The sequence below is a fragment of the Periophthalmus magnuspinnatus genome, chromosome 9 (genome assembly GCF_009829125.3).
Source record: "Periophthalmus magnuspinnatus isolate fPerMag1 chromosome 9, fPerMag1.2.pri, whole genome shotgun sequence".
In the NCBI taxonomy this organism is placed as follows: Eukaryota; Metazoa; Chordata; class Actinopteri; order Gobiiformes; family Gobiidae; genus Periophthalmus; species Periophthalmus magnuspinnatus.
The window spans coordinates 35,025,214-35,169,392 of NC_047134.1; the positions used below are offsets into that span (position 1 = coordinate 35,025,214).

At 41.4% G+C, this 144,179-nt stretch overlaps 1 protein-coding gene across 1 annotated transcript; it reads right to left on the minus strand.

The window, feature by feature from the left end:
- Positions 1 to 15,794: 15,794 nt before the first annotated feature.
- rtn4r (reticulon 4 receptor) lies at positions 15,795 to 102,188 on the minus strand. The gene is made up of 2 exons (XM_033973277.2): positions 101,745 to 102,188; positions 15,795 to 17,850 (listed from the first exon to the last, which is right to left on the minus strand). The coding sequence occupies exons 1-2, from the start codon at positions 101,764 to 101,766 to the stop codon at positions 16,481 to 16,483; spliced, it is 1,392 nt and encodes a 463-aa protein (XP_033829168.1). The 5' UTR covers positions 101,767 to 102,188; the 3' UTR covers positions 15,795 to 16,480.
- Between the last annotated feature and the right edge of the window lie 41,991 nt (positions 102,189 to 144,179).

Here is a 144,179-nt window from a genome sequence, read left to right on the forward strand (position 1 = left end):
TACAGACCTCACCATCGAACATGGACTGAAGGAATAAAGCAGGAAAATGTGAGGAGGAGGAGGAGGAGTACCGAAGAAGTAGTAGCAGTCACAGTTGTACCATAATAGTTGTACTGCAGTAGTAGCAGTAGTACTGTAGCAGTCGCAATCGCAGTAGTACCATAATAGCTGTACTGCAGTAGTAGTAGTAGTAGTAGTAGTCGCACCGTAATAGCTGTAGTAGTAGTAGTAGTAGTAGTAGTAGTAGTAGTAGTAGTAGTAGTAGTAGTAGTAGTAGTAGTAGTAGTAGTAGTAGTAGTAGTAGTAGTAGTAGTAGTAGTAGTAGTAGTAGTAGTAGTAGTAGTAGTAGTAGTAGTAGTAGTAGTAGTAGTAGTAGTAGTAGTAGTAGTAGTAGTAGTAGTAGTAGTAGTAGTAGTAGTAGCAGCAGTCGCAGTCGCACTGTAATAGCTGTACTGCAGTAGTAGTAGTAGTAGTAGCAGTCGCACCGTAATAGCTGTACTGTAGTAGTAGCAGTAGCAGTCGCACCGTAATAGCTGTACTGCAGTAGTAGCAGCAGTAGCCATGTCAGTAGTACCTTAGTAGTAGTAGTAGTAGTACCAGCAGTAGTAGTACTGTAGTAGTTCTTTCCATGTTTCCAGTAGAACTTTGAGATCAGACGTTGATTCTGGTCCTGCTAAAAACTCGAGGGACTTTCACTGTAGCTGTTTCCAGACTCAGGAGCAGTCTTCATCTGTGTGTTAGAGACGGGACAATAAACAGTAATATCATTTATCGGATAAACGCGGCGACAATAATCGTGGGACATTTTATAAAACCACGATAATCGCCAACAAAGAATTGCCGTTATATCACCAGAATGTGCAGAAAAAAACAAAAAAATAAAATAAACAGGGGGGCAAAGGGCCCAGAATTGGAGCCTCTTCCAATAAAGTTGTATCAGAGGGGGGGGGTCATGTGAGGCTTATTGCCCCAGGCCCCCAAATTTGCGTGGACGGCCCTGTTCATCCAGAATATTCTCCACGAAAGAGTCGATGTTTTCACTGAGAAAGTACAAGACTATACCAGCCATTTAAACATGGAACTTATTCATAATATTTAAATTATAATGATTCATATCCAGGACATTTTTAAGCTGTCAGCAACTTTAACTTTACATTATCGTGATATAATAATTTATCGTGATTATTCTGGCCATGAAAATCATCACACAAAATGTCAATATCGTCCCAGGCCTCGTTAGAACAGCACAATCTTTAAATATGTTTAAATCTATGTTAAACTATGTTAAATTTGTTTGCATGAGCTTTGCACAGAAACTGATATAAATTACACGTTATATCACTTTTGTACAGAACTTTGACTTGACACGTAGTAGTAGTAGTAGTAGTAGTAGAGGTAGTTGTTGTTGTAGTAGTGAGTTGGAGGTATGTCAAGTAAAACGATCACTGATAATTCTGCAGTTAATTATACATTATTCCATATCATTTTACTGTGTCATCTGTGTCTGTTTCGCCCTGACTCTGTATTTCCGGTTCTACTGACACAGATTTAACTGAATCTCGGTGACAAATCAGAACACGAGCAGGTGGATTAGAGGGTCTCGTTCATATTTACGGAGAACTGCGGGGGATTGTTCCTGTGGAGAGGCAGCAGGAGGTTACAGCCGCCGACAGAGGCCATTCCTGGTTCAAAGACGGAAACTGAAAATCTCCTAAATCCACCTTTAACCTGTGCGTGTTTTCTGTGTTGTTCGAAATTACTTCAAATCCTTTTCTGCGCCAACCAAGAAACGGATTGCTGTCGAAGTAATGCAAAGTCTTAATTGAGGTGTTAAAGTGACGTCTGAGGTATGAAAGTGACGTCTGTACATGATCAGTTTCTCAGCGTAGGACAAAAATTATACTTAAATAAATTATTCTAATGTCTGTTCTCGCTGTGGGGTTCTGTCTCCCGTTATTATCCAGGAAATCAAGTTACGTAGAAATAATGGGAAATATTTACGTACTTTTTCCCCCACGCTTTGAACCCTGCGGCCTATACAACAGTGCGGCTAATTTACAGATTTTTACTAGCTAGCGTCCACCGGGGGGCGCTCTCTAACACTAAACGCAAAAGTGAGACAGACGTGGGGAAAGATTATTCGCTGAAGAATACACGAGTTTTGATTTTGAACTGGCATTTTGCGAATCATCAGTCACACATCATGGAAAACACACGAAGAAATGTGTCAAAGAAGGAAATAGAGCTGCTGCATGTAAGTTTGACAATTAAAGAAGGAAATAGAGCCACTGCATGTAAGTTTGACCAACAAATAAGGAAATGGAGCCAATGCATGTAAATTTAACAATTAAAGAAGGAAATGGAGCCACTGCACGTACGTTTGACCAAGAAAGAAGGAAATAGAGCCACTGCACATACATTTGACAATTAAAGAAGGACATGGAGGCGCTGCACGTAAGTTTGACATCACTGAATCGATGGTGCGACATTGGAGGCGGCAGTGGGAAGAACTTAGTCATGTAAAAAGACAAAAAACATTTTCAGAGGAAATGAATTGACGATGGCCTGTGTTGGTGCTATTTTATTGTCTAAACATGCAAGCACAGTTAAAAAAAGGCGGATCTTAAGTTAAAACAAAACAAAAAACCTTCCGTGTTCCATCTTTCTGTGTAAATACCTCACGTTGCACCATGAAAACCTGCAGATTGTATTCAAGCGCAGCTTATATATGTACAAAATTAATTTTCTTTTTAAGTTTAGCTGCTGTGGCTCATATTCAGCTGCGCTCAATAGTACGAAAATTACACTACATTTTTATGTATTTACAGTACATTTTTATTTAGAGATTTTCCACCTTCAAGGCTCTTTGCCTCCAGTATCTGAGAATTAATGAGTATAAAGTTGATGTAAAGTAGGTTAAGTGTCTTGCCCAAGGACACACTGACAGCTCTGACCGCTCATGTTTATGTCGAGACCGGGATTCAAACTGGCAACCTTCAGCGCAGAGGACAAACTCAACTGAGCCACTGTCGATAGAGACTAAAGATATTCTTAAACAAATAAACTCTTCTGATGCACTGCTGTTGTTTTAATGTGGTTTAATACGGGTGGAGGATTGACATATTTTATGCTAACAAGAAGCTACTCGGGCGTTAAACCAGCGCTAGTTCCATCTGCTCCACACTGTCCCTTTATAGCCTCTGCCGCTATTATGGCTACTCCCTCAGACTCCATTTTCACCTTCCTTAAAAAAACATTTCTATTCACCTATAAAACATTTCATGGTAAAGCAGCTATACGGGGAGTTAGCTCGTGGCGTCTGGTCTGCGGCGGGGAGCCCGAGCCGACGGAGCTGTGGGGGACAGATGCTTCCAGCTCTTAGCGCAGAAACATGTTGCACTCCATTAGAAAGTGAAAATTGGAGGCATGGAAGTGTAAAGAATTGGACATCAGTCGCCCGGAGCCCCCCCGAGGTACATCAGGAAGCGTCAGCGTGCCAGGTTCCTCCCGTTAAGAGCGTGATCGGCTTGTTAAAGATGGCCGACGTTAATGCTACATGTTACATCGCAGCTTACGGTCCTGCGGCGAGCTCAGCGGGGATCTGGAAGTGCGCTGGTTCAGACAAAGACCTCCCCACGTTTCAACGGCCCAGACTCATCTCCACAGATAATCCCACACATGTGAGAGGAATAAGGCGTCCGGCTCAGACGACGCACACGGGGTCAGCGCACTTTGAATATGTGTCTGTGTGGGACCAGTCAGGAAAGTGTTAAAGAGGAAAATTACCCCGTTTGAGGGTTAAATATTTACTCCCAAAACAGGGTCCGAAAAATAGTACCATTCATAAGAGTTGGTTTATAACAGAGGTGCCCAAACTCTTTTCATCGAGGGCCATATCTTTAAAAATATTTGACACAGAGGGACACAAACCAATACAATAGATCATTCAGATTGGTGCATTTAACATAGTTTTGACTTCACACTTTAAATAAGGCTTGAAATATTAATATTAGGTCTGTGTGGCAGTGCAGTGTGATGTTGTTTGTTATATTTGCTCAAATTTGCCATAAAAAGTACTGATTATGATCAATTGGGCCAATAAAAAGGGCCGCATTTGGGTCCTGGGCCATACTTTGGACACCCCTGGTTTATAAGTTTAAATATAACCCCTTTTAGTGTTTTATTTTGTTTGTCAAACCTTGCAAAAATTTAAAAAGTCTTATTTAGATTTAGATGAGAGGTTTTTGATCATGTTAACTTTATAAACATCAACATTTCTTCCAATCATTCTGTTGCATTCATACTTTTAATGATTATGTCTACAAAAATAAAAAAAGAATAAAAGCCTTTCAGTCATGTGCACAGCTGAACTGTTTTGAGGCTGGAGTTAAACATCGTCAACGAGAACTGAACCAGGACTACGGCAGGAGGCCAGTCTCTAAGGTCCTGGGGGATGGACTTTTGGTGCTTGATGTGCGATATTCAACTATGAAGATATAAATCTAAAGTATAAATAATGACAGACATATTGACCAGTGCTAGTGTGGACCACATGGGCGTGTGGCGTTGCTCTGGCGTTGGTCAGGTAAGCCGTCTCTTGCAGCAGATAAGATTACGCTCATCGCCTCTAACTCCGCCTTTCACTGCTCCACTTCCAGGAACCGGAATTAACGCCTGATCCGGGGAAAATATGCTCGAGATTAGTTCAGTGACAAGTTTATTATTTGCACATATACATAAGCAGCACATATATTACATCACATTATATATTTTTCCCGCTGTTTCGGTCTCTGTGGCTCACATTTAGTTTGGACCAACTCACTCTCCGTCCAGAAAATGAGCCGGTCTGACTGACGGACATCGACGCACTTAAGTGAGCTGCCCGTGTCAGGGGTAAAGGCGAAGCTTTAGAGTTTTTAAATCATATTAGGCTGGATTATAATATAGACCCATTTATACAGGGCTTTTATGAGGTGTATACATCCAAATCCTATTGGCTATCAGCCTAATCTACTGCACAAGCCCCGCAGCTCAAAGTGTGTCCTGGCGAGCCCTGAAAACGAGCGTACGCACTGCATTCATTTGGCTGAATTAGGATTGAGAGCAAATTGCCAGTCTACATTCCTAAATCCAGGCATGACTGAGAAATAATGTGCTGCTCAACCCACATAAATGGTTCATGAGATTATCCACTGGTGAATTACACAGCCCACCTCCCTGCCAGCCTTCACTCTGCTCTGCATTATTACAGAACATAACAAGGGGAAAACTAAAGCTGCTCTGACCCACTAACACTATCACTACCTATTGATTTCACTCCCACGCTTCATTCATTTTAATACTAGTCAATTTTATGATACTAACAGAGGCTGATAACCCCTTTTCTACAGAGTAAAACCTTCTGCTCGTGCCCACTTCCATCTAAAACGCTCAAAGATTATCTGTTGGAAGCGTCGCCTGCGCTGGATGCGATGCCTCTGTGATCCTCGTCTCTTAAAAGAGGATCAGGCAAAAGATGTTGATATGCTCGCGCGGGGCTCCGGGGAACGCGAGCCAATAGGACCGCAGACTGATGCTGGTGATACTTTGTGCAGTTTGATTTTACTGTCAGTCCTGATCTGTCAAAAAACTTTGCCTCAAAACAGATAAGATTAAATCATATTTGTGGTTTTTATACGTGCTGTTTTGTTTAAAAAAAAAAGGGCCATATTATGCTATTTTCTGGTCTTTTTTTAATGCTTCCTCGTGTTTTGTTTCATTCACATGTTTAACTCACAAAACCTGCACATTTAGGCCGAGTTCCACCTTGTGATGTCATCAAGTGGTGATACAGGAAGTGCCCCACCTTAATTTCTAGAATCATTTGGATCATTTCAAACCTGGAATTGCCACACTTTACTAATAGTCAACTCGAAAACTACCACTTCATGACATCACAAGGTGGAACGTCGCATTTGGAGCTGTGGACATGTACAAACTAATAATAAAGTGTGACTCAAACATGTGTGAATGAAACAAAACACAACTCTGAGGAGGTAACAACATTCTAACATGGCTTAAACCTCACAAATCCTCCTCATTAGAAACTCTTCTGCACAGCTAGCGCCACACGAGACGACCGATTACTGACTTTTGTACTTGCTCCAAGCTGAAGTGTTTCCAGTGTAAGTCCGTGAAAGTGTCTGTGTGTAATTTCCATTCAATTATTTGGCAGTGATCAGACCGACTTAGACAATAGTCACGAGCGAATACATATTTACTGAAGAGAAGGTGCTGTCCTTTGTGTAAGAATAATCAAATTAGAACTAAGTAAGTGGCGTTAAATCAACATGGATCCATTTATTTACCAAAAAACAAAGAACAACTGAATTTTATTTAAACATCAGTCTGGTGACCACTCCCTCCGTCGCACCTCCAGCCAGGCTCAAACATGGTCGTGTAATCAGATTTAACGAGCTCACTGGTCACACGTCGTTTGGAGTAAAGTGACATTTCTTTTAGCTCAGATGAACAGAGTTTATGCTTCGCTCTGATGTTTTTTCATTTCACTGTGATGTTTTTTTTACTCATAATCAGACGTATTTGTGTTGATGTTGTTGGATTATGCAGGTCCCTGATTGGCTCATCCACCCGTCAGCCACGCCCCTTTGAACTTGAGGAGATAAAATGGTGACCAGACTGTTTATATAAATGGACATAGCTAAAGTGCTAGTCAGAAGTGATCATTGGCTCCAATTCGCTTTCTATTGAAAATCTGTGTCCTCTCTCTGTACCTGCTGCTGTCAGACTCCTCATTTTGGTCTTAAATGTTCGTATTAACCCTCTACATGATCCTGGGGTTTTTATTTCACTATTGTGTCTGTAAATCAAGATATGAACATTAATAAAAAAAAAAAACAAAACACTCGAGTCACTAGGGCGCCCTCTAGAGGAGAGTGTAGCATTCCAAAATGTAGGACTTTCTCTTTCACTAAATTGACTTTCTATATTGTTGCTGTGAGTCAGTGGAAGAGTAGAAGCCAAATTAAATTAAAACAGGCACAATTTTTCAAAAGTTTGACACATGTGACAAAGAAATGGCTAAAAGCGAGTTTGCACCGATCAGTGAATGTGTGTGAAAGAAAGAGGATTTGTATATCTGAAACTGAGTGTGTGTGTGAACTGAATGTTTTTAGAAATGTCATATTTGAGGGTGAGATGTGTTGTATTAGATGTGTGTACCATGTTTACAGGTCTTTCATCCTCCTGCACCAAACTATTTCTCTTATTTAACCTCAGTCTGTCCAGGGACGACACGTGGAAACGAGTATTTTTGCTCTAACGTGTCACCAAACATGTTTCCTGTTTTTAAAGGTCAATGTAATGTGCACTGTCCCCGTCTAAATAAAAGCAGACTGTACCATACTGTAACAGACAAATATGCCGTCTTCTTTCCCTGAGGTCACTCCCGCTAGCGTTAGCAACGGGTTTGATTGACAGCGTTGCTAAGCGCCCGCTCCGTGCTTAAACCAGTGGTGTGGCCTCGCTCTGGTTTGGCTCTTTGGTTGCTATGATACGCGAAGTCGGATTTCCAAACAGAGAAATGGCTCCAAATTCACTGCTCTAACTGCTCTAGCCTCGACGAGCTTCATTTGACTGGAGCTAAACGCTGTGGATGACGTCACACTCGCGTCTACGGTCTCGGTTCGTCGTAAAGCGTTGGACAGGTGTGTATGCTGGATCTCAGAGAATACTTTGACCGTTCTAAAAGCTTCCGTTTGGCGTACAGTAACTTGAGGGCATAGCGTCGCCCATTGTTGTTCATGTTGTGGTTTTGCATCTCTAAAACTATGAATAGAGCAGAATTTGCCACAGCAGCTCCCCGGGCTGACAGTCCGTGACAGTTTGGTCCATTTCGGGCTCTGACAGGGAGGAAATGTCCAGAGGCAGCACCTGTACAGTGTGAAGGATGGTCAGACATGATGGAGAGGGTGCAGCGGCGTGTGCACTGGAGCGCTCCCAGAACTCATCAACGCCAGCTGATGGATAACACGCGCTCCTGGACCCAGCGTTTGTGCTCTCAAAGCTGTAAACATCAGGTTGGATATTTAAAAAGGAGCAAAGGACTGAGGATAATCACTGAGACGTTCATCTAGAGCTGCATTGTGTGTTTACGTTGCATTAAGAGAGAGCGTTTTAAAATATTGCAGCTTCCATGGTTTGATGATTGAGACTCCTGCTTTACACCAACCTCTCAAACCTGCGGCCCGGAGACCAATTACGGCCCGTGACACGATATTTTGTGGCCTGCAGGACGATTATGAAAGTTTAATGTTAGTGCGGCGTTGCCATGTTGTGTGTAGAAGCTTCCTCCAAATCTGTAAAACCCGAAACACAAGTGTCACTCGCGCTGTGGTCGCTGTTTGTACTCCCGTCACAAAAGATTCAACAAATAAAGACGTTTATCCATAAAATCCACAAGAATTTGTAGATTTCCTCATGTATGTTGCAAACAGGGAGGACGTTTGAGATTTTAACAAAGGTTTTTTTGGGGGGAAACCTGATGCATCACCCAGACTCCGCCTCCTCCCGCCCCCACAGAATTTGAGTTTGGTGTAAAGTAACAAAAAAGTGCACAAAAGGTAAATAAATGAAGTGAGTTTAAGATATTTGGAGCTGATCGTGATGAGGCTGGATAACGTTGGATTACTTTCCCATAATGTTTTTACCTGCAGTCGTGGAAGGAACTACTCAATTCTGTTACTTAAAAGTGCAGATATCAGACCAAAAAATACTAGTATCACATGAAAAATCTACTTAAGTAAAAGTATAAAGTGTAAAAATTCATTCAAAAAGCATTTCGTGCAGATTTAAACGTCGTATAAAGCTCCAAATGTTGTGATTTTGATTTAAAAAAAACTGCATTGAATTCTGAATCAATCTGTTTTTTTGTTTGTTTTTATTTGCATTTTTTTTTTTTTGCTCAAACTGTGAACGTGTTAAAAATAAACCGTCAGCCTTTTCAGCAGCTCTCAGACGATCACAAAATACTATTAGCTTTGAGTCCAGTCCCAAAATGTAGTAAAATAAAAGTAAAACGTGACACATGGACATTTTCTTAAGTGAAGTACAGATGGATAAAACTGGTACTTAAACATAGTACTGTACTTTACTACTTTTACCTCATTACACTCCACTTTTCCACTTTTTTGTTGAATCGTTTATAAATCACAGACTGCAGATTGGATCGTTTTTGACTAAGATCATTTTACTTTATTTTAGGATAATAACTTCAGATCTAAAGCAGAACTCGCTCTGTGTCCATGAGCTGCTGTCTCTATAATTTGTACTTTTCTACTAAAGACGTCAAGAAAATCTAGATTTGACCGTCTGTTTTAAACGGGTTCATTCTCATTCCTGTGCTCATTGCTTCACTGTATGTTTAACCGACTCAAACACTTGTATTTGAGAGGCTGCTGTTTGAAGATTGTTGAGGCATAAATTATCTCAAGCCTTTGCCTGGTGAAAAAGGTGAGAGCGAGTGGGATATGAAGCAAATGACAAAAATAAATAGAAGAGCTGGGCGTGATCGGAGCGTGTTTAGTATGCAGAAGGGAAGGCAAACACTTTTAGTCTGGGACTGCAGTGTAGCGCGCCACTCTCGACTCGCTCATATCGTAAGCCTGCGCCCCGAGCCACCGAGTCAAATATTTCAGTCACATTCACCCGCGCACAGGAAAATGTTTTATTACTGATCATCAAAGGTGGGCGGCTGCTGGAATTAGCATTAGCGTTGAGGGGTAATTGGAGAGAATAGATTTAGATTTAGGTCTGAGCAAAAAAACAAAACAAAAACACAAGTGGTTACCCATAAAACCCAATCAGAACATCCGTAATTTACTTATATTTTAGCCGACTGTTTAGATAACGACGGAATTCTGTATATTTTTTGAATTCCAAACAGGAAGTGAGCGCGGTGCTTCCAGCTCCATCGACTCCAGTTCACTTTCTATTGAAAAACTTGTCATTTTAGTCTTAAAATTTTCCTATAAATGTTCCTGGTATTTTTTATTTCTCTATTTTACAGACAAACCAGGCGTCTTCTTTCCTCGATGTCGCTTTTACTAGCTTTAGCAACAAGTTTCAAGTGTCCGCTCCGAGCTAAACCAGCGGTGCAGGTGGGACGAGTCGTTTTCTTCAACATCCTCACTCTCCATTGGCTCTTTGGTTGCTATGATACTCGCCGTCGGAATTCCTAACATGGAACTCGGCTCCACATTTGCCGCTACAACTGCTAGCTTCGATTAGCTTCCCTTCCTTAGTCCATTTATTTGTACGTTTGTCACTGCAGACTGGTCCTTGAAAAGTAAGTTGTGTAATACGTCACCGTTTTAATGATTCAGAATTATGTAAGAAAGTGCACAATGAACACAATGCTCCTTCTGCTGTAACGCCATTTTCATAAATATGTTGATGTAGGTTGTATAGTTACTAATGCTCTTAGTAACTGCATTTCCAACCTTAAAATGCACATAATTACAGATAAAATAAGCAGATAGAATAACAAAAAGTGAAAATAGACAGGTTTTCATCTAGAGAATAATGGAGTAATGGTAAAGTCGGTGACGATATCTGGTACAAATCATCTGTTTTTTGTAAGATTAATGGATTTGTACATGGTCCCTGACAAAAAAAGAAGGAAAGCAAGCAATGAAACAGAGGCAAGAAATTGAGATGGAGCTTGGACAACAACAAAATACGTTACTTTTGCTTGGAAAAAGTACAAGTTTGCAGTTTGCACTCGGAAAATTAAACACATCAAGGAGACGATTTTGGATGAAAACTGTGCATTATTACCTATCCATAGTTTTTATTTTATTTTATTGATTTATTTTGCTATTTTTATACACGCTCAAAAAGGATTGAGAAGGAGAAAACCTGACCAGCTCCCAGCCCTTTCAGTGTGATGAAAAACTAGCACAGTTGCCATGGTAATTAACAACTCAAAACAGAATATTACAAAGTTTAAACATCCTCAGAACATCCCACATACGCAGACGTTCTAACCCATGAACAGATCCACACACAACATCTGCTACAATCTGCTTCCCCCACTTAACGTCTTAATTAGCCAAAACACATTTTACATTTATTAGTAAAATTATAGGCCACGACCTTGTTCTTGTCGTCATTAAAATCCCTGCATGTTTTTACAAACCCAGAGTCAACATTTAAAAGAAATAATACGTTGATATTAAAACAGTTTACAGTGGCGTGAAATCCCAATGTTATTTTAAACTATTTTTACACTGCCCAACAGCAATTAGCAGCTAGTTACATTAGCATAGCGTCCTTGCCCTTCGTATAGCCTCCTTTACAACAAAGAACTACTTTAACTTGGGATTAATAATTTATGCAATTATTTTAGACAGCAGTGTTTAATTTTTAAACATGTTTCTGAATTAATTAGATAACAATTCTGATGTTTTATTCATGTTTTAAATATTTTCCATTTGGTATCTCTCGCTATGTCTTAAACTACTCTCTCGCACCAAAATGGCAGCGATTATTGCATAAGGCACATTTTTCTGGGCGCGTTGAGTGTCTGTTAGAATTGCCTTTGACAGAAAATGACAATTTGAGAAACACAACAAAGTGCAGCGTTTGGGAGTTTAGTCAAAGTGTTTGTTGCTTTTTAGCGTCCTTATCTTCCCCATCGCCCAAAGACATCTGAATCCCTGCCAAGATGCTAATCCGTGCTTCGTTGCGGACCTTCAGTGCAGATGGAGGCGGTGTAATGAGCTTCACTTTGCGGCGGTGTTTGGGGGAGTGGGAGACGTGTTAAACGCTCCCTCGGCGGGGTAAGGTTGGCGCCGTCGGGCTGAGGAGACGGGAGGAGATGTCCAGCAGAAGGGCAGCGCTGCAGGTCAGGCTCGTCGAGTCCGCTAAATGAAGATGAATGTGATATTTGGAGAGAAGAGGCGAGCAGATGGGCAGCGGTGGTCCCATCGGGTAACCACTTGATGGGTGAGCGGGCGGCCATTTTGGAACAACAGAAAAAAATCATAATAGCAAATTTAACAATATACAGATAGAATGTTTTATGTAGATGTATAAATAATGTATACGAGGCAAATCTGAAGAGACATACCCTGCATATTTAGGCTGAGTTCTTCTCTCAGACTGAAAACACTCTGTTCCACCTTGTGATGTCATCATGTGGTGATACAGGAAGTGCTCCACTGTGTTTTTAAACTCCACACACCTTCACTTCTAGAATTACTTGGATCATTTCCGCTTTGGAACAGGCACTTATCTCTACTGAACTAAAGGTAAAAAAGCTGTTAACCTTGAAAACTACCACTTGATGACATCACAAGGTGGAACAGAGCATTTTGAGATGTAACAGACTAATAATAAACATGTGTGAATGAAACAAAACACAACTCCAGGTCTGTTTTTGAAGAGGAAACGGCATTAGAACATGGATTAAATCACACAAGAGTCAATTTTGTGCAATATAGAACCTTTAAGTGCCATTTTTTTGGTTAAAGGTGCATCATGTAACTTTCTAGAGAAGGGTCCGCTACCTGCTTGTCTCCAAAGACATGTGACTGCTTTGCCTGGATTGTTACAGAGTCTATGGCATGAACATATCTGTAGCATTTATTTCATTTTTTTTGTACCGGTCAAAAATCTCCTGAAGAGCATGCAGTCTCTGAGTGGGGTCACCTCTACACAGATGCGACCTGTAACTTCGCTCATCGGTGCCACCTGCTTGTTTCCATGGAGATATATACGTTTAATGTCTTACTGTTTGGACGGAACACCACCCACCGTGTCATTCATGCACCTCTAGTCTATAAAACAAAGAAAGTTGAGGGAAAAAGCAGCGCTGATAAAGACTGGTCAAGTGTCCATTTGTCGACGTTAAAAACCCATTAAGGCACAACGACGTTTAACTTTGTACTTTGGAGATTTCATATCTTGTTTCAGCCACTTAAATGTGTCTAAAACTTAAAAACGTGTTGTCTTATAGTTCACATAGTGTTTAGCAGTGCCCCGGTTTAATTGGCCTCCGAGGAGCGAGAGAAGTAAGAGCTGTCATTCACCGCTAAAGTATTTCCACTAAAGCCACGTTCACTTTGTTTGATTTTAGAGGGAGAGTGTAGTATTATTTGATAAAAAAAGTCCTTAATCCCTCACTATATGTGTACAGTCAGTGTGTCCCAATTTCCTCAATCGCTGATGAATCTGATGAGTTACTGTAATTACCAAACGCTTATCCCAACATGAATAACGCTTTGATTACATTAAAAATACATTAAGAAAAAGAAAAAAAACACACTCTCAGCCTCAAACTGTTTTATCTCGTATTTTCTTTGCACTCAGTTTAATTAGTTCTTGAATTTGCATCAAACAATTATGCAAAATAGAAGCTTAACTTGTGTTCGAATGTGGCGAGGATTCTTTAAAAAGTGAGCGGACAATGAAAGGTAACACTTGTATGTGTGAAGTTTTGGATCTATAATGTGTGAATGAACGTGTTGAGAGGGCGGATCTTTGAGTCCGTCCAAATGTTCCAATGTTATTCCTGCTACGAGGCTCCGTGGTTTCCTCTCAGTGTGAGTCTCACATCCACCCGCTTTGTTTTCGCCTCCGAAATCATAATCAAACTAATTTAAAGTTGTCGGCCTTGAAGTCTAGTCGTCGTGCTTTTATTACGGGGTGTTTTTAAAGTCGTGATTTCATGCCGGCGAATGATTTCAGACTAATATGGAGTTTCCCTCGTTTCCTCTGGGCTCGGTTGTTGCAGCTGCACGAGTCATTTTGGGAAACGTTATAAAAAGTTCAACCGTTTGGCAGTTGTAATAGTGACGCAATCTCAGTTTGTACTTTACTGGGTATTTCAAACTTAAAGGTGCACGATGGAACTTCTCGGGTGAGGATGGAGCACCACGTCTCCACCGATTTGTTACCGCTTTGTCTGGAATGTTCCGTAGTATGGGATTAAACCCAACTGAGCTATGTTTGCAATTTGTTTTCTCCCCGACAAAACCCATAAAGTCGATGAAACGTTCTGCACCGACAAAGGCGCCTACGAAGGTTTAAGCTTTGTGTTTAAACGAGAGAAATGTGAGAAAATGTTAATGCCTGTCTGAGAAAAGTGTATAAAGTGTGTGGTGAGGGGTTTTACAGACAAAAACATCGAGAATAATCATAAAAAATAAAGCTGACGACTTATTTTTAGACGATAACCCCTGATAAACGAGAGTCGACTGTAGACAAACTCCATGAAGATAAATACGTTTTATGTGATTCTGTAGAACATTCCAGGCAAAACTATAATATATCCATGAAGAAAAGACAAATTACCCATCAGTCGTTTATTCTTGCAGATATTCGCCATCGAGGCATGACCCAGTAAATCCGTTGGGCTAACAGAGGCACGTCTTACACTGGGAAGAAAGCTGAAGTACCATAAACAAGTCCTTGGTAAAAGAGGGAGGTCAGAGCTTCAAGGCTGATTGATAAAGCTAATTAATATTATGTTTTTTTTAGTAATATGAGCATCCTCCATGACTTCTGGCTGCACAATAGGGACATGTGCATGCTCTGAGAGTGGCAGAGGGGGGTGGTAGGTAGTGGTGAGTGTTGATTTCTTCTCCAAGATCAATATCTCCTCCTGTCTCCTTCAGCCCGGACACTTCCAACAGCCACAGTGGAAGTCTCTTGAGGATTTGACAACAGTCCTTCTAATCCTTTCAGCTGTGCAAGCTACAAACACTGGGGTTGTGTTTTTTTTTTGTTTTTTTTTTTTTGTGAGGGTTTTTAGGTGCGTACAGTACATTATCTTTAGGCCACTCCATCACCGGATCCACCACTTCCAATGGCAATGTTGTCTGACAAGGTGACATCTACGAGCACGCCCCACTTTGTATTCAAATTTGGTGGTGTATATATGGCATATCAAGAAAGCAAAACAGTGCTTATTATGCAGCCTTGAGGGATTGTTTTGCACGCAAAGCCAAGGTTATGATATGAGGAGCTGTTTTTTTGAAAATTCCCCAAGGATTTTTTGCCCCCTGCTTAATAATTTACTCATATATGTGTTTGTAACTATACATGCCAGTTCTTTTCATCGCCTCCAGCTCCATCGTGAAGTGTAGTCATCATTTTAGACCAGTAAACATCCAACATCAAATGCATGTCGACAGTGATGGCGACCTTGTTTTTTACAGGCTGTTTTGGCATACTCATTGATTTGTTTCATCATCCAGAACGCCTCAGGAAACGCTATCCCAAACACTGAGCAATTACACGAGATCAAAAAGAATTACAGAGAAATAGGTTATCTTGAGTTCACAGTTTGTTGACCATCTTCCTGATGCTGTAATTATGTCAGGGGTGAAAAGTGTAAAGTGAGTGTCAGCAAAAGGATCCCGAAACACGCGGCTGCTACTGTTTTGTCCTACATGAAGATGGGGAATGATAAAATATTCTCTTTTGATGATATTACTGCCGTCAGAGCGGTCATTGGCTTTACTCTAGTCTGAATGTTCAAATAAAAGCAAACAGAAGTGATTATGACTGTTTACTATCCATGGGTTTCATAATGATGGGAAATTAGCATTGTTGACATAGTAATTAACAATGGAAAGCTAAATATACTCATTTTTGAAGAGTAAAATTGCTCAAAATGGCCGCTATAAACAGTAAGTTGAAACAGATGAATAAGCAGATCTAAGTCCAATATGAAGAGTATTTATGTCAACATGCGCACTGGCAGATCCTAAAGAAAACACACAACATGTACGAAATAAGAACTTTTATTCATAATATATTCATACTTGTACACAAGTAAAATAAAATGCATATCTATGGTTCCATTGCAATCTCCATAAACAAACTGACAGCATTTATTTTCCAGAAATGCTACCCTTGAACCCTCTGTCATGAAAATCGAACTGAAACTGGGGAGGTAAAACATTTGCTTTCAAAAACATAAAAAAACATAACATTACCCAACAAATGCATCACTTTGATTAAATAATGGGGAGGAGATCATTTAGAATCATCAAACAAAGCCAACATTCTTGTGTGCTTTCTGCAGTATTTGTGTGCTTTCTCGCCTGGATTTCCTGACGTTTTTATCTTTTATTTTTTATCTCACTCATCCAGTGGTCTGTCTAAGCAGTAAAAGCTTTTGAGAAGGAAAAAGGGTGGAGTCTCCGAAGTGTAGCTTAGACACGGTACAATAAAGTACATAGAGAACAAACAATTTTGGGCACCGATCATTATATACATTAGTTCTGTAGTGTTCTGTAAAGGCATCCATTTATTAAACTCTATCTTGTTATTGTGTCATTGGCCGTGTTGGGTCAGTGAGACTCCAGATATTTCTCAGTCTCTGTCTGCTGGAGATGTCACTGCATCTTCTGTGTCATTGTCGTGAGCATCAACAATCTTAGTCCAGAGTCCACAATGAGATCAGAAAGTCCTAAGACATGGCTAGAGATATCCAGACGGTGGGAATGAAAAGGAAACGCAGCACTTGCAAAGACGAACCCTGGCCTTTGATGCACTGGGCGTCTGATTTGGGCTTTTTCAAACACTTCTTTTTCTTTTTATTTGACGCTGTGGAGGATTCTGGATTGTCTATAAACTCCGGGCTGAGGTTGGAGGAGTTTTCCAGCGTGTTGGACAACGTTCCCAGCGGTCCGTCATTTTGTTTGTGCTGAGATTCATTCTTTGTTCGCTCGGATTCCCCTATTTTCGGTTTTGACATGTTCCCTTTATCCTTCACCGGGTTGTTATGGTGGGATTTTCCAGACAAGATGGATGACTTGTCATTATCTCCAAGACAACACCTTGGAATAGTGTCCCCAATAGGAATTTCACTAGGGAATTTTCCTGACTGCACTTTGGTGCTGAAGAGATCGGTCTGGATTTGAAACTTCTTCACACAACCCTCCAAATCTTCGCTCTTTAAAGTTTTCAGGTCCTCTTGTGCCAAGTATTCCGGTACGTAACATTCCAACTCCGAGCTGGAGCCTTTGAACCGCTTGAACCATTCCCACAAGGTCCTTGCCCGGCAGTCACAAATCCACTGGTTTCCGTTCAGTCTTAGATATTGTAGTGAAACTAGAGGCTCCATAGTCTCTCCTGTTAAGACGGTAAGGTTGTTGAAGAACAAATAGAGGGTTTGCAGCTTACCAAGATCACTAAAAGCCCTTGGTTCAACATAAATGACACGATTCTGGTGTAGCAGCAGTCGGTCCAGATTGATTAGCCCACGGAACATGTTATCTGTAACTATCTTTATCTTGTTATTGTGTAGGTACAGATACGTGAGATTGGCAAGGTCCAGAAAAGTATCGTCATGCAGCCTGAGGATGTTGTTGTCCTGCAGGTAAAGGTATTGTAGGGAAAACATTCCACGGAAAACTCCAACGGGGAGCTCTGACAAACCGCACCTATGCAAGTGAAGCGTATGCAACTTCGTCAGGCCTCGGAACGCCGTGGGGCTGATGGTGCGGAGGTTGCTGTTGTCCCCAATGTCCAGCTCCTCCAGTTTTTCCAAGCCATAAAAGGCCCCATCGTCGATGTAGCTTATGTTATTAGAGTAGAGCCAGAGGACGGTGAGATTATGGCAGGAGCTGAAGCTGGTGGATCGGACCACCGTCAGCTTGTTGCTTTGGAGGAATATCCGTTGGCTGCGCACAGGGATCTCAGTGGGGATGAACAACAGTCCTTGTTGTTGGCAGGCCACGGTGGGCTTGGGCTCGCTGTAGCACACACACTTGGCAGGACAGCTGTCTGTCTGAGGCACGAGGTTCAGCCACATCACCAGAATCAGGAGGCGCCCCCCTGCACACAGAGAAGAGAGGGAAAAAATATATTAGAGGCTATTGAAATACAACTCTTACACAGGAGAAGAAAAATGAGAGCAGATGGGTGGAGTTGGATAGTTATGTCCAGTTCCGTCAGGACATTTACTAAAGAAAATGCTTTTTTTGAGTATGAGGTGGTTTCTTCATTTTATCTATTTACTTTTATATGAACTATCTTATCAGAATAAATACACTTAATGGAATAATTGCCCAACGACCTTGAGAATAATCAACAACAAAGCCAGAATATCTCCACAACACCATTCACTCCAGCGCAGATAGGATTATGTCTGATTACAGTGATGTTGCATTGAATCTCGCTGCCACACGTTCCTTCCATGCTGCGTTACCAGATGTGGGAGCTTAAAACAGCAGACAAAAGCCACGTGAAACTAAAGTCATTACACTTTCGGTGGAATTAGCGTATTCTCTAAGAGGCCAGACATAACTAATGGTGTGGCAGCGTTCCTGAGGTTGACATTTAGCCTGACGCCGGGAGATAAGACTTCATGCCAGGCGAAGAGATTGATGCCAACGGTCCGAGGTGGAGAGGTGGAGAGGTGACTGTAAGCACCACTGCATCCTCCCCTAAGCGGGATTTTAAACAAAGATGAGATGAGGCTATATGAGACGGTGTGCTGCTGCCAGTATTAAAAACATTATTGTAGGTGTTAGCCCTGGGCCGTCCACATTTAAAGTCCATCTTTGCACAAAATGACCATGCTCTGTGACATTATTAAGTTTATATTGGTGAACGAGAATAAACAGATGACCAAACAGGACACAAACAAAAGCTGTATTATGGTTAGACTTCTTGCTGAGTTGTTTATCGAAACATAAACCCTTCAAATGTTCAAAACTTGTTCTACAAATTCAGCCAGTCGCTCGAAAACTATTTGGCGTCATGTTTTCATTGTGAGAATTCAATGTGAATCAGTGTCTCCAGTTGCTTTATCCAGTGACAGGCCTTTTTTATGAATGGGTTTATTTAAATAGACAAGTCATTATCAACCTGGTGGTATTTCACAGCGATGGACAATACACAAATGTAAAAATATCCGTTCATCTCCTTCAGATTCACATTTACATTAGGGGTCATTGGCGACTGGAATAACCATGAGCCTTTTACGGAACGGTACACCTGTAGCCCGTAAACCACAATACAGATAGGCTTACAAATACAAAGTGAAAACCTCCAGCTACTTGCTAAGTGCAGGAACACAAACTACTCTGCCCCATTGGTTCCCTCTATAAATATCATCCCCCTATAAAAAATAAATTCCCCAAAGTTGTGATGCAGAAAGTGTGGCTTTTGGGGCTTGACCTTGCTCCATACATAAATCAACGTGTCAAAATGTCACCCGCACATCTTGCATGAGAATTTAATCCGAGGCACTGCTTCGAATTTCCGAAGTGTCGTCAGCTTCTATGATTGCCGAGGATTTCCAATCTTCCATGCACAGGTGAGGAATTCCGAGCTCACCGGCGTGACAGGTGTAGCAGCTCTTGAGTAAAATGCGTGCTCCTCACTCGGCCCCCTCCTCCTCGCTCCGCTCTTTCCCATTTCCTTCTCATTCCCCGCAGTGTGTTGTGCAGCGCCTCGTCGTGGGCCTTGTTAAACGGAGCTGTGGTGTGGCCTGACAGCGGCCCTCTGCTGCACTTTCGGTCCAATCTGGGAGCGGAGCCGTCAGACTGCCACCGGAAAGCTGTCAGGGCTCCCCGCTCTTTCTGCACCGTAGCACTTTTCCCTCAGCTCTGCCTAACAATAGCAATATTTTATCGCACGCCACGCTTCATGTATCTCCGCCGCCATCTTCCTCCCCCTCCTCTTTGCTCTGTTCATTAACGGGCGATTTCCTTTCCACATATTGCATGTCAGAGATGGGTTCCTCAGCTATTGTATAAGCCATAATACGTCTCTACTGTCATCTGAAGATTGACGGCGTAACCCACTAACAATAGAATCAACCCTGTCCCATTCGGTCGTTTCACAAACATCTCCGCGTCTTCACTGCTCTAATTATTCTCCATAAACAGGTGGCAAACAGGTATATTTTGAGTTTCATCTGCTGTGCTTGTTCAGTTTTTCTCGCTAACCTTTCTATGACTCCTCACCAGACTTGTCACCTCCTACACTTGAGACTATACGCTATTCTCAGCTAATGCTAAATCTGTGTTAACACCAAAAACATGCTCGAAAACATGACAAAAACTGCGCTCTGATCTTTTTTATCATGCACGCAGCTTGTTCTGTCCCTCCAGTCGTCAACTCATCAAATCTCACTGAACTAACATCACTACAGCTATGGTAAAACTGCGGAACGTCCTGGAGGTGGGACGTCACCGGAAAAGAAAGTTAAAACCATAATTTGGATTATTCTTCACTTCTGGTCAGATTTCTGCTGGACACTGCCTTAAATCTGTCCAAAGAGAGGCGCTAACTCCAGTGAAACTATATTTTGGACTATTATAACCAAAGGAACAACAATCGCATGGAAACAAGCAGATCGTAGCTCTTTTCTAAGCCAAGTAAGGTTTGTAAGTAAGGTTTGTGGAGATGCAAGCCCACTCAAAGTAAAAACATACGTGCTTCTACTTTTTCAGTGCAATAAAAACACAAATGAAAACTGTAGTCTAATTTTTGGCTGTTGGAGCGTTAAAAGAAAAGCTTGAATGATTTGTTTGGATCTCGGGCAGATTAAGCGCCAAATCCTCCATCTTGGTGGGTGCCGTCTTTTACAGTCTTTTTGCTGCTGGTACCGAGGGCACGCGGGGACAGCTGGTAGCCCGCGCCCTGATTTATCACGGTGGCTTTGCTCTGAAGGGCTGAGGATTGGGACGGGGCGGCGGACATGACAGCGTGATCCCGTCGGCCCGCGGTGGAAGTGATGTCTCTGTCAAATATGAATCAGCTCGTCTCCATGGGGTCCTCCTGGCCTCCTTCTCCACGCAGACGTCATTGTGTTGCTTAAGGCTAGTCATGATCTTTCCCTGTCAGGGCATATATCCTGAATGAGGGAAGCCAAGCGTGTCGTGCGTTGAATTTAGTGCGTTAACATGGGCGGTACTCAATCACTTAACTACTATTTTTGGCCGTTTAACCTTCCCCGAGTTTGAACGATCAAGAGTTGCACGTCTACGTCTTTGTCCAAAAAAGTTCAGAGTAACTAATTTGGCTTCCAGACTCAGAAAATGCATGACCTACATTTCTTTTTACAGTGGACGCTTGCAAACCTGAGAACACCATCCCAACTGTGAAATACGGAGGCAGCGTCGTGTTGTGGGGTTAAAATATTTAGTTATTTTAAATATTTTCTGCACTTCACAAAACGGATACATCATAAGGAAAGAACATTACGTGGAAATACTGAAGCAACATCTCAAAACATCAGCCAGGAAGTTAAAGCTGGATCACGGCAGCCATTTTTGTGTCTTCGACCTCCCCTTTAAGATGCAACGTAAGTGCAGTGTGCAAATATGTACTAAGAATGAATCTGTAACAGCGAGTTAATTGTGATTTCTACACTTCTGAACTGTTTGTGTCCTTTGTGATTATTCGTACTTGGTCTAAATTTACTCAAAAGTGATAAAGACATGTAAAAATATCAGAGAAAATAAGTCTCGTAGGAAAGTAAACAGTATAACACCGTGCTGTCTCTATGGATGGACGACTGAGGGATTACACAGACGTCTCTTTATAGCATCTTTGAGCAAAAATTGTAGAAAGTTTCTTGCAATTTTGGAAGCTGTGATCTGCGTTTTATTATAATATAAAAATTTCATGTCCTGGTGGCTGTTTGTGTTAAAAGATTGAATCGCTGAAATGGAGGATATTCATATTTTAAAACGGTTAAATGTTATTTCTACACTTTAAATTTTTTGTGCACTTCACAAAAAAGATGCATCATGAGGAAAGAACATTATGTGGAAATACTGAAGCAACATCTGAAGAATTTATAGCTTGGAACAAATGAGTTTTCCAAAAGGGCAAAGACCGAAGCATACTGGCAAAGTGGTGACAAAGAGGTTTAAGGATAACAAAGTCGATGTTTTGTAGTGAAGCCCTGATGAATCCTATTGAAAATGTATGAACAGACCTGAAAAAGTATGAACGAGCAAGACGGCCACAAACATGGCTCAGTTACACCAGTTCTGTTTTGGATGAATGGGACAAAATTCCTGCTAATTATTATGAGAAACTTGAAGAATATCCAAAACATTTGACCCAAGTCGCACAGTTTAAAGGCAATGCAACAAATACTAATGTGATGTATGTAAACTTGTGAGAAAGCAATGAAAAATTGTCTAAAAAAAAAAAAAAAATCTCTCATTTTTCTGGCATTTAGCAAATAGAAATAATTTTGTTAATCCTACTTGACCTAAAACAGGAAAAGTTTCATCTGATTTCTTGTGAGACAGTGAGGGGAAAAAAAGCATGTGCAAACTTTCAACTGTATATATGCAGAAACTGATCATTTGTTGTGCTTTTTTTTTAACCATAAATATATTTTAAAATAGGTTTTCAGACTTTTTGTTATCATTCGTATTTAATTTATTTCACAATGATCATGTTAAAGATGTAGTAATGTTAGTAACTCTTCTTTTCCTGTGATTTCTTGGTAAATAAACGACTTCTCATCACAAATACTTTACACTTGCCACATACTCGGCCCAGTGCTGTCATAACTTCACCCTTATAGATTTTTCTTCGGTTAAGTGCTACTTTTGGAGAGGTTAAATTACAGTAGAGAGTCCCCGCGGTTACACTGTCATGCAACATTTTGTGTCGTAAGTTTTGCTTTGAAGCTGCTCTTGCTTGGTAAAAACTTTCATTATAAGGGAAACATGTTCTTGACTTGTGAGAGCTTCTGTGAATTGCACACGATTGGCTGGTGGCAGATACTTTCACGGAAAAGGCTATGATCATAAGGGCACTCCACGGCAGCCATTTTTGTGTCTGAGAGGGAGGCTCAGAGGAACGACTTCCTTCAGCCTCCCCTTTAAGATGCATTAAAACATAAGTGCAGTGTGCAAATATGTCCTAAGAATGAATCTGTAACGGCAAGATAATTGTGATTTCTACACTTCTGAACTGTTTGCGTCTTTTGTAATTATTTGTACCATATTTTCCAGACTATATGTGTCACTTTTTTGATAGTCTGGGGGTGCGACTTATACTCAGACGCGACTTAAATGTGAAATTATTCTTCTACCTCGGGAGTTGTTCGACACCGAGGATGAAGAATTCAGTGGATTTATTGATTTGGAGTGAGATCCAGAGTAAACTTGTTGTTTTTTCTGCTTTATTTATCTTTAATATCTTACGTTAACAAACCAGACACGTGTTCAGTTCTGTCTGTGCTTCATGTACATGTTTACGTTGGTGTTAGGTAATGGGTGATTTTACATGTCACAGTTCACGTGTTTGACCACTAGATGATGCTGCTGTGTTTGTAATACCTGTAAAAACATTTACTTGACTCGTTTTCTTTTATACATTTCATATTTAATTTCCTCTTATTCATTTCCCCTTCATTTATAAAACCATAAAGATGATCATTTTTCATTTGGAACAATATTGTAAATGTTTAGTTTATCATAAGTTTAGTTTAAGGTCGTGAAAACTACTTCCTGTTTTCCAGTTTTTAAGTAAAATATAAAGTTGTCTATTTTATGTTTATTATAACTTGCCTTTAAAGATAAAATGTCTGTTCTTGGTCTCAGATTCTGTAAAATAAACTTCCCCAAAAATGCGACTTATAGTCCAGTGTGACTTGTTTTTGTTTTTTTCTTCTTTATTACACATTTTTTTTCTTCTTTATTTTTTACTGGTGCGTTTTATTCTCCACGACTCCACGTATAGTCTAGAAAATACGGTACTTGGTTTAAGTCTATTTACATTATCCATTTATTACTGAGAGCAAATCCAAAATAAGCCTTTTTATAGCATCTTTGAGCAAAAATTGTACAAAGTTTCTCGCAATTTTGTAAGTTGTGATCTGTGTTTTATTATAATATACATTTTTCATGTCCTGATGGTTGTTTGTGCTAAAAGACTGAATCACTAAAATGGAGTTTATTCATATTTTAAAACTGTTAAGAAACGTTGTGGGATTAAAACTCTGCACATACAGTAGTTCATAGTTTGTTTTTGAGCTGTTTTTCAAAGGCTCGACTGCGTTCTGCTCATTCAGTTCACGCAAAAGCACTAAAGTAACTGGAATAACTTATTATAATATTCTTATCAACTCATCACGGATCCATCAAACGCTGTTTATGTTTACGTCCAAACCAAAAACGTGATTATTATCAGATTTCTGGAGTTATCAGATCATTCAAATGTCATATAAACAGTTAGAATCTCACAACTTTAATCCGATTTCTGTCTGTTTGTTGATCTGCGCGGGCTTTGTTTTTCGTAGCCATGTAAAATGTGTCTGTGATCCATTTAAACTGCAGTAATTTTCCATCAGCGGAGCCGTGACCCAACCCGAGCCGACCGCGGAGTCTGAATGAGCGCACACAGTGAAGCATCGCCAAAGACATCCTGAGCTACAACAAAATCCAGTGAAGTTTATCTTGGTCCTGTTGCGTCTCTTTCAAGCCTCTGCCGGGGAGAGTTCAGACAAGCTGAGAACAAACCAGCAGACAGACACATCACTACAACTTTTATGAAGCAGCTGCTGTGATCTTAAATAAAGACGCACGCCTCAGATCAAACGGGATTTTTAGGACATGATGGACCAGTGCGCTGCCTTCTGCCCCGTTGAGCGATGGTGTTTTTTTTGGGACACTAGGGGGCACTGAGGAGGAGGAGATCGGGGGGTACGTGAGGTCCCGTCTCTCACAGATCTGACACAGCACCCGCCCCGACAGATGGCTCATGAATAAGTGAGAGAGCAGAGGTCGATGGGCAGTGACTCCAAAGTGTGCGTGCTCTGGGTGTACAAGTTAAATTAGCTGTAAAGTGTAATTTAGTAAGATCTATGCTTCGGATTGTAAGAACTGCACGTCACCAACGCCACAAACATTCAAGCTAAAATATCTCTGGCCAAGCTAATAAATTGTGCATTAAAGATCGCTCAAACACGACTTTGAGAGGGTAAATGAGAAGAGGAAACGACTATAACACGGCTCTGGAAAGCTCTGGTCTGCTTTGATGCTAAAATAACTCTTGAAAAACACATATTTCCACGGATAAGACTCGTAACTTGGCCTAACGTCATGAGTCTCCACTGAGCTGAACATGTTTATCCTCCTAAGACACGAGCTCTTGCTGCTTTTTTAATTTCTCTTCGTTATTTGGGCTGATTGTACCTGATGAGTAAAAACAAAAACATTTATTTTTATATTATGTAGTTTCGGAGAGAAATGATGTCCACATATGAGGACATTCGTTCTACATTTGAATCATTTTGATAAAACATTTGAATAATAAACTTAAGAGCCTGAAACATTTGTCCTGAGAAAAAAACAAAATGAGAAACAACTGTGCCTCTTGGATCAATGTGTCTCATGTGAAGAGCAGGAGACATGAGCCTTTACAAAAATAAATACATAAATCCATTAATAATAATTTTAAAAAAAGTAATAATAATAATAAACTCTTAAAAATATTCCTAATTGAATATTTTTGCATTGTTGCTGTTCTTCTTTTTTGCACTGTGGCCTAGACAACCCAAAATGTGCCAGGTCCCAGGAGGTTAATGCCATACTGTGGAACCTTCCAGGCAAAGCAATAACGATAAACAGGTGCTGGACTCTTCACCACAAATGTTACATAGTGGACTTTTAAACATAGGCAAAAAAAACACAAACATTTAAAGGTCCTATATTACACGAAATGGACTCTAGTGAGCTTGAAGTCATGTTATAAAGTTATTTCCTCAAAAACAGACCTGGAGTTGTGTTTTGTTTCCTTTATTATAAGTTTGTCAACATCTCCAAAGCTCAACATGCTCTGTTCCACCTTGTGATGTCATCAAGTGGTAGTTTTCAAGCTCCTTTTTACCTTTAGTTCAGTAGATTGTCAATTCCAGATTAGCTGAAATGATCCAAATGATTCTATAAATGAAGGTGTGTGGAGTTTAAAAACACAGTGGAGCACTTCCTGTATCACCACATGATGACATCACAAGGTGGAACAGAGTGTTTTCAGTTTGAGAGAAGAACTTGGCCTAAATCTGCAGAGTTTATGTGTGAATGAAACAAAAAAAACGCAACTCCAGGTCTGTGTGTGACGAGGAAACGACATTAGAACAGATCAGAAAAGGGTGTGTGGCCCTTTAAATTAATCAATACGAAACTACCTGGAAACGGCAGGATAGTTATTGAATATCGAGTAACGTAAACTATTAGCAGAGAGACTTCAAAGATAGGAAAATGCGACGGAGTGTTCAAGCCTTTTCCTGACGGTGGGTGAATGAGCTCGGCATCACGGGGTTTTCAGATCGAATCCCTGCGATCGATGCGGAGACAGAAAGAGGGAAGAAGAGACGATATCTTTCTTTCCAGCTTCTCTGAACTGCAGGATCATTCAGACCGACGCTCAACACTTACACAACACAATTATACACGCGAAGAAAGTCATTTGCTGTTCGCTGTCATCAACTATAGACCCATTATGATAAATATAACGTCTTTCTCTCGCTGGAACATTCTGTATCTGCGCGTGTCAGTTCGCTATTTCAATCCCTTTCGTTCAGTCATTCATACGAACGCACTCCTCTGTACCATACGTCGTGTAGCTAATTGCGTAAAACAGACAACCATTCATGTGGAATCCAATTATAAACGTCAGATGCCGCGGAAACCAACCCCACGTCTTGCATACAGCCGACACGTGAGGAATAATGACGATTTTCTTTCGAACTCAAAAGTCGAAGCTTAGAATAGCAGCGATTCGTGCTCCTGTTTTATTCCCTCTTTAAGCAAATCCCTAATAGAGTTGGCGGTGGTAAAGTGACACTGCATGGATGACTTGTATCGCGGTGGCTCGGTGCCATTGGATCGGGGGCAGAAACGTCTCCTTCCTCTCCCGTCTATTGTACAGCGGGCGGCGTGCCAAGTGGCGCTGCCGAGGCTCCCGTCCAAAAGGGGCGTTGGGAGTTAAATCTACCCACGAGCCTCCGCTGCCCGGCCCCCGTCCCGCCTCCACGCCTCTCAGACATGGACAATTTGTGCATGTGTGTGAACTGAAGCCATGTCAAATGCATAATTCATGTAGTGTAAGCTGGAAATAATGCAAGCATTCAGGGGACATGTCCGGATGCACTCCTAACGCCACAGAGAGGGGAAAAACAATTTGGAATGGCCTACTTTGTATTTCACATTCACTGGCAGTAGCTTTTGCCTAACCAAGTGCGTGAGGCCTTATCTTATCTCCACATGGCTGCGTTGGGAGCGCGCGAGGGGGGCCGGGTGTCGCGCTGATGAGTCGCTCCCAGGCAGACTTCGGCACAGGTGTTAACATTTCAGGAGCCATTCTTTCTCTTGTCTAAAACAGCGCGTGTCGTCCCTTTTTTGAGCACTAAGTAGGAATTACAGACACAAAATAACAGGAAACGCGGAGTGAAGGGATTTGGGAGAGATTAAAGTCATGCACTAACTACTCAAGTTGTCTGAAGCCAAGATAAATATTAAAATCCTCTAAAAATAAGTGCCATTAATAATTAAGAAGGTAAAGAGGTTAATGTGCAAGACTTGTACCTGGCTGATGTGAGTAATGGCTGCTTTTCCTGTGCTGTGTTTTTCCTAGATGCAAAACCTTTCGCTCGGTGTTTAGTGTTGGTCAAAAGAGGCCGTAGGTGCAGATTGGCAGCCATTTTTGTATCACTTTGCACCAGGGCAGGTGTAGCTATATGCATCTGTAGTTCAGTTCTGTTCGTTTTGTATTCAAGTTGTGTGAGCAGCTTGGAGAGTCAAAAAACACACATTACATACAAGTAGGCAACGCTATTCAGTGCTCAAAAGTACTACGCAGAAGTACAAATACATAAATATCAGAGCTGACCCCTATTTCCATGATCACAAATGATAAAAGTACCGACATAAGCACACAAACTGAGTACAAATATGACAATGACCTAGATAAATATTTTCTATTCCACCTTCAAGGCACCAAAGCTCTTTAGAACAACCAACCCCTCACTAATAATGGGACGATATACGATAATATCACCATCAAAAATGTCTGAAGTTAATCGTTTGTAGCATTTTTTGATAATTGTGATCATTGCACATGTTTATAATCGTCTTTACGGCACCAGACTGGCTCGTGTTTGCAGTTTCAACACAATGTTTAGATGTTAGATATGGTGTTTGTCCACAAGGGGGCGCTCTATCCTGCTCAGACAGTGGGGTACATTTATATTCTCCACTGAAGAAGCTGAAGTCTGATGTTTGGAATTATTATGGATTTGAAAAACAAGAGCAACAAGATGAGCCACCGATCAGAGTCTGAAGGAGAAAAGATACGGCTCTGAGGACAAAGACCAGCGACTCACACGAGCGACTCACACGAGCGACTCACACGAGCGACTCGCAGACGCACATTTACGAGACAAACACCCTTCATTTGACAAACTAGAGTCAAAAATCTCCATCGTAAGTAACGCACCATGAGAAATAAACTATTGAATGTAGTTTGTGTTAGTTTGAATTTGTATGAATACTGGTGTTTGTGTCGACTTTGCTATCACTAGGTTAGCGTTAGCTGGATAGCATTTTGCACAGCTGATGATTGTAATATATTTATCATGTCCTTTTTTTGGGCCTTTCTCAGGTTGGTTCATGTGGGTTTTTTATAGTTAAGAGTTATATAATTGACACATTTATTATTCCTTCATTGTTAATTTCACTTGCAGCAAAAAACAACAAAGGTGATGCTCAGACTCCTGCAGACTGTCTGGTAATTGATGCTTTAGTGACTTTTTAAAAAGCTAAACCTTGGTCGTGATAATATTATTAATTAGTTTGACCAAATAAATCACGTGTGTGTTAAACGTCTCCCCCAACGACACAGCGACTGCATTCATCTGTGGGAGCTGGAATCACACCGACAACCTGCGGCTCAGTGGATCTGACCGCTGTTAAAATGTTTATGTCGTGGACGAACCTGAGGACGAACATTCAACTAACTGAGCCACTCCCGCTCCAATAACTGACTTTTATTTTTCATTCCCGTTTTAGATAAATCACCAAAACAGTATTTTCGAGTATTTTCATATTTGCCTTTTTGCACCGCCACGCTTCAGTATTTTGACCCTTCCCGAGATCCGCCTGCGGGGATGATTGACCGTGATGCACTTGGGAAAATCCGTGCTAGTTGCGATGCATGTGACGTTCCCAGATAAATCCTTGGAGAAAAATGAATGTCTATCTCATGGACGAATCAAATCCCAGCCCATATGGATTTGTTTATGTTTGTGTGTGCGTATCGTGACATATGGACATCCCATACTTTCTCCACTCTCGGGCGATGATGAGTGGGACGTCGTTTTGCGGTCATTTAAAGCCACATTCGCTTGGTTTATTGTTACGCGTCTCCGATGGCTAACCCGTTTTTCCCTTTGTGACTCGGATTAGCTCGTACGCAACGGCTCCCTCTGCGCCGTCAGCTGGTCATCCCACCAAAGTGAAATATTTCGGAAACTGTAGACGGCTAAAGAGGGTCAGATGACACATTATGGCAGTAAAAAGTCTGCCAGTGATGATTTTGTCTCGTGAAGGATTCCAAGTTGCAATTCCAACGCTCCGATAGGGCCCCGCGGCGCCGTATATCCAGCGGCTGTCATTCCCGGCACTTTGAACATGAATGAGGAATGGCTGGACTCAAAATACCCCCCCGTATGTTCACCTGAGCTCCACCTGGAATGAGTAATGCGCACGCAGCGAGGTGTAGCTATCCGCGGCACAAGGGCGTCACAAGGTCAGGCCCAGTTCCTGTATCATCAGTAAACGAGAGCCGCTCATCTTTAAAAAAAAAAAACCTCTTTGACATTGTTTTTACCTCAACGGCGATTAATCAGAGCTGACCGGGAGAGTTTGGGTTGTGTTTCGTTGATGGAATATTCCCTAAACTTTGGCTTTCACAAGATGCCAAGTTTTAATGATAAATTGTGAATAAAAATACGAGATCGCCGTCGATGCTGGGACGTTTATTGGATTTAAAAAAAGGTTCTAACTAACGTAGCTCTGCGTGGAATCTTAGTTTGGCGTTAAATGTAGCGACTCGTCTGTCTTATATTCGTTCGTTTATATGTTTGTTTGCAGGAATAAATCTCCAACTATACCACATCTTTAAATCTAATAACTATTCCAACGTTAATAACTACTCCATCTTTAACTACGTCGCACCGTAAATATTGGCCTTATCCCACCTCATCCACTTTTGTCTCTAAATCTTAATAAATCGAAGTGGGAGAGTTTGGAAAATGTGTCGCCGCTAAAATATGAAGTAGGTTTATTTTTATGAGCAACAACAAGTCAACAACGCCGCGATTCTCTGGAAAACGGCGCTCGGGTCCATATAAAACGTATTTAGATGTAACGCCGAATGACAGGACAGCTTCTGCAATTACTTAACTTAAGATAATCCATGATCTGGTCCACTTCACAAAACTATTTTTATTTAAGTTAAATGATGGTGTAATAATGTGGTGCTTCTTGTAACTCCATGTTTGTTTTAATTATTATTATTTTTATTTATCCTATGAATGTACTGAGATTTTATTTTGTGTTTTATTTTATTTAAAATTATGGTATAAATCACTTCTCTCTGCGCAGTCGTGTAATTGATGATTAATGTGTCACCAAACTTTGGCTCCTGTGAGAAATAATGACATTTTCCCATTTGTGTGTGTTTAAATATGTGTGTGTGTGCATTTATGTGTATGTTTATGTGTAAATGCACGTGTAATGTGTTGTGTATATATGTACATGCGTGTATGTGTTTCCTTGTCTTTTTTCTTCTTTTTCGTTTCTATATTATTATTATTATTATTATTATTATTATTATAAATTTGTTATTGCGGAAAATAAATTAAAAAATGATTAAAAAATGTAATAATAATAATAATAATACTATTAAAAGCCACTAAGTCCTCATTCAGCTGTATTATTTAAAAAAAAACAAAAATACACCAACCACAGTGGTCCATGCTTAAAAGAACCTTCCAAAAAGAGCAAAACTGAAAAAAACAAAAGAAACAAAACTCCCAAAATGCCTCTGGTAAACTTTTTTCACTGCTCGCCAAAATGTCAAAATGTTCTTGTTTGATTTTGATTGATTTCCTCTTTCTTCAATTGTTACGGCTCTGAACAAAACTTAATCCACTTCACATTTCTCCAACACGATTCCAGAGCGAGAGGGCAGCGCCGACCACAGTATTCAGTAATGAAGCTGTCAGCGCCGCACGCCGCCAACAACCAAACGGACGATTGTGTGAAGGAGAGAGAGAGAGAACGCCAAACGTCTCAGCCTCATTACAGATGTTTGTGCCCGGTCCTCTCGTGTTTTTACTCATCCTCACGCCTCAACGCCGCCGTCCACAAAGCTCTGATGACGACAAAACTATCGCCCACTTTCGACTGAGGGTGTCCTACTTTTACAGTGAAGGCGAGTCTTTCATCTCTTAAGCTCCAGGTCTTTTAAGTTTTCAAACTGTTGACCCCACATGCGATCGTGAGTCAGGCCCGATCGTCGTGAGTCATGTTTTCTCTGGTGGGAGTAGAACAAAACCAAAGTGAATTCCCACACTCGCTTTTACAACAGCAGTGATTCAGCAGATCGTCTTCACACGAGGTCCACAGCACGGACGCCTGGACAGAAGGTTTCTGCTTCTGACGATTAAAATCAGCTGCTTTTTCACTCAGAATCTAAGGTGAAAAACTAGAGGGAAAAAAAACGACTAAACTGCACTGGCTCCTGCGGCTCAGAGACTTTAAAGCAACAACAAGTCTCTGCATGAACCAGCTCCAAAGAACGAGAGCCACGAGAGCCACAAGAGCCACATGAACCATCTCGAACCAGAGACTGAACCAGAGACTGAACCAGAGACTGAACCAGAGACTGAACCAGAGACTGAACCAGAGACTGAACCAGAGACTGAACCAGAGACTGAACCAGAGACTGAACCAGAGACTGAACCAGAGACTGAACCAGAGACTGAACCAGAGACTGAACCAGAGACTGAACCAGAGACTGAACCAGAGACTGAACCAGAGACTGAACCAGAGACTGAACCAGAGACTGAACCAGAGACTGAACCAGAGACTGAACCAGGGACTGAACCAGGGACTGAACCAGGGACTGAACCAGGGACTAAACCAGGGACTAAAACCAGAGACTAAACCAGGGACTAAAACCAGAGACTAAAACCAGAGACTAAAACCAGAGACTAAAACCAGAGACTAAAACCAGAGACTAAAACCAGAGACTAAAACCAGAGACTAAAACCAGAGACTAAAACCAGAGACTAAAACCAGAGACTAAAACCAGAGACTAAAACCAGAGACTAAAACCAGAGACTAAAACCAGAGACGACAATCAGGACTGAACCACATTGTACTATACAAATAAACTTTTCTTGCCTAAAATAACACTAAATCAGATTATCTAGTGAATTGACTAAAAACAGTCCAGCTCCTCCCACATCTGTATTTTTACATTTTTCATTTGCGCTGTGCCAGGACGTCACTCTCTCTTCTCAGCTCTTCTGTGCTGCTTTGGATCTGGTCAGATTCTTGTTTGTGGTTTCTAATTGATTCCTTTTTCAGACCAAGGTTTAGTTTTTAAACCAGGACGAGGGGCCTTGTTACTGTCACACACCTGGGATACTGCACTGAAGAAGTCGGCCTGCAGATGGCGCTGTCGTCCTGCCTCCAACGAGAGGAAAACAGCGCCAAAATGTGTTAAAACCAGCTGAACAGACACGTCACAGCGACATCACGTGACGACTCTGAGGAAAGACGCGAGTGATGAGTCGAAACGGTAAAAAAAATAACTAAATAAACTACCAGAAGACATAAATAAACATCACTGAACATCCAAGTAACTCGCTGATGTGTGGGATAAGGCCAATTATGATTATTTACCTCAAATTAAGTCATTTAAATTTACTCCAAACTCACCCACAGCACTTTTAACCATGAACCTTTAAGAGAGCTGTGCACCACCTTTAGAGCAGTTCTCTCTTTATAGTAAAGTGTTAAAATAAAGCTTTGTGTGAATGTTCTACGCAGCAAATCGACCAAAACAAAAGATCGACCTGTGCTGGAGATTTAAGGAGATTAAAAGTCCAAATATCGGCTTGATACATCGACATATTTCTAGTATAGAGCCCCTATAGAGACAGAATTAAGTGTTTTTCATGTGAATACAACATGAAAGGAGATTAAAATGTGTATATTCCTTTAAATTTAGTGTAAAATTGGCTCTGTACAGATCAAACGCAAACAAAAATGCATCTTGAACGTGTCAAAACCTCAGCGTCTCTACCACAAAGACAAAAACGTGGAATTAAACCCTCCACAGAGAAATATCGGACTAAACCCTTTATGTGTCGCTGCATATATTACTCTCCATTTTATTTTTTGTAATTGGCAAAGCTGCAGTTGGGGTCTGAGCAGCGTAAGCCCTCGGTCGTGCGGGTGTCGCGAATGGGTTTAGACATTCCCACATGTCGTCAGAGCGAGCGCTGCCAGGGATTTGCTTCCAATACAATTTCAATATAACGTGATTACAGAAAAACATTATGTATTTGCACAGAAACACGCGGAATTACAAACTGTGTGCGATTCCAGCTGACGTGAAAAATACAAGTTCTGAAACTGAAAACGCCATCGACTTGAGGCAAATGTGTAAATATTAAATGAGCAATTATGTAAGAAAAACGTAGCATGTCGAGGAGTTTGTAGTAAGTTGAAGCTGAAGTAGTAGCAGTAGGAGTATTTGTGTTTATCCCAAGAAGATGTGGAGATTGTTTTTTAATTATTTAACTTAAATATTCCACAATATGGGAGTAAACTTATTTATCTTACATTGGTTTTGTACGGCTAAAAATATATCATTCTTACAGAGAGCGGGATCGCCTCTCCACATACTTGGCCTGTAACTTGGGTTTGTCTCCATGGAGATAGAACAATTTATTGCCTGAGAATCTGTTTTAACCCTTTTCTTCTTTGGAAAATTATGAACAATTCATTAAATTCCTGCTATAAATTCACTGAGTTTTTCACTTTTAACCCTTTATTTCCTAATAAATTTGGCCCTTAAAGACTATTATTTATCCAAAAAGAATATATAAAACGTACTTCTAGACGTTCTGCAAGCTATTACTAAAAAGATTAATAAAAATTAAAAATAAAACACACTTTTCCAACGCCTTGTTTACTAAGAAGACGATTTTGTTTGTGTACTTTTCCAGCTCAATGAAACACCCTGTGGTCATCATCTTGTCACTGTCACTCTGGCTCATTTTAGTTCAATATTCATCCACTAGGTGTCGCTATGCAGGGGTCAGAAGTGGCACTCTGGGCTTTTGAAGTAAAAATTGACCCCGTGAGTTCTCCAGGGTTAAATGTTTTGCTGGGGTTATCCTGGATCATTTAAATCTCAATCAGTGGCGTAAAGTAGTTTCAATATTATCGTTTATCACATCTCCATGGAGCCGAGCACTGTGGCTTCCTCCAGTAAAGTTGCGTAGTACATCTTTAAGTCCGTCCTGTTTGAATGAAATCTCTGTGTAACTGTGTGTAGTAAACTGCAGACTCTGCTCTTCCCCTGAAACTGCACGTGTCAGAAAAGTGCAGCTGATAAAATGCACATGTTCCGAGTCGTTCCGAGTGGAGGGATCATTTCTCACACTCAGAATGGAGACAGACAGCGTCACAGCCCGCCGCGGTATCCCATGGTGCAATGCTGCGCTCACCAAACGGCGATCTGCAATGCAAAGTAAAGCACAGCCACACATGACATATGGAGAGATGAAAAAGTCACATGGACGTTATAGAGTGAGCCTATAGAAATGTGACTCGCAGGGACTAACTTCGTAATAAGGTTTTGCAGAGAAATGTTTTCAAAGGACTTTTATATTTATGGATTAACTAAACTATAAATCTAGTAAACACACACAAGTCATCCTCGTCGTGACTGCAAACGCTAAACGAGGGTGCGAGTGTGGCTTTGGGCGCTCCAGTTTCCTTCATCACCCTAAAACATGCACATTACATTCATCTTGTCGCTGGGTCAACATCCACGAGCTCACTAATCAGGTTACCCCCGCGGCATAAGGATGAGTCCAGGAAAACCAAAACCTTATTAGAATCCTTAATAGAAACATCATTTTCTGAGATTCTGCTTTAAATGTGCTTTTTCTTCAAAGTTTACTGAGTCATGTGTCTGGTATCTTTATAAAAATCAACTCAGTGGATCAGAGCTGGTCAAAAACTTGATCAAAAGCATCTACTTCCTTTCAACTTCTCCGTCTGCAGCCTTGGGTTTACTTTCTTTACAATTATGATCAAAGTTACTTTTTCAGACATCATATCTTGTAGTTTCAGTATTTTTGAAGGTAAATGAACTTTTATGAGCTATAATGTGCTCCCTCGTCATGATCCTGCCCAGAGTTTCATTCTGATTGATCCATGTTTGAATCATCTCGTATTGTCCTGCGTTTGAGGCTCAGAAAACATCTGTTTTTACAAAGCCCCTGTCTCCACCCACTTTACTAAGAACTAAGAAAATCAGTCTTTGGGTCATGGACATAGCTAACCTGCTAGCCGCCGCGTTCTAAACAGGAAGTGAGCATGTGTGTACTTCCTGTTCCATCGACTCTGGCTGTAATTCGCTTTACATTGAAACATTATCACCTTTCTCTGTCTCTGCTGCTTCAGACTCATCACTTTGGTGTTAAATGTTTGTATTAATTATCCTGGGGTTTTTATTTTATTTTTTTAATTTTTATTTATTTATTTATTTATTGTTTTTTGTTTATTTTTTTAGTTAATTTTTTCACTTTTTTTGTATTTTTAATTTATTTTTTTTTATTTTTTTTTTGGGGGGGGGGTGTTTATTTTGAGTTGATTTTTTTATTTTGAGTTGATTTTTTATTTTTATTTTTTTTTACTTTTTTTTGGAATTTTGTAGTTTGTTTTTTTTTGTTTTTTAGTTAATTTTTGAATTTTTATTTATTTATTTTTTTGTTATTTTGAGTTGATTTTTTGTTTTTTGTGTCCCCTCTCTCTGTCTCTGCTGCTTCAGACTCATTCTGGTCTTAAATGTTCGTATTAACCCTCTACATGATCCTGGGGTTTTTATTTCACTATTGTGTCTGTAAATCAAGATCTGAACATTAATAACCGACAAATCAGGCGTCGTCTTTCCTCGACATCGCTCCTGTTAGCGTTAGCAACGGGCTTGACTGACAGCGTTGCTAAGCGTCCGCTCCCTGTTAAACCAGTGATCTGGGCTGTAAGGGGCGTTGCCTTCATCAGCCTCGCTCCTGATTGGCTCTTGGGTTGCTATGCTACTCGTGGTCGGAATTCCAAATATGTAACTCTGCTCCAGATTAGCTGTTATAACTTCTAGCCTCGGTGAGCTTCATTTGTAGATTACGTCACACTCACTTAGTCGATTTCTTTACACAGACTGCGACAGGAAATCAATGAACCCGTTTCCATTATTCATCGTTTTAGATCAATATTCATCGTTTTTTTTTCTTTTTTTTTTCCATATTAAATACAAAAAGAAAACATATATCTAGTTTAACCTTGTAAGTTAAACGGCTGATGGAAGCATTTACCCCTGAACCAGCTGATTCAGTGATTCGTGAAGGTCACACAGCCACACCTCCGTCAACACGCCCCGGGGCAGTTACGACTTCCGCTTTTTACCCAGTTACCCCGTCTGCGGTGAACGAATAACACAATGTCCAGCACCTTCATATCGCTCTGCACTCGTCCTGGTCACACGGGCTTATATAAACTATAATGAATCATTTATTTCATCTCCTATATCCCGAGTTCACACGCCGCAGATGTGAGCGGTGAATTTCCCTCGCCACACCTTCTCTTATTCAATTATTACATCTAAAATTGACACACGCTCTCACGCTCTATCTGCTCATCATTAGTTATCTATTATCTCCTACGCTGGCTGTTTAATTCCCTGTGTAGTTTAGGCGCATGACTCATCAGAGATTCAGTCGACGTGGGAACAGCTTCTCTCCGCGGCCCTGAGCAGGTGGAAGAAATCCGCTCACGAGTATTTCACCCAGAGCCCGGCCCAATATAAAGGTAATAAAATAAATACATTTATCAGGGAGATTAAAATGATCCGCGGCGCTCCGTGATTCGGACTATCTCGGCTTGTAGATCTGTCTGTTTTTGGATGGGAGAAAAAGCGTCCCGGAGACATGTTGACCTGGATAACGCAAACCTCTGCATTTCTTTCATCTTTTAAACCCGTTTTCGCAAGTGTAAAGGCAGATAAGAGGTTTTCTACAGCACCAAAAAAATAATCAAAGAGCCGAGTATAAATGAGTTACTTTCACCGTCTGAACAGGAAAAGAAATAATAAACTCTACTTTATAATTTCAGTGTAGCATCAAGTCTGTTATGCTAATTGTGGTGAAAACTAGTGAAACAGAACTAGTTAATTTTAATTGGTTTACAGCGGTCAAAAGTTAGTCCTCATTTTCCCGGCGCATTCCGAGTATCCTAATTATTCACAGGTTTAAGAGGTCGGAGGGTTTTGACATCACGGTGCCCCTGATGTCCAAGACTAATTTGTCCATTTGGAGACAATAAAAGCTTAAGCTAACAACTGCTAGCAACAGGCCTGTCAGGATGATCACTACGTCGAGTTATAGTTTAGTATATCACACGTGAAACGATCATTTTTGAGGTTTAATATTTATTGAGGTACTTTTTCTTTTCTTTTGTTGTTATTTTTCTGTTCTACGATTAGATTTGAGCTGCAGAGAGTCAAATAAATAACCTCCAAGACTCATTATAGATACAAACGAGCTGCTAAAGTGTTTAATTCTGCTAAACATGACATACATTTTGAATTTTACTCAAGTTTTATCTTGTCAGAGGCATAAATTTGTTTCAGTTTTATCGTTTATCATCAATATTTTCTTCTACACAGTCGTCTCACTTTGACCCTCAGAGGTGTTTTTTTTTTTTAGAATATATCTGAAACAATGGTGTATTTTAAGGGGTGAAAGGTGCTGTTGAAAAGCATGTAAACAGTAGTTGCAGAGGCTGCGTTTTTAGTCTCGTGTAGGTGGATATCTGACATCGGTGGGATATAGGATCTCATTGTATCTGCCTCCACATCGCTAACCTGATTCATCCTCGTTTCACAGGACGAATGTTGACTTAAACGCTATTTTTAAAAATTGTATCTATGTTTACTGGAAGATAAAAAACCTCACAGAGCACCAGAAGGTCAGCTTTCTGTTCTGGTTTGTAAAGGAAGTTATGAAGGCAGGTTTATCTGTACAGCTCAACTCGTACATAAAGGAATTCAAAGTGCTTCACTGAATAAGAAAGACATTAAAAAAAACACAAAACATAATCACAAATAATCATCATTAAATTAACATTAAAGGAGAAAAGTGCAGAATTAAACCATTTCAGTCACAGCAGCTAAACAGAATCGTTTGAGTCTGGATTTAAACTTTGTCAAAGTCGAGGTCTGTCGCACCTTTTTAGGAAAAATGTTCTAGGTTTAAACTGCACAAAACTCAAACACTGATTCACCATGATTAGTCTTAGTTTAGTCCTGGTTTAGTCCCGATTTAGTCCCAGTTTAGTCCCGGTTTAAAGTTTATTTTCTGAGCCACAGGAGCCAGAGACCTGAGCACAGGACACATGTGTGAAGTACTTCCTGGTTCTAGACCTGAGCACAGGACACATGTGTGAAGTACTTCCTGGTTCTAGTCAGGACTTGAGCAGCAGTGTTCTGGATGTTCTGTTCTGTCTTAATGTTTGTCGTTTTTCCTCCACACACTGATCTGTTGATGCAGTGAATCCACTGGTCCAGATTCACCTGCTGCAGTGAGACATAGATCTGACTCGTCTGCAGAGTTGTGTGTGACACATTATTGTTTTGTATTAACTGTCCTAACAGCAGCATGTAGAGACTGAACAACAGGGGTCCCAGGACTGACCCCTGGGGCACCCCACCGGTCAGGGACATTTTATCTGAGACATATTTTCCAATTTCAACAAAGTCCTCCCTGTTTTCTAGACAGGACTTGAACCAGTGGGTGGCTGGTCTAAAACCCGACTGGAAAACGCTGAAGGAGTTGTTCGTTTGGAAACAGAGGAAGTATAATATTGTCTTAAGCACAACTGTAATGAAAGGGTTAAAATACGATGGCGATGATACTTGAGCGACAAAATGAACGGCTTATATAAGATTGAAAAACGTGTTTATGATAGAAATGATTCTTCAACAAACGCGTGTATGAAGTGGCTCAAGAGGCACCAGAAATATTCACATTATACTTCAATATCACTCAATCTCTTTTGAACTCTTCTTTGCAGAATCTTTGCTACTTTTCATCTTAAAACAAAAGAGTATAAAACCCAAAACAAAACTCATGACTTGGCTATAATACAAGCTCATTTTCACACAGTTATCTCCCTGAAATGTGGACGAACGGACGGCTATTGGCGAGAACTAGCATTGAGAGCTGTCCATGGTGCTGAAATGCTTAAGAATAATCCGTTTAGTTCTGTTTCTGCCTCCAAATATTGTGATTAAACTGAATTATGAAACCGGGTATTTTTTTATTATAATAGACATAAAAAACACGAGAGGTACTTTATTTTTTTGTTAGAATGTGCTTTTTATAAGAATATACGGGCGACAGGAGCTCAGTTGGTAGAGCATTTGTCCTGCTGTCGACATAAACATCATTGATTGAGATCCACTGACCACAGGTTGGCGGTGCGATTCCAGCTCCCACAGATAAATACTGTCATTTTGTCCTTAAGCAAGACACTTAACCCACTTTACCCCAGTTTTTGCGTGAACTGGAGTATGAATGTGACCACTGACCATGTTTTTTTTTTTGTGTGAAATTGTTGTTATACTATTTCTATACTATAAAAATACACAATCTATGTAGAAACTATGATAGTACCATGCAATGCTAGTAAGTACTGTAGTAAATATGCTTGTAAGTATGCGAAATTGTCAAGATCAGGTAGTAAGCTGCTTGTTGTCAGCCATTTTGTGTGCGACCCAGAGCTCAGGTGTGCAGGATCTGTGCTTCTCACCTCGCTAACGGTGGAGCTAGCACCTCCAGGGGATCTGCGCATCCGCAAATTGGATTCTTTTAGTTTGACTGTACGGGTCGGGGCACTGAGGCGGCTTGCTGTGGGTGTATTTTAAGGACATCCTAAATTTGAGCCCTAAAGGGAGGCAGAGATGCAGCTCCAGTCTAGTAGCTTTAATAAGGCCACTTTTGAGCGAGCCTTATAGGGAAAGCCGCCTCTGTTAAAAGAATGAAAGCAGGAAGACTTGAATTATTTACCAGATGCCTCGGTGCCACTGTGGCCTGCTGCAAGAGAATGGATTTTTCTGCAGAGGAGCTGGGAGTGGAGGAAGAGAAAGACGAGAGAGTGAGAATGGAGGAGTCTAAAAACAGACAGAGGCAATGTTCCCATCTCGGGTTTGGTTCAGAGCATCACGCTTTTATTTGCCTGTGTAAACTTTGGAAACTGCTCCACTTTGGGGGCCGGTGCATTTGATGAATCAGTGCTGAAGAGGGCAACCGGAATTCACCCGACGTTAGCCGTGTCCAACGCTCTTATTTCGCCAAGTTATTTTTGTACGATGTTCTGTTATTTTAAAAGGTTACATTGTTCTATACTGCAAAAGCAAAAGAACAGTTACAAAAAGAGAAGTACAACGTGAATGCAACTGAAAGTGTCGTTTATCACCATGTTGTCTTGTCTTATCGTCAAGGTTACACATAAACAATACAGCTAGAAGTATTATCTGAGCTGCAGGTTCAAGCTCTGGAGTACTGCAGTACAAGAAGTATTACAACTCTGACTCTCACGTTTTACTTAAAGGGCCCATATTACTCTGTTTTCTGATGTTTTCTCGTCACAAACAGACCGGTCGGGCTTAGTAATGACTTAAAGAAGCATTATGTAACATTTCTGGTAGAGATCCCATCACACTACGCCATAATGCCAGTTTGCAGGTCAGATCTGTGGACAGGAATGCCTCTCACATGTTTAGTTTTTTGTTTTTAGCTATAAAAGCAGCTGTAATTGAATGGATGAAAGATAGACGTTTAATGCCATACTGTGGAACATTCAGGACAAGACAAAAATCAGAATCCTCCACCAGAAAAGTTACATAGTGAACCTTTATTGTCATTGCTAAAATACTGTCACTCAGGTGCGGATGTAATACAACCATAGACTGTACGATATATAAATGGACGTCGCTGACCTGCTGCCGCGACGTTCCAAACAGGAAGTGATCATGGACGCACCTCCAGGACTCTGGCTTCAATTCACTTCCTATTGAAAAATTGTCACCCCTCTCTCTGTGAGCCTCGTCATTTTGGTCTTAAATGTTCATATTAACCCTCTACATGATCCTGGGTTTTTTATTTTGATTTAATTTTTTCACATTTTTTTTATTTTACTTTTTATTTTTTAATTATTTTGATTTTTTTTCATTTTTTTTGTTTATTTTTTTTTTTTTTGGGGGGGGGGGCGTTGTTTATTTTGAGTTGATTTTTTTTATTTTGAGTTGATTTCTTTATTTATTTATTTATTTACTTTTTGGGAATTTTGAGGTTTTTTAGTTAATTTTTGTATTTTTATTTATTTTTTTGTTATTTTGAGTTGATTTTTTGTTTTTTGAGTCCTTTCTCTCTCTGTCTCTGCTGCTTCAGACTCATTCTGGTCTTAAATGTTCGTATTAACCCTCTACATGATCCTGGGGTTTTTATTTCACTATTGTGTCTGTAAATCAAGATATGAACATTAATAACAGACAAATCAGGTCCTTCTTTCCCCGAGGTCGCTCCTGTTAGCGTTAGCAACAGGTTTGATTGACAGCGTCGCTAAGTGCTTGCTTCCTAAACCAGTGGTGTGGACGGGAAGGGACATTAACTTCAACAACCTCGCTCCGGATTGGCTCTTTAGTTGCTATGATACTCATCGTCAGAGTTACAAATAGGAAACTCAGCTCCAAATTAGCCGCTATAACTGCTAGCCTCGATGAGCTTCATTTAACTGAAGCCGAACGCTGTGGCGACGTCACACTCACTCAGTCCGACAGTGTTTACGAGATCAATACAGTCGTGGTCAAACACTATTTATTGTAACTTAAATATTTAGACTTGATGTGTTTACGTTTTTGGTTTTAGCGCAGTGGAGTCGTGTTGCAGATCTGGTTTAGTTTTGGTTTAGTCCAGGTTTAGATCTACTTTAAGGGGAAACGCATTGAACACAGGAGCTTAACGTTCAGTAAATTGCATCTTAAACACGAGTTAACACAGAATAAGGCTAAAATCTGAGCTCTTGCTTCTAAAAGAACAGTTCTAAGGATACAACTAAACCACTCAACCCCTGTGCGATAACGCAGCTCCAGAGTGAACCAGGTAGTTGAATCAAGCCCATTAGGAGCATCCACACGTATCGGCTCACTATCAGTTACACGCAGTCGCACTGGGGCCTTTTCTTCCCGTATCTCCTGCTCTTTCTCACTGTCTGGCTGATAAGGGCACCCCTCTACAGCAGCGGCCTCCACGGATCACTCACCTCCTTCACTCCAAAGGTCGCACGCTGCCCAAAGTTCACCTCATGTGGGAAGCAATCATTCTCGCACTTTATCTCCCCCGCGAAAAATGATCCGAGTGTCACAACAGTACGGCCCCGCGTGACCTTTGACCTTCACCGTCATCCAGAAAGTCGACGGGGCAGTTGTTTTTTTGCTTTTTACTTAAGCGACGTCACATGACATGATGAGATCCACCACATACGAGCGTTTGAGACGGTCCCTTATTTCAGAATATCGTTTGATTCTTGACCCCCGTCCGCAATAGTCCGGAAGGATATATTTGTCATCGAAGGGGGGATACTTGACACTCCACTACAAGTAAAATATCTCCCTGAGAAATCTGCTCTCGTAACTTTTCTATATTGTCATTTTGGGAACACAATAGAGCCACTGTCCACGGAGCAGACGCAGTGATAAATCTTCCAGCAAGTGCAGAGTGTTCCCGGGTAAGAACAAAAGAAGGGGGTAGATATTAGTCTGGTACTGTCTGTCTTATTAGGAAAGAAGTGACTTGTGGTGAACGAGATGTTACTCAAAGACGTGATTAAGTGTGAGTCGATAAACAAGGGTCTGATCATCGGAATAAAGACACAGGTTTGAATAAATTTAGACGAATAATGAAACTGACATTCATGGGTTTAACTGTGAATATCGACATCTGCATTGAGTCCATGTTTGTTTTTCATAGTTTTGTAATGTTCCGTCGTCATGTACAAACATCACTGCACATTTATGAGGCTTTTTACGGTAATTTAAGCCGAAAAGTTCCACAGATATTCCACCTTTGGGCTTAAACGACTTGAATTATTGAATTGTTATTAGTCGTGAATCTGCTCTTTATCTGTTTTATTATTTTGGATTATAATCTTGATCCGGTTTAACTTTATTTATTTCTTTTTTGAGTGGAGGGTCTGCCACCTGCTTGTCACCATGGAGATCTGGAATGTTCTGCACTCTGGCATTAAATGTATCTCGTCTCCATGGAGATCTGGAATGTTATTTTGCGCTATGGCATTAAACTTATCTGGTCTCTGTGAAGATCTGGAATGTTCTGCACTGTAGCATTAAACTTATTGTGTCTCCATGGAAATCTGTAATGCTCTTCTGCACGATGGCGTTAAATCTGTGTTGTCTCCATGGAGATCTGCGATGTTCTGTACTGTGGCATTAAACCTATTTGAGTAAATGCTGTGCAGTGAGTTAAATGTAGGTCTGTGCGATTCCCTCCGATGTCTGAAAATCTGATTCAGTCGACTGGACACAAAGTTTTCAAAGATGTGGTAGAAGTGGTAATCTTACTAAAGGTGCACTATGTAACTTTTCTGGTGCTTGCTTCCATGTTATTGCTTTAAAAGTCCTGTATTACTTAAGTTCAGTCCATGTTAGAGTGTTATTACCTCCTTAAAAACAGACCTGGAGTTGTGTTTTGTTTCATTCTCACATGTTTGAGTCACACTTTACTATTAGTCTGTAACATCTACAAAGCTCAGAATGTGACGTTCCACCTTGTGATGTCATCAAGTGGCAGTTTTCAAGTGAACAGCTCCTTTTACCTTCAGTTCAGTTAGATTGTCAATTCTAAGGCTGAAGTTCTTCAAGTGACTCTAGTGAAGATGTAGAGTTTAAAATAACAGTGGAGCACTTCCTGTATCACCACACGATGACATCACGAGGTGGAACGGAGCGTAAATGTGCAGGTTCGTTTGTGCGTTAAACGTGTGCGAATGAAACAAAACACAACTCCAGGTCTGTTTGTGACGAGGAAACGACACTAGAACAGATCGGAGAATGGCGTAACACGTGCCCTTTGATGCCACACGGTCAAACTGTCCATGGAAACAAGCAAAAACAGCACCAGAAAAATGACACAGTGCTTCTTTAACCAGTTAAACCACTTACTCTGTGTGCTAATAAGACTGACTTTTATCACATCCTTCATCTGGTCTCTTGTCTCTTCGGTCGTGTGTACTGCTGGAGTCGTCGTAAGTGATGCGCTGGCACAATTTGCGTGTCACTGTACGATGGGGGGGGGGGGGGCGACCCAACTGACAAGACTTCCTGCTTTGCTGCCTGGGTAATGAGTCATCCCAGCCCTGGAGAAAAACAATCTGGTATTTTTAAACTGCATCCTTCAGCTCTTCCTTTCTCCCCGGAGCTCTGAGCGTGTGCAGATCCTGGTGCCTGGTAATACGGACGCCATTTCTGCTGCAAGTGTGCTAATGGGCCCGAGACAGTACGCGGGATAATAAAGACATTAAAGCGGCTTTTAAAGGAGAGTGCTCGTCGTTTGGGGCAAAAGTGATCGTGCTTATACATGCTCCGTGCTCTGTGACCAAACGCCAGGAACGTGTGAGGTTAATGACAGAATACAGTCACTCGTGTTGAGGTTAAATGGAAGAGAAGAGGCACAGAGGGAAAAACATTCACTGGATACACAAACGGACATGGCTAATCTGCGAGCTGCCATGATCCAAACAGGAAGTGAGCACGTGCACGCTAGCGGCTCCATCGACTCTGGCTCCAGTTCACTTTCTATAGAAAAACTGAGGCCTTTCTCTCCATCTCTCTCTTTTTACATCATCCTGGTATTTCTATTTCCATAAATCAAAATATGAACATTAATAACAGACAAATCAGGCGCCGTTTTTCCCTGGAGTCGCTCGCTGCGTTAGCAACATGTTTGAAGGGGTGTTACCTGCAACAGCGTCGCTCCTGATTGGCTCTTTGGTTGCTATGATACTTGTTTTATACTATACTTTATACAGTCTATCAAGAAAAAAATAAAAATAAAAACCGTAGTTGTTTTTTTAAGGTATGTACCGTAGTTTGGGGTTGTTAAATACAGTAAGTTTACATCGTCAGCGTATTTTCATCGGTTTATGAATGTGCTGTAATGCTATGTTAGCTGTTAGCTTACAGCACAGACTTTACACGAGGGAGAAATAACCCAGTTTGAAATATTAAATACTATTTTCATTTACCCATACATCATTCTTAGAAGTACAACAGAAAATGAGAAGGTGGAGCGAGTTTGGCCGTACAATTGTCCCTCACGGTTCACCTTTCACCTTTCACCTTTCACGGTCTCTGCTGTTTCACTGATTTTTTTTTTTGTGCAATTTTGCGTTTCCTGATTGTCTAAGGGACGTTCCGCGTCTCCTGTCCAGTACAAAATGCGTCCAGCTTGACAAATTTACGTACATTTTGCGAGTTTTCTCCCCGACAAAACCATAATATTGGAGAAACATTTTGCACCGACGAAGGTTTGAACTTCGAGAGAGTTTAAACGAGAGAGAAATGTGAGAAAATGTTAACGCCTGTGTGAGAAAAGTGTATAAAGTGTGTGGTGAGGGGATTTACAGCTGCAAAACATATAGAACAATTGTAAAAAAATAAACCACAACTACAGTATCACTCCTACTTTAACAAGAACATGCCATTCTCACTGCAAGATTAGCGTACTGCACTAAATACTTCACTGCCTGTACTACTTTTACCACTACTACAGAACCCTCTCCTGCTAACGAAGCTTTAGCTGCTGTAGTAAATGTAAGTGGAGCCCCATGGTTCTGTTCCAGCGCGTGCTCATGACTGGTGCGCGGGAACAGGCTAACCTCAGCACATTCCGCTCCACCGCTGTCAGGTGATACGCCGAGCACTATCGCCGCTCTTCAGCCGAGGGGGAGGTGGATTTCCTATGAGGACGGATCATGTGGGATTACAGCCTATTGCTCTCTTCTTTTTGTTGTTTTGCACCAGGGCCCCGTGTCAAGCGGAGCCAGCAAACACGTGCATAATGTGAAGCGGCGCGCGCACACATCAGCGGCTCATACGAATGCGCGACACGGCGGCGCAACTCGGCCCTGCGCGTTACCACAGCCAATCAGTCAGCGGGTCTAAAAAGAGGATTAGCGCCGTGGATCTGCCGGTTTCTTATGTGTGGACGCGTCAATGCCAAGTTCACGGTGACTTCTGCGCTGATTAAAGGCCGAAGCGGTTAACTCACGTGTTTTCATTACCGCGGCAAATCTATCAGCCATCACTCGTTTGCGTACAAATTGATTTTATGGGAAACAAAGTAATGATTTTGTGTATTTGGTCCATGCTAATAAATGTAAAATACGTCTGAATATGTCTGTGTAATCCCTCAGTCGTCCAGGTCCAATAAATAAACTGGGCCGGAACATTATTTCAGTGTTTATTATGGCTGCTTTTTCTTTGTAAAACTGCCATTTTTGCCATTTTTATGTAATAACGTAAGACTGGAGCTGCTTCTAAGGCTAATTATGCTTTCATTCTGATGTTTATTTGTAGCAGCTCGGGCCTTTTAATGTTATTGTCTATTTAAAAATGGTTCACAGAGATTATCCTGCTTTGTGTCGGCGCTATTAAGTAATTCCACTGTCATCGTTTATCGTAATATTTGTCTGTAGTGATATATCGTCGTCCCTGCTCGTGCCTGGATGGAGGATAAAATGCAAAGGTCAAACATTTTTACTCGACAACAGTTTCTACACATTCAAATAAAAGTATAGTGCACTTGTGACATATTTCATAAAGTCGCCGCAGCAGCTACAGTTCAGTTATGAACGCAGTATTTTCAGACATCAGAGGATCCATTACTTTCAACACTCAAGGCAAAATGTAAATGTTTTAATATTATTATTTCCAGTGGTGGATGAAGTACTGCATTTTGTTAAGTAAAAGTACAGATACAGAGAAAAAAAGCTGCTCAAGTAAAAGAAAAAGTACCACATCCATCCATTTAATTCTTCCTCTTATCCGGGGCCGGGTCGTGGGGCAGCTCTAAACAGAGACTCCCAGACTTCCCTCACCCCAGACATGTCCTCCAGCTCCTCCGGTGGGACCCCAAGGTGTCCCCAGACCAGAGAGAGACATAGTCCCTCCATCGTGTCCTGGGTCTTCCCCCGGGACTACTCCAAAGTAAAATGAAAGTACTATTAAAAATGTACTTTAAGAGTGAAAAGTAAAATGTTGTTAATTGGTTAAAGTGTTAAATGTGGTAATATAGACAAAAAAATTAGACATATTTTGGTCAGCAGTAACAATACGAATCAGTTTCTTAATGTTTCTCCTGGATTTTGTGTATTTATTTTTATTTTGCTCAAATCCGAAGCTTCAACGCGAAAACTTTAGTCCAGATGTTTCCACGAACATGGTAAAAATAAACCCTAAAATCAGGAGGAAAGTACTTTTACTTTTCAGTTCTGATCAAAAATGTAGTGCAGTAGAAAATCCAGATACTTCTCTCAAATGTAGTGAACTAAAAGTAAAAAGTATCTACTGTAAACTGTACTCTCGTAAAGTACAGATATCTAAAAGTACGTCATTACCGTCCACCGCTGCTCATTTCTCCTGAATGTGTTTGAAAGTATATTTTTATCTGATCACAGACTCTGCAGCCACACGTGACGTAAAAGCGTTGGATGATGCTCTTGTGTGTTCTCCGGGGATCAAATCATCTCTGTCAGAGGTCACGACAGACACAGAGCAAGGTCACCATGGCGACGGAGAGGAGTTGTACTGTGGCTAATGTCCCGCGGGCAGCGTCTTCGCAGGTAGCACCACATGACCACGTGAGGAGACACGGACCAGCTGCAGCGCTTAACAACAGACCGTGTGTTGTCTTTGCTGATATCTATGGCAAATCGCCCGCACATCCACTGAGTAAACAGCAAAACGGAGCCAAAGCAGCAAATCTCGCTCCCATGGATTATCATTAGCCTCTGCAGACAGGGGCTCTGCTGGTGAGGAGGGAGAAGAAAATTGGTCATAACAATGCCCCAGTTCTGCTAAACATTAACAGTACACTGCGGCACGTGTTTGTTTGGTTTTTTTTAAACAAATTCTCAGAAAGAGCAGTTGAGCTGGACATCCCACTTCAACTCAACCCACAAAACTCTCTCTTAATTACTCAAACGTTGGGCGGATTTAGTTTCTTATTGTTATTCATACGATCCATCCTCTGTCTACGCTTTCAATAATAATAGGCATATCTCCATAATGTTTATCTCCAGCCTTTAGAGATCCGACTTTTAAAACAGAAACTCTGCATTTTCTGAAGCTAATGAAAGTGCCTCCATACTTCTGTGCATACATGCCTCAACATTTATGATTAATGGCATTACTGGCTGGGCTGAGATAAGAGCTCAATTAGCTGTGTGGGCAAGGACCTTGACTCTATCTCCAATGACTAATCCTGCAGCTTTTGTTATGATTAGCCAAAGAGAAGAGTTTAATCTTCTTCTGGCTTCTGAGAGTCTGGCATCAGCCCAAGCACAACTGGTTCATTAGCAGTTAAAATGCACTTCATCTAGAAGCGAGACCCGGACCCGCAATGACTCTCCCACCAACACCAGCGAGACGTTTGCGTGCTCCGGAAACATCTCCGGCACTTCTCGTTGATAAGGACTTGGATTGTGGGACCTAGAGCTTCAGCGGGTGGTTCCTCTTGATCTCGGGGCAGCTTTTTCCCCAAACAGCTTTGCTAAACTCGACTCAACAAGTGTCTTTTGGAGTGAGATCCCAAAAAAGATGCTCTTAATAATCCGACATGTATCATTTGCCGGTTGAGTGCGAATTGAAACGTGCTTGGATTTTTTTTTAATATTCAAAAGATTTATTAAGATGTTTGATTATAACTTCGCAGTAAAATCAGCTTTTGCAAATTAAGTAGCTGAATTACTGCATTTTTAGCTGATTTACAAAACGTTTTAAGTTGTGAGCAGTGTCTCGTTTTGCAGATATGTTAATGCTTTGTTTGGAATTTGTTTTTATAATGTAATCGTATTGAAATGTGTATTTTAATGTGTGTTTACTGCCCAGGGAAAGCAGCAGTAGCTAAATCTGGTACAAATCATCTCTTCTTTTGTAAGATTAATGATTTTGTGCATGGTCCCTGACAAATAACGAATAAAAAAAGAAAGAAAAAAAGGAAAGTTCCACAGGATGTCTTCGCGGTGACACCATCAAGCTTAAGTTACAGGTTAAATCTGTGGAGAAACGCTCATGTTTTTCAAGACAAAACAGGATAACAAAGATTTCAAACTGTGATAAATGGGCCTACGTTCCCTCTGCTGTCTTCATTACCTACTTAAAATAGAAATGCACGTATAAGCATCTTACAGCACTTTCAATATTTATGAATCGCACACGGTATATTGGTCTTCGCTGGTGCGGTTGTTTATACAGGAAAAAAAAAGCAATCTTGCACGATCCTTCACTGCACGGCCCTAACTCTCTGCAGGGGGAACCGTAGCACGCCATCTGTTCCTGGATCAACGGCAAACCAACACAATCCCAGTGTACACAGAGCGACGGAGAGCCCTACTCAAGCACGCACCAGCACCAGCAAAGACTTGTGGGTAACGGCAAGGCAGCTACGGGGAACGCCAGCCTGCTAAATGCGGGATGAAAGCGTCACCAGCTCCTAGGATTTGATCAGGAGGCTGACACGGCGCAACCCGGGGAATGATGCAAATTGAACCCGACACAGCAAAGAAGCCTCGACTGTTGGTAATGAGCAGCAGAGGCAGAGGAGAGAAAGAGGCGGCGGGAGAGTTTAGCTTCTGCTCATCGAGGGAGCGGAGAGCGAAAGTGAATAGAGAGTGAATGTAAGGACCGTGTATCCAAAGAGACAGCTCCTATACCAACATGGACGCAGACAGACAGAACCGGTGCACGGGCAGAGCACCACAGAGGCGGGAAACGTTGGGCAAATACATACATTTTTAATTCCGGAATGCCAGAGGTTTAACAACTCGCTTCGATCGGAATGCTGAAAGAACAGGCCTAAAGAGTGCAGCGAGTGAATTAGGATGCGAGCGCGCCGCCTGCTTCTGACACGGCCACCCCCAAATACAAAACTCGCAGACATGTGGGTTCACAGTCTGTCACACCACACACCGGCGCACACAGCCAGTAATTGCCTAAATATTCTCAAGTCAAGTGACAAAGGGATAAGCTTGCCCCCTAGTGGTTAACAGAGTCTCTGAAAAGATCTCCAACAACAAAAGACAAAGATTTCACTGTTTTCTGAGTCGGTGAGAGGCAGTGGAAGAAGAGAGGAATTCTGTACAGTAAAACTACAAAGAGGTGGAGCCAAGAAATACTCAAGTCAAAGTAAAAGTACTGCATGAAAAAAAAAAAATGAGTAAAGTATTAAAAGTACCTGTGTAAAAATGTAGGTCCAGTTTAAAGAGTGAAAAGGATTTTGTGCAGAAGCTTCAGATGTTTTGATTTTGATAGATTTGTACAGAATTTTCTTCAAATTTTCTTTTACTTTTACTTTTCAGTCCAGTTCAAAAATATAATGCAGTAGAGAAAACAGGTTCTGCTCTCAAATGAGGTGAAGTACAAATGTATCTACTTAAAATGTATGCTTGAGTACAATACTTTACTACTTTTACTTAGTAGTTAGTCAGAATAAAGCCACAGTATTTTTATGAGATATTATCAATTCATCGACATAAAAGGAGAAAGTATATGCTCAAAATTGTATACCACTCTTTTCATTACAATCTTTTACACAATAGAATGTAAATTTTCACACAAAATAACTTGTTTAGCCTGTGGTTTTATGCAGTAAAGGGCTGACTTTGTCTTTTTTCTGTCCTGTATCGACACCTGCACAAATCAGTATCTACTTTTGATACAGTTTTATTATGAATCATTATCTGGACATTATTTTGTGACAATCCTACTCTCCGATAATATACATTTGTGCTGTAGCGTTCTGGTGCAAGAAAACACTTCTGGTGGTTTATTTTCTGAACACAAGGGCAACTGTAGGACATAACCCATGCCAAAAAAAAAAAGAAAAACAGCAAAACAACAGCCGTGTCAAGTCACTAGAGACAGTCTCCAAAAACAGACCAGCAACTTCTGAACAGAACCTTCACATCCACTTTTCAGCAGAGAAAGTGTCACTTACAAAAACAGTAACATTAACCAGATATAAACGATTATAAGAACAAAACGTGTCAACTCTGAACTAAACACAAGAGTTATTATTATCATTATTACGTTTCTCAATCATTCAATTTTAGATCACGATAACCCTGTGAAGAGCGACGTTACTTAAGCACTACTTTGGAGATTTCCTGTGTCAAAATGACTCATAAAATTACTTTTCTCAGCACTTGGCTTGTTTTGTGTATTTTTCAGGTAACGCGCCATAAGCTGAACAAAGACGACGACTGTGTGACGTCGCCCCACCCTCTTCAAGGTTTCGCAGTTACAGCGGCAAAGATGAAGTCGAGCTCCGCATTAGGAAGTCTGACGGCGAGTATCCTAGCGACCAAAGAGCCAATCAGGAGCGAGGATGTTGAAGGTAAGGCCTCTTTCCTCAGCGACAGGTTTGATTGGGGAGTGGGAGCGACGTTGGGGATAAAGGCGCCTGATTTATTTGCTTTTAATGTTCATATCTTGATTTACGGAGAAAAATAGCAAAATAAAAACACCAGGACCAGTAGAACGGGTTAATATGAACGTTTTAAGACAAAATGACGAGGGAGAAAGTCGATGGAGCTGGAGTCAAACCCATCGTCGCTTCCTGTTTGGAGCGCGGCGGCTAGCAGGTTAGCTACATATGTTTATTTACGTTTACAGTCTGCGTAACAAACTTTCAGCTGAATAGTTCTATCATTATGCATCACACACTTCAGCCCTGATGGTGAATCTTATCGGCGTTAGTCCGGTCGACGTGTGAGGAGCCGCTGACAGATCTATGCCGTTCCTCGAGGCTGATTAAATAGTAAATTGCACTGGTCTCTCATGTGCGCTGTGTTTCATTGTTTTCATCACTTCATCATCACATAATTACATTACAGCAGAGATATTATTAATTCCACCGCACGGAGACAGCGCAGCGTTTTCTATACGTGTTCTATACGTTCAAAAGGATAAAAGGATGTTCCGTTTGAGCGTCTGTGGGGGTGCGCCGTATAACGAAGCAGAGATCCATCCAGCATCAAACGGCGGGCTACACGTGCGTGCCACAGCGTGAACAAAGCCCGCCATGGTAAAGGAGGAGACAGTTTTCTTACTAATGTCGGCGACGCCTGCGGATCACAACATCAAAGTGCGCCCTACACTTAAGGAAGGATTCATCAGCGAGGAGATGGAAAAAAAAACTACGTGGGCCATTAATGGGACCTTCTGTGGCTCGACGCAGGAAATTCTCCATTTTGTATCGCCAGCAGCAGGTGTGATTTAATAATGTGCAATGATTTGACAGGGAAATAGCGTCTGGTTTATAAATGTACATGCTACATGCTCAGGAAGTTGTTTTATGAGAAAGAAATTGGATTGAGACCTAAAATGAGTGTCTGTGTTAATTATGCTCATGGGATTATTGTGATTTCCACAAACAGAAGGGCAGGGACAGCGTTTTCACCAACTGGGAACAAAACAAACTGATTTTTTTATTTTTAATTTAATTATCAAGCTAGGCTAACTTTAAATGTGCGATTTTACCAGCAGAAAGTCGCTCACGTGGCCTGATATGCTTCAGAGTAAAGCTTTAACTGCAGTTTAATCATCAGATTTTACGCTCGTACCTGCTCCTGTTTTTAATGTTTCAAATGCTCTTATGTACGTGTTTGTTCTGCTTGTTTTTTGTTTGTATTTTTCTGCATTTGAACATCTGAGTCTGAGCGCTCTCCCTGAATAACTAAAGATAAAAGGAGAAACGCATGTATCTCATTATAGTCTTATTTATTGCTCAAAAACCTTTAAAACATGCATTTTTACTGAGAGCGGGATAGCCTCTCCACAGATCTGACCTATAACTTTGTCTGTGGGCGCTGCCGGCTTGTCGCAAAGGAAATAGATATAAGTTTAATGCCAAAAAGCAATCTCTGGCTGAAGCAGTAGTTGTAGTAGCAGGGATAGCAGTCGTAAAACTCTGTATTTTTTACTTTGTATTTTATGATTTATTTACTTTTTCCACCAAAAATATTCCGAACCATTGCACAAGTGATTCTAGCCGTTCCCCAGTTACGCAAATGCCTTTAGGTGTAACCAACCGTGAAATTACATCCAGCCTTCTGTAACTACAGTTTACAGAAGATATCGAAGATCCCATGTTGTCAAAAGTTGTTTATTTAGTACAGTTTGCTGAAGCTTTGGCGCCAACACCAACGTCAGGCCTTGATAAATCCACTTGCGTCGCATCTACACTTTTTAACTGTTTGGAAACCTCTCGAAAAACCTCGCTCCTTTCTCTTCTTTTGTCTTTATTCGAATCCTTCCTTGTCGTCGTCTGTCGGGGAAACATCTGTGTTTGTGTCTAAGTGAAAACAGGAGATTTATGTCGGGCCAAGTCAAGTGACGCCCCCTGTGTTCATATGTGGTAATGGAGGGATGTGCTCGACGCTTCTGTCTCTTCCATCTGTTTGTGCGGGACGTAAAGCGCTGCGTTCTGACAGCTCATATTCCAGAAGCCTCCAGCGAAAACGTCCCACTAAACACACCCAGCACCAGCCTGCGCTCATTATTTTATCAATCAGACATTTCTATAAACAGAGTCATTCTTTCTTTCATTCCTCCGTCTCCTGTTTACCCATAATGCTCCAAACATCTTTTTTTGCTGTGTATACTTAAAATCTCATCGGAATTAAGGAAAAGGCGTGGGTGTCGTGCAAAAAACGTTCATCGTCTTCAGCTAACTTAACGTCTGGGTTTGATAAATGGTTCACATCTCCAACCTTTAGAGTCATTACGTCTTAAGGAGGTCGTTCCTGATTTCTGTTCAAATCGTAGAGCGGTGTTTCTCAAACTGCGGGACATGGGCTGCCTCTGGTGGTACTTGAGGCTCTCTGCAGTTTGAGTATCTCTTAATTTAAAGCAGATCTTTTGCAACCTTTTCCCTTCTCCGTGTACTCACCCAAAATTGTTTTAGGAGTGATTTGTGCATGTTTGAACAATCTTTAATCACTTATTTTCGTGGTTCTCATTTTCACCACCATCAGCACACGCCCTCTGCTTTGTACGCACTTTGTTCTCCAGTTTTATTTTCTTAATCAGTGATACGCACGGAATTTGGAAGCGTCGTGTAGTTATTTTGCTACGAATGAAAAAGAAAATCAGCTGCTCACTTGTGTGATCTGCAGCTGTCCACCGGAGGCGCCAACTCTTTGTCGTGATGATGTTTACGGCGACGTCAGCTGCCATTGGGCACCGCACTATTCTAACGCGAAAGTCAGCGGATTTGTTTCTATTTTTAAGTCGTTTTAGATGAATATTGTGGTTTAAAATGCGCAATTTATAACATAATGATCCGCAAGTGATGATAGTTATAGAACAAACAGAAGCACAATGTCTAGTTATTGTCGTCTTTAGGGTAATTATTGTTTAGAACTACTTCATTCATGATTTTGTGGACTTTTTGATCTAGTTTAGTCTCATTTCAGACAGAGTTTAGCCCTAATTTAGACCTATAAAGTCCGAGTTTAGACCTGGAGTTACTCGGAAAGCCAAATATTATCTTAGGTGGTATCTGTGTCATCCCTCAGTCGTCCAGGTTTGATCCAAAGCAAAAGAAAAATTCTATTCTGTCAACTGGACATAAAGTTTTATGAGTGAAGACGTTTCGCTGCTCGTCGAAGCCGCTTCTTCGCTTCAGATCTTAGGTGTGAAAAGTTTGAGAATCGCTGCAGCAGAATGTGTCTATATCCAGTACAGACGTAAAGTCCGCTCTCACCGTCAGGCCTCTGCTGTCCACAAATGTCTGACAAACAGGACGTGCACTGTTAGCATGCTAGCTCTTGAGTTAGCTTTACAGAGATGACAAAACTCCACTCTTGTCTGTAAACATCGTGAAACGCGGTTTTTAAACTCATCTCTGTGAATAAATATGATGCGTTGGGAAAGTGGAAATGAGTTTGGACCGCAGCAGTTTAAAATGAATTACTTCTTTTTCACGTTTTTAAGACACTACGAATCAGGTACAGCGCCTTCAACGTGGCAAAGAGAACACAAGCGCCTGGTTCTATTATCTAGGCCTTACAGCTAGTCTTGGCGGAACAAATTGGTGGCACAACTTTACTTACACGGTGCGAGATACAAAAGGGGAAAGGTGCCGGAAAAGAAATCACCACGTTTCTGATAGAACCACAAGTCTTTTATTGGTTTCTTTCAGTGCTTTTTCTGCAGCTTAAAGACTCCGCGGCTTGTTCTACTGCAAAGCCATATTCACTGGACATGGAAGAGGACATGTAGGTTATGGCCCGATGACTGTGAAGCGAGTCGGTCTGGTCCAAAGATCCAATACGGACAAGATAACCAGCTGGACACAGGGCGGGTTCTTACGTGGAAGCTTGGCCTTTCATTCAGCTAGCAGGGCTTAGCAAGAAAATGCAAAGCCATCATCTTATTTGTAGCACAGAAGAGCGTTTTGGATTACATTTTTAATAATATTACTTTCTAAAATGAATATCACAGACAGAGAGGATTAGCAAACAACAGGACAAATCGGCTTGTACTTTCAAATGTACTGTCAGTCACTGCGTATGTTTGGGCTCGTACCTGGTATTTAGATGGAATGGATTTATATGCCACAGACGATGATAAAGTCAAGTTTAATTGAAATGTCACAAGCGCTGGAAATGTGTGACCAAAATGAACGAAAAGGGAAAAAAAAGAGCAATGCATCTGGGAGAACAAGTTATTATCAACTAGTATTTTTATCTAATTTTTAGTATCTGCATTTGTTAAGTAAGTAACTTTAATTTAGAGCATCTTTCACAGAGATCAGCTCAAAAAGGTGCTTTCCATATTCAAAAATATTCAGGTTAATAAAACAGAAAAATGCAGATATAGTCATAAAAACAATACAGACAATAAAAATAAGTAAAAAGACGTCAGCAAAGAAAGCCAAGTGTGCACAGGTGAGTCTTTTAAATGCCTCAGAGGGTCGTGCTGTTCTAACAGAGAGTGCGTTGGATAATTTAGGTGCATCAGACTCGAACGCTCGGTCACGCCTTGTTTTGAATCTCATCTGTGGAACGTGTAACAGCTGCTGGTCAGACCTGAGGCTACGACCTGGAACACGCCTGCGGAGACGGTCCGAGAGGGAACGTGGAGCTTTCTTGAAATTGATTCTGTGCGAGATCGATTTGGTCCTGACCTAAAGGGCTGTAGGTCGTTAATTGGACCATAGTGTCTTTGCAAACCAACATTTTTTCTTATTTGACTAATTATTTTATCAGGATTATAAGAAATTTGACGGACCAGAGCAGTAAGGAGAAAGATTTCAGTGAGTTGTCAGAAAATCTGGGGGCGGATCGTGAGTTTATTCTGCCTTTTTACAAATATACAATAGGGTGTTAATTAAAGCAGTTTTAATTAAGTAACTTTCAGCGAAACTTTGAGAGCTCCCCCTGCAGCTCCCTTATGAGAATACGTTACCAGGGAAGACTCAGAAGTGTTTTTTGTTTATTTTCCTCTCTCTTTATTACTTTTTAAGGCAGTATAATCACATACAAACATAAAATCTTGCTAAATATTTTTCTAAAAGCCAGGGTTTTCCAAAAGAACTCTCTTCAGATCGTGTCAGCCATTTTGCAAGACACGGACCTGCAAAGACGTTTAATAAGGTAAAATGTTTCTTAGTTGTGCTGTAAGTGTCTGTGTAATATCTGTCATGATCTATAGCGACCCTGAAGCCTGAATCATCCGTCACCTCCTCTCAGTTGATGGTTCAATGCTAAAATCACGTCTCCAGTCGAACGAGATCCTTTTTCCGTTGACTACAGCCCTGTAGACTGTGCATGTAGATTTAGATCCACGTGTCCGTCTTGTGTGACATGTACACAGACCTCTCCAATCCCACCTGGACGCCTCATCTGATGGGCCTTCCTCTATCGCTGACAGTCTGAACAACACCATTTGGAGCTCAGTCCCTCACAGACTCACGAGCCAAGAGACAAGTCACACTCCAAAAAAAGAGTCAATAAAGTGCGCGGCCATCACAAGAGCATGACAGCCTGAGAGATGAGACAGCATCAATCATGGCCCCTCCACCAGCCATTTTCTGCCTCGGACGGAACAGGGCGCTCAGACTGGCAGCTCCTTAAATAGGCACCCAAAGGAGTCAACTAGGGACCCTCTCCATCACACTTATCTGGACAGAGGTCGAGAGGGCGTTAAACGCTTCACTGATGGAGGGGATTTCGCTCAAGTGGTGGGGAGAAACAGACGTGTTGCATCCTGGGTCTAAAATTGGTCTGTTCATTTGGTTCTTTGTGTGTCGAAAAGAATCGCACTGTAGCTCGGAAATACAAATATGTGTTGGGTTTAAAATTTCTATTCTTTGTCAGTTTCTAATTATAAAAATGTCACTTGAGAGTTTGAAACCGCCAACCTTCAGCTCAGTGGACAGTTTATAAAGTGTCTACACGTAAACCCATCGTGGATCAGGGAGATTTATTTATTTATATGCAGGGGAGTCAGCAGGGGGCGCAAAGTGGTCTGTTGTCCCGTGTCCCATGGTCTTAGAGGCCCAGAATCGGCCCGTCTTTCTATTCATTTACATTATCGAGGGGCCCACGTGAAGTTTCTTGACCCGGATGCCCGAATTTCCGTCAACGAGCCTGTTTGTATGCACCTGCTTTTCTTCACAATGGACACGCCCACTCTGATCCACCACGTTTTACCAAAATAACATGTGCACGCCAAAATAATACTTTTGCCCAACCCTGTGACTGGCTGATCACGAACAGAAATAACAAAATATGAACAAATTACCCATCTAATATGTGAACAAATGACAAAGTACAAAGTAGTGCAGATAACAGCAGTATTAGTATGCAAATGGAAACAGAAAATGAATCAGTTTTTACTTGTGTTGAATTTGGTTCTTACGATGTTTGGGGCCCGTGTCACCTTGTAAAGACAACTAGATATGGGAATTTCATTGTTCTCTTGTGCAAGACATATTTTTTCCTGGATTTAAGTGTAAACAAAAGATTTAAAATGTCTCCTATCAGCTATGTTGTGTTTATTTATTCCAGCTTCTATTTAAGATGACTGACTGTATTTTCTAAGAGTTTTATTGTCCCTTTATAGGTAAACAGTGTGAGACGTGAGTCCTGGACGCACAGATCACGCCGTGTCATGTTAATAACTATATCGACTTCAGTACATGACAGATGGAACAATACTTTTTGGGATCAGTATTCATCATTAGTACTTTTTCCTTGCAGTAATGGGAAAGTTTGGTTATTTTTCTGTACTTCAATGTGATTTGAGCTGTAGAGAGTTGAAATATGAACTTTAATGACTCGTTATAGATGCAAATGAACTACTAAAGTGTTGCATTCTGTTATGTATTTATTGCAGTTTATGTTGTTTTAACAATTTTGTAGATTCAGAATACTTTTGGGAGATAATTCTGCTTTTATAGTCTGTCTTCAATATTATCATTTATTGTGTATAGTTACTTTTCAGCAATATTTCGCTCTTTAAATGTGGTCTAGTTTAATGCTAATTTGAGTATCCAGTAGAAATACAAACAGCAAAGATCCTTTTTTTTCAAGGCTTCAACCCCGTGGTAAGTAAAATAACATAAATATTGTGATCTGAGTCCAGCTCCCATAGATGAATACTGTTGTATCAAAAGTCTCACAGGATCTCAAATCAAAGCTCCAAATGCGTTGTGTTTGTGTTGCAGCAGCAGCTAAAAACAGAGACATGATTCTGTGCTCTGCTTCAGCGCAAACAGCAAGAAAAAATATCGTTTCATAGACTTAATAAACAGAGTTCTATTGGAAAATGACAGTAGTGACAGCTGGAAAAAGTAACATATCTATAATTCAGTTAGCATCTCCATGTTTCCACAAATATTGCAATAAATATGATACTTTGAGATAAGCGTTGTGATAATACTGTGCTGTACTGTACTCTGATTTGGATATTATTACATCCCTGTCAACCACAAGAGAAAGTTTTGGTTCAACCTCATGTTATGCCAGTTTTAGCAAAGAAAAATATGCAGGCATTCGTCTCCCATGGGTGACATTGGAGCAGCGAGTCAGAGCCACCACAGCTGTTGTCGTCTGGCACCTGTGAAGGTCTGTGTCGCTCAGGCATGGGAACAACTTTAGGGTTTTTAAGCTTATATTTTGCTTTGAAGTTTGGCATTGGTGGAGGAAAGTGCTCAGACAGGCCTTGTGTCAGCTCAGGTTCATCTTTCTCTCCAAGTTGTGTTTTGACATTTGCAGTGCGACAGAGAAGCCCGCAGTTAAACATCGCCATTTGGCATTTGACAAAAGTCGGGTCACATCTGTTCTTTGCACCATTGTGTCCTGGAGTTTTCAAAGGCTGGAGAGGTGAGTCGTCTCAACGTTTCTACAATGGGAAAAATGTCTCTGAATTGTTGCTTTCGTTGAAGCTTCTATGAAACATGAAGGACAGTTTTTGCTGTAGGAGTCAGAAGTCTAATAAGCCTTTTTTTTTTTTTTTTTTTTTTGGATAAACGCAGTAACAAAACACAGACTTGAAATGAAGAGTTCACTCACAAAAATCTGTGCAATCTGCGAAAAAATGTTTGTGTTTTCAAAAAGCCTGTGTCTGACACCTACTTAGCATAGGACTCAGACACAGTGCAGACTTAGGGTAGCGCAACAGACCTAGCTAACGAATAGAAACTGAAAGCAATAGGTATTTTGAGTTTGAGTGTAGTTATCTCCTCCTTCAGACAGATATAAGGCAGTGTCCACCAGTAATCTGACCAGAACTGAAGAAACAGCTCGGACTAGCAGCCAAACGTCTTCACTCCTACAACATTTTGTCCATATTTTTTGTTTTCTATGGATCAGACCTGGACCACTGAAGGATTACGCAGTTATTAATGATATGTGTAGAAAACGGTAGCCAAAAAAACACATACTGCATCTGTTTTTGTTTCTTTTTTTACAAATGAACTCTTCAAAAGCAGATTGATGTCTATTATCATATCTTGGGCATTTCCACGTAACCCTGCAAGTGCAAAATGAACTACGTTAGTACAATAAGAGAAGAGGTAGTGAAATGATACAAGTCTAATGAATGTAGAGTTCAAAAGTGAATGACGCCAGTGAGAACGCTGCCAATTAAATCCGTGTGCATGACTCTGAGGTTTACTGGAGCGAAAAGCAACAAATTAATCTTGGATACAAACTGTACAGTTCGAAACACAGTGGCAGAAACAACAACAATCTTGAGAGTTTTCCACGCTCTGTTCTGTCCGTCAGACGTGTTCACTAGCATCTCCTTGTTAGCGTGATTATATCTCCAGTGATGAGCTTCTTTGGTGTGGAGCAGGAATTTCATCTCAGTGCTTTCTTTAAAAAAAATAAATAAATAAAACGACGCTGGCTAACCGTGAGACATAAACAAAAATGGACCCTACAGCTAACGGTGTATTTGATCTGTCTTTCAAAGTCCACTGCAGACCTTGAGTTAAGTTCTCAGGCATGAAAACCTCGCCAGAAGATATTGTGAATATTTATGTTTGATGGGATAAGCCCTGTGCGTCAACCTTCAGGATTGCAAAGTCGGTTATAGAGCTGCAGCGCATTTACGTCCAGATAACATACAAGTTAGGTCTAAAGATGTACCGTGTAACTTTTCTGGTGGGTGAACGTCACTGGTTTGTCTTATTTGAGCATTTCCTGTCACAATAAGTACTGCAGTATATCGAGTTATTGTTCAATATTCGTTAGATGGAGCAATAACTTTTGGTGGTCAGTGTTTTTCATGGGGATTGTTTAGTTTTTTGTTGGTGTTTTTTGCTCTACGAGATTAGATTTGAGCTGTTCAGAGTTGAATAAATAATGCGTTATGGACAACTACTAACTACTAAAGTGTTGTTCAAAGATATCTTGAGAAACATGCTTTCTTATGGGAGCAGAATCAACGACTCGCCACAGATCTGATCAGTAACTTAGCCCGATAGCGAATGATCAGTGCCTTACTTTATTATTTTCTTATTTTATTTATTTGTAAAGGGACACGACATATTAATGAACACTGAAAAATGTAAATATGTAAAGATTAAAGATTATAACACTCACTATACAACAATTATAGACCAGTTTAAGTTTAAACACGTTGTTTAGTTATAAAATCTCCATGGAAACCAGCTCGTTGAGAACCCTGGACCCGTTAAGTAAAAGCACAAAACTTGAAACATAATTGTCAAACATTTATCCGACGTTATGTATCCGTCGTCCTGAAGTTGCACTAGCACAACATCATCCTCATCCGCACTTCATTAGCTTTTTTATTGCTATACTTACGACATTTCGCAGTGCGCCATCTGGCTCCGACTCTTTCAATTATTTCCGTCTAAAGCCCGTCTCAATATGAAGCGGGCCGTATGGACATATGGGCCGCCCTGTAAATCTCTGGGTGTGCGCGGGCCACTCCGTGAGTCACTTTCACGCGGTTTCATCACCTCCCCTATGATAGATAAGCCATTTAAAGTCACTCTCAGGTATTCACGCTGATACACTACGCAGCTAATGACAGAAATATACCAAGTTCATCCCGCCATCCATCTCCACGCTAACATCTTCGCTTCCATCATCCCTAAGTCAATTAGCCCAGTCAATGTACAGCTCCGAGTTATTACCACGTTATGTCATAGGTAAATGAGTTCTGTGCAGCGCAGGCGCCGCCACAGGTCGACGCTACGGTAATGTTCTCACGAGGGGAGAGGAAGGGGCGGATTAATAGGCGTAATCCAGTGTTCAAGAGCTCATGTCTAAATGGGAATATGGCACAGGAGGCATCGTTCCATCAAAGTGCGGAGTTGGAAAGTTGAGATAATGAGACGGGGATAGCGATCGGTCTGTCATCTTTTATAAGGATGTATCGGCCTGTTCTCGTGTCATAGCTGCGAGCGCTCTGATCGCACAAACAGATTAATAACGTGACGGTAAAGTGTGTCATTTTGTTCTGCAGTTTGGACTTTCTCAACCCAAAATCCAACTAACTTCTTCAGTTCTTTAAGGACGATGGAGATTTTTGACATTTGACCCATCTCAATGACGACATATTATGATTTTGTTCAAACAGATCATTATTTTATTCTATTTATTGTTCTAAACTCTACTAAAACAGGACTACTGACTTGCCCCTGTTCACTATACATCACTTTGAACATACTGTATTTTCCGTTTTTTGTGTTTTTTTCATAGTTTAGCTGATGGTGCGACTTATACTGCGATTTATATGTGAAATATATGTTTTTTTCTTCATTATTATGCATTTTTTGGCTGGCGTGACTTATACTCTGGAAAACAGGATTTATTCTGTATTTATTTATTTTGATTTAGATTTTTTTTATATATATATTTTACCATTCTACTGGCTCTAACTATTGTTGCAATTTGTGAGCAACTGTGTCCAAGTTAATTTCCCTTGAGGATATATAAAGTTTGATGCCTGAGCGTGCTGCCAGCCGCACCTCTTCATTGCTCTGTTTCGCCGTGTTAAAAAACTGATTTTCACTGGACACACGAGAGCAGACGTGAGAAAGGTGCAAACGTAATTTTTAACAGCGTTCTCGTCGACGCAGGATCAAACATGCATGAATTAAAATTAACGGAGAAAGCTACTGATGAGGAAATAAACGTTATAGTGTTTCTCGTAAAAGTTCTCCTTTAAAGAGCCCGTTTGACGCTATTTTCTGATCTGTGTTATAAGATCCCAGTCTGTCTGTGTTTCTGTGCCGTCTTCTTTCCTCCCGTCTGTGTCTGGAGCTGGGACGAGACTCTGGCACCGCCCACTACACACCTGCAGCTGATCAGCAATCGAACCTCCACCTCTGGAGCGCAAAGGGACCACGGATCCTCCACACGCCGCCAGATCGTCAGTGTATCCTCCATGATGCACTTCTGCTTGGCTCAGTCCGTTTTTTTGTGGTTTTGGTCATAGTACTCTCAGCTGGCGTTTCTCGTTTTTCGCCAGAGCCCTTTTCTTGGACCCGCCTTGCACCTCAGCCTCCGAACCAGCTTCCAACGACCAGCTCCTCCAACCAACGTTCACATCCCGTTGTTGGTAATAAACTCTTTTTAAACCTTACTTCGAGTCTTTATCTTTACGACACAGACCTGGAGTTTAGTTTCATTCACGCATGTTTAACGCACAAAAGTTTAACACAAAAGTAATTATCCTAAATGGAAAAGGCTCCGTTCCACCTTGTGAAGTGCTCCGCTGTGTTTTTAAACTCCACACACCTTCAGTGGAATCATCTGGATCATTTCAGACCTGAATTTAACGGTAAAAGGAGCTGTTTTACTGCTTCATGACATCATAAGGTGGAACGGAGCATTTTGAGTTTTGCAGATGTAGACAGACTAATGATAAAGTTTGGGTATGTTTTCGAGGAGGCGACAGCGTTATAACACGGCTTAAACCTCACCAGAGTCAATTTTATGTAATATAACACCTTTTAAGTTTTGCAGAACCCGATGAAATACTTAAAAAAACAATTCTACTCACAATAAAACTATCAGTGTTTCTTCAAATGCATCTATCGTCCCTGTCCATTTACTGAGTCAAACAAAATAATCAGCCCCTGAAGTGATTTTTCTAATGATGAACTGACGAACATTAATTATATGCATTCCGGTTTGGAGGAAACAAATTAGAATTCTTGGAGACTTGTTCACATTAGTATGCAAACTCCCGTTCTTTCCCCAGTGTCTTTCTCCGCGCTCACTCCACTGCTGTGTTCTGTTCAACACTATCACGACCCAGCGCGGCGTCAGCTTCCCAAAGCCTTTACTCCCGTTTCATTTTAAACGCGCCATGTCGGTATGGTAACAGCGGAGGAGCGCCGGGCTTTTATTCGGCGGCATTTGATCTGTAGCATTATTTCATGTGATGTCGTGGAGGAGAGAACATGCAGATGCAGCTGGGGAGAAGTCGAACTCTAACTCGAAACTCAAACACGAAAAGTAGATGGTAAAGTAAAGTAAAGTAAAGTAAAGTAAAGTAAAGTAAAAAAGTAAAGTAAAGTAAAGTAAAGTAAAGTATGCAGCTGGAATAGTTGATTTCACAAACGTTGGGCTTTAATCTGGTGAAACAAAATCAAGTTGTAAGTACTTATATTTGGTTCATGAAATCGTATCAGATGTGCAGTAGAGCTGACCTGCTGGTGTACAGTACGTGTACCACTAATACTACAAATCCCAGAATGCTTTGCTGTAGTCGAGACCAATGAAATGAATTGCTACAGAGAGAGACATAGGTTGTTTTATTTATTTAAACAAGAAATAAATACTACAGATTTGTCTTTTATTTCAGATTTAATTTCTGTCTGTTTGTCGTGTCAAGCTTGAGCTGTTCCAGATTTTGTGTTTAAGAAAAACTAAAGTTTGTTTCCATTTGAAAAGGTTAAACATCACACATCAGGCGCAGTAAAGTTTTCAATAAATTTGGAGTTTGGTTTGTGAATTTATCTAAATTTTGGCGCAGTGTGAATTTGAGTTTGATGCCCCTGAGTTTAAAGTTTAAGGTCTCTGTAGGAACATTTGTCCTTTGCACTTTGCACGTCCTTCAGTGTCCTCTGTGTTTGACCCATTCTTCGGTGTCCTCTGCATTTGACCTGTCCTTCGGTGTCCTCTGCGTTTGACCCGTCCTTTGGTGTCCTCTGTGTTTGACCCGTCCTTCGGTGTCCTCTGGTTTGACCCGTCCTTCGGTGTCCTCTGCACTTTGCACGTCCTTCAGTGTCCTCTGCGTTTGACCCGTCCTTCATTGCTGCAGTGATGGAGCATTGTAACACATACTTAGAACCTGATCCTCCCTGTCGTGGATGTTTTTCGCTCTGTGACGAACTCAGAAATGTAAAATGAAATGAGACAATAATAAAACAAATGGATATTACATATGGACTTTGTGTTAATTGCTTTGCTAATTAGCGTAACATTAATTAAAACAAAGTGATAATGGAACATCACGGAAACAGGACACATCCATTCCACTTTAGAAATATGATTCATTCCACTCCACAGTGAGGCCATTATTGCATTACTCATTTAACTATTACCTCAGCAGTCAGAGCCGGAAAAAGGGCTGGTCGCGGTCTAAGCCGGGACTCCCAGACTTCCCTCACTCCAGACACTTCCTCCGGCCGGTCCCACTGGAGACTCGTTGGAGGAAAGTCTAGGAGTCGATGTTTAGACTGCCGCCAACCTTTTCACCGTGTTATTCTGCGCTGTTACGTTAAGTGCGTCGCAAATAATATAGAGTTAAAATAATAAAATAAAAGGACGGTTGTTACACTTTAGATCACTGCTATTACAACAGGGAAATGGCCCACAAATGTTTGAGCTCACACCTGGCCTAAAGATTGTTTAGGAAGAATGGGGAAAAAAACGCTTTGTATTCACGGGGAGTCGGCGTAACTCTATTTAATTTCCACAGTAGATTTGGATATGAGAGTTGCCTCATCAGTAACTCATTTTATCCTCTGAGCGAGTGGGAACAGCTGCAGGTCTGCGTCCTTTGTTTCCGCCACAGAACGCAGTCATTAGGGTGGATACTTGGAGGGTTGTGGAGCCCGGTTTGCGTACCAATGAATCGACACTGTCACCTGGGAATGCGGCGAATTCAGCCTCAGTAAATATTGAAATTCTGTGGTTGTTAATGGGTTTAGAGCCTGTGCACAAACCAAACAAGTCATTTCCCCGAACAAGCACCAAAACAACAATACATCCGTGTGTTCTGTTTAAGTTTTATTCAGCGGCGGAGTCAGATAAGGTAATGCTTTGGCGTTTTTTAAAAGTGCACTTTTAAACTTTCTGGTGGCCTGAGAATCTTCATGAAGATGTTTTTGCTTTGCTTGCAATGTTCCCCATTACGGCATTTATCTGACTCCATGGAGACAAGCAGGTAACGCCTCAGACACAGTAGTAGGTCAGACACTGCAGTAAGAATTCATGTTTTTTGAGCAATAAAACAGAGTACAACTGACAAAATTCAATCAATTTAATGCCGTACTGTGAAACTTTCCAATCAAAGCAATAATGTCTCCATGGCAACAAGCAGGTAACACATCAGATATAGTAATAGGTCAGATCTGTGGATAAGGCAAGCCCCATCAAGCAGTAAGAATTCATGTTTTTGAGCAATAAAACAGCCTTTAACAGATGAGGTCCAATCAATTTAATGCCATACTGTGGAACTTTCCAAACAAAGCAATAACATCTCCATGGCGACAAGCAGGTAACACCTGAGACGTAGTTTTAGGTTAGATCATGCAGTAAGAATGAATGTTTTTGAGCAATAAAACAGCCTATAACTAACAACGTACAATTGATTTAAAGCCATATTGTGAAACTTTCCAAAAAAAACAACAACACATCTCCATGGCGACAAGCAGGTATCACCTTAGACACAGCAGTTGATCAGATTGTGCATTAAGAATTAATATTTTTGAGCAATAAAGCACCCCACTAACTTTAATGCCACTGCGAAACTTTCCAAACAAAGCGACAAACAGGTGAAAAACACAAAAGTTCCACAGCGTGCCTTTACACCCTCACCTAAATATTTAAAACGTTAATAAAGGCAACAGCGTGATTCACTAAAGTCCATTTAAAGTCCCGTTCTGCGCAGACACAAAACAGACGCTGCTCTGGGGCCGTTAACGGACGATCAATGAGGGAAGTGGTTTAGGCCGAAATGTGAAATGCGCCGGTCCAGTGTTTACATAATTCATGTTGAGTAACCAGAACCACAGCGTTTACCAAATCTAATAACTGCATCAACGTTAACGGCAACACATCTACAACGCCGATAACAATCAGCCGGTTTAAACTGGAACACACACTTAGACATTTACAAGCTCCTGTCCTCAGCCACACACACACTTTGATTTAACGCAGCCTGGAAACACGGAACTAAATATTTACACAACTAAATTACATCTTAGTATGATGAATAATTAACCAAGAAACATGCTAATACGCTTATGTAATGTCTAGATAAGCTGCTGATTATTTTGGACATTAGCAAAAGAAAAATTCAATTCTGTCGACTGGATAAAAGTTTAAAAGTTTTAGAGCTTCTTCAAAAAGTGTGAACTGTCATATTTGTTAAGTATAATGAGTCTGGCCTCTGATTGGTGCTCTCAAACCTATTAGCATACCGGCTAGCGAGCGCTATTTTTTCCTTGTTTTGATTTAGGTCTGAGGATGGATTTATAATTAAGGATTGGATTGTCTTTCCTAACAAAAAACTGTCTCCTTAACTCCCGTCTCAAAGCATTTCTAGGAGTGGTTAGCGTCTTTTCGATGGAGATTAACAGCAGATTATGGTCCTGAGCTGCTCTCTCGACGGTGTTGGTTCATTCTTTTATGGAGTGGCTGTTTAGTTTCTCCGCGCTCTTTACTGAATGAAGTAGACCACATTACTTTGTTTGAGCTCAGACTCGTTACTGTTGCATGAGAGGCCAATTAATAACAAATAATATGAAAGATTAGCACAATTTCACCATGAAGTTTCACTCTGCCATGTCTGTTGCCTGTGGATTGCGGGTGCTGTCTCTCGAAAGATGCCGAGTCCAGAAATAAGGTTCCACAGGTTTATTGAAGTGTTGAGTATGAACAGAAATTACTTGAGTTTACAGATTAGGTGTCTCATTCATTAGACACAATTGAGAGAACCCAGACCAGTTCAGTGAGAAACAAGTGGCTCTGAATCTAAAGATGCCCAAGATACCCTGAAACCCCAGTAAAAGCCCCAGCAAAGCCCTATGCCCAACAAAGCCCCGAACAAAAACCCCAGCAAGAACCTCAAATCCCCAGTAAAGCCCCAGAATCGGGTGTGGCTGTCACTTTTATTAGCTAACAGGATGAAGTTAGCTTCCAGGAATTATCCAAACACCCACAGGATAATATGGCATTAAGTGTGAATTCAGACTTGGCCTGTCTTGGTTCTGGTTTGAGCCTAGATTAGTCCAGATATAGACTTGGTTTGGTTCTGTCCTAGTCCTGGTTTAGTCCAAAGTATTCCAACTCTTTCCGTGTGGTGTGGGTTTAACACATTACGGGACTAAAATGTGTTTACACTCTCCATTAGGAAACCTGGCTGCCTCTTGTGTGTGAAAAATCGGGTCCACATGATGTAATTTTAGATCAACAATAAGGTTTAAATGCAAAATAAGGGTTAAATAAGTGAAGTTTAGAGTTTAGGTTAAGGTTTGGCAGTGGAGACAATGGTTAAGTTTAGGATCAGTCTCCAGAAACGACGTGTTTTCAATGTAATTTCAACAAGAAGCATGAAAACCCAACGACCGTATGAATGTGTGTGTGAGTCCAAAACCTAAACACGCCCAAATGTCGTCCCCCAAACGGCGTCTTAGGTCGTAACTGCCCCTCTTCTTCTTTTCAGACGTGTAACAGTGATCAGAGATATAAGCCGACACATGATTACAGCTGCAGTCTGTGCGATAGGCTTTGTTTCCTAAGAGATTTTTCTTTTGGTAACGATGTCTTCTTTTTCACTTAAAATGATAACAGAACAAAGGCCATCAAAGTCAAAGATTCACTGGAGGAAAATGTTCAGCAGTCGCAGTAATTCTGCTTTTAAAGGCACGAATAACAGCGTGATCGACAGGAAGTTCATGTTTGTACATTTAATTTAGTTTTATGTAAGCGCCCTATATGCAGAGGTGGAATGTAATGAAGTAAAAGTAGTAAAGTACTGCACTTAAGTAAACATTTTAGATATTTGTACTTTATGAGAAGATGTGTGTGTAATTCCTCAGTCGTCCAGGTCTGATCCACAGAAAAAGACGAAGTTTAAATCTGTCAAATGGACAAATCCTACAACCATTTCCTCAGTTGACAGATTTAAACTTCGTCTTTTGCTGTCTGTACTTTAGTTACATTTTAAAGTGGATAGTTTTTACTTTTACTTCACTACATTTGAGAGCAGTATCTGTACTTTCTGTACAATTTTTGAACAGGACTGAAAAGTAAAAGTATTTTTTATTATAGATTTAGACCTGCTGAAAGGGCTGAGGATTTATTTGTATGTTTGTAGTTTGAGAAAACACAAATATATAATATACTCAAAATCTGCAAAAAATACTTCTGCTTTTTACTCTTTAAGTACATTTCCAAATGGGTACTTTAATATTTTTACTTAAGTAGATTTCTCCATGTGGTACTTTTACTTTGACCTGAAGTTTTTTGTTTTTTTTCTGGTATCTGTAAATGGTAAAAAATAAAAAATGAAAAACTTGCACTGAATCAACTTCCACCCACATTTATTTGGGCATTAAACCAGCAGAAAGAATGTGCTTTTTACCCCTTTGTTTAAATAGTTTAGGACGACATCTCATCACTGTAAAGGCCGGTAATAATGCAGAAGAGGCAGACAAAAGTGTAATTATTAATATGCCGTGTGTTGATAATGTTCCAGGTTCAAGAGTCTGGCCACAAATAGAAAGAATCAACATTTGTAGTTGTTTCTTTTGGATAATTGCTGAGAAAACGCATCTAATCAACTTCTGCGTTCCATCAGTGAGCACGACATTATCCCATTGTGTCCTGTGAAAAGCCACGTATTTACACGTACACCACACATAATTATAGAGCAGATATTTCAGGCAAAGCTTCTCTTTATATTAAGTCTAAATGACAGGCGAATCAGCAGCCATAACCCTTTTGTTTCGTTTTGGAGCCTCTTCTACATGTCACGCTGCGTCGTTAATACCCACTTAATTACTTTCATCTTGACCTGCCGCAGAAAAGCATCCGCTGCCGCCCCTTTCTTTCTCTTATCTGTACCCGAATGCATTACCATGTTCCCCTCTTTAATGGCTTTAATTAGTTGGAAACAGAGCTGATTCTCCTGCTAAGTGGATGAGAAGTCGATAGAGTAATACAGTCCCGGTGCGGTGGTCCTGGGTTCCATCGGAAACGAGATAGAGGTGAGTTTGGAGGAAATGTAAGGAGACCCGACTGTTGCAGGAGATACTGGTATAAGAATAATACACGGCCTTGGTAAAGTCATATGAATTGTACATGTGAGTTATACTGATCGAGAACAGTGTTAGCAGGGAATCTCTAAGCAACGTGATTTCAAATGGAGGGGAAAGCCGTATCATTTCTACGGACAGTACCGCATTAGCGCATTTAAATACAACTTAAGCTGCCCAAAGTCCACAAAAAAACAAGTATGCAGATCATTTAAGCACAAGAAACACTGGAGGGACTAGTGTATGTCTCTCAGCTGGTCTGGGAACACCTTGGGGGTCCCACCGGGGGAGCTGGACCACTTGTCTGGGGTGAGGGAAGTCTGGGAGTGCCTGCTTAGACAGCTACCCCCGTGTCCTGGCCCCAGATAAGAGGAAGAAAATCGATAGATCATACGACACACAGGCAAAGATCATTAAACACTAAGATGTCCTGTTTAGATAGTGTTAAATGCCAGGGAGAAGAGGTGGATCTAGAGTTAAATACCAGGGAGAAGAGGTGTCCAGTCTCATCTTAAACTGCATTAAAGACTGAGGGGATGTGACAGGCAGAGGGCGCTGTTCCGTAGTCTGGGCACTGCCACAGAAAAGGCTCCGTCACCTCTGGTCTTGAGTCTGGCAGATCAGCTGACCTCAGGCTTCTGACCATCAGTAACAAACAGGTTGTAGATATGTTTTGCCGACTACTCCACAGGTTTGCAGTTTGATTCCTACTTCATACTTTTGTTACTGGGAAAGAAATCTGTTTTGTACTTTTGTTGTGGTATTGGGCAAGACACTTCCCACACTTATAATATGTAAGTTTTCTGGTCCAGGTTTTTCAAATACAGGTGTTTTTTTTGGCGTTGGTGTCACCTACTTGCATCCATGGACATAGTTAGGTTTTGTCCACCCTGGCATTGTTACTGCTTGGCCTAGTTTGTTTCTTCTGGGTGACTTAGTTTGTTTTTTCACGTTGTCTTTCTTTTAAAACACAATCTTTTGGACTAGACCCACACCAGCTGACCACCTCAGCCTCCGACCCAGCGTGCAGCTCCCAGCCTTTGATTCTTTTCCAATGAACCCTGTTATTTTTTAGTTCACCTTTTTTTTTTTAAATCCATCATTATAACAAACAGTAACAGTAGTTTGACTGCAAGAACAATAGGCCAATACAGAGATAATAAGGTTTCAGTAGCAATAGCTCGCTAACACTTTGTCTTGACACATATATTCACTATACAGTACCATGATAATGACTCATCCAATCGTATATTTCTTCATACACGTACCACCGCTGTTAAAAATATGAATTGTGGCAAAAATCTATAAACATAAGGCAACTGAGGACACTGATCCAAAACCACAAGTCTAAGGTAAAGGTGGGCAGAGGACACGTCAAGAAGTCTGTCGGGATTCCAGCAGTCTCAAAGCAGGCACGTATCACGCAGCTCTCAATAGAAATCTGAAGAGGAGCATAATTAAGAGAACGAGAATGTTATTTTAACAAAGGGATCCTTGAGGTGCAGATGTTACAATGTCAAGTCGACTACACGGGGAAAAGTTTTGACTGGAGCAGATGATTTATCAAAGGGGCATATTGTCAGCTCAAGACACAAAGCCAGACGTCATAATCTGTGGAGAACAAAAACAAAAGCTAAGGAGAAACCAAACAAACGGAGGCTCTTTTGCACCTGGGCGACCATATTTACCTAATAAAGACTAAAATGGTCCACAATGAACACAATGTATTATGAAGGAGGTAAACCTATTGTGTCAATGGAGCATATCTCCTTTCATCGCCCTAACTTTCCAGCGCTCCATTTGCTGAGTAATACACAATCCGGACAATGCGATGAGAACAGAGCTAATGGCTGTTTATGGGTTCCTAATGCACGAGGCCTACCCGTTTGAAATAACAGGTCTCTATTACCTATTACAACGCTGCCCGAGATACTGATGGGAAACGTGCGAGGAGAGCTCCTAAAATATCCAAATGTATTCAGATGTTTAGCGAAGGAGGTCCAAAGGTCAGCGTTAGATATGAACGATGAATGTAGACACGGAGATGCGAGTCTGTGATGATATTTGAGCTAAAATGTGACACAAAACAGATCCAAGTCAAGGCGTAGTCCGTATCGACACCTTACAACGGTAAAGAATCGATTTGCTGAAACCTGAATGTGTATGTGCGGCATATCTTCCTGCAAATGACACAGATTTGCCCATTTTCAGTTCATATCATCGCAAATGGTCAGATTTCTATAGCAGTCCAGTCGCTTTACATCAAGGAGCCGCTCGACCGTTCACAGACGTGCAGACAGCGAGGGCGAGGAGGGTTACGTGACTTGCCCAAGGACACAATTATAATATTCATCACCTGTGGGTCATAGGATCTGACCGCTCTACCGCCGATGATTTGTTTATGTCGGAGTGGGATTTGAACCGCCAACCTTCGGGTAAGAGGACAAGCACTCGAGCAACTGCTGCAAATTTAAGCATTGACATTACTACTTCTTACTTTTAACCTGTAATAATTTGTTTTGCCTCTTGATTGAAGTACTTCTAACTACTTCTAAAACTGTAGTATCGTTCTTTATGGAGGCACAACTGGTGGAGCTATTTATCTCAAATACACTTTTCATTTATTATGCAGTGCTTGGCCAGTAAACATTTGAACCGGCCTATTTGAAAGTCCGCTTCAATAAGTAATAAAAATGGGCCTGAAACATAAACACCAAGTGAAAGAGTTTGAGTATATGTGCAAACCCGTTTCTCCTAATGCTGCGGAGGCTTTCTGGAACAGATATGAAATATTCAGATGTGCCTAAAGCTCATGTATCATTTATTTGCTGTATGTGGATGTACTTAAGGCACATTTGCAGTAACAGGTTTTGACCCCTATCCCTTCTAATCCAGACTGTTAAACATTACTGTATAGGGATTCTTTTAATCTGCCGCGCTGCATCCTGGGATATTTTTGACTGCACATATTTACTGCTTACCACAATAGAAAGCTCCTCTCCTGACCTGTATACCATCTAATTATATTTACAAAGCGAAATAACTCTCTATGGATCTATAAGACTAATTATCACTCTACGTGTAGGCCTATACATAGACATCTGATGGTTGACTAATTAAAGGGAAAGCTGACATTAAAGGCGTCCTCCAGCTCTGGGCGGTGTTCTGTTTATAGCGTGTTGTGTAAGATCTGCCAGGTGTGCATGTGCATGGACAGCACTTCATAGAAAGTCCATAACGGGTAGAGAATATAATCTATATATGTGCATGTTTTCATAAGGTGGAGGAAAAACGTGAGAGTCTGCAAACTGTACGGTGGCCCTGCAGGGACATGTTGTGTCTAAATGTCTATATAACTGTAGTGTGAGGACAAAGCACACGAAGCAAAGCAATAATGTGAAGACTAATGACCAAGCTGTGGGTTAAAGTCTGCGATCGATAAACCACAAAGCGTCTGTGTACAGTCAAATGTCATATCATCATATTGTTATAAATGCTTAGATTTACACATATCTCTAGCGGAGCAGTAGAGCACCTTTATTCACTCCCACATTCTCTGATATAACTACAGCTGCCATGGGGCGAATGACACGGAAGTGGCTGCCATTTTGTCCTCATTTATCCATAATGTCTCACCAAGAACACAATGAAAGGCTCTCGCTGTAGGAGGTCTGTGTAATCCCTCAGTCGTCCAGGTGTGATCCATAGTAAAAGAAAAACTCAATTTTGTCAGCTGGACGAAAAAGTTTTTCGTGTGAAGAAGTTTTAGCTTTCAGAAGATTTAAAGAATAGACTTTAAAGCAGCTCTGCTTGTGTAAGCCTCTCCAAGGCACCAAAGAACATCTGAAATGTTAGTGCCACAAGAACCTTCTCACAGTCTGGACCTCAGGGACCGGCCTCCTGCTGCAGCCAAGAGTCAGGAGTAAACCAGGACTAAACCAGGACTAAACCGGGACTAAACCGGGACTGAACCAGGACTAAAGCAGGACTAAAGCAGGACTGAACCGGGTCTAAACCAGCACTAAACCGGGACTAAACCGGGACTAAACCAGGACTAAACCGGGACTAAACCGGGACTAAAGCAGGAATAAACCAGGACTAAACCAGGACTGAACCAGGTCTAAAGCAGGACTGAACCAGGACTAAACCGGGTCTAAACCAGGTCTAAAGCAGGACTAAAGCAGGACTGAACCGGGTCTAAACCAGGACTAAACCGGGACTAAAGCAGGAATAAACCAGGACTAAACCAGGACTGAACCAGGTCTAAAGCAGGACTGAACCAGGACTAAACCGGGACTGAACCAGGACTAAACCGGGACTAAAGCAGGAATAAACATGGACTAAACCAGGACTAAACCAGGACTGAACCGGGACTGAACCAGATCTAAAGCAGGACTAAACCAGGACTAAACCAGGACTAAACCGGGTCTAAACCAGGTCTAAAGAAGGACTTAACCGGGACTAAATCAAGACTAAACCAGGAGTAAACCAGGACTAAACCAGGACTGAACCAGGACTAAACCGGGACTGAACCAGGACTAAATCAAGACTAAACCAGGAGTAAACCAGGACTGAACCAGGACTAAAGCAGGACTAAACCGGGACTAAACCGGGACTAAACCGGGACCAAACCCGGACTAAACCGGGACTGAACCGGGACTAAAGATCTTTGAACTAGTAGCAGATGTGCCTCACCTTCCCTTGCCGAGCTGCTCATTCAAGTCTCTTCTTCAGTTCTGGTCAGTTTGCTGCTGGACACTGTCTTATATCCGTCTGAAGGAGGCGCTAACACACCTATTTGCACATAGTTCCTGTTTGTAAAGTAGGTCTACTAGTAGCACTCCCATCTGAGCCGATGTTATGACACTTTCTTTGTAGACTCACATAATAAATCTCTGGGAAAACGTATCACAAACCCTGACAAGAGAGGACGGCTTTGCAAACATTTAAACTGCTAACGGAATACGATCAGAATGTTAGCTAGCTCACATTACAGTCGACAAAATTCATATAGTTTACAGATCTAATGCATAATAGTTACTTTGCATACTGGCAGGGAAAATAAGTAGACGAAATAGCTTATAGGCAAGAAATACCACTCCCGTTTCAGAGGAACATAAGGAAAACGAGGATATAAAATGCACTCTAATCTAAAATACTACTTATATTGGGCACAGACCGAAGTGACTGAGGGTACATTCGAGTTTCAAAGAGGTGCAAACATAATACACTTCCATTAAGTGGCATTGTTTTAGGTATAGGAGGCTTCAGTGGATCCTTTTTCACTCCTCTAGACCTGGGCCGGCTCTGACAAATGCGTAACGGTGCAAACTCGCTTTAAGAAATGAAGTCCGCAGCCTGCAGCCTTGATTAAAAACCCTGAAAACCATTATAAGCGACGTAATGTAAGATAGTGACAGACAAGATTCATTCGGGCCACAGACGTCTGAAGAAAATTGCATTAGTGGCTTGATTTGTTTTGTCAGCGCTCCTGTAGCAGAGCGTCTCCTCGTCATTTGGAACGCTCAGTCGGATTCCCCCGTCATGGAAGAGCGAGCGGCGATAAACAGCTAAATATGTGGGGGTTCAGGTGCGTTTAACTTGGCCCACTCGCCAAATTTCACGGCTGTATTTTAGGAGCCGAGTGTGGGAAATGGGAATGCTGTTTGTTCCCACATGCGCGGCGGACTGTGTTCCACCTGAGCCTGTATGAGTCAGCAAACAGCACGGAGGATCAGGTACGGCCGGGATAATGCCAAAAGTGTCTGGGCCGGCAAGAAGACGGTGGGGAGGTGGACAGATTTAGAGATTCTCGCCTAAGCTGGACGGAAATTCAGTGTTTTACATTATTTCTTACAAGGAAAGATATAAAACTGTGACGATGTGAAGAATAAGGCTGTGGGGGCTGTGTTCAGTGTTAATTAAAGCTGCACAGTGTTGCCGTTAAGTTACAGGTTTGATCTGTGGAGAGCGGTGCACACAAAATGGGTGACGGATCTTGCCTAACTACACTTCACCCACCCTGTTTGCACCTCGCTCCACAGATCTGACCCGTAACTTGATGAAAACACATACAATACAGGCAGAACAGCCGTAGTCAAAGCGCTCGTCCACCAGCCCAGTTTGAATATCAATTCCTGCTTGAACGTTTCACCCATCCTGCGCACCTTGCTCCACAGATCTGACCTGTAACTTGTCTCCATGGATGAATATAACAGTATCATCTCATGCAAAGTTACAACGTGCAGCTTTAATTAACACTGAACATTTTCATCAGGCGCCACATAGTCATTTTCTTCATATTTTTACAGTTTTATTATTATTATTATTATTTCATCCATGTGGACAAGTTACAAGTCAGATCTGTGGAGCGGGGCACACACAGGATGGTCAATTTTCAAACCAGGTTAATGGATGAGTGCTCTAACTGGATATTTTGTCTGTATTGTATTTGTTTTCATGATTGCACTGTCCTTTTTATGGTTTTTACATATGACTCTTTTGATTCTCTGTACGTCCGTTGTTGTGTCTGTGATGTATTGCAGCTGGAAAAATGAATTTCCTTCGGGATTAATAAAGTATATCCATCTATTTATGCATCTATCCTTTGCGTAGGACAAAAACTCTACAATACGTCAAGTTTCTCGATGTTAAAACCGCTTAAAATCTAAATTGTGCACTAATTACCTTCCAGGGAAGTGATGGAAAGGTAGAAAACATAACCTGTCAATTACCTGTGGGCAAAAGCGCTGAATGATTGATTAAAAACCCAGAGTCATATTTCACAACACAAAAAGACTAAGGCGTGCAATAGATCAAAACAAAGAGGCAGCGGTAGTTGGCCTAATTACAGAACGGCGTCAGTAAAATCAAGCTCCACTGTGTTAATGCCAGCGAGCAGAAAGGCATTAGATTTAAGTTGGTGAGGACAGATGGTTGTGATTGTGTCTTCATTGTTTAGTGCGGAACATGAGAGTGCCAGGTGGAACTTCAGGCCTCTAAATCACATTAACGCACAAGCACGATCTGTCCAAAGTCATTTTCCAAACAGTGAAGTGCACAGATTGGGGCTTGTTTGTGACAGTATTTTGTAATGATTTCTACTATAATGAAATCGGATTGGTCCACGCCTTTGTTCTTTCCGTGTGTTCGTAGATCCAAGTTATTTGCAACGGAGGCGTTCGCAGAAACCACAGTTTTGTTTTGTTTTTTTATATCCATCGAATGAGCTAAAATTAAACGATACTATTCTTGCTGCGGATGTGAGTCAGACCTCTACTTTGACAGTGTGAATTTTATGATGATTATTTATGTTTTGATTTGTTGTATTGTGATTTTAATCTCTTTTTTTGCCTTTCTATAACTGCTGTAACTATAGCGACAACATTGGCTGGACGAGGGAAAAGGGTTGTCAAAAAAATCAATACCTAAAATCCAAATGATTGAATCCAAAAGAATGAATGCAAGACAGTTATTTGAAGTGTTGGTACAGAAAAAAAGGAATTCCTAGGCCTGGAACGCTTGGAGTTCCACTGGGGGAGATGGAGGAAGTGTCCGGGGTGAGGAAAGTCTGGGGGTTCCTGCTTAGACTGATGCCCCCGTGGCCCCGCCCAGGATAATACGAAGGAAAGGGATGGATGATGCTGAAAAAAACAGTTTCTGAGTTGATCTCTATCAGAAACAGGATTAAGTGGCTATAATAGTGATAATATTATAGAAACTTCTTGTATTTGTGTTGAAAATTGCTTTATATTGTCTTGTTTACTGTATGAAACTGGAGACAATAGATGTTTACAGTTCCAGTGAGGTTAGCCCCTCCCTTCAGACGGATATAAGGCAGTGTCCAGCAGTAATCTGACCAGAACTGAAGAAGCTTGGACGAGCAGCGAAATGTCTTCACTCCTACGACGATTTGTCCCGGTGACAGATTTAAACTTCGTCTTTTACTTTGGATCAGACCTGGACGACTGAGGGTTTACACAGACATTAAATTGTATGGAAAAAATGTAGTTTAATGACCAGTGTGGCATCGAAATTGGAAGTTTCAAATATGTTCCTTAGTATAGGGTGTGCAAATGTCAGGTGATCACCCAAGACCTGTGCCCCCTGTCCATGTAAATTTATCCAAAACCATTGATTTGTACAAGAAATGCCCCATGTGTCCTTATTTTTGACCTATTTGACACCTGAAAGAAAGGAATATATTGTCATCGGTTCAGCAAAAATTTTGAAAAATGTGTTAGAATATGCAAAAAAATAAATAAAACGCTCACAAGTCTCTCAGATTAAATACTGACCCACAAGTGAGTCAAGAATGGACGATGTTACAAGCTATTTTTACATTTTTATTCATACCAGACATCGCAACCCGGGTGTGTCCCAGTTTTTAACTTTGAAAATCTGGCAACCCTTCCTTAGGATCAAAATTGAGCTTGAAAACCAACAACTAAAGCAAAAAAGTATTGGAACCCACGATGTTTGATAGCGCAGGATGAGGACTGGTCACTTATTCTTTGACGCTGTCTCGTAAAGTAACAGTCCAGTTTTTCGTATATATTTTCTCTATATAAATCCGATAAATCATCTGCTCTGCTTTGCGCTGGCTCCCTGTCCAGTTCAGAACTCTGGAACTCTTTGCCCATTGAGTTACGTTCCATCTCTGACCTGCCTCTGTTTAAACGTAAAACTTATTTATTTAGAACGGCCTTTAACACTTCGCCCTGTGACACTTTCTTTATTTTACTGGTGTAATGTGTCTGTTGATTTGTCTGATGTTTATTGTTTTTAATCGTGTTTTTAATGTCGTACAGCTCTTTGGGCAGCTCTGGTTGTTGGAAGGTGCTATAGAAATAAAGTTTGATTGATTGATTGCTCTGTATTCCATCAGGGAGGGCATCTGACCTACTTAACGCGACACCGGTGCAACCAAAAACTTCCCATCTAGTTTGAAGATATAATTCTGAATACAACCAAAATCGTGCAGCACATTTCAAACAGAATTTCTACTGCAGACATAACCCCTGAGACCTGTACTAGAGAGCCTCTTTCCACTCAGCCCAATTCTGCCCAGACCTTACCCATGAGCCTTTGCTGGCCCATTCCACGCTCCAGTAAATCGCTCCGGGGCTCTCCGCACAACTTTCCCCCAATATCCCAACTCCTCATCCAGACCCCCTCAGCCTAATTTGTTTACAGCTCGGAGATGGAGAGTTGGCAGGGCATAGCAGGCCCTCGCTGGAATAATTGCTGTGATGATAGACTTTAGCTGGGAACACGTACAGGCGAGCGGACGAAGGCTATTTTGATCAGAGCCAAACTGACACACAAGCGCGATAGCAACACGCAGCCACAATCTCTCCACTGATCAGATCAATTCTCCCCCTTTGTGCTTTGTGATCCGCAATGTCAAAGGGAATGTCAAAAGGATTTCGTGAGCGTTTTTTGCGCAGGTCTGAAGCTGTGAATGTTAAAATCTGTCCCCGCAGCTTGTAGATAAAACCTCGTTCGAACCGATATGACGACCCTGAGACGCAATCGCACTTTTGAGATGAATGTGTCTCAACTGTTAGCGCGCAACATTGTGTGATAGCATATTATGTGAGCAAACATGTGCCTTTATTGGCTGTTTATAGACGTGGGGCTGAATCTTCAAAGCGAAATCCTCCGGGACAAAGGATGTGATCTATTTTGCAATAACAGCGGCAGTGGCAGTGGTGTGGCGGTATAAATATAAAAGATGGCTTTATGATCACGGGCTGCTGCCAAATGGCTCAGTACTCAAAGACCACTCTGTGCACGGACGACATTACGCTCGCGACGAGGAAGACAACAATTAAATGGTGAAGAAAAATACGGGTATCAAAGAAAACTTCACCCACTGCCAAAAACATAATGTGATCACCTCAGCAGGAGAACAGCCGATATTCACGACCCAGCAGATGTTTTAGAAGTGTATGTGTATATATTGTTTTAGATGGGGGTGTTTGGGGTATTTTTGTTGCCTGGGATCCAAAAAACACACTTCTTGAATACTTTCTGTGTTTGTAACTCTGGTCCAGGGGTGGCGTCGGGGTTTGAGGGGCACTAGCCTGTCCTAGAATGGTCAGTGCACCTCAAAGACTTTCAAAGCATGTTCAGTCTTGACTAATAATGTTGATCAAAATGAGACTCCAATAAAAACAGAATTAGCGTTTATAAATCAGGAGCTAACTACATTTGAACTGGTTTAAAACGGCAACGCAAACATAGTAAAAGGCTTTAAATTAACGTATTAAGTGACCTTTAGCACCTCTGACTGAAAATATCTGGCCTGGTCACTGTTGTATCGCTGTTTTCAGAAGATCATGATTGACAGGTGGATTAGTCGATCAGGAACGCGCACGGTCTGTCGGTATCTAAGCAAATATCGCTGCTTACCGGGAAAAAAGATGAAAAACACGGTGGATTTCTGCAGAAACAATGAGCGAAGTAGTAACGTCTTTTAAATGATGGATCCTTTGTTTCACATGTGTCGCTGAAAAAACAAATCTGATTGGACGAATATGTTTAGTTCTGGCTTGAGACGCGACGAAAGGCGAGGTGACCAGACTGACGTCCATCTGTAGATAAAATACACAGAGAGATCTTGTTCTGGATTTGACAGGCGAGTATTTGGAGTAAAAGATGTTGTATTACAGCAGGATATTGACATTTTTTACTATTATTTACTATTTACTTTACAGCAAAATATCAAAAGATGGACTTATCTACAGCGTGACATTAAAAGCCTTTGTAATAGTTCAAGTATTGCACAAACCCTGAATTAACTGTAAAATGGAACACCAAAGTGCGGACCTACCACTTAGCACCTTTTATTTGGAAGATTGCACTGTCTGTTCCTGCTCACTTTACTTTAATCAGCTCTATTTGCAAATTGCAGGCTTTTAAAATGTTTATTATAGATTCCCTTTTTGCACGTCTCCAAAACAACTCGCGTAATTATCATATTTTGCTATATCTCTCTGTACCTGTAAGTGATATTATAGTTTTGGTGTTAAAATGTACGCAGCAGTGAGTCAGCGGGAGCGGCGTGTTGTCCTCGCGCTCACGTCGCTGATATAATATGTGCATTCTGATACTGTGTTTGTGCAGTAACTCAAAACAGTGCAAAGGACGTTAGCGAGGAAGTGTGAGGAGTTTTACGTGATACTCCCAGAGGATGTTCCAGGACGAGCTCACGTATCATCAGGATGGAAAAAAAGGCATTGCTCATTCACATAATGTTTGGATGGTGCGCCGCTTTAGACGGGGATTTGACTGGCATTGACTTTGCCCATTCTAATCACATTTATTCCCCGCGGGCGTTTTAGACTTTCCATTTGACCTTTGACTGGTCAGAGCAGGACGGGGCGAAACGAGATGGCGGAGCGTTGGATTCAAATGTTCTCTCGACACGTTTTATAAGTTTAATTTGCTGTTCCAACTACCATGTTTTGTCAGGGGTTTAATTCATTCAGTAATTGTGCGACAGTAGCTCATTTGATAGCGTTCGTCCATCAGTGCGAAGGTTTGTGGTTCGAATCCTGCTCTCGACATAAACATAAACATAAAACGACTGCAGTTTTCCAAAGTTATTCCTCTGTTACCTAATTATTCACAGGGATGAGTTTATAAGCACTTTTCACAACTTTCAGAGACACTTTTGGATTATTGTGCAGTAAAATGCTTTGTAATTCGACGCAGACAGGACACAGCTGTCTCATTTTGACCTCTGAGACAATATATCTGCTGAAGCGAGACAAAAACAATGGAAAAAGTCAGTTACACGCCTCTTCAGATGGACGTTTTTACTCTAAAATGCTGCAGTTTTACGAGAAGTTTGTCATTACCACATTTGGAGCAGGAAGTCGGTGCTTGATAATGTTTTGTTTATTCACAGAAGAGGTAAAGAAAGGCCTTGAGAGTAACGTGAAATGAATTACTGAACGGTCAGATCCATTGGCGTACAGGTTACAGGTTTACATGTGCACCAACTCAGATTTCAACTGGATTTTCAAATTGCGTAGAAATGTGTAAATTAATTCTGTCGTACGTGTGATTTTGTGGTAAATAGTCACGTTTTTATGCAGCGCTTTTCCATTTTCAAGGCAGTCAAAGCGCTTTACACCAAGGAACTACTCACTCGTCCACACGCCGCTGTACGCAGACACTAGGGGTGAGCTGGATTAAGTGTTTTGCCCAAGGACACAGCGACAGCATTCATCTGTGGGAGCTGGAATCACACCTCCAACCTTTGAGTCAGTGGACAAACACGCTACCGACTGAGCTACTGATGATTTTATGACAATTTGTAAGGTTCAACTGATTTTAATTTATATTTGTTAGAAGCTTTTTTGAGCAAAGTTTCAACGTTAACACTGAATTACAAGGCAAACCCGATGTCTGAGCCTTAAAACTGGACAACCCACGCGTCAGAAACACACGTGCGCTCAAACATAGTGACTTCCTTCTCCATTTCTTAGTACGTGATCGTAATAATGTGTATTTACTTTGAACATTTTGAGACGATCAGTATTTGCACTCCTCATGCATGCGTAAGTACTAACCACTCACCACTACGCACATCAGCCGGGGCGATGTTTGACTTGAGTAATTTCCAAATAGCTTCTGTAATGCACTTTGAAGATGTGGAATAAATAGGTCATTACAGAGGTCCTCGTTTTCAATTTCCTCCTTCAGAAATAGATTGCAGCAAATATCTGTAGTTTCTGTTCAGTTTAACCAGGTATAGGACTGAGAAAAGTGCGCTCAGTTGTGCAGAAAGTCTTGACAAACCTCACAAAATCACAAACGCTGACGTAACGCTGGTGTTTTCCTGTCAGTATGTGATGCTTATACCACAAATATGACCTGAGCCTCTGACGTCGCCTCATTGTTTAGCAGCTTTCCGGTCGGTGGGAGTTAAATCCGTGTCCATATGGTGTTATGTTCTATCCGGGCCTCATCACTGGTATAAATCCGTGTCTCTCCGCTTGTCTACTGCCACTGTACTCCCCCTCCGCCCCAACATGGACGCCCTATCTCCTCCACCCTCCCCCCCTCCGTCCCGCGCCCTTCCCCCGAGTCCACCGGCAGATTACTGATATCATTATAATGGACGTCCGGGCCGGCCAACCGCGGTCACATTTAATTTGCTGTGGTCCGATATCTACACAAGATAATCTGCATTTACACCTGAGAGTAAAGACACTGAGATGAGCCAGTGGGCGTGCGTGTGGTCCAAGGGGTAATAGAATTAGAGTGTGCGACAAGAATGACCAACACGATGTGAAATGGAAAAGAGAAGTAGATTTAAGGGGTGTTTTTTTTTTTTTTCAAAGAATGGGCGAGATATGAATTCGGAGCACTACCCACTGGGACAAAGAACCAATGAAGCGCACTTGTCATATTTGCATTTTAATAAGAATAGCCTACTTTTTGGGTCCCTGGGATGAGTGAGACCTGATTCATTTGGACTTGACACAAAAGAAGTTCTTAAAGACATTTGTGCAAGGACGAGACTATCAAATTATACAGTTAAACAATGAAATGCGGATTAAGTCAAATGTTAGCGGAAAACAATGACATTTAGAGTGACAATAGTGTAAGAAAAGGCATGTGGAGTAAAAGTAGAAGTGCTTGGGGCAGAAATGCTTTCAAACATCAGCTTATAAAGTGGGACAAAAACGTTTTGCAGGAAATAGTTTATTACTGAAAAGAATTACTACAACTTCAATACTACTCATAGGGTAAAGTACAAAAAGTATTGATTATAAATGGGTAAATACTCAAATAAGTAACTACTAAGTGTTGCATTATGCCATTTATTCATTTATTTTGAGAATCTTGTACATTTAGAGCATGTTTTGGGGGATAGTTTTGCTTCATGTTTGGTTTCAATATTATCGTTTATCGTCTATATTTACTTAAACTTATACTTAGCAATATATCGCACTTATAAATGTGTGTCTAAATTTCCCATATAGTCTAAGTACTCAAGTAACTACTAAGTGTTTAATTATGTCATTTATTCATTCATTTTAACCTTTTTGTACATTTAGAGCATGTTTTCTGGGATAATTTTGCTTCACGTTTGGTTTCAGTATTATCTTTTATCATCTATATTTACCTTCAGCAACATATCGCACTTCTAAATGTGTTATGACCGTTAACTACACGCTCTTCGTGCAAACCCTTAACCCTGATCAAACACGCTGCAAATACCTGACGATTTCTCATATAGTCTAAAAGCAAAAGTCTGTGTTTTTGTTAGATTCTTTGCTATAATCTATCTGTGCAACTATGGCAACTGCTTCTGTTTCTACGGCAAATATTCTCTCTCACATCCTCAGACAAGAAGGAACTCTCGATTCTAATAGAGCGACAATGACGCTACTGTATGAATAAAACCCAGACGTGGCCAAGAGAATGATTACTTCACCACTTATTCAGTATTTTCCAGCAGGTCACTGAAACTCACTGCTCTTGCACACAATGAAGGTTGCAGGGCATTTGTATTGTAACAGACTTCTGGGATCTGTATTGATTCCACTTTTCTGCTGGCGAGCATGTTTGGAAAGTCTTACTCCTCTCCTGCCGCACTTGCAGGATTATGCATTCTGTGCTCAACAAATCCTTTTCACTCGCACCTGCCACTGAGGACACTGATTTGAGTATGAAAGCGACTTATCTCCGACATTAAATTTGAGGAATTTCTGTAAAAAGTGGGCAGAACAGGTATGTATGAAGTATAATGTTAGCAGCTGCAGCAAAGGGCGTCCATGTCTACGGTATAACAGATCAATTTCCCCTGAGCAGTCGACTGACGACCTATTTCCTTTGAAGAGTTTCCAGTACAGGGCCTTGCGACGTGGACCAGCTACTAAGCAGTTAGGTGCAGAACTGCATGGGCTGTGCTGCAAATGGGAAATTCAAAAGTTATAAGTCATGAGTTTTGCGCGCGTAGTCCACCGAGGATAGCAACCAGAAAGTGGGGCATGAGTACAAGACCGAGTTAAAGATCTTGTTAGCATTTTAAGCTAGGTTACTACATGGAAAATGTTGGTACACATTTTTATACAGCGCTTTTCCTCCTTTAAAAGACTCAAGGAGCTTTACATCAAGGAACCGCTCAGGTGTTCACACACTCGACTCGACATCAGCATTCATCTGTGAGATTTCAACCGCCAGCCTTCGGATCAGCGGGCAAACACTCTACCAACTGAGCCACTGTCGTCCTTTCTCAAGTTCAGTGCAGTTGAGATGAGTCTGCGTACTTCAGAGTTCATTCATACTGCGACAATCCTATCCAGCTCAAGTACAACATAAGTATATTTTATGGACGAAAAGAAAAATATAAATGTGTCAACTGGACAAAAAGTTGTAGGAGTGAAGACGTTTGGCTGATCGTCCACGTCGCTTCTTCAGTTCTGGTCAGATTACTGCTGGACGCTGCCTTATATCTAGATTTTTGTGGATGATTTGAATCCATAAAGACGCTGGCATTGTCTGACCAGTCAACCAAACGATGATGCAGACAAACAAATCAATACCACTCTTGACCTGTAAAATCCTCCGTGCCCAGTGCCAGGAAGTGCCAAAGGAAAACACATCGAGTTTTAAGACCTGTAATAAAAGTATCCGGGCTTATCTCAAATAATACACCCTCTAACTACATCCGCAAGTATTTATAAGCGCACCAAGAGGACCTTCTCTCCAAATCCACTTTTCTTTTAAACTTACAGCGCAGTCCTTCAAGTGCGCCATTAGAGCGAAGACGAGGAACTGAAAGAAGCATCTCGCCAACGCTGCCAATTCAGTAACTCGCTCAAAACAATTCTAATGACTCAAAGCAAGATTTTTACCCTGAAATATTTGACTACAAGTTTCAAAGTATTTCAAAGTTTTCCTCTAAAGGCGGCGTATGAGTTTTACAGCATTAAAACGTTCAGAACAACACTAGTTTTGAACATTTTGAGCGATTTGCAGCAGTTACCTCGTGCGCTCCGATTATCCAAATTACTCTCCATTTTTAAGAACGTTTCACAACTTCCAGAGACAAGAGCGAAGCTTACGGCGACGGTAAAGTTTGCAAACATTTTTAGACGATAAAAGTGAACACGGTGGTTTTATAAAACATATCTGTACTGGGGCAAGATCATTTTTTGTCAATTATGCCCAATGGAAAATAGTGAAGCAGAACACGGCTCCGCACGAGTTCAGAATGGAAATAACCCTTTCACAGACTCAAAGTGGCTTTTCAGTTGAGAGCATTAATCATGTTTTCCATTCTAGCCGGTGGTTCAATGGATCAATTGATTTGTTTGTCTCAATACAATATGACAAATGCATTAGAAGATCGCTGTACTTTATGTTATTGCTTTTATTTTTAGTTTGTCAAGAAGGGAACGGTTGACCAGGCTTCAAATCTCTACCTTTCACCCACATCCTTGTTACCATGGAGCCCGCTGCTGCGCCAAGGTGACTCCCCACAGCAACAGTCGCGCTGTAATTATAAAGTTACCTTCAAAATCTAATAGTTGTTTCGCGTAACACGTCCACGGCTCGTTTTGGCATTGATCAGGGAATTACACTCTCTTTATCTCCGTGACTGGCACCCAGGTCTACACGAGGGTGGGCCGAGCAGGCTTTGACTTATAAGGCTGACAACGTCTCCATTCAAGCAGCTAATTTAAGAGCGGCTGCTGCTCTGTCTAATTAACAATTTACTAGGCCATCAGTCAGCCGCCCCATTGTGGGAGAATCAGCGCCACCGTGCTAAGGCAGCTCAGCGTGCGCCCACATCTGCAAGAGGATCAGAGCAGCACAGAACAGTGTGACATGGTAAAGAAAAAACAAGTCCAAGGAAGCAGAACGGAGACTAATGTGACGTGCACTATGTTTTATCAGTGAGTTTGAGTAAAAGAGGGAAACGATTAGACTTCAGGTAAATTTACCACCGACTGTTTAAAATGCAGTCAGTATTTTCTATTCAAAACCATATTTAAAGGTTGAACTGGCTGCATTTCATATTTAAATACATCTGAGCGCAATAAAATAAGTGTTCAAAAAAATTTTTACCATAAAATACAGTAATTTTCAATATATCATCATCACTGCCCAAGATAATGCCCCTGAGGTCTGGACTCACAGGGTTAAATTTACACACAGTAAACACACTGTGTTTGTCCAGGTCTTTGTCTCCTGACGAGTCTGAGTTCAGCACTTTACTGTGACTTATTTGATTATGCTACACATCAACTTTCCTGGATTCATGTTGGTATTTTTGGAGAAAAATGAGGAACTGAAGGTCTCACTCATCAAACTCTGCCTCACTAAAGGTAAGAATCATCCGTCACATTGAACTCACCAGCACTTTACAGCAGAACATTTAATCAGACGCATGTTTCTCATAGAAAGAGCCTGAATAGAGCAGAGTACAGAGTACACAGAGTACACAGAGTACACAGAGTACAGAGTACACAGAGCATAGTACAGAGTACACAGAGCATAGTACTGAGTACACAGAGCATAGTACTGAGTACACAGAGCATAGTACAGAGTACACAGAGCATAGTACTGAGTACACAGAGCATAGTACAGAGTACACAGAGCAGAGTACAGAGTACACAGAGCATAGTACAGAGTACACAGAGCATAGTACTGAGTACACAGAGCATAGTACTGAGTACACAGAGCATAGTACAGAGTACACAGAGCAGAGTACAGAGTACACAGAGCATAGTACTGAGTACACAGAGCATAGTACAGAGTACACAGAGCATAGTACTGAGTACACAGAGCATAGTACAGAGTACACAGAGCATAGTACTGAGTACACAGAGCATAGTACAGAGTACACAGAGCATAGTACTGAGTACACAGAGCATAGTACTGAGTACACAGAGCATAGTACTGAGTACACAGAGCATAGTACCGGTGCACAGTACCGGTGCACAGAGTGTAGTACTGGTGCACAGAGCGTAGTACAGAGTACACAGAGTGTAGTACTGGTTCTTGCTGTGGCTCATCACATTCGTTTAAAGGGGCTAATCACTGATTGTGTTGTTGATTTTGACACATCTGCTGCTGCGGCTCGTGGTCAGCTGATCCTGACTCTCACACACACACACACACACCCCCACACACACACACACACACACACACACACACACACACACACACTGAGACTCACTGTGACAGTGTACGGCGGATTTGAAGGGATATTTTCTTTTATGTTCTGGTTCAAACACATTAATGATACACGTTCTATTTTATGCTTTTATCAGTAAATATGGACATAAGACAGAGGCAGACGAGGCTCCTCTGGTCTCAGGCTGCACATTAAACCACAGGTGGGACAGGAGGTCAAAGGTCAGTATTTGAAACGAACTACACCTGATTCTGTGGTGATATTTATAAAATGAGAACCACTGGATTAATGATTGTACTTTTCGTCCTCGGGGTCCAAAACTTCGCTCCCAAGGTCAAATATCGTCCTTTTTGTTTCACTCAGTTGAATGTGGGTTAATTAGTTCATTTTGAGCTCGTGTACTGCAGGTTAGTAAGTCATATAAATAATACAATGTAATGTTTCTGCATTGTTTGTTGTACAGGTACAGGGAGGTGAAAGTGAACACTGTACTGTATGTGACCTGATCTACTGCTCAGAGGATTAAACTGTCCAACATGAGCCTGAGTTCAGATATTTACAATGTTTTAACAATCAAATCATTTAATTCTGGTGACATTTATTGTAAACTTGGTGCACAGATTTTTATTTTTTTTATAAAAGTAATGTGTTTCTAAGCTGCTGTGGACAAAGGAGTTTTATTTTGAAAAGCACAATAGAATTTAACAGATATAAGCTGTAAATTCACCAACAGCAGTGGATTGTAAGAATAAAAATAGTACCAGTCAGGTCCTGTACACCTGTAGACAGAGACACAGCTCTTTTATCCACTCAGCGTAAATACACGACTTTGTGCAGGCGACTCAAATAATCGACTCAAATAATCGTTGGTTGCTGCTCTAGACGACCTACATTTATATCCGTTACCATGGAAATAAAATATATGTGTAAAATAATGTGACTTTCACTCCTTTGTTGGTGTAATCTCTTTGAATCGTGGAACTTTCTCCCTGTTTCGTTTGCAGGATCCCCCTTAAGATTCTAACCATTTGAAGTGTGAAAGCCTCGATTGAAAAATGAGCCTCCGCACCGGGGTGAAAGAGGAAATGTGTTTTGCTAAATTAGCCCCCTGCGTTTGTGCGTGCCAGGCGCCGCAGCCGTATAACGTTATTGCTGTGTACAGGGAAGGCGGCTGATGTGTGCGTGGCCCCCTGGGAGGCCGCTGCACATGTAACTGAAAATTATACGCCCAAAAAAACAATAGTTAGAGCTTTGGGAACGTCGGTGGGTTTGATCTACGTCTGTGTCTTTCACCGATTATGATAGACTGTCAGAGCGGATTTCGTTAAAGAGGCATAAACAGATCCTCCCAGTATGACACCGCCCGCCCCGGCCGCTCCGGGGTTACATAACACACGTGCACCACCTCGCTCGCACTTATTGTTCTGAGCTTATTTATGGTTTAAGTCGGAGGTTGTGCGAGCAGACGCTGGGGTCAGGAGTGCAGTTTGTGTTCACTTTCCAGAAAAAATCACATAAATATAAAGTGACGAGCTTAAGGAAAATGTAAATGTCAAAGAATCAAATAAAAAGTCCAAGTGTTAGCGTGTCCGAGTGAGAGTATCGTGCGTATCGAGCTCAAAGTTCTACTAACCCAGAGAACACAACAGCACATTTCAATGCTCTGTGTTATTACTTAGCCTAAAACATACATGAAGCGCTAATCTGCTTTACACACAGACCCGGCTCGATATTTGGCAAAGAATCCTCCGTATGACGCAACGCAGTCGCCCCCTCCTATTGGCAAATCGCTCCAACAGAAGTGCACGCTCTGATTAGCAATTCTATTATTAAAAATGCCCAAAACACATCAAGCTTTTTACCTGTTTCTCTGTAATTCATTTCACGTTACTCTCAAGGCCTTTCTTTACCTCTTCTCCGAATAAACAAAACATTATCAAGCACCGACTTCCTGCTCCAAATGTGGTAATGACAAACTTCTGGTGAAACTGCAGCGTTTTGAAGTAAAAACGTCCATCTGAAGAGGCGTGTAACTGACTTTTTCCGTTGTTTTTGTCTCGCTTCAGCAGATATATTGTCTAAGAGGTCAAAATGAGACAGCTGTGTACTGTCTGCGTCGAATTACAAAGCATTTTACTGCACAATAACCCAAAAGTGTCTCTGAGAGTTGTGAATCGTGCTTATAAACTCATCCCTGTGAATAATTAGGTAACAGAGGAATAACTTTGGAAAACTGCAGCAGTCGTTTCATGGTTTTAAGCCCAGTACGGCGTCTTTCTTTTAAATGCATGAACAGTATTTCCACGTTTATCCACTCGCTCCCGCTGTCACTCTGATGAGCAGTGAGGGACCGGGAGAGCGGAATCACCGGGAGCCAATAGTTCCAAGGACATCTCTGGCCGTGCACCGCCCGTGTGTGGAGCGCGGGTGTAGTTCTGCGAGCGCACGGCGTAAACAAATGCACAGATCCAGTCGAGCCAATTAGAGACGAGCCCTGGAGGAGCGTGCGAGCTCATCAGGACGGACAGAGGAGCAGATCCACTCCCAGATACACGCTCCGCTCCGCCACTGTAACGCCGAGATTACGGTTAAGGCGAATTTTAAGAGCGCGAGTGTCGATGTCCTTTGGAGTCGCAGATAAGAGATGTTCAAGTGAAATGACACGAGTGCAAATGTGTGTGTGCAGGTCTAAGGATAATGTGGAAATGTAAAGCTGTGAAATGGATAAAACAAAGTCAAAACACACAACTACCTCAGGCGTTTTCTTTTTAAATATATCTTAAACTTGAGACGCAGCCGTGGCGTGGTGGAGAACTGCGCTGTCACCTCAGAGCGAGAAGGTTTTCAGTCTGATGGGTCGACCATGTGGGGGCGTTAGTGGAGTTTTCTTTATTTTATCAACCTAAAAATGCAAAGTAGGCACATTCACATAACACTGACCGAGATCACGGCTCAGGGTCTGGAGCACACACCCCAGGGACTGTGCTCCATCGCTCCTGGACGGGTCTGTGGGACGGAAGCTTGGGTCAAATGCAAATAACATATTTACATGCTAGTCTGTTATCGTAAGAGAAGCTCCAGTGTGTTTTTCAGCTGTAAACAGAATCACTTCACAATCAAACTCATTTTCTGGTGGAGGATCAGCTTTTCTCCAGGGACATGTTACTGGTTTAATCCTGCACTTTAGACGTATTGGAGACTTGGTTTAGACCTGGTTTAGTCCTGGTTTTGACCTGGTTTGGACCTGATTTAGTCCTGTTTAGAACTGGAATAGTTCAGACTTGGTTCAGACCTATTTAGACCTGTTTTAGATCTAGATTAGACCTGGTTTAGACCTAGTTTAGATCTGGAATAGTCCAGACTTGGTTTAGATCTGGAATAGTCCAGACTTGGTTTAGATCTGGTTTAGTCCTGGTTTGTTTTGACCTGGTTTGGACCTGGTTTAGACCTGGTTTAGATTTGGAATAGTCCAGACTTGGTTTAGATCTGGTTTAGTCCTGGTTTTGACCTGGTTTGGACCTGGTTTAGACCTGGTTTAGATCTGGAATAGTCCAGACTTGGTTTAGATCTGTTTAGTCCTGGTTTTGACCTGGTTTGGACCTGGTTTAGATCTGGAATAGTCCAGACTTGGTTCAGACCTGGTTTAGTCCTGCTTTAAACCTGGTTCAGACCTGGTTTAGATTTAGTTTGGACACGGTTCAGACTTGCTGGGGACTTGGTTTGGACCTGGTTGAGTTCTGGATGAGTTCTGGTTTAGACCTGGTTGAACTTGAGGATCAGCCGTCTTCTTTTCTCGAGGTTGATGTTATTGGTTTGTCTGGAATGTTCCACAGTGTGGCGTTAAACATATCTACAGTATCTCCATGAAAACAGCTGACGTCACAGGTCAGATCTGTGGAGAGGCGACCCCGCTCTGTCATTATGTTCTTACAGTTAAACACCTGTAATGCTGCACTGGGGAACATTCCAGGCAAAGACATAAAGACAAAAGAAGTGACCAGCTCCGTCAGAGAAAGTTACACCTTTCGCTTTATTGTTTTTATACTTTTCCATCCACAGTTTTATCTGAAAATACAAACCAACCCAGTCACATCCAAATCATGAAAGAGAGTTGTGCTTGTTCTGGAGTCTTTTCCTGGAGAGGTCTTGACTTCCACTCCAGTGTCATATTTCAAAAGAATTTAATAAAAGGAGTGAGATAAGCTTTGGCCTTTAGTTGTCACAAGTGGCTCAAAGGTATAATTATTACGTGTTAAGAATCGAGACGCTTTCTTCCCTCAGACTTAATCAAGATGACGGCTTGTGTTAAGGAGATTAAAGCGGGGCTGCATTTACACTACCACTCAGAGTTTTATTTCTTTATTTTTACTATTTTTTATCAAATATATGACAGAAGATGTATGGACATTTTAAATAATATTAAAACTTTCACTGTGGTATAAAATATGTGGGTTTTTCCATTGCTGGCTGTTTAATCCTGCTCTCACGATATTTTTAGGTTGATATTTTGAGCAGATTTTAATAATTTTACCCAAATGATCTAATTTGAATTTAGTACAAATTTATCCATGACCTGGTTTTAGCACAAACTGGACCAGAGAGACGTGTCTGACGTTTCTGCAGGTTCAGGTAACGTTTTATGCATCTGCTCTTCATGTTTTTAGGCGGCTGGTTGGACCAAATATATCGGCCTCTGCTGGAGGTTTAAAGCCGATATCTGATACGCTAAAAAGTGTAAATATCGGCCAATCGATATATCGGTCTAGCTCGAGTAAACATAAAGGAAAAAACACTGAATGAAAGGCTGTGTCCAAACTTTTACTGGTGTTTAAAATGCACAACCAGTCAAGAGTTTGGGTTTTTCTTTAGTATTTTTGAATAACTTTCTACATTTTATATATACATAGAAAAATATCAATATATGAAGCAAAATATATGGAATTATTTGCACAGAAAAAAGTGAAATAACACTACTAAGTATTTTTCAACAAAGCAAAACGTGGCTACTTAAAATATGCAAAAAAAATATTGATTAGTTTGTTCGTTCATAGTTGGTGCCTTGTTTTTCAACGATTATTCCGTTTGTTTTGTCTCTTCTTCCTGTGGCCAAAGTCGGTTGTTTCCACATTTGGGTTTTTTTAAACTTTCATTATTACAAAAGATCTGATTCTAAAACCATATGGCAACTATTTCACCCTGACTTGATTCTAGTAACTCTCTTCTTCTCGTTTGTCGTTTTTTGTGACCCACATAAGTGTTTTTAAACTCGTTCAAATGGATCATTGGAGCTCAAAGTGTCAATAACCAATCAGGGCTTTCGTTACCGATCGACACGTGAAGATAAACATCACATCTGCTGTTAGAGGATGTGTTTTTCTGGTTCGATAATCCAGTTGAGTAATGTACACAGACCGTATACTCTTCTGTTTAGAGATAGACCGATTATTGGCCGATATTTGCACTTTTTTTCGGCTTTAAATCTCCATCAGAGGCGATATTTTGTTTGGCTCAACCAGCTGCTTAAATACACATTAAAATATACACATAAAGCTTTATTTGAGCACTTTATTCAGAAGAGGGAACTGCAAAAATGTAAGTACACGCTGTATACGCAGTAAAACACGGATGAGTCGTAGTACGAGGCGAAAGTGGCTCGTTCGGTAGAGTTTTTGTCCATTGATCTGAAGGTGACAGACAGACGCACTGACCCACAGGTTGACGGTGTGATTTTAGCTCCCACAGATGCTATTGTTGCGTCGTTGGGCAAGACACTTAGCCCATTTCACCCCTAGTGTCTGTATACACCGGTTTATGAATGTGTGTGTGTGTTTTCTTGATTTAAATGCTTTGAGAGCCTTAAAGTTGGAAAAGCGCTGTATAAAAATGCATTTACTATATTCTAATTCAATAATTTGGGTAAATAACATAAATCTGCCTCACGTATCGACCCAAGAACATCGTCAGAGTTTATCAGCGTGGCTTTTTCTGGAATCGAAACAATCGTTATCGCCGTCGGCCTTGAACAAACCCCTAAAACTCTACGTCGATCTTTAATTCTGACTATTGTTTCACTATATGTAAAGAAAAATCAGAGGAAATGGTGCACATTTTCATCCCGTGGCTCCTCACCAAAGACTCACATTTCCTGAAACAGATAGATTTCGTTTTGATCCGAGTATAGAACAGAAAATTTATGAAAACGTCTCAAAGCGTGCAAACAATAAACCGCAGATGCATTATTTATACCGACATGGAGACCATATCTTGCCAACAAAACACAAATTCCTCGCCAAAAACGAATTAAACAACCCACCGACGGACACCACGCCTGTTAAAACGTAAGCTGTCCACCCCCAGTTCATTACAGAATCAAGAGCGGTGGGTACTTTATGCAAATCCTAACCCAACGCCATCCCGGGATCTCACTTTCTTTCATTTGCGCCTCATCTCCACAACTCTCTGTTACCGTGCCGATCCGCAGCACCAGTAATGAGCCTTATTATTTTCATACCTGAAAGCCATCCCTCACAGCTCCAACTTCAATTGCTAAAGATTTTTTGGTGGAAAAGGGAAACAAATGAGCCCGAAGAGACCTGGAGTGGGTAGATATAAAAACTCCAAATCTAACTGGCAATGGAATCGATATGACATCTGTATTGATTAAGCAGTGTTTGCAGCTATACATAAATTATGCACATTACGGAGATGTGAAAACGCGGTAAATTCCTCCTCGGGAAAGAAGTGTGCTTTGATTGCATTTGCACGTTCTAACCTTGACTTGAATAATGAGAAAAAAGCCGTCCATAACTCAGAGGAACGCTAACGGCGCAGTGCGAGGACGGGCTGAGGCGAAGTCGGTGTCGTGTCGCAGAGAGAAATGAACTTTTTATGCGTTTTATTTTGGCTGCATTATTAAAGGTCCTATATTACGCAAAACTGACTCTCGTGAGCTTTAAGGGGTGTTGTAATGTTGTTACCTCGTTCCCTCCTCGTACCTTTATTCACACGAGTTTGAGTCACACTTTATTATTAGTCTATCTACATCTCCAAAGCTCAAAATGCTCTGTTCCACCTTGTGATGTCATGAAGTGGTAGTTTTCAAGTTAACAGCTCCTTTTTTTACCTTTATTTCAGTAGAGATGGGTAATTCCAGGGCTGCTTTCTGTTTTCTGCAGGGTTTGTGTGTTAAACATGTGAAAATGAAGCAAAATACAACTCTGAATATGTTTTTGATGAGGAAACAGCTTCAAAACAAATCAGAAAACAGTGTAATATGGACCCGTTAACGCAGGTGATACAGGGCTGTGGCTGCTCGGACTAAATTTCAATTTTCAGCTGCGGAAAGGCATTTACTTCCGTTATAAAACTGTACACAAGTTTTTTACAACATACAGTGGGTTAACATGATTATGATTTCACTTTAACAGCTCCTTTTACCTTTAGTTCAGTAGAAATTGGGAGTTCCAGGGTCAAATGATTCTAGAAATGAAGGTGTGTGGAGTTTAAAAACACAATGGAGCACTTCCTGTATCACCACACGATGACGTCACAAGGTGGAACAGAGTGTTTTCAGTTTGAGAGATATACAAACAAACACATGTGAATGAAACAAAACACAACTCCAGGTCTGTTTGTGACGAGGAAACGGCTTTAGAATTTCAACAATTGCAGAAAGGCTTTTACTTCCATTAAAAAAAACTGTGCACAAGTTTTTTTGTTCATGTTTTATGCTGTACTGCGGAACATTCCCGGCAAAGCAAGAACATCGCCATGGAAACAAGCAGACAGCAAACCCTCGCACAGAAAAACTGACTTTATTAAGCTTCATAGACCAGTGCACTATGGAACTTTTCTGAAGGAGGTTCCATGATACAGTCTCCATGGCGATAAGACACCACCAAGTCCAGTTACATCACACTGAGAAGGCATGATTTTATTTGATTTGATTTATGTATTTTTTGTAATAAAAGACCAGTGATTAAATGAACCAAAAAATAAATAAATAAATACATAAAAATTAAATGCTACTTTGTGGAACATTCTATTCTGCAGCATGTGGCAGACTCTCCTCTAGAAAAGTGACACAGTGCACCTTTAAACGTCCTATATTACACAAAATTAGAGATTTATTCTGTTCATACGCTGCATTCTTACTCTTATTGTACATAATAGTTTTGGGTTTTTTAGATTTTGCTCCATTGAAACAGTTTGTTACATTAGAGTCTATTTTTAGTTTATTTTTTAAGTCTATTTTTTAATTATTTTAAGCTATTATCTATTCTCTTGTTTTAGTGCATGTGCCATTTTCCTTCTGTTCTTTAACTGTGCGGTGCAACACTGGAATTTCCCCACAGTGGGACTAATAAAGGCTTATCTTATCTTATTTTAAATGGACTTGTGTGAGTTTTAATCCATGTTCTAAAGCTGTTACCTCCTCAAAAACAGAACTGCAGTTTGTTTTGCTTCATTCTCACACGTTTATCTACATCTCCAAAGCTCAAAACGCTCTGTTCCTCCTTGTGATGTCATTAAGTTGTAATTTTTTAAAGTTAACAGCCCCTTTTTACTTTTAGCTCAGTAGAAATGGGCTATTCCAGGGTCAAATGATTCTAGAAATGAAGGTGTGTGGAGTTTAAAAACCCGGGGGAGCACTTCCTGTATCACCACACGATGACATCACAAAGTGGAGCAGAGCGTTTTCAGCTTGAGAAATATACAAAATTGTGTATGAATGAAACTAAACACAACTCCAGGTCTGTTTGTGATGAAACCACATCAGAATCAGCTAATTGCATAATAGGCTCTTTAAGTTCAGTTGTGCAACAAAACATTTTACATCCCATTTTAAAATTTGGCTTTTTCCTTTGTGCGCTCACTCTGCCAAAATAACCCACATCCCCACAAAACCGTATGCTGCTTGTTTGCACCGCACTCACCCCTACGGAGACAATGATGGCCCCAACCCAAACTCTCTTTCAAGAAGCGGCGGCTGCTGCGTCTCTTTGTCGGTTTATGGCGCGATGTCTGATCCCGCCTCACTGTCCCTTTATGCAAATCAGACATTGTCATTTTCCTCTTTGTTTTTTTAAGTTTTGAGTCTTTCCCAACAACTATCTGGCCACCTCAGACTCGGCATCGTGTGGTCGATTTTCCTTCTAAGTTTGGGTAGAAATTCCAATGAGAGACTTTGAAAACAATAACAAAATAAGAAATTGGATGAAAAAACTCCCGGTGTTGTGTGTGTGTTGTGTGTGTGTTGTGTGTGTGTTGTGTGTGTGTGTGTGTTGTGTGTGTGTGTGTGAAGGTTGAGCCGTGAGGAGAAGCTTTTTAGTTCCACTATAATGACTTTATCCATTCATTTGGGTTTTATTGGCTTTGCTTGGCAGTAGACAGGGAGCAATGGCACCCCAGAGCCAGGGCTTTTTTCCCACAAGAGGCATTAGATCATATACAGACCGGGCGGAAAGGCCACTAAATTAACCAGTGACACTTTAAACACACTTTGTGAAAGGCCATATTTCCTCCAGCCAATCAGGAGCGCTCAGTACGGCTCGTTATTAAAGCTCAGCCATCAGAAACACAAACAAAAGGTGTGTGACCCGCGAGGAGCCCGGACAAAGTGAGATTATGAAACAAAGAGACGTCGTTCACGCGGGAGTTTGAGGAGATGTTTCCAAACAATGTGGATTTGGTGGAAAATGGACCAAACGACGAGAAACGACGAGAAACGACGAGAAACGACATCAACGAGTAAAAGTACAGATACCAGAGGAAAAAATACACGCAAGTAAAATTAAAGTATACCATGAAAAAGTCTACTTAAGTTAAAGTAAAGTGAAAGTATTTTGGGCTGATTTTGATTTTGATTTATTTATTTATTTTTCTATTAAAACTTAGATACAAATTTGTGCTGAACTTTGTTTTGATCATTTTTTTCTTTCTGTTTTTATCTGTCATTTTTGTTTGCTCAAATGATGAACTTGATAAAAAATAAACCCTCAGCCTTTTCAGCAGCTCCCAGATAATAATAAATAATACTTTTACTTTTGAGTCGAGTTAAAATATGCACAAGTGAGTGGAAGTACAGATACTGCTCTCAGATGTAGTGAAGTAAAAGTACTAAAGTATACCTCAAGTGCAGTACTTCACCGCTGAGGCTTTGTGGTTTCTGAGCAGATGGTGCCAGATGATGCTAATTATAAGACTAATAAGAAAATAATCCCTAAAAATGGGGAAAGAAAGATTGTGTGGCCAGTTATGACACGATACTAAAGGTGAAAACACATATCTCATGTCTATTTATCTATTTATTTATCCATCTATGTGTCTATATAATCCATCTAAGTGAAAGATAATGCTGCATAACCCACACATATTTCGTTCTTGTGGAATCACTGGAGGACTGTCAGTTTTGCAGAGGAAATGCCTCTACACAGTAAAAATACACCGTAGTTGATACAAGTTGCATAAATATCTGTTTGCAGACACAGGCAGAAATACAAAAATGTTCCCATTGTCGTTTTACCAGATGCTTCCAGATGTCTTTAGACGTCCCAGTACAATGTCGCTCTGCCCATAGAAAAAGGAGCAACTTAACATAATACTGCCATAACAATACCATAGTGCACCTCAAGCAAGTCAAATCTCAGCACAATGGAAACTGAAAAGCTGCCTGTGGGGCACCGGGGACCTGCAGCCATTCTGTGCCGAGCTGTGCCGAGCTGTGCCGAGCTGTGCCGAGCTGTGCCGAGCGAGCGGTGTGCACTCGAATCTGCATCACCGTGTGACATATCAAAGAGAATGCTCAAGTAGATCGTGCCGCTTTGATTCTTTTCCTGGTGGAGAAATGCAGTTACTTGCTGGAGCCACAGTAATCTCAGGATTTCTTCCCATAATCCCACAGTTTTAGCAAAGTAATGAACGAGGAGGAAGAGCCAGAGGAAAGTACGTTGCATAAGCAGGACTCCCTCTGCCCGTCTCTCTCTCTCTCTCTCTCTCTCAGTGTGGCCATGTATGAAGAGACGTCGGCACGGCCTCCTAATGAGAACACCACAGTGTCCTCCTTAAAGTCCAGCACAGGACGGTACAGGACGGTACAGAACAGTACAGGACAAAACAGGACAGTACAGGACAGTACAGGACAAAACAGGACGGTACAGTGCAGTACAGGTCTGTGCAGGGCAGTACAGGACAGTACTGGACAGTATAGGACAGTGCAGGACAGTACAGGACTGTGCAGGACAAAACAGGACAGTACAGGACTGTACAGGACAGTACAGGACAGTATAGGACAGTACAGGACAAAACAGGACAGCACAGTACTGTGCAGGACAGTAAAGCACAGAGGACATAATTGAATCCAGTGTATTAGTATTAGTATTAGTATTAGTATTAGTATTAGTATTAGTATTAGTATTAGTATTAGTATTAGTACACAGTCACCAGGACGTCTCTTCCTGTTTGGACATTTAATGACTCATAAAAATGTTTGTCTTTCACTACTTTGAAAAACAACTTGTAAGGAAATGAATATTTGAAATGAATCTTATTTAAAATAAAACTCTGATGAATAACAGTCAAATCAAACGGTGTCATTTTAAACTGAACATTGTATGATGTAACTTTCAAATACACAGTCGGCTTCTGTGGAGCCTCATATTTGTATTCCATAAAGTGAATTATTACTGTTGCTTATTATTGATCCACTCAGCTCACAAATGAAAATGATTCTCACTGTTCTTTAAAAGCTCCATCAGATCTGCCCTGATTCTAAATGTGCAAATAACAGAGACTGGACACATGAATATCACGAGTATCACACATGAGTATCACATGTGAATATCACATATGAGTATCACACATGAGTATCACATGTGAATATCACATATGAGTATCACATATGAGTATCACATGTGAATATCACATATGAGTATCACATGTGAATATCACATATGAGTATCACATATGAATATCACATGTGAATATCACATATGATTATTACATGAGTATCACATGAGTATCACATGAGTATCACATGAGTATCATATCAGTATCATATCCAAATAGCTCTGACTTTCACAGAGAGAAGCCTCTGGCCTTAATGTTATGACCATACGGTCGCTCGTGCACAAGGAAACACGTGAGCGCGCGTGTGCACGTGCGTGCAGGGTGTGTCGCGAGGAGAGGAGTCTTCCACCTTTTTCTAAACGGATCAAACTGGATGCACAGACTCTGTTCTGCTGCATGTTTACACAGAGCACGCGCACGCACGCCAGGTGCACTACCTACACGAGCGCGTGCACGGCCCACACGCACGTGCACCACGCTTTAAACTGAGAAACAGCCCTGATAAGAACAGTGAAGAAAAGTGCAACGCGTCCTCCCTGTCCCTGAGCCCCGAGTGGGACGATGAAAAACAGAAGCATCAGTGAGATTCGGCTCAGAGCCGGAGGCCACAGGGACTCGAGCCACTGGGCACGCCACAACAAGACCAGGCAAGCCAAGCACACCATCTGCAGCTCCATCACAGGAGACGCGGGTTAAGATGCACTATCACACAGAGAAAACTGACCACAAACACAAACACAAACACAAACACAAACACTGTCCCACACACAAACTCACGAGCCTGTCCAGAGACGCCACTGACACGCAACTGACACGCATCTGACACGCACCTGCTCTCAAATGTGGCTCAATCAAGAGTCAAGGTCGTTAAGTGAGCCACTAAAACAGAGAGCCACTGAGAGTCAGTGCTTTACACTCAGAGTGTGATCTCTGTTCACAGAAAAGTGCAGAGCAGTGCAGTGCGCAGTGACACAGGCGTCTCCTCCGCGTGAACTTTACCACAGCTTCACCAGCTCTGGCTCTACTCACCGTCCATACTGGCTGTCTTCATGGTGCAGATGAGGGCGGTGATAGCTGTTTAAATCCAAGTAGAATCAATCCAAGAAAGGGAATCCAGGACAGGGAGGCGGGCAGCTCCTCTGCGCACCTCAAACTTTAACCGTAGGTCTCCCCGCGTGGAGAGCCGCGTCTCCAGTGGCACCCGAGTCCAGTCATCCGGGCCAAACGCTTTTAAAAACCAAACAATAAAGAAATATCCAAGTAGAGTCACCTCCGGAGGAAAAACGCAACACAGCAGCGCGGGCCAACAAAGTGCTCCTCACGCAATCAGCGGCAAAAGCAGCGCGGGGTCCATCCTGACGCACGTATCCAGTCCCAGCCCGAGTCTGCGCGTGTCCTGGACGCGCATTTCCACAAAAACAAGGAGGAAAAGTGTCTGTTCTGATGCCACTCCGCTCTGGCGCGCCGTGGTGTGCGTCTTCAGCGCGGGTCGGTGGGAGGCGAGGAGGAGAGAGATGGATGTAGATAGAGAGAGAGGGAGAGGAGGAGGAGGAGGAGGAGGAGGAGAGAGAGAGAGAGGGAGATATGAATGTTTTATGGCTCCGTATCACGCTGCAAAAATCTCCCGTTCACCCAGATCAATCAAACCCAAACAAGCTGCGTTAATCTGAGAAAAGGAGGAAGGAGAAAAGGAGGAAGGAGGATGGAGAGGAGCTGCGTTTGGTCCCGCGCGTCTGTGCGTGTGTCCACGGTCATGTGCAGGATCCTCGCGCGCGGACACGACACCACGGTGATAAATAAGTTCTTTTGCCGGACCCGAGCCGCGCCGCGCCGGTTTGTCTTTGCGCCTTAATGAATGTTTTATTGGCGCAGGAGCCGCGGCGCTGACGTGACGGGAATCTATTTGAATCGAAGCACGGACAAGGCGCGCGCACAGACACACACTGAAAACTTAAGTATCCGGGCAGACTCCGAACGGAAACTGAAAAGTCCGAGTCCGCCCCGCGTCAGAGCGAAGACAAACGGCCCGTGTCTGCGGTTTATTTAGATCAAGTGCGGAAAAGAGGGTTTAGTGCGGGAGATGTGCGGATAATGGAGCAGCTGCGGGATAAGAGCCGCTCTGAGCTTCTGCAGGAGACACAGTCCACACACCACTATACTTAGGTAACACACGCCCCCTGCTGGTGCGTCTGAGAAGACAGGACAGAGACATGGACACGGGGGCAGTTCAGCAACATGGACAGAGGACAGAGGGACATGGATACAGGGACATTTCAACAACATGGACAGATGGACAGAGGGACAGAGGCAACATGGACAGAGGACAGAGGGACAAACATGAACAGAGGACAGATGCAACATGGGCGGAGAGACATTTCAGCAACATATGTAGAGGGACAGAGGCAACAACATGGACAGAGGGACAAACATGGACAGAGGGACATTTCAGCACCATGGACAGAGACACAGAGGCAAACTCCCCCCTCTGCTACAACAGAAATGTGGAGCTGCATTTACACACACACATATATATATATATATATATATATATATATATATATATATATATATATATATATAGCACATATATATCTTAAATCAGCAGTGAGACTCGTATAATCGTTCTGTTCTGGGGCAGCACAGTGGGGGAATTTTTAATTGCAATTTCCACAAGCTGTCAATCAATAAGCACATGCACACACACATGCACACACACACACATGAACACACACACACACACAGACACACACACACAGACACACACACACACACAGTGCAGCAGGTGTGTTAAACCCTCATATTACTCTATGTTGTCTCTGTTATAATTTTGTTTCTTCATCACAAACAGAACTGGAGTTTTGTTTCATTCTCACGTTTAACACAAACTGCAGATTTAGGCTGAGTTCTTCTCTCAGACTGAAAACACTCTGTTCCACCTTGTGATGTCATCATGTGGTGATACAGGACGTGCTCCACTGTGTTTTTAAACTCCACACACTGAACTAGAATCATTTTTTTATATAATTTCATCCCTGGAATTGATAATCACGACTATAAAAAGGAGCTGCTGTAAAAGGAGCTGTTCATTTAAAAACTGTGACGACAGTGGATCAGAGCGTTTTGAGTTTAGTGTGGCTTAATGAAACAAAACACAACCTGCCCACTAACCTGAAGGTCACTGGTTCAAATCCCACTCAAAACATAAACACTGCAGATTGACAGTGTGATTCAAGGTCCCAGAGATGAATACTGGTGTTGTGTCCTTGGGCAAGACACTTAAGCCACCTCATCCTCAGCGTCTGTGTACGTCAGTGTGTAAATGTGTGTATGGATGTGTGGGGGTGTGTGTGTGTGTGTAAATGTGTGTATGGTTCCTTTGAGCCTTAAAGGTGGAAAATAAAAACATAAAATTGTGACTTTTTGAAAATACTTTTTGTTTTTTCCTGTGAAAATCCATCGTCCGCCCCAAGGCTCCAGATACGGCAACTAATCCAAATGAGGGAATTGTTAATTAATTAGTAACTGATGCTAATTTGTCATTTTGCTGCTGATGTAACGCGGTCGTGCACAGAGCTGCGAGCGCACGTGGACAAAGAAACAGGAAAACAGTGAGGAGCTTTTAGGAGACATGAGATACTCTGGAAAAGGACCTGATTAAAGGCATTTGATCTGAGCCAACAGGGCAGAAATGGAACCGTGGGCAGAAATGGAACCGTGGGCAGAACGATCCGAGGAATCGCATCTCGAATTCTACATCTGCAACTTAAAACAACCTGTTAAAGCCTCTACGTCACACAAAACTGACCCCAGTGGAGCTTTAAAACATCTTATAATCCTGGTACTGACTCAAAAACAGACCTGAGTTGTGTTTTGTTTCATTCACATGTTTGAGTCACTTTATTATTAGTCTGTTACATCTACAAAGATCAAAATGTGACGTTCCACCTTGTGATGTCATCAAGTGTTAGTTTTGAAGTTTTGAAGTCCAGGTTTAGCCCCGGTTTAGCCCTGAACTAGTCCCAGTTTAGCCCCAGTCTAGTCCCTTGTTTAGCCCCAATTTAGCCCTGAACTAGACCTGGTTTAGCCCTGGTTTAGTCCCAGTTTAGCCCTGGATTAGCCCCAGTTTAGTCCCTTATATAGCCCCAGTTTAGCCCTGGATTAGCCCCAGTTTAGCCCTGAACTAGTCCCAGTTTAGTCCTGGTTTAGTCCCAGTTTAGTCCCTTATTTAGCCCCAGTTTAGCCCCGGATTAGTCCCTTGTTTAGCCCCAGTTTAGTCCCTTGTTTAGCCCCAATTTAGCCCTGAACTAGACCTGGTTTAGCCCTGGTTTAGTCCCAGTTTAGCCCCGGATTAGCCCCAGTTTAGCCCTGAATTAGTCCCAGTTTAGTCCTGGTTTAGCCCCAGTTTAGCCCTGAATTAGTCCCAGTTTAGTCCTGGTTTAGTCCCAGTTTAGTCCTGGTTTAGTCCCTTATTTAGCCCCAGTTTAGCCCCGGATTAGCCCCAGTTTAGTCCCAGTTTAGTCCCTTGTTTAGCCCCAGTTCAGCCCTGAACTAGACCTGGTTTAGTCCTGGTTTAGTCCCAGTTTAGCCCTGACCTAGTCCCAGTTTAGCCCCGGTTTAGTCCTGGTTTAGTCCCGGTTTAGCCCCAGTTTAGCCCTGAACTAGTCCCGGTTTAGTCCCGGTTTAGTTCCAGTGTAGCCCCAGTTTAGCCTCGTTTAGTCTTGGTTTAGTCGACTTTTTACCAAAAACTCCAGAGGCTGAAATGATCCAAATGATTCTATAAATGAAGGTGTGTGGAGTTTAAAAACACAGTGGAGCACTTCCTGTATCACCACATGATGACATCACAAGGTGGAACAGAGTGTTTTCAGTTTGAGACCAAAACTTGTGTGTTAAACATGTGTGAATGAAACAAAAAAAACACAACTCCAGGTCTGTGTGTGACGAGGAAAAAAGGTTAGAACAGAACAGAAACAGCGAAACATGAGCGATTTGAGTTTTATTTACGTTGGAGGTGTTGGTTGGAGGAGTCGGTTGGAGGAGCCGCTGCCCAGTAGAAAAGAAAGTTAAGTGTTTACAGATAAAATGTGATATTTGAAATGCAGTGGTGCATTTTTAATAGAAGACTCATAAATACTGTATTTGTACAGAGACTCGAGTACATCCTCCTGGTGAAAAGTACATTTATTTATTTATTAAAGTACATTTATTTCTGTAAAACATTTAGTCATATTGTTGTAAATTTGACTCATGTTTTATTAAATGGACTGAGTTTTACCAACAGCAGAATCTGGATCTGTCCTTATGTGGACTAAACCAGGACTAAACCAGGACTAAACCAGGACTAAACCAGGACTAAACCAGGACTAAACCAGGACTAAACCAGGACTAAACCAGGACTAAACCAGGACTAAACCAGGACTAAACCAGGACTAAAGCAGGACTAAACCAGGACTAAACCAGGACTAAACCAGGACTACACCAGGACTAAACCAGGACTAAACCAGGACTAAAGCAGGACTAAACCAGGACTAAACCAGGACTAAACCAGGACTAAACCAGGACTAAACCAGGACTGAACCAGGACTAAACCAGGACTAAACCAGGAATAAACCAGGACTAAACCAGGACTAAACCAGGACTGAACCAGGACTAAGCCAGGACTAAACCAGGACTAAACCAGGACTAAAGCAGGACTAAACCAGGACTAAACCAGGACTGAACCAGGACTAAGCCAGGACTAAACCAGGACTAAACCAGGACTGAACCAGGACTAAGCCAGGACTAAACCAGGACTAAACCAGGACTAAAGCAGGACTAAACCAGGACTAAACCAGGACTGAACCAGGACTAAGCCAGGACTAAACCAGGACTAAACCAGGACTGAACCAGGACTAAGCCAGGACTAAACCAGGACTAAACCAGGAATAAACCAGGACTGAACCAGGACTAAGCCAGGACTAAACCAGGACTAAACCAGGACTAAAGCAGGACTAAACCAGGACTAAACCAGGACTGAACCAGGACTAAGCCAGGACTAAACCAGGACTAAACCAGGACTAAACCAGGACTAAACCAGGACTAAACATCGACTAAACCAGGACTAAACCAGGAATAAACCAGGACTAAACCAGGACTGAACCAGGACTAAACACTTGTCCATTAAACCCTCCTCCTCCTGTCGTCTCGTGTCTGAGTGTTTCCAGGTTGTTATAAACTTTTCCTTCGTCCTTGAGCCACAATAACATAAACTTTGAACATCATTTCTGTTTTACGTTTTGCGTCTGTGTGAATCTTGAGGTGTTGTGTTTTTAAAAATGCACGACACAAAACGCTCCAGAGCCGACGTTTCCTCCTAAACCCTCCAGCTCCGGTCTCTTTAAAAGTGGAAAAGGGAAAGTTTCCAGATTTCCACAGAGTCTCAGTTTGAAAAAGCAGCTCATCACTTAAACAGGATTGAGACACATTCCAAGACTTTTCTGGTGTTTGCGTTGGCGCTGGATCAGATGGTCGTGCTAATTGCTGCTATATCGAGCGGGGAAAAGTGGAGAATAAATGAGTAAATAAAAGAAGGATGTGTGGCAAAGAGAAGACAAGAACAATGAACGAGAAGTTCTTCAACATCACGTCTATCGAGTTCAACGGTGAAAGTTTAATTATTAAAAGGAGATGATTGTGAGTGAATCAAATCGGGTTTTATTGTTTGCAAATCGTTTCTTTTGGTCGTTGTTTTAAGATCCAAAGTGCGTTCCCAGTTTATTGACCACAGCACTAAAACATTTGCAGATTCTGATGTTTTTTTTAATTAAAATGTGAATATTTATGGCATAATGATGGAAACATGTGCACAGACGCTTTGTTTTTATATATTTGGTTTAAGTAAAGGGCGATGCTCAGAGTTAATGTTTTAAATGGACTTATTTGTTTTGTTTTTGTGTTTATTTTTCTGTATTTGAGCAGCACATCCATGAAAAGAGTCACTCAGTGTGTTCTCTCTGTACAAATAAAGACAAATGAAATGAAACTGAAGGCAAAAGATCAACTCAAATCTGTAAACTCGACAAAAGTTTTCAAGTGAAGATGTTTCGCGGTTCATCGAAGCGGCTCCTTTATGCGACACGATTCTTCAAAGACCGGCTCTTTCACGGAGAGAAACGACACTCAGATTTGTTTAAAATGGTTCAAACTGAGAAAGGGACTGAGTTTGTCCTTTGGAATTCTGCAGAATCTTAAAAAAAACACTGAACTACCATATTAATAATTTAAAAATGAACTGTTATTGTGTTTTTTTTGTGCACAAAGATCACACTTGTGTCGCTTTCTCTGCGTCTGAACCGATTCTTGTGTCGGTCCAGAGTTAATCGATATAAAAATGCACAAAAATGACAAAGAAAAGGGAAAATTGAGATCTGGTTCCGAATGTTCACACTAAGGAACCGTTCAAAAGAGCCGACTCTTTCAGAAACGTCACACTCACACCGGGACGATTGGATTCGGGTTTTTTTTTATGGTTGTTGTTTAATTGCCCGAGAAATATATTTTAAAATTGAACGTGCTCTTTTGTAAATCGATACTAGAACAACGTAGCAGCTTGGTTCGAACGCGAGAGGAAGGTTTACCCCGGCGCTCGTGTTGAATCGAAGCGAGGCGGCGTTTTGTGTTTGCTCAGTGTGTCGAGCGCGAGGAGCCGAGAGGAGTCGAGAGGAGCCGAGAGGAGCCGAGAGGAGCCGAGAGGAGCAGAGAGGAGCCGTGAGGAGCCGTGAGGAGCCGAGACGAGCCGAGACGAGCCGAGCCGAGACGAGCGGCGGGGCCAGATGGTCAGAGGAGAGACGAGATCCAGATCCCGCTGTGGGGAGAGGTCAGCCGGGGGAGGAGAGGGAGCGCCATCACCTTCCACTCTCTGCTCCGTCTCTCACTCGTCCCGACGTGTTTACAGAGGCCCGTGTGCAGAATGTGCTCGCGCATTTCGACCGTCGCCGCCAGACGGTTTCCACGAAGGAGAGCGGCGAGAGATAAGAGCAGGGTCGTTACGAAAGGAATCGAAAATAAACAGAGATCAGGTGTAAAAAGGCAAGGTGAAGACATTTAAGAGTGCGAAACATCTGGAGTTTTTACATCAATAATTTGTTTACAGTATATTTTTGTTTCAGATTTATTGCATTTATGGCTTTAAGTGTTTTCAACGGCATAACTTCATGAAGATACGGTGAAAAAATGTGTTTGACGTTCACTTAGAGCGACATGTGGCTCTTTCGTCCTCACACTGCAGCTCCACGTGTGTTGGGAAAATAAATTATAAGTATTTAATTTAAGTGTATTTTATTCGTGTAGTTCTTTTGTATATTGCAGTTTGAATCGGAAGATCATTGAGATATTGAAATATTAAAATTATAGTTATATTTTATTATTTTTCATTGCTGTATTTAGGCTCCTCCCTGCTCCAAAAGCACAAAGGCGACATAAGGATGAGGCTCACGGTGTTTTGTGTTTCCTACATAGATCATTAAAGTTCAGCTTTTTCATTCATTTGAAAGAGACCTTCAACTCTGCATGTTTTTATTTTATTTATTTTTATTTTTTTGTATTTTTTAAATGTTCAAAATGTGTTTATTACATTAATGAAGTTCAATTTTCTCTGTAGCACTTTCATAATCAGTGCACTATAGTTATTTATACAAAAGCATAAAGTTAAAAAAACAATATATCCACTGTAATCTTCATTTTAGATGTTAAAAAGTATTTGCAACTCCCAGTGTTTTTTCTTTTCCGTGGAAACTGAGTCCAAATGGCTCCTGGGGGGTTAAAGGTCACCGAGCCTTGGCAGTTTTTGTTTAACGAGGATAGGCCCAGTAATTGGAGATAACAGCCATAAACCAGGTCAAAAACATCTACAATCTGAGAGTTGAACAGTCAATTCTACCATAGACTTGATACATGTTTCACTTTGAGCAGAACATTTTCATCCATCAGTCACACGAACAACACGACGAACAGTTTTATCAGCCGTCAGAATGAGTTTCCTCCCTCAGAGATACTGTTTTGTTTAATATTCATTATGTTATCGGTTCAGTGTTGTGTTGGTTTGGTTGTCGATAAAGTTTATTCAAGTCAGGCGCATCACTTCCTGTTTTCTTAGCCCATTAGAAAGAGAGAAGGCACATGGCTCACAGCTGGAGGGAGAATCCAGTTCTATGATTACGGACTGATAAACCAACGTCGTAAGTCCTGAGACCCGAGCTCTTTCAGGACGTTATTTGCAAAAACTGTTAACTGCTTGAACACATACATTTTGTGTAAAAAACAAAATGAGAAACAATTGTGTGTAAAAAATATAATAAAAACAAATAAAAAATAAAATAAATAAGTAAATAAAATAAAAAAAGAAATTAAAATATAATAAAAAATGAAATAATAAAAATTATAAAAACAAATACAAATAAAAAAATAATTAAAATAAATAAATAAAATACAAATAAATCAGAAATAAATAAATATTCTAAACTTTTACAAATATTCAAAATTGAACATGTTCTTCTAAAAATTTGCACTGTGGCCTAAACAACCCAAAATGTGTTGTCCACAGATGAGGACACCAGGTCTAAGGAGGTTAATTCATAATACAAGAGCTTATGTTTATAAATCAATGTTTATTTTGTGTAATTTTTTAATAATTTTGGTTAAAGGGGGCATGATGATTGTAATATAGAAATGTGATGTGGGGATTGCACGGAGGTGATGGTTGTCATGTTCTATAATGAATGTAAACTGAATATTTTTTTATTTTTCTGTGTTTTTGACCACAGTTTTCACTCCAGGTCACGGTAAAGGAGTCTGCATTAAAGCTACAAAACACCACGTCGACTCATGGCTTTGTTGTGAATGGAGTTTAGCGTGGAGTTTATTCCACGGTTGTTGAGAACACTAAAGATGCGGTGAGGAGCTCGGAGTAGAGCCGCTGCAGCTGATGTGGCTCGGGCGTCTGTCCTGGCTCCTCCTAGACGCCTTTACAGAGAGGCGTTTTTCCGGGCCTGTCCCACTGGAAGCAGACCCCAGAGAAGACCCAGAGGAGCCAAAGGGACCGGAGGAGCTGGGGTCGCCTTGGGAGCATCTGGAAGTCCGTGCTTAAACCGCTGCCCTCACGACCCGGCCCTGGATAAGTGGAAGAAGATGGATGGATGGATAGATGGATGGTCACGCACACGTCTAATCTGACCTTTTCTCTTCAGGGATGGAGCCGCGTCACATCCCAGCGTCGCCTACACGGGGCTGCGACGACCGACAGCGCCGCTTTCATCGTAAACAATCCTCTTACGCCGATAAAAATACATTTCCTCTGTCACCGAACACTCGAGGGATGATCTTCCACAATAAAAATAGTAAGTTCCTCATCGACTGTACACATTTTACTCACAGCTTCAATTGAATTCATAATAGTTGTGATCACGCAGCAGCGGGAGTTCTGGAAAATAATGTTTTTAATAGTAATTTTGGGTCACCCCTGCTGCTTCCAAACAGCCGTGACCATTGAACAGTCTAATTTTACCCTCATAAAGAATAAAGCTTTGAAGCGACGGCGCTGGAGTCGGCCCCGGAGACATGTTGACTGTAAAGAACCTATTTGTATGCATTCACTTCTCTAAAAAGCATCATTATACACAGTCAGCCGCTGAATTATACATACCACGTTAATGAAGTCACGTAACGCTTAAACGTAAAGTGAGTATGACAGCTTTTCAGTTCTAATTATTACTTTCTTGGGCGGAATAGTACCTGGTGAATGTAATCATAGTTTTACGTCAGTTAAGTGGCAGTTTGCGGCGAAAAACTGGAGAATAAAATTGTTAAAAGGTACAGAAGCTTGAAGTTCTGCAGTGGAATACGTCTGCTTATACTGTACGCAGTCGTGGAAGAAGTACTCAGTTAGGTGCGTGAGAAAAAGTACAAATACTCAACTGAAAGTATCACATGGAAATAGAGACGGAAGTAAAAGTATTAAAATGACTGTTTCAAGAGTAAAAATAAAAGTGTTTTGCAAAGATGTGCTGAATTTAGTTGAACGGAAACAACTTTATTATTATTATTATTATTATTATTATTATTGTTGTTGTTGTTGTTGTTGTTGTTATTATATTTATTATTATTATTATAATTTTTTTTATTATTATTATTATTATTATTATTATTATTATTATTTTATTTTATTTTATTATTTTTTCTGTTTTTATTTGTAATTTTTTGTTTGCTCAACTTATAAACTTGATTAAAAAAAGTACTGGTATAGAAAGTATAGATACATGAAGTAAAAGTATAAAGTATCCACGTTAAATCCGACTTAAGTAAAGTACAGACACCTCTTTTTTTTTTTTTTTGTACTTAAGTGCAGTACTTTACTACTTTTACTCTGTTACGTTCCACCTCTGACTTTATTTCATCAACAGGGAAAGTTCCATCCAAAAAACACAGGGACAATTTATAAAAGGAGCACATTTTTCTGACAGTTTAATCCTTGTTAACTTTATGATTGTTTTACGACTGTATAAGTCTAAGGACGAACGGCACCAAAACTGAGATGGGAAAAAGGCCTTTTGGCTGTTTTGCTTCACAAAATTGGAATATATTTCAAGGACAAGCAAAATTGGATACTTTGGCGGCTAGTAAAATAAAAATTCAAATCTGTCAATGGGACAAAAAGTTGTAGGAGTGAAGACGTTTAGCTGCTCGTCCAAGCCGCGGCTTGGACGAGCAGCTAAACGTCTTCACTCCTACGACGTTTTGTCCATTTGACAGATTTAACTTCGCCTTTTATCACACAGACATAGTTCAATGCCACAGTCGCACTTTAATAATCCGGAAACAAACTGTTATACTCACACCTGCATCTGTTTTTAACGTTTTATATGGACGTATATGCCGTATTTTCTGGACTATAAGTGGCTCTTTTGATCATAGGGATGCGTCTTATACTTATATGTGAAATTATTCAAACATATTTCACGCGCAGAACAGGAAACGCCGCTTTATCTTACCTCTGGAGTGGGTGGATTTGTTCAGGAGCGACACCGACGATGAAGAATTCAGTGGATTTATTGATTTGGAGTGAGATCCAGAGTAAACTTGTTGTTTTTTCTTCTTTATTTATCTGATTAACTGTTAATATCTTACGTTAACAAACCAGACACGTGTTCAGTTCTGTCTGTGCTTCATGGAGCTGAATAAATATAAATGTGTTACGTTAGCGTTAGCATTAGCGTTAGCGTGATGTACTGATATTCAGCCTGTTGGTCCACATTTTATTATTATTATTAGAACTTGACTTTAAAGATAAAATGTCTGTTCTTGGTCACTATTTCTTGTTAGTGTCACAACTTCCTGTTAGCGTCACAACTTCCTGTTAGCATCACAACTTCCTGTCCAATTTTATCTCTATGTTTTAGCAGAATCTCACAAAACTGTATAAACACTGTTAATAGACACTGCTGTTCTCTATTTAATTCTTCTTATTATAACTTGACTTTAAAGATAAAATGTCTGTTCTTGGTCTCGGATTTAGTAAAATAAATTTGCCCAAAAATGCGACTTATATATGTTTTTTTCTTCATTATTTTGCGTTTTTTGGCTGGTGCAACTTAAACTCCAGAAAATACAGCACTTATTTGATTTATTTGTTTTGCATTTTGAACAGGAGAAGAAGAAAGTCCAATTACAGTGAGTTCTCTATAAATAAAGATAAAAAATGCTACGCTAACAGTTACGTAATTAGCACTACGCCATATCTGGAACCAGGAAGTAAAATGATAAACACAAACCGCATAAAAAAATCGACAAAACAAGTCAAAGATTTCTAGCAGATTCTTAAACACAATTATGTTAACGAGCCAAACGAGCGGCGTGACCTTTCACCGCTCGCTCGTTCCTTGGGATTCCAGGGAGACCTCTCCTTTGTAAAAAACGTCCTTGAGAAAAACAGTTGGGTGGTTAAGATGTCCTCTCGCTCCTGGAAGGGCGCGCCGAGACCGATGGTGCTCCCGCCTCCAGCTCGTTACGCAGCACGGACGCTCGGCACAGTCTTTACTCCGTCAGACGACAGCGCGTGACGATGATACGCCTGTGGAAAGGACACAGGTAAATTGTCACGGGAGATTCGAGGGTTAGAGGCCTGGCACAGACGCAGACTGTAAATGAACTAGCGAGCGTTCCAATGCCGCTGGAAAAATAAGGGAGATTGTGGATCTTTAATTCATGGCGGTAATGAAATGAGGCAAGCTGTTAGGTCTCCCAAGGCTCGGGGACGGCTACTCTTTTCATCCAAAGTCAAAGTACGAAAGCAGGAAGCCGTGGATTCTGTCGGTAATGGGAACGCCGCGGCCAAAAGACTTTTTAGCACAGTGAAGAATCAGTCATAATATAAAACACCCCAGTATAAAACCACCAGCGAAGCATTGTGGGATCTTTCCACGAGGACACTGAGCCACGGCAACAGCTTAAACCTCCTGCTTTTCATGCGCTTGATTATTCACGGTTTCAGTTTTTAATACTCGGATAGATTTTCCTCGCAGAAGTTGCATTTTGAGATGGAACGCCACAAAAATTCAATTTAATTTTCTTTATGTAGCGCATCTAAAAAAAGTGTTTCACATAAAAAATCAAGAAAAACAAATATATAGATCAAGATACATCGGCAACGAACGATAAAACACCATCACGTCTCACTTGTATTAGCCTCATTCTGCACGATCGATGCGAGTTGTTATTGTTGTTATTAGTTAAACGGGCTGCTCCTGACTCACTCTTGTGTTTTTACTCCATACAGCGAAGTGTAAAAGCTGCTATTTTATGAGAAATAAGAGACAGAATAATTTGGCAAGATATTTTAAACGTTATTTATTTGGATGAGAGCCCGACTATAGGGTCAGCCAACTGTATTTACTTCAGTTCAGTTCAATTTATGTGTTTATACTCGTCTAACGTCTTCAGCTGCTACATGTTTTGAGTCGGGCATTAGTGTGGACAGCTCTGTGTGAAGGACCTCTCCCTCCAGGTGCATTCTGGGACACTGAGGCAGAGGGACATTTAAATGAGTGTCACTAAACTAATAGATCTGATGATTTTAAACCTGATGTTCTGTTCAGGCTGTTACTCTGACTCTTCACTTGGATCGTTACTTTGTACTTCTGGAGTGGTGTGATTTTGAAGTAACTGTACCTTTGCTTAAGTACATCGTTTGGCTTCTTTATGTCAGAAAATAATTAAAATGCACCAGAAATCAAGAAAAAAAAGTCTCTGGCAGACCCTCCTTCCTCACATGTTTTATTCTGTTATATTTGTGTTTTTATTCTGTTATATTTGTGTTTTTATTCTGTTATATTTGTGTTTTTATTCTGTTATATTTGTGTTTTTATTCTGTTATATTTGTGTTTTTATTCTGTTATATTTGTGTTTTTATTCTGTTTATTATAATGCATTTTATCTATAAGTGCCTTTCAAAACACCCAAGGACACTGAAAAAGATAAAAATGAGATAAAAACATACAAATACAATAAAACATGACAAAAAAACGATTGATAAAAGATGTGTGACTGTTACGAGAGACAGGACAGACTGAACAGGTGAGTTTTGTTCAATAATGTTTATGGACTTTACGACGGAGCGAATGTCTGAAATCACCTCATGATTCTTCACTGCAGGATCGACAAGAACAGACGAACAAACGTGACTATTACCGCACAAATCTAACACGTTTCTGGCAGCAGCGTGTTCATAGAGATACGTAAAATAAAACAATATTAAAAAACAAAAACGCAGTGGAACAAACCAATAAACTGCTGGATCACTACAGGTCAGTCCACTTCAGAACGAGCTCTTGTGTATTTAGCTCGTTCAAATCTCTATGGGCTTAATATTACGATCATCTTCATTTACTTTAGGTCAAATAATATTCTGACAAATAACTTCATCAACGATTATTGTGTTATTATGAGAAAAGCCCACGCTGCGTCCGCCCGGCGTGACCCAGGTTTGGTCGATAGGTCACCGTAACCATCACGTTTAGTTTTCTCCGCATTGATTAATCATTTTCTTAGATTAAACTTTGATTAACTCCGCCTCCCTGCGCCGCAAACGCCCCGTCTGTGCACTGAGCGTGTTTTAACGTCGCTTCTTCAGAGCCACATTTATGTAAAGTAGATAACACGACCGTCCGAACCGCACGCCGTAAGTGTGATTGTGCGAGCGAATGGGCGTTTGTGATTGCCTCTCGGTGTCGCCAACCAATCAGCTTGCGGGGAATATGCCGTTAAGCCGCCGGACACGAGTATATTTAAATCGCAGTAACGACACGGGTTTAACCGTTCGATCTCGCGCGGCCTTCGTGTAATCACAGATCAAAAATGGAAGCGCAGACGGAAATCTCGCGCCCCAGAGAATGGATTATCGCATAGACGCAAGGTAAACCTACTTTCTATGTACGAGAGGTCGCTTTTATCGTTTGAACACGTCTGACACCGACTTTCTCCAGATGAAACTCCTCTAAAGTACGACAGATATACTCCACTGCTCTGGGACACGCAGGATTCACCTCGCTACTGCAGTGATCCAGAGGTACTGCGAACCATGGCTACAGAAGTACATTTTTCACTTAGGGCTGTTCCACACTTTTACTTCTTATTCACCAGCTCCTCAGCATGGAGCGACGGGGATAAAATATGAACTAAAACGGATAAAGGAAAGGGGAATGTAAAAGGGAGAATGCAAATGGCTCCTGGAGAGGGAATCCCTGCCTGTTCTGTGCTGCAGAGTGAGAACAAGATCATACTGTCCTTCTCCTGAATCTTTAGTGACGTGAACAACGCCTCAGATTAGGGTTAGATTAGAAAGCAAAGGAAGTCAGTTCATAGTTCTTTAGCGCTATTTTGGATTCGATTGATCTAAAACTTGTCTGGGTAATCTCTCATTTTTCTCATGAGTTGTCACAGATTGACTTAGGACCCGACGGCAGTTCAGCTGTTTATTGTTCAGGTAAATGTGGTAAGTATCAAACTGGGGAACGTACGGAGCTTCCACAAATAAAACAGACGCACCGGGACACAGAACGAAGCAACTGTCGGACAAAAACTGAGAAAACGTTGGCTGGTTTTATGGAGCTAACTGCATTGACCAACTTTAAGAAGGATCAACAACGAACTGGCGAGGATGAAAAAACAAATGTCTTATACTGCGGCTAATGAGGGACATTGGATCCGGTAAGACCAGGTAAGACCAGGTAAGGCCAGGTAAGACCAGGTAAGACAAGGTAAGACCAGGTAAGACAAGGTAAGACGATGCCTAGGTGGGAGGAGAGACAGACGACACAGAAGGGAAAGGACGGTTCGACGGTTTCACACTTCGTCAGCTGCATTTGAAGAACACTTACGTCACAAGCCCAGTCTCGTTTCACGTACACGACGAATGCAGTTGACAAACGTGCTCTGCATTTCCAGCGTTTTCGTGGAGATCGGACGTGAACGAGGCGTGCATCTGAGCAGACGTAAGGTATATTCTCTTAAAGTTACGTAATACTCGCTACAATTGGGAAGAAATCACCTCAGACGTTATATTTGTCTATTGATATTCAAAGGGAAAGATTCATTCTTTACTTCATTCAGTCTAAACATAAATAAACACCTGTGAGGACGACACCTTGACTCTTCTTCAATTAAATAATAAATAAACAAAAGTAAAACTAATTATATCAGGCTCCATTTTAAACATTTAGCTCATTAGTCAGCTGCTGTTACGGTTGCCAGGCGACGTAACGTAAGCGAGGAACCATCAGCACACACACAGAGGCTGACGTACGCTCTGTGGCGCCGTGGCCTTTGCGGTCGACGGAGGAGTAACTTTAGTACTTCAAAAATGTGCAACTGTTGAACTGAGACACGGCCAGAGAAAACCGTCCAAGAGGATCCTGACAGGAGTCGTCCAAAAAGCTTTCCAAAGTAGTTTTCAGTGGTGGAAAAACGTCTTCCAGATTGGCCGCCAAAACATCTTGATTTCAAAAACGAGCACTTTTCAAACCTCGTCTTGGCGTAAAACGTACAATTCTAACTGTTCACTGTAGATTAGCTTAGGTTTGTCCAAAGTATCAAAAATCAGATACTAATTGATGCTAAAACTAGATACTCATTTGAGAAAGTATCGATACTGCAAAACATCACATGGATAGAACAAAATCTGAACTTTTATGAACAGTTTTAGTGTCGTTTTGAACTTTAGTAGAACCTGATAAATCCTCGTGGGAACAAAGTGCTTTTATTTTGTGTATAAACATGACATTCTAGTGCTAAAAGGAAGCGTGTTTTATCATATTGTATCGTAATCGCTGTAAAGTATCGAGTTAACTGAAATCAAGCGCGAAATTATAAAACCATGACACTAGTTTGGGTAATAGTTAAGTCTGCGTGATGTAATCGGTGCATAGTATTGAATCAAATCCTTAGTATCGAAGTAAAATTTGAAGTTCTCGTGTCGTAAACGGTCAGATAGTCTCATTTTTATATCGTTCTGTAGTAGCTGGAATCACAACAACGACGTTTGTACCGAGAACGGGATTCAAACTGTTTTCTTTCGCCTTAATGCTCAGATTTGTGTGGATATATTTATTACTCTACTTTATTACTTTATGAACTCTACTACATATACATTTCAGAATTGACTTTATGTTTACTTTGAATAATATCCAAGCCAAACTCATTCCTTCGCCGGGCGCCATGTGTCCACGCCTCGCCGTCGCTTGTTTGTATCTCGCCTCCTCGTGCGGCTCGGTGCAGAGGGTTCACGCCGCCCTCCCCCTCGCTCCTCCTCATTAGGCCTCGGACTCACATATTAATCCTGGCCCGGGTGAACCTCCCGTCACCATTAAGATCTGATGACAGCTCATTTTCTTCCGCGGTCCGTACGAGACGATAGAAGCGATGGAATTGTTTCTTTTCCCCGTTTGTAACCTCATTAACTCACTGCTATAAAGACAGTGCTGACTTGTTTGCATTAAGCTGTAATTACGCTGATTCACATCCTTTCTTTGTTTGTAGAGGCTCCTTTTAAATGAGAGTTTTAATTAGCATCGCCGCTGCTCAAACACTGACGACGTGGACAGGTTTGACTGGTAATTTAAACGCCTAAGTGATGGCTCCTCGTGTTCGTTTTTTAAAGCACGCGGCGGGTGTTTCAGACGAGGACGTGCGAGTGAAAGAAAGACGGAAAGCCCGACGTAAACGGCTCGTGTACGTCTTCATAGTGATGCATTACCTGGCTCGACAAGGCTACTTTCCGCGAGACCGTCAGAGCGTCGGGGAGGACAAGTGTGTGGAAATTTATTCTCCAGCAACTTCGCATGCTCGCTGACCTGACCTTGATTTTCCCGTCCCTGTCTGTTTGAGATGTGGCCCGTGCAGGGTCCAGAGGAGACAGGGGAGAGGCCCCCAGAGGAGTGACGCTCCACCGAACACCAGCGTCTGTGTGTGGAGGGGCGGGGCTTTGTCCACGGGGTCAGAGCATGTGTCAGTCAGGAGGTTTAACCAGCTCACTACTGCGGCGGTGCCCGGAAATGTGCAGAGTTATACTGTTAGCGACTTGTGTAAGAATCTAAAACGTGAATAACACACAGTCCTCCAGCTCAATGCAGTTTATTTTTGTAAAGCCCAAAATCACAACAGCAGTCGCCTCTTTAGGGTCAAACGTGAGAAGTGATTTAACCAACAGGAAGTGAGAAAATCAACAATGAAACAGAAACAGACGAGTGAATTAATTAAACAAGCAAATGGAGAAGTGTCCCAGGACGGCCCCCGGAGACGCCGGAGTCCTTAGACCCTTAGACCCTTAGACCCTTAGACCTTTAGACCTGCCGCCAAGAAAGAAAGAAAGAAAGAAAGAAAGAAAGAAAGAACTCCAAAAACACAGAGGGGAAAAGAGAAACCTCCAGAAGAAGCACAGGAGAGATACACTCCCATGGACTAAACCAGGACTAAACCGAGACTAAACCAGGACTAAACCAGGACTAAACCAGGACTAAACCAGGACTAAACCAGGACTAAACCAGGACTAAACTGAGACTAAACCAGGACTAAACCAGGACTAAACCAGGACTAAACCAGGACTAAACCAGGACTAAACCAGGACTAAACCAGGACTAAACTGAGACTAAACCAGGACTGAACCAGGACGAGCAGCTGCAGACGTGTTCAGGACTACCGCGTGTCCATTTTTTAGATAGAGCTCAGGTCTCGATCAAGCCACAAGATCGTGGAGATGGGTCCCCGGGCGTGGGACTGTCCCCGGGCGTGGGACTGTCCCCGGGCGTGGGACTGTCCCCGGGTGTGGGACTTGTCCTGAGGACATGTCCCAGCGGCTTTGGAGGATGAAATGTAGAGGATAAATTTACCTGTGGGGACAAAGAAGTGCCTTAAGACCTTCTAAGAGTAAAAACCTTAAATATTTAAAATCAAGAGAAGTTTTCTTGAATCTAAAAGTTTTATTGAATCAATTGTGCAGAACAAACAGCTGTTCTCCTCAAAGTGTCGTCTCTCCTTCAGCTCATACATGTAAATACAGTGTGTTTATATCGTACACGTTTAGTCTGGTCAAAGTGACTGGAGACCGCGAGACACAAACAAGATACACACTCAGACAGAACAGATGATTTTACGAAGGTCAAACAGATCCATAACAAAACAAAGATTTAAGGTCAAGAAAAGTAAAAACAACCTGAAGAAAACTCAAGGCTCAAAGCTCCAAACAAAATGTCCTGCACTTTTAATCTGACACTTGATCTGTTTGTTTTGACTTTTTAAACGTCACAGAGACGTAGAAGTAGAGAAGAAACAAAGAGAGAAGAGAAGAACTGACAACCACACGACACGACACGACACGACCAACGCACCGGGACAGGAAGAAAACTGCAGTACAATATGGGACACGCTAAGTTATATCATTTATATACTACTGTATACTACACAGTACACAGTACACAGAGCACAGTACACAGAGCACAGTACACGGAGCACAGTACACGGAGTACACTACACAGAGCACAGTACACAGAGCACAGTACATGGAGCACAGTACACAGTACACAGAGCACAGTACACAGTACACAGAGCTCAGTACACAGAGCACAGTACACAGTACACGGAGCACAGTACACAGAGTACACTATGTAGGACAACACTCATGCACAATATCAAATATTTATATTTCCATATTTTTTATAAATAAATTCACGCTGACTGCAGTACTCACGTGTAACATCTGTGGACTCGAGTGACGTTTGTTTGTGAGACTGGGTGGGATGGCTCCCCATAGTGTATTTGTGTACTGCTCCTACAGCCCATGTTGTACTTTGTGTATTTCTTTGTCCTGTGTTGTACTTTGTGTATTTCTTTGTGTACAGCTCACACTGTCGTGTGTTGAAGTGTTACATAAATCAGCTCGTCGCTGGTGAACAGTGTGACATGAATAAGTTTGTGTAAATGAGCTGCAGGTCTCTGCTGTAACTCCCCACGTAGAAGATAAAGACGATTACACACGGAATTAGGTAATTTGTCCCATTTCAATCAGAGTAATCTGAGCTGCCGACGTTCACCGTCTCAGTCTGTATCAGGAGAAGACTCTAGAATCACAGAGAAGAAAGTCTGTGCACCCAGAGAATGACTTTTTCATGAGTAGTTAATAATATATAATATATATAATAGTTAATATTCTAAACTTTATTCCAGGGTTGAAACACAGAATTCTGCTGTGGGGCTTGTGTTGTATCGAGTTTTGTAGAAGCAGATCTCATTGTAGAAATGAATGAGATTAGAGTGTAAGTCTGACATATATTTGTGCGTTTGCTGTGAGCGCTGAGGACGGCGGCGTGCGCTCGGGCGCCTCGCTCTGCTCAGATCTGATTTGTTTGTTCCTCAAGAAAATTACAGTCAGAATCCACTCATTCCTTTTGGGCCGTGTAACTCGACACGACACTCGTTATTCCACTGACTTTTATCTATTGACTGTGGATTGACTCCAGTCTAATATTGAAATTCAAAAGGCGTCGTGTGCTGCAGTTTACGATGTGAGATCATATAATGAGATCTGCGTCGTCCCTGGATACAGAGATACCATCAGACTGTCGCACGCATGTCCAACACAAGATGCCATCTTCATCGTTGATTGACAAAATGTTCCACTGCTAAATCTCTCAGATTAATACAGTTCTCTGTGCGATATTAAGACTCTATGAAAATACACAATCATCCCATCGGAATCTTTCCTCGGAGCTTACGAAACCGATAAGACGTCGGATTTGTGTAGTTCTACAAAGGATGACCAGGACACGATGTCAACACATAAATTATATAATATTTCTTGGACTGTTGTTAATCTGTGGCTCCAGTCGCACCACTGACCTGCACAGACCAGGAAACTCCTTTTGGAGAAAGTCTCCTCCTGCCGAGTGGGAGAATATCCTTATATTTCATGTTTAAAGAGTGAAAACTTGCTGCGCAGCCCCTCTGTCCTTTTAATCATTTAACATGTCTTTTTGTGCAGAGTTCGCACTCTGCTTCCCCAGTTAAAGTCCAGACCGAGTCTAGCTCAGATGGAGATGACTCCCCGGGCGCAGCACTGCAGCAGAAACCTCCTCACAAGAAGAACCAGCAGCACTGAAGAAACGGTCAGGACTTTAAGTATCGAGTGTCTCCAACTGCAAAGACACACGTGTGTGTCCATTTACAGTTTATGAGATTAGTGGAATAAATAAATAGTCAAGGCAAGACACGTTTATTTGTGTAGCACATTTCAAATTCAACGTACAGAAAAAGAAAGACATTAAAATCACAATATAAACAAATCAAAACAAAAAATCATCATAAAATGAACATTAAGAGAGAGAAGTGCAGAATAAAACCCTCTCAGTCAACTCCACAGAACCGTCTGGAGTCTGGATTACAATTAATGATCATTTCACAGACGCAGAAAATGCTGTGAATGAGGAGCGTTGGACACAGAGCTCTGCAGACGAGGAAACAGTGAGAGGCTGATGTGTTTGTCCCATGAGGCCAGTCTGCTGCTGATGGAAAACCACGAGAGCTTCTGCTGGAGGAAAGATTCAGGAAGACGCTTCATTTTAAAGCCTCACTAACGAGCTCTGTGTTCTATGGCCACGTGCAAAAGCCATTGTTTACATCCAAACCAAGGCACTTTTCACGGAGAATGTGGAGAATGTTTACACCAGACGAACGCTCCATTCTGCGAACACTTTAACGAACAACGCCTTAGATCTGTTTCATTACTCACACAAAGACGGCTGTCGGCTTCAGTGAGCTCGACAACACTGACGGAGCATCTCCCACAGCCTTTTGTCTCCTGCCACGTCACAACAGCTCGGAAGAGGAATGAATCATCAATCGTTTGTTGTTTCCTCACACTTTCATGTATCAATACTTCTGAGAGATGCCGAGTTTATTTTGAAATGCTTTATGCTGTCGCCTCACGCAATCTGGAAATTTGAGACGTTTTGCACAAATTAACCGGATTATTTTCAACGTTCAATGGAATTTAGTTTATTGTGTTTAGTTGGAGTGTATTGACGATATCCTCCATTTTAGGGGGAGGGGCCGATTGTATTTGAAGACGTTTCGCTGCTCATTCAAGATGCTTCTTCAGTTGTGGTCAGATTTCTGCTGGACACTGCCTTATATCAGTGTTGTACGGTATTTTCTATCTGTGCAGCGCTACATTAAACTGACATCTTGATTTACTTATGCGGAGGTAAATAACAGCGGATATGGAAGTGTGGGGGATCACCAAGACGCCACTCAGACCACGACGTGCGGACAATAAAACAACAGCTACGTTCTGGTCATTTTGGTTAAGGCTCCTTCTCATCTGTGGAAATGTGTGACCGACTCTGACAGGGTTAGAAACACTCACCTTGTTCAACTTTACTTAGAGTTTCTTAATGTTTAACGTCATGCAGACCAGAAGAGGACGCGCCTCACACACACACACACACACACACACACACACGTCTCAGGACTCTCTTCGGTCCTTCCCTGAGAGTTCGTTGCGTCATCGTTCACTTTACCTGTGGATCTCATTAAGTCTATTGCAGCGGATGCTTTCGCTGCTGGACTTTCCATCACCTCCTCAACCAGTCGTGCTTCATGTAAATTTAAACGGCGTCTCAAAGCAGAAACATGAGGCTCTTTAAATATGTTACTTATTTTACCAAAGATACAAACTCATCAGCTGCAGGACTTCAGATGTTCTTTAGTCGACGTTACAAAAAATATGACCTGGAAAAATCAATGTTTTTTCTGCATAAACGCCTGACCAAACTCTAAGTACAATCTGCATAATCTCTTGTGTAAATGTTGATTATTTTTCATATATGTCATTTAAAGTGTTTCTGATCTGGCCAGATATTGTTTTTTTTATTGTTTTCTTGCATAAAAGTTACTCAAAAGTACATTTGTTTTTATATTTTTCTTGTACTTAAACTATAAATACACATTGATTTGATGCATCAATGGAAAAATAAGGATGGATTTGTAAAATAGAGGTAGTTGTGTGAAAAATAGATAAAAGTACATGCTGATACCTCATTTAACTTGATTTTTACGGCTAAAAAAAGAAAAAAAAAGTCTAGGCGAGCTAATGGTCTATAATGTGCTCAGTCCTTAAAGGGTTAAAACACTTCTGACTTTATGTTTCATCTTCACTTCTACAACTTTTTGTCCAGTTGACAGAATATTTCTTTTACTCTGGATCAGACCTGGACTGAGGGATTACACAGACAATCTGCACCTTCTGTGGGAGACATTTTAGTATTTCCCCTGTTTGCGTCGCTGTTTGACTTCACATTTGGTGTTCACAGTTTTTCATGTACAGTAGTTTAGTGTTAATTGGAAGTCGTCAGTAGTGGGACCATTTATTTACCAGTGGAAACGTGATAAACCAACACAAACTGTCTTTTTGTATATTTCGATAACTGCTTAACACTTAACTTCCTGAATACTAGCAGTTTAAAGGCATATTTTGAAGTGTTCTGTGAAATAACGCTTTTTACCACGCTCCCTCGCTCCCCATCGTTCTCCTTTAGACATATCTGGTAGAACATGATGTTGTATTGATTTATTGTATGATCAATTCCTCACACATCCATGTCTTTCACAGCAGGAAACCAGATCTGGACGCTGTGTGTGGAAGCAGAAGGGGGAGCGTGCGTTAGCGTTGGAAACTCAAGCTTAACTGACTGGAGAATTGCCATTGTTGGGTGTTCAGCAGGGTGTGGAAACCTGTCTCCAAGTCGACAAGATGAAGGATATAATGGTGGATTTCACAGATCAATTGGACGGATTGGTTCGCGGGCGCTGGAGCTATCTGACGTGATTGCTTGTATTGGCTTGACAGTCGGCCATTGTGTGGAGTTTACTTGAGTAATACTTGTCAATGAAGCGGACGATAGTGGTCTGTAGTTTGGATCTCGCTGGTTTAAACACGAAACTACACCCACATCTGATCCCAGTGTAACGGCCCGGCTCGATGGACCGCCGCAAAGAGCGAGGAGGACAGGAGCGGCGATGTTTAAGAGCTCTTTTTGGGGCGTTCGTTTAGAAAAGTGAAACATATGTGTGTGTTTCTGTCGTCAGTGTGTGTGGGTTGTGCTAATGAGAGCTAATGTGTTGAGACGCAGGCGTAGGTGCGAGCGGGGCGGACGCAGCGTGACGTGTGGATGGAGGAGGAGCCGAGAGAACCGCGTCAGAGCCATAGACTGTACAGATAAACAGACACGGTGTTAGCAACAGGTTTGATTGACAGCGTCGCTAAGATGAACAAATGGTGCCACAAGGGGAGGCCATAAAACCTGCCAGAGCATTAATCCAGACTTCCATGGACAGTGTAGCACTTTCACTTTCATTAACGACCCGGTTCACTGTAAAGAACAAGATTTGTTCATCTGCAAATACAACTAGCTTTAATTATTCACAGTTTTTATTGTTGTAAATATTTATTTGGAGGCCTGGAAGCACCTGACCTCAGTCCCAGGACAGAGCGCGGTGAATTTAAAATAAATTTAAACGGCTGTAAGTGTCGCCAATATTGTTTTATCCTCCTTAAACGTGAATCCAAAAATAACCCAGGCTGCACTTATACTATAATGTTTTTGTTTTATTGTTTTCACCAGGGCTTTTCATGTTGTCATCTCTTCAAAATGTTGAAAAAGGATCTGATCTGTCGTTTTGAAAAGTGTAAAATCAACACCGACTTTAGAAATATCTCAGGTTTTGGTTTGACTGAAATGAATCCTTTAAAATACATATCTCAGAATTTAGCAACAGTTTAAAATCTAAATTAAAAACTGGATTATAGAAGCAAATCTTTAAATAAATAGTTCTTTCTGTCCTGGATTATGGAGACATGATCCACACAGACTTCAGACTTTTAAACATTTAGACTCTTTCACTCAGCTTTTCGTTTCATAACAGGTGAAGAATTTAAACCCATCACTGAATATCTCACTCGTTTGTCAAACATTAAACATTGAACTTTTAATCCAAGATCTCATGATGTTTAAGTCTAAGGTCTGAGACGTTTATTTCACTTCCCAAACATGGAAAACATTTGAAGAACATGTCAAACTGGACACACTGAGCCACTAATGCACTTTAATAATCTGTAGATAAACATTTAAACCCTCACCTGCTCCTGTTTTTAATGTTTTAAACGGATCTATACAGTTTTTGTTTGTATTTTTCTGTATTTGTATATGTAGACTCTGGTTTTCTCATTGGGGTTTCTCGGTGTAAATAAAGATAAATTAATTGTTCTAAGTTGTTCCCGTGAGCACATTTTTCCTCTGCATTTGGTCCATGCATCGTTGATTCAATAAAAAATAAATTAATAAAACAAATTTGTAAAAATGGACCTACTTTCCGATGCCACTGGGGAAACGGGGGAATAATACATTGTTTTTTGTATAACGTCTTTCATGACACCCAGAGCACTTTACGTTGCAATATTTATTCGCCGTATTCTCTCAAAATGCTCTGTTCCACCTTCTGATGTCATGAAGTGGTAGTTGGAACAGAGTGTTTTCAGTTTGAGAGAAGAACTCAGCCTAAATCTGCAGGTTTTGTGCGTTAAACGTGTGAATTAAGCAAAAAAAAAAACACAACTCCAGGTGTGTTTGTGACGAGGAAATGACATTATAACATAGATCAGAACACAGCGGAATATGGGCCTTTAAATTAAGCATTTTTATCTTGGAATCAGCTTTGTATTCTGCAGTGGAAATGGCGGTGATCCAAGGTAACGCCTCCGAGCTCCTCATAAAATAATAGCGGTGGTTAAAGCTGCTGTTTGTTAGTGATGGAGGTCGTTCCCGGACTGCGTGATTAGACTTGCAGATGTGGAGCTCCTCTCTCTACAGCAGCACCACTGGAATAAAACCATCATTGTTCTACTGGATCCTGCTAAAATTACATTCAAAAGTTTGTGCTGATGAGTCATTTTCATTGTATTTTAATGTAAAACTCTCCAGGCTTGAATAAAACTGATCTGTACAGATTCATCTGATAAAGACGTTTAAATAAGTGACGCAGCAGAACGCACTCGCTCGGGTAAGAAAAAGGACTTTAGACGACTATTGTTTTGAGCTTTGGTGTGTTCTTTAAACCATTATATATGTTTTTACATTTATATTGTTAATAAATAAAGTACTTAGAGTGTAGAGATGGACAGTTTTACCAGGATCATGTGTTTGTGTGGAAGGAGGTTGAGCTGAACGACATTCATCACGATTATAGATTTGTAAAGTTTGTTCAAAGGTCAAAGTCTGTTCCTTTTAGGTCATTTTCACGCTGCCACTAGTTCGGTCGACGTAAAAGAGCGTCCTCTCTGACAGCAGAGCTTGGGCCGACGTGAACCCAACACTCTGGACCTTAGTAAACAGCAGGTCCAACAGCAGGTCTGAAAGAAAGAGCCTCAAACAGGACGACTCTGGACCGGGACGAGTGCGGCGTGAACATGACCGACCTCAGACTGACCCACGCAGTCTGCTGTGACAGTGAAAGGGCTTGGGATTGGGCAAAAATCATTCAACTGACAAGACAATTTAAGATCAGTCTCCTCCTGTCTCTGTCTGCGCAGATTAGCCCGGGTCTGTCTGCGCAGATTAGCCCGGGTCTGTCTGCGCAGATTAGCCCGGGTCTGTCTGCGCAGATTAGTCCGGGTCTGTCTGCGCAGGTGATCTTGGGTCTGTCTGCGCAGATTAGCCCGGGTCTGTCTGCGCAGATTAGCCCGGGTCTGTCTGCGCAGATTAGCCCGGGTCTGTCTGCGCAGATTAGCCCGGATCTGTCTGCGCAGATTAGTCTGGGTCTGTCTGCGCAGATTAGCCCGGGTCTGTCTGCGCAGATTAGCCCGGGTCTGTCTGCGCAGATTAGCCCGGGTCTGTCTGCGCAGATTAGTCTGGGTCTGTCTGCGCAGATTAGCCCGGGTCTGTCTGCGCAGATTAGCCCGGGTCTGTCTGCGCAGATTAGCCCGGGTCTGTCTGCGCAGATTAGCCCGGGTCTGTCTGCGCAGATTAGTCTGGGTCTGTCTGCGCAGATTAGCCCGGGTCTGTCTGCGCAGATTAGCCCGGGTCTGTCTGCGCAGATTAGCCCGGGTCTGTCTGCGCAGATTAGCCCGGGTCTGTCTGCGCAGATTAGCCCGGGTCTGTCTGCGCAGATTAGTCTGGGTCTGTCTGCGCAGATGGGCCTCGGTCTGTCTGTGTATCATTCCAAAAGCTTTTTCTCCTCCTCCCCCACGCCTCCTCCACGTACAGTCGTCACAGTGTATTCAGCCACAGGAGAAAGAACGGACTGTCGTGTGCAGGGGCAGTGTGTGTGTGTGCGTGTGTGTGTGTGCGTGTGTGTGTACTGAAGTGTGTGTCGTTCTTTGATCAGCTGATGGACTCTCTCGTGGCTCGTGGTGTGTGTTTGGGGTCAGTGATGCTCTGTGTGTGGACAAGGCCGACCCAAAAGTGAAGTAAACAGAATGAAATGTAATGAGTCTGGGGTCGGTCCACAGGGCCACACGGACATGAGAGAAAATGATACTCCAGAAACATTCACCTGTGAGAGAAGAACCACACAGGACTTTTAATCAACTTTAATCATTACCATCGCTGTTAATTTGTGACCAGTTCCAGTTTGAGTTCAGTTGTGATAAACTGAGGGACATTAAACTTGATGATGTTTTGTGTTGATGCAAACAAATAAAAAATGACACAATGAAAATAAAAGAAACAGGAGCAGGTTCAACGTGGAAACACTTATGTGACCTGCTGGAGTTTTGTCTTGTCTTTTTCATATTTTACTTATTTTATTATTTTAAGTAACTAATTATTCCATTATTTAAACTATTTTTTTGTAATTTCTGACTCTATTTATTCGTCAAAACTCCCCAGCTTTACTGCAGGACCCCACCCCTTTTTATACCCCACGATTCAAAAAACAATTATGTCAGACCTACTCGTCAGGTCAGATCGGCGCCCCCTAAAGGTCAAAGTGTGACCAGGAAGAGCTGGACTGACACTGTCCAGCAACGAGGTGATTAACTAAAGAAACAAAGAGAACAGAAGAAAAGGAAGGGAAAAAGATAAGAAAGTGAAAGGAAAAACACACACACATTCACATACTAAAGTTTAACACGCACATTTAAATAGTTTTATCTGTTAATTTGACTTTTAGCATCAATTTATTCAAGTAAACTACAACCAACCTTCATTTGAAACTGCACCACCAGATACTTTAGGACAGGATCCGTTTAGTGATGCGACTTTAAGCTCCTTTATCTGAATCTTTTGGATCCGTTCCTTTCAAAAAAGTCGTTCAAAAGACTCGTTTATCATTTATTTATAAGACAGAACCCAGTGTGATCAGTCGTTTTAACAACAAACTAATCGCAGAGAGAAACGTCCAAGGCTCAGATGTGTTTAAAATGGTTCAAACTGAGAGTGGGAGTGAGTTTACCCTTTTAAATGAAGTATTATCTAAATAAAACATTGCACTAAAACACGGATAGTTTAAAAAATAACTGTTATTACGATGCCAAATATGTTTTTTTTTTTTGTTGTGCACAGACTCAGACTCTGCTCTGCTTCTGCGATAGTTAAGCATAAATTAGAAGAAAAAGATTTGGCTCTTTTAAAAAAAATCGCGTTCCACTGCAGCAGCGTTCAAAGAGTCTACGACGGGATGAAACTGTTCAAAGGGGCGTCATGGGGAGGCAGGTGGGTGGGGAGTGCTAATGCGGCTAATACGGCTAATGCGGCTAATGCTATTCCTTCAGCGTTTTTCTTTAATTTGCACGTTGGCCTTTCGGAGTCCGCGGATCGCACCGAAACTGCACGCTACTGCACATTCCCTAGAAAAATGTGTTTAGCTGCGTACAATTTGTGCTAAACGATGAAACTTTAATAGCGCGATGATCACAGGTGAAGCTAAATACGCCACGACATGATTGAGGTTATTGTAGGTAGAGCGAGAAACGAGCCGGAGAACGCTGCCGTTTTAATCCCGTTGCTAACACGGACGCTTTGTCTCTCTGTAGGAGCGTGGCCCCGGGCGAAGGCTATCTGCGCTAAAGGTCAACCCGCACCCTCCGGGCTCATAAAGACAGGCCAATTAGCACAGGCGCACCAGGAAACGGCGTGCATTATTTATTTAATATCCAGCTTCAGGAGGGGATGAGGAGCAGAGGATATACAGAGAAGCCCAAGATCAATGCTAACTTTAATTACAGTGTGGTGCCAGCGAGTCTTTAGTAAGGTCCTGATGTCTTGTCTAACTGCGCTGGTTTTATCTTGACGTTGGCATCGGCTGAATGGCAGTTTCCAGCTCCCCAGACACTTCCTAAGTCACTGCTGAAGAAAGAAAGTGATATTCAGTCCTGATATTCGCGTATATCCATAAAACCGTATCAACGCTAATGTTATCTTCTGCTATAACTGATAAAATGAGCCGTTTTGACAAGATTATTCTACGTTTTGTTCAGTTTAAATTGTAATATTGATCCAAAACAGCTGCTTAATAGAAATAGTTTATTGATTTCTCGTTCAAAACCACAAACCTGATTCTTGGCTGGTTCTATACGTTCATCATCTAAACATCATCACAGAAAAAACGCCTCATTTTACGTTTACTTTGTACAAAAAAATGCCACGCACATGAGCCCTACCTGTGTCAGCTGTTCAAAACATCTAATCAAATAGCAAATTAAATCCAGCGCAATGGCTAAGGGACGTTTTGAGCCACGATGCCCCGACTACAGGACGATAAACGAGCCTGAATCACTCAAAATATAACCGTGAGTGGGTGAATGAAACAGGAAAAAACAATTATTACATAGTTAAAGGTCATAGATTATGAAAAATTGACTCTTGGGAGGTTTAAGCCATGTTCTTACGCTGTTAATTCATCAAAAACAGACCTGGAGTTGTGTTTTGTTTCATTCACGCAAGCTCAAAACGCTCTGTTCCACCTTGTGATGTCATGAAGTGGTAGTTTTCAAGTCACCAGCTCATTTTTACCTTTAGTTCGGTGGAGATTTGCAACTCTAGGTCTGAAATCATCTAAATTATTCAAGGTATTTGGAGTTTTGAGCACTTCCTGTATTACCACGTGACATCACAAGGTGGAACGGAGTGTTTTTTCTGTTTGCGGGGAGCGTAAATGTGCAGGGTTTGTGCATTAAACGTGTGTGAATGAAAGAAAACACAACTCCGGGTTTGTTTTATGATGAGGAAACATCGGAACAAACATTAAAAAAATCGTGTAATATGTGCCCTTTAAAAGCTCTTGTGCTAATTTGCATAATGTGTCTTCAATGCACTCTTTTTAGCCCCGGGTAATGCACAAAAACCTCTCTTTTTTACATTTGAATTGACGGTATATTCTTTGAGTCAAGCATCTTCAAATCAGAGTGAAAACAGGCGGAGTCGAGTCTTTACAGAGCACAGAGATCTCGATTGGGCTGAAAGGAGAGAATCCGTTTGCGTGCGGCGTCTGAAACACCTCCCCTCTCATCAGGGTGTAACTGAGCGACTGTCTGTAGGTACGATTCCCGTCACGAGGCACTCACGAGCGCCTTAGCCCGGCCCGAGGATAAACACTTAAGACATAAACCCAGTGAATGTGATGTGATTAAGACGCTGCATCTACACATCAAGTGATCAACATCATTAGGCAGAAAGCACCTCGTTTATTCGATATGAAGAGCCCGTGATGTCCTGATTGGATGGGAAGCTTTAAATGGGAAAAATAGAGGGAGAAAAGGCAATTCTAGGCAGTTTGGGGAGAAAAGAGCACTTTGATTAATCGTGTCAAGACGCCGACTGCAATTACACTGCGATAATGAAACGGTCTATTTCAGGGGCGTTTCACACACAACTGTAACACGACTGCAGACGCACAAACCCGGGCATCCCAACGCCGCTCGCAACGTGTCAGGAGCAGCTCAGCGTAGCGCGAGGATGCTAACGCTAACGCTTTAAATAAACGACAGACTGTACAACAAAAATAGTCGTAGTCACGGGCGAGAGGAGCTCAATTTATCGAGCGTTTGTCCCGTGATTTGACTCCGGTTTTCGACGTAAAAACATCGTCAGTCGAGCTTGTGCGGATGAACGTTGTTGTTGTGTCCTTGAGCAAGACGCTTAACCCACCTCCCTCCCAGTGTTTGGTCTAATAAATGCTAATTTGATGCTAACTTTTACAAACAAATGAACATAGTAGTAGTGACTGTAGGTGGCTCAGTTGGTAGAGCGTTTCTCCACTGATCTGAAGGTTGACGGTGTGATTCCAGCTCCCACACATGAAAGCTGTGGTTGTGTCCTTGGGCAAGACGCTTAACCCATCTCGCCCCCATTGTCCGGTCTGCGTATACTGGTGTGTAAATGCTAATTGGTCAAGCGGTCATCTTACTGTAGCGATGTGATGCTAACTGTAACTCTTACAAATAAATAAACATAGTCGTAGTGACCGTAGCTCATTTGGTAGAACATTTCTTCATTAATTCTTCTTCATTAATCTGAAGGTTGGCGGTGTGACTCCAGCTCCCACACATTAACGCTGTTGTTGTGTCCTTGGGCGAGACACTTAACCCACCTCGCCTCCAGTGTCTTTGTCCACCGGTGTGTGAGTGGGTCGTTGATGTACAGTAAAGTGTCGTGAAAGTCTAAAATAACTGTATAAAAATGTGACAATTTACCATTTAGTAAATAAACAAACATGTAATAACTGCGTGATATTTGTAACTATATTTGACGACATGTTCAGGGACCGGTTGGATTGGACAACTGCACCGAGGACACCGCCCGTCCAGTCCTTATCCTGCACTGAACTGGACACTGGTCACTTTATGATACCGGTCTCCTTAATAAATTGTAAGTATCTTCCTCTAGACCAGGTTTGTCAAACACATTTTCACCGAGGGCCACATCAGCCAAAGTACCACATGTCAAATAAATTTAACTACTTTTTTAACTACTTCATTAACTGTCTCTCTATTTATTTCTTATTCAAGTTACAAATATTACAAATACATTTCCTCAGATGTAAAAATGGCTGTACAACTGTATCTCCCAATAAACTGATATTTTAAGACACTCAAACCTTTAAATTTATCTTGTTGTGGGCCACATAAAATGACGTGGGGGGCCACATTTAGCCCGGGGGCCTTGAGTTTAACACGTGCTCGAGACTATTTTATTTTTAAGCATATCTTTTTTAATTTGTATATTGTTATTGTTCAGTCTTTCATGATGCATTTTATCACCAAAGAAAGTTCATAGTTGGTGAGTTGTGTTCACTGACGATCACAATAAAAGTCTGATTCTGATTCTGATTCTGATTCTGATTCTGATTCTGTTTCTGATTCTGATTCTGATTCTCTGGCCTGTATCCTCAGAGGTTCTCGTGCAAAGGGAGCAATCTCAATCGTCGTAAATGAAATCCTCCTGCATCAGACGTCCAGAGTCTCCTGTCTCTTTACAGCTGGATGCTAATTGGCTCCGCGCACAATCGGCTCCACCATTTCCGTCGTAATGTCTGTGAGGTTTTTTGCCAACTCAGTAAATGGTGACAGATCAGGCCGTGGACGGGGAGATGTGGGTGGATGTCACTGTAAACGCTTTATAAATGTGAGGAAAACTTCAGCGGAGGACAATTCTGCTTTGACAAAGGTCTGTGTGTGTCGATGCTAATGCTAACTTCTACTAAAACGTTAAATACACCATAAAAACAGCATTTAATCTGTTGTAAGGAGCCCATTATTTTTAGGTGTAGATTGTTTGAGTCAGTGGTGTTATCTAAACATGTATTAGGCTCTGAAGTTAGCATTAGCAAAAACATCGCTCTGGTTGGAACTAGCCGGCTAACATTGTGCACAGAGCCAATTAGTCTCCAGTTGTAAAGAGAGACACGAGACTCTGGATGTCTGACGCAGGAGAACTTCATTTACGACGATTGAGACATAAACGCACTGTGCTGTCGTCCACTCACGTCTGCCCATGCTGCCTTTGTAGGGAGTATTATACCTCGGCCAGATAATAAGGACTGAACTGGCGGTGGCAATGTTCCACTCTGTGAAATTGACTTTATTTACAACACATTTGTCACGACCCAGCTCATGTGGGGACAGAATGGTAAATTAAGAAGTAATTTAATTAACCGTGATGTTAAGGGTAAACCGAACAAAAGGGGACTAAAAATATATTGAAACACATAGTATCTTGCAAAGGTTTAAACAAAAACAAAGGTCACGTTAACTAAAACCAACATTTTACAGGAACAAAACTACAGAGTTGACGAACAAACAAACAAAGTCAGTACTGATGGTGAAGTGGGTGGGAGGCGGCTAGAAAACAGTCCCGCCTCCAGCAGCGAGGATTATGGGGAAAGTGGGCGGACTCGGACACACACAAAACATAACGCACAAATACAAACAACAAAAAGAACTTAAGGGCTGGGGCCGTAACAACATTTACACAATTTCAGATCCGAGTTTAGCGGTTCAAGTCCCACTCTCGGCATTAAATGAGAAAAAATGGAGAGAGCGTCAGATCCACTTATCTACATGTTGCCGGTGCGATTCCAGCTCCTACAGATGAATATTGTTGGATCCTTTGGCAAGAAAACACACTTTAACTCCAAGAAAACACACTTTAACTCCAAGAAAACGCACTTTAACTTCGAGAAAACGCACTTTAACTTCGAGAAAACGCACTTTAACTCCAAGAAAACGCACTTTAACTCCAAGAAAACGCACTTTAACTCCAAGAAAACGCACTTTAACCCACCTCACCCGTGTCTGTGTACTTTGTTGTATAAACGTGTGTGTTTTGACCCATTGTCAGCTTTATCAGGTATTCGAGGATTTGGATTTTTACTTCCTGACTCTATCTCAGTCCCTGTCAGTCAGTCAGTTAGTTTCTGGGCAGGAGCATCATGGGAAAAGCGTCCAAACGACCCTCTCGTTCGTCTCTTCGCACACACCAGACGTTTTTTCACGCAGCTAAAATCATCCACTGTGCGCGGAAAACTCTGTACATCCTTCCCTCTTTCCACAAGCGCATTCCCAACAGATATTTGTAGTTGCGTGAATAGTTTTTCATATATTTTCTGTAATATTATGCAAAATAGCAGTTGTAATCCCGTTGGAAGAGCGATTGAGAGTTCCGTCTCATTGTTGGTCTGGCTCTGATCTATTTCTATGACATCAAAGCGTGAGATATGTTTACATGGGCTCGTATGTTTCGCCGGTTTGTTAGCGTAAATGTACAAAATGTCACAGAAAAGTAAACAATGAGGAGATTTCTTTCATCTAGCGTCTGGTTTGACAACAAAGCTGCACAAAAGTTGGCTTGATTGGGGATTCGCTTTGGGTTTTCCAGACACATTTCAGGTTTACGACGGCAGGGCGTTTGAAATAAATATCCAAACTGCTCGTCTTCGTTTTCTGCGCTTCCTGCAGGGTGAGGATCTGCTCGTGTTTGTCCGCTGATCCAAAGGTTGGCGGTTTGAATCCCACTCTCTCTTACCCACAGGTTCCTACAGATGTGTCTTGTCTTGTGTCCTTGGGCAAAACACTTAACTCACCTCGCCCCTAGTGTTTGCACGTGTGAATCGTTCCTCGATGTAAACGGCTTTAAATGCCTCGAAGATGAAAAAGCGAGTTAGCTCTTTTGAACGCTTCCTTAACCTGAACGGGTGGAACCAGATCTCATTTTTAAAAAGAACTGGATCTTTTTCTTTCTAATTTCTATGCAGTTTTATCCTCGTTAACGCAGAATTGACACAAGAATCAAAACATATCTGAAAAGAAGGAAACATATCTGACTTCATAACACTGTCTTATTCATTAGGAATTTTACACATCCTCGTCTCGGTCGTTTCTCTCTGTGATTAGTTCGTCGATAAAATAAGTTCTCACATCGGCTGCTTCTTCTAAAATAAACAGTTAAAGAGCCAGTCCTTTGAACGGCTCTTTGCAATGAACAGATTCTGAAGATTCGGATCTTGTAAAAAAGAGTCTAAAGTCCCTTCATGAGGAAAAATGTGAGCATGACCGACGTGACCATATTTGTTTGGTCTTGACAAAAAAGCTCCACAAAAGTTGGTTTCGTTGTGGATTCACGTTGGTTTTTCAGACATATGTTGTTATTTCACTATTTCAGGTTCACGACAGCCAGTAGGTCGTGTTCACGTTCTAAAATTTGATGCTGGTTTCATAATTTCAGACAGAGAACATGGGGTGAATATATTTCTATGGGAGATTTACCACTTCTGAAATAAATATCCAAACTGCTCTTCCTCCTCTGTGCTTCAGGGGAACGATCTACTGTATCGTATCAACGCTATTTAACATAAACATGCAAATGTTGAGGCTAAGCACTAAGTTTAGACGTGTCAGAGCAGATTCTTGACCGTTTTGTGTCATTTTACAGACTGTTTATATAAAGAACAGCCTTAAACTCACTTGTCCTACGTCTGTCTCTGGTTTTAAACACAAACTCCAGATGATTGTTAACACTTTTACACTAGTGTTGGTGCCACATATGAAATGATGTTAAATCTGGATGTATAACAAAACAGAAGCGTGGAGATGTGGTCAAAAGAAACAAATTAAACAACTAGATAATACAAAACTGGTCTGTAACAACGAGCTAGCCTTTTTCATTTTAGTCTCGTCCAAGTCATACTTAAATAAAGATGAATAAAATAGACCCTATATTAAACCCTTTTGTTTACAGAACATATTGTAGCGTTTTGGTGTAAGAAAACACGCCAACTTACTTCTGGATGTTATTTTCTGAACACAGTGGGGACTGTAGGCCGTAACCCACGCCAAAACAAGAGCAAAACAGCAGCAGTTGCAACGCCCAGAGTCAGCTTCAAATCAGACAAGTAACTGACAAATGGAACCTGCACGTCGAACAGCACAAAAGCAGTTACACAAACAACGAAAGGTGACAACTCTGAGGAAAACACAGAATATAATCGTTAGAATATACTTGTTGAAATGCAAAAAGCCATAAAGTTTAGACTAGTATCGAGAATCGCAGCGGTTTAAAAACTCCAAAATAACTTCAGTGTCATAAACCGTCAACAAACTTCTACTCTAACGTATTTGAAATTGTTCTGAAGAGTCTGCAGTGTCTCTTCTTGCTCGAGTAACACGACAAAGAGCAGGAGAAATGTGTCGAGTGACCTGGCACGTTCCATTCGGTCTTTTGTAAGGTGACCACGCCGACCCAGGTGATGCAGCCTCGACAGCGGGAGTCCGGAGGTGAGGCCGGGGAGCGTGTCTGGGTGGTTTCCTGAACGTTCACTGATACGCTCTCTCTGATGACCTCAACGCAAACCATGTGAGCGAGAGGGCAGCTTTTCCACTCCGACCACCAACCTCTGCGCATCGATCACCAGTAACACAGCCAGCAGTCAATACTTCACAACCAATTAAAGCCTCCTCTGCACACGCTGCCGGGGTGTCAGATACATCACGTCCAGGAAGCATTTTCTCTGCAAAATGTGGGAATATGAGGGTTCGTGTGTTCAGAGATTACTTTCAATCTGCCGGAGCATTAGATACGATCTGATATGGAAAGTTAAGACGCCATTAGCTGCAGGGATGTTGTTGATGATTTGCTGGATGCAGAGATGAAATCCTTGACAAATTGGGCGTTGGATATTTACATAATCAAACGTACTTGTGTAAACTTGGGTGTACGCTAAAGTCTGTATGAATATGTCAAGATATATCGCCGTTTCTTTCCGTCGAAGTGTCACGTATGAAGTATCGGTCTGTCTGATTCAACTAACTACGATAAAGATATTTATTGATGATGTGATTAGATGTGAGGTTGGTAGAGACTCAGGATGAGGGGCTCCGGTTCAGGAGGTTAACCGAGCCGATTCAGGACCCCCCAGTTTCTGTAGATGGCGAGGTCTTCGGACAGAAAAATTAATAAGAAACGTGGGGAGGGAAGTATCGAGAGAATAGAGGCGATGACGATGTTGCTGGAGTAGGCTTGTTTAAGTGGGGCTTTTGGGTAATTAGAGGCGTGGTTGAGGTGGTTCGTTGTGGTTCGCTGGAGAGGGGCGGTCGTGCTCTTAAATCTCAGCGAATCGTATAAACTCTACGTGTTGTAAAGTGTGACGGGCGCAGATATAACGCAAACACTGCACATGTTTTCATACGCAGACAAAAAAGCCAGGACCAACAGGCTCTACCACGACAGGCTTTGTGAAATTCTTTTGCAGGAATGAAAATCTTACTTAATTCCCAACATATTTCTACTTCTAAAGCAACTCAAGAGAAATCAACACAGTACAGGTTAAAGGCGACCTCCGAAAATGTCTAAAAGTCGACAAAATGTGGATTGTGGTGGGATGGATTTGAGAAATTTAAAGCCGACCTGTTGTGCCTGTGTCTGATATTTAGCTACAATCTATGACATCCGTGGAACATTGTGTTATAAGTTGCACATTTTAAATCACAATATTCATCTAAAATGACTTAATAAAAGAAACAAGTCCGCTGCCTTCCACGTTAGAAAACTGTGGCGCCCAGTGGGAGCTGACATTGCTGTAAACATCATGACCAAAAAGAGCAGGCAGCACCGATGGACAACTGCAGATTACGCAAAGAAATGTGGAAATACGGCGTTTTGAAAATAAATGATTATAAATATTACTCAAACATGCACGAATGACTCCAAATACAACGTCTGGTGAGTAAACGGTGACGGGAAACAACTACCAACACGGTTAAATGCTGTGAAAAGCCGATTTCGCAGAATAGGTCTGATTTAAGCTTAGAGATAAAGAGATAAAGACTGCCGCGGTTTTATCTCATGAAACACATTGAAAGTGATCGGAATAACAGCAGGTCACGTGTTAGAAAAGTGTTCACCTCATGCAAGTAACATGTATGTTTTGTTGAGTCTTTTACCACAAAAAAACACTAGATCCAATGTATTTTAATAATAATAATAATACATAAAAACATTATTATTTATGTATTTATTTAATTAATAATTTATTTTTATTTTATTATTTATTTATTTTTTTTCCTGTGGTAAAAGTGGGATATTATCTGAAATTGTAGGAGAAGAAACAGGATTCTATGATCATATTTTTACTACATAGCGCTTTTCCACCTTCTAGGCAAACCATTCACTCCTTCACACAAACATCCACCAGGGGGCGAGGTGGGTTAAGTGTCTTGCCCAAGGACACAACAACATCATTCATGCGTGGGAGCGGGATTCGAACCGCCAACCTTTGGATCAGTAAAAGAACGCTCACCAAACCTGTTCACTGCCGCGTCCTGATTCATAAACGATCCTTTCCATACTCGATATTTTTTATCAAAGAAAACACATTTCCAAAACAAACATGACAACAGTTTGTGACTTTAATAATTGACTTTTTCATAATTCCTCTCCACAGGTTTTAATAAAGTCCTCATAGCCGTAGTTTTTTTGGCCCACTGCTGCGCTTTCCTGCAGCACATCCATTGAATTAAGTGGCTACTCTGTTGTTTGGTCCAACGTGTGGGAGGTGGTCATTAGTCACCACTGGGGCTGATGTTGAATGGCACTCCGTGTGGGCAGAGGATGCATATTATGAGATTAGCACACTGATCCACATCATCACAGTTATAATTAATAGCAAACAAGAGGACGGCTGAAAGCATGCTGCTGTCCAGTACACGGAGTTTCATAATGTGCCCTTCAACGACGCCTTTGTTCAAAAAGTAAGTTCCCTTCGTAAGTAAAATGCAGCAGGTAGATGTCCATTTTTGTGCAACTCAAGACTTTTGTTTTAAAGGTTAAGGTTGGGGCTGATCCTTTCCAGAATTCCTAAAAAAAACACCCATAAATCCACAAATCAGTGCTGCAATTATAGAGTCATTATGAATAAACAAACATATAAACAAATGAATAAATAAATAGTGGCCTATCCCTCTCCCCGCCTCATGTACACTCTGCTGAATGATGTGTTTTGCTCTCATCTCATTGTGGGTGTTTTTGTTTGTTTGGATAATTTCAGCTGAAAGGGTAATAGCTTGATTAGAATAGGAATTTTTAAAAAGGTTGCAAATGTGGAAAGGAAAACAAGCCTGGTACAGAACGCTAAGTACTTTTTTTATTACAGCAAGTTTGACGTTTTCTAGATGAGAAGGAACAAAACCTACTTCTAGGACGAGTCTTCTCATTATATCAGTCTTCCAGCGTCTCTCGATGTCATACTGTGTCCGAGAATGTTCCGCTCCAGTGACTCAGAGATGTAACTCATTATCATGTTTAAAGCTAACATGACCCCGCCTCTGGGCTGAGGGATGTATCCGCGTTGAGTCGGGATGCGCGATTAGGTCACCAACAAGGTTAAACGCAAGTCTACTACAGTATAGCTGCAAAACTTGTGTAACTAAGACACTTTTTCCATGAAATCTGTGACTTCTTTTGGCCTCTAAGCCTAGACAGAGTTGAAAAAGTGTGTGAAAATAAACACTTAAAAACAATACTTACTCGTGACAAATGTAATGAATATTTTAGATAATACTCACTTCAAATAAAAGTGTTTTTGACCATAGACTGTAAATATAAATGGACATAATTACCCCGCTAGCCGCCATGTGCGCACTTCCTGCTTGCTACCCCGGCTCCGATTTACTTTACATTAGAAAACTGTGGCCCCGCTCTCCGTAAAGCTGCTGTCAGACTCGTTATTTTGGTCTTAAAATGTCCGTATCGACCTGCTTTACATGATCCTGGTGTTTTTATGTCATTATTGTGTCCGTGACTCGAGGTTGGAGCGTTAACGTCAACAGCGTCTCTCCGGATTGACTCTTTCGTTGCTATGAAACTCTCGGTCGGAACAGCAAATATGGAACTCCACTCCAAATTAGCCGCTATAACTGCTAGCCTCGATGAACTTCATTTGGAGTCGAACGCCGTGGGTAATACAGTTTATGTTTTCGACGGACACACTGCTCTAAAAAACAACTTTTATTTAGAAGATAATACCCGACTTAGCAGCTTTAGCTAACTTAAGCCGCACGTTCTTGAGCTGCTGGACGAATAACGCAATCTCGCTAACACTTTCACATCTACGGTGGATGTAGCGCCTTGCTCGTACGGTAAACCCTCCAGATCTAGTCCAGCCACCTTACCCTGATGTCAAAACGCTCTAAACTGTGTCCAAGTGGCTGAATAATTACGTAATGATTCATTTGGTGCCTCGTCCGTGAGCTTCCCCGCGGTCTGTCGTCTCTGCTTTATTAGTTGTGCCTTCGTGCAGCGGGCCGCGGGTTTTCTCTCTGATCACAAACGGAGCACATAGATTTCACGGGAGAGCGGATGTGCCAGTGTAGAGTCTGTTTGAGAAGCTCTGTCCATCAAGGCGACAGTTCAGACAATGACAAAATTGCACTGTGCTTCTGTCGACTTGGCGGAGAGGATCTTAACGGAGATTCTCAATCACTCTGCTGCAACAATTATGACTAAAAGTTTAAAAAAAAAGTACCATATCCTTGAATCATTACCTTGCTTTGCTGTTTTTCATAGTTTTGCTGTGTAAGTTGCTTTACTTTCCCTAATTAGGAAAGGTGTTCTCTGCCTTTGACCTGAGCATTCTTCAAAGCCCCAAAGGCAACCTGAAAAGAACTATAGCGTATTTTAGTTAGACAGGGAAAAACTGCAGGGTGAGCACTCAGATATTGGAAGAACATTGCTACCTTCACCCCAATTTTATTAATCTATTAATCCAAAAATGCTCTGTTTGCATTTTGCCGGAATTGTTACGTCAGATGTAAATATCCAGACTCCTCCTCTGCAGTTTTTTAAGCGCATCCATTTATACATTTCAGGGACAGTGCATATTAATGAAATGTTTTTTTGTAAATATGCCAGAAGTAGCCAAGAAGTGTAAATAAACAATAAACCATCCAAACGCTTGGCTCTACTAGGAGGATTTTCTTTTTTTTTAGCCATAAAACTCATGTTAAAGGAGGTATCAGCCTGTACTTTTGCATTTTTTCACACAACTACCTCTATTTTACACATCTGTCCTTATTTTTCCTTTGATGCATCGGATAAGTGGGTAATATCAGTTTAATTAGAAGAAAAATATAAAAAGGAATGTACTTTTGAGTAACTTTGATGCAAGAAAACAATGAAAAAATATGTGTCCAGCTCAGAAACACTTTAAATGACATATACGAACAATAATCAACATTTATACAAGAGATTATGTATTTTGTACTTAGGTTTTTACAGCCCTTATAAAAATAAAATAAAAAGTCACGCGTTTATGCAGCTAAGACAGTGATTTTGCAAGGTCATATTTTTTGGAATGTCTCTTAAGTGCTTCATTTGTTATTTTCCCATTGTTCATTCCCATCGCTGACAGCAGAGGGCGCTCCAACAGTCAAATGTTTTATTGAAAATGGATTTTTCAAAAGGGTATTAAAGCCATAAGAACGTATAACACTGTTTGTGTTCTTTGAAATGCTTTTTTAACCAACACAAAAACAGAACGGGACCATATTATTCTGCATTTGAACAAACAAAGCCGTTTCCCTCCAAACTCCACAGAACATCATCATTTGATCTTAGAAGCCCCAGATCAAAGAGGATTCAGCGTCAGGAGCAGAGCATCATTACAGATTGTCGTCAGTGTTCACGGTGAGTCACGGCGGCGTGCACAGAGCCTACACTGATTGCTCTGGTGTGCGGGGCTTCTCCACTCTCCTCCATCTTGTGGCCTCTGTATTCTAATATCTCATTTGTCCACTGCGCCCGTCTGCGCTGCTGCCTTCTTGTCAGCGAAAGGTCACTCCGGCCCTCCAAGCAGAGTGCACACTTTCTCCAGGGAAATTAATGGTTTGAGCCTTCAATTGCAGCCTCTCTTTTCTTGGTAATTTGCCAGCATTGACTTGAAGGAGGATGGTCTCAAAAAAGGTAAATGTACACTTGGCCATGTATCCGGACAAGTGTTTTTAACCGAAACAGATCTCACCTCTTCATTATAAAAGTCAGTGTAGCAAGCAGCAGATTTTATGTTTTGATCAATTAAAAGTTTTTATTGAAGAATTGTAATTTAACCCTTTACGTGTGACCCATGACATGTCTCAGTTCGACGGTTTCACACTTCGTCGGCTGAATTTGAAGGACACTTACGTCACTTCCAGCGCGTCGGGTCCCATTTCATGCACCCGACAAATGCAGCTAAGCGAGCAGACTCCGCACACTTCTATGTCCCATCATGCACTGCGTATCACGAGAGAAAATGGAGTCAGCCGTTATCTCAAGCGGCTCGGTCTTTGCGGTCTGTTATGGCGTTGTTTTCCCTAAATCTTTACTCGTATTGATCTGTATTGTCATCTATCTGTTCGACCTCATTCTTAAATCCTTATGTGTATTGATATGTAATATTATCTATCTCTTTGACCTCATTTTCGTGATACTATCTGTTGTGACGCACGGATATATCTCTTATTTGTTCGCGTAAAAGACGATGATGAAAGACTGGTCTGATTATTTTGATGGTATAAGTACACTGTTTGTTCATTTGTGCTGAGGGCGAGACGACACTACGAGGGACAACAGCTCTTTGACTATTGTGCACAACTTCTCTATTGATTTTATATTTTTAAGGTTTTTACTATTATAAATTCCACAACAGGAGGCTACACGGAGGAGCACCTTTGTCTGCAGATGTTCCTCTAAGTCGAGTTACGTTGAAGTTCCTCTGGGCTTAACTTGACCCCAGTTTGTTTCTCTTATAACTCAGCCATAAAATAACATTCTTTTTTCATAATTATTTTCAGTCTCACTTCAGACTAATGTACTGATACCAAATGTATTTATTTATTTTTTATTTTGGCTAATAGGCTGTATTTTT

Bases quoted from the DNA above. Each gene is read 5' to 3' on its own strand.
- rtn4r (XM_033973277.2), bottom strand. From the start codon at position 101,766: ATGAAGACAGCCAGTATGGACG. The intron at 17,851-101,744 runs GTGAGTAGAGCC...CTCTGTGTGCAG, and splicing joins GAAGACAGCCAGTATGGACG to GGGGGCGCCTCCTGATTCTG.